Genomic DNA, 144,179 nt, shown 5'->3' with positions numbered 1-144,179 from the left:
AGCATAGAGTATTCTCTTTTCAGCAGGAGCCATTTGCTTTCCAACCTGTGTTTTCCCTCGATTGAATTTGAAATATTGCGAAAGGCGTGTTTTGTCTGCATGCTGTTTTTTTCGAAGACAGATTTGTCGCACGCTCCCGACTGTAGACTATTCCTGTTATTGGGCTACAATCAACAGCTAGGTTATTTTTTTAAAGAAGCTATTGATCTGCTGTTGCTAAATTATAGGCCTTCTCATGGTGTAGTTGCCTATTCTGAATAATTTAATGTATTTCTGAACAGACAGCAGTAATTATATACTTTTAGCAAATGTATTTCAATTTATCAGGGGTGCTGCAGTTCCTTCAGAACCCTTCGCACAATTCTATAAGGAAATACATGATGAAGTGCAATGCTGGAGAGATGAGAGTTGCAGGCTCATTTCTATCAGAGCAGTGAGGGAGAGAGATCATATAAAGTGCATCTCATTCTAGCTGTGTGAGAGCTTCTCACACAGCCACAGCCAAGTGTTGGTCTCAATCATAGGTTACAATGTTGCGCAAACAATAAACCCAGGCAGGCCCATCCTGAATCAACCTTTACAATATTAGGCCCCGGCTGAAAATCTACTTTCTCACGTACATTTTTTGTGGGTTTGTGAATATTAACGGCAGAGGAATTTATACATTGCAAAAACAGAAAATTATTTTTCATGCCACGAGAGGTACCGGATCCAGCCAAATAGGTTCCGGTGTTGTGCGGAAAAGCTCCCCCCCTGCCAGAAATAAACCCCCATCAATTCTTCATTGCTGCGACTTGCTTGAACGCACACACACTCAATTCTTCATTGATGCGACTTGCTTACTAGTTTAAATTTCTGATCACGTTAGGCTGCTATTCATTTAAAAAAATTATGTTGGTTAATCGCGGGGCGGCACTAATAATGTCTGCAGTTTTCGGTTTGGCTATTTGTTTCAAGTGTATTAGTCTATAAATAAATCTCTTTGCCAAAATCCGTCATCTCTCCCATGTCTTATTCGACTAATACTTGTTCTGAAATGTTTATTACTTGCCTACATTTTACTCCCTCCTATATGTTTAAAATAACACACATACATTAATTACTCATTTCGGTTGCCTATCCTGATGTGAAGTTTGTTCGAAAGAAAATATTTGACTCTGATGTGTGCCACAGAAAGTATTTGACTCTAGCCACAAAATTAAGGAAATTAGAAGGGAGGGGGGGATTTCGGCAAGGCTATTTTCTTGCCTGCCGAAATCCCCCCCGCCCCTTCTATTATTGGACTGGAAGGCCTGGCAAACTTCATAATCATTTTGGTAGCTCATGGTGAACAGTGGTGTGTGCCACAGAAAGAATTTGATTCTAGTCATAAAATTAAGGAAATTAGAAGGGCGGGGGAGGATTTCGGCAAGGCTATTCTCTTGCCTGCCGAAATTTCCCCCCCTCTTCTATTTTTGGATTGCAGGGCCTGGCACACTTCATAATCATTTCGGTAGATCATGTTTACCAGTAGTGTGTGCCACAAAAATAATTTGACTCTAGCCACAAAATTAAGGAAATTAGAAGGGGGGGGGGGGATTTCGGTAAGGCCTGCCTGCCTTCTATTTCAGAATCATTTTTGGTGACCTATCATGCCCTCTGATTTGTGCCACAGGAAGTATTAGACTCTAGTCACAAAAGGAAGTGGTTATTTCAGCAATAATTGTTTTCAGAGCCCTTTACTGTTCTCTCTACCCATCACTCAATCCCCCATCCCATCGTGCTTTTCCCTTTATGGCTTTTCCTACATTTTCTTTCAACTTTTTAATAATAATAATAATAATAATAAATCTAAAATTTGTACTCTGGGCAAAAAATAAAGTTCAAATATATAAGTCAACATGAGTGCATATACATAATCACAGTAAACTGTTATAAGAAGAGAAAGAAATTATATAAAAAATTAATGTATAATAGTATAATAAACAAAACTATGACTGAATGTGCCTCCATGAAGAATCCCCTCCCCAAGTGGTCCCTTCGCCCTCAATAGGACACCCCCATTACCTCCACCATCCTCATCAACCTCCCCCACCCCTCAACCACAAAACACAATAATGATAATAATAATAGAAATTGAAACACAAAAAATATATACCAAGATATATATACACACATATGTACAGTACGTATACAGATTCACAGGACACTCAACTTCTCTTATCTCTTTTCCTACATCAGATATGCAGGTGATATTTCCACCTGGATGACATTACATAATCAGCAACACAGAGATGCTCTTCATCCGAGGGAATGCCTGCCCATGCTCAGATGTTAGATATTCAGAGATGATCACGTCATTTACATTCCAGCCATTGTCAGCTCCAGATTTGACTACTTCAACTCACACCCTGCTGGAATCCCTGCATTCTCAGATTCCCATCTGTTATTATTCTCTATATTGTAATCAATAAAGTGTTTCAAAATTCTGTACTTTTATTAACATAAACAGTTGAAGTCGGAAGTTTACATACACTTAGGTTGGAGTCATTAAAACTAGTTTTTCAACCACTCCACAAAATTCTTGTTACGAATCCCGCCGAAGATGGTGCCTCTTCCCGTTCGGGCGGCGCTCGGCGGTCGTCGTCTCCGGCCTACTAGCTGCCACCGATCCCCTTTTCTGTTTCATTTAGTTTTGTCTGATTTGTATCACCTGTTTTGTGTTTAGGTTTATTGTGGGCTATTTAAACCCAGTTGGCCCGCCGACTTTTGTGCGGGCTTGTTTTTCTGTTTGTGGTGTCGTATTTTCTTGTGGTGTCTGTTCCATGTGGATTTTGTCCTGTTTGTTTTGGACTGTACTTGACGCGCCCTTGTATGTGTGGCGTAGCCGTCTCGTTATATTCTTTTGGAATATTAAATCCACTTGCTTCTCACTACCCTGCTCTCTGCGCCTGACTCCATCACCACTTTTGGAATTGTGACAATTCTTGTTAACAAGCTACAGTTTTGGCAAGTCGGTTAGGACATCTACTTTGTGCATGACACAAGTAATTTTTCCAACAATTGTTTACAGACAGATTATTTCACTGTTTCACAATTCCAGTGGTTCAGAAGTTCACATACACTAAGTTGACTGTGCCTTTAAACAGCTTGGAAAATTCCAGAAAATGATGTCATGACTTTAGAAGCTTCGATTCAGCTAATTGACATCATTTGAGTCAATTGGAGGTGTACCTGTGGATGTATTTCAAGGACTACCTTCAAAGTCAGTGCCTCTTTGCTTGACATCATGGGAAAATCAAAAGAAATCAGCCAAGACCTCAGAAAAAAAATTGTAGACCTTCACAAGTCTGGTTCATCCTTGGGAGCAATTTCCAAATGCCTGAAGGTACCACGTTCATCTGTACAAACAATAGTACGAAGTATAAACAACATGGGACCACGCAGCCGTCGTACCACTTAGGAAGGAGATGCGTTCTGTCTCCTAGAGATGAACGTACTTTGGTGCAAAAAGTGCAAATCAATCCCAGAACAACAGCAAAGGACCTTGTGAAGATGCTGGAGGAAACAGGTACAAAAGTATCTATATCCACAGTAAAATGAGTCCTATATCGACATAACCTGAAAGGCTGCTCAGCAAGGAAGAAGCAACTGCTCCAAAACCGCCATAAAATAAGCCAGACTACAGTTTGCAACTGCACATGGGGACAAAGATCATACTTTTGGAAGAAATGTCCTCAGGTCTGATGAAACAAAAATAGAACTGTGGCCATAATGACCATCGTTATGTTTGGAGGAAAAAGGGGGAGGTTTGCAAGCCGAAGAACACCATCCCAAAAAGCATGGGAGTGGCAGCATCATGTTGTGGGGTGCTTTGCTGCAGGAGGGACTGCTGCACTTCACAAAATAGATGGCATCATGAGGAAGGAAAATGATGTGGATATATTGAAGCAACATATCAAGACATCAGTCAGGAAGTTAAAGCTTGGTCGCAAATGGGTCTTCCAAATGGACAATGACCCCAAGCATACTTCCAAAGTTGTGGAAAAATGGCTTAAGGACAACAAGTCAAGGTATTGGAGTGGCCATCACAAAGCCCTGACCTCAATCCTATAGAAAATTTGTGGGCAGAACTGAAAAAGCATGTGCGAGCAAGGAGGCCTTCAAACCTGACTCAGTTACACCAGCTCTGTCAGGAGGAATGGGACAAAATTCACCCAACTTATTGTGGGAAGCTTGTGGAAGGCTACCCGAAACATTTCACCCAAGTTAAACAATTTAAAGGCAATGCTACCAAATACTAATTGAGTGTATGTAAACTTCTGACCCACTGGGAATGTGATGAAAAAAATAAAATCTGAAATATTATCATTCTCTATAATATTATTCTGACATTTCACATTCTTAAAATAAAGAGGTGATCCTAACTGACCTAAGACATGGAATTTTTACTAGGATTAAATGTCAGGGATTGTGAAAAACTGAGTTTAAATGTATTTGGCTAAGGTGTATGTAAACTTCTGACTTCAACTGTATGTTCAGATCATTCCTGAGAGAGAAGGGGCGTAATATCTCCAGATGGGCGTGTGGTACCCTTCCTCACCCATGCCAACTAGATGTTACTTCTTGTGGGGTCTTTGCCTTGAAAGTAAGTTTGAGAGTATAAGTAATGCACAATTAACCTACTGAAAATATACTGACTAAAAGGTAAAACAGCACTGTCAAATTATAGCATAGCTGTGTCGTTGTATACTTGCGAATTATAATCTTAAGTGTAACAATTTTGTTATGGAAAACTGAAATGCCCATCACATTTTTTCCCCAGTTTGCTGAATGTGTTCTGAAGGAGGAGTCGATTGTCTTTTCAAATACGGACAAAGATGTTACCATCATGAGAGAAGAAATAGCAGTCACTCTCCTCCAAAACACTAGTATGTTAATTTTCTAATTTAATATAATTATAGATTAAAAATAATTATCTATAGGTTATCTTTGATCAAATGACTAGATGGCCACTAAAACACATGTATTTAAATCATTTTGTTACAAAAAACCAATACTATTCCCTTGTTCCCTGTTTGCTCAGAAAAATACATGTAAAGATGTATAGACTACTTGATATTATGTTTTGCTAGATGACCTGAGCCAACTGTGCCACTTCTGTAGGGAGGTGAACAATAATGAGGAAGACACTAACGGTGTAATTGCTTGTTCACTTCTAAAAGGCACATTTTTACGAGTACAAACTTGTATAATCAGTAATATTTCTAGAGATAGTATTATCCACTTTGTCTGATAATGAAATAATTGTAATTCAAGAAAATGTATTTAAAGTTTTAAATATATAAAATAATTTCATCATAAATTTCTGATTGGTTGTGACTGCTGCCCACGATGGTTCCACCTGTCCTGTATGAAAACCATCCCATCATTGGAGGATTATGTCTGCGCTGCCTGTGAGGACTAGGTTAGGCTTGAGTTCCAGGCGACGGTATCACCTGGAAAACTTTCCGTAAAATGTGGACTAAATGTTCAGTCGAGCTGTTGCAACTTTCCAATTTGTTTATGTTATTTATTGTCTTTTTATATTTTATTTATTGTCATTTATATCATATTATGCAAAGATTTACATTTGTATTTCCTATTTAATGTTTGTTAACAAACTAACTTTGTGATGTTTTTGTGTTATTGTGTGATAATATTTGTGTATTATCTTAAATTTCTTAAAAATTACAAAATCTTTCTAAAATAAATGTTTATGTTTCTTTATACTCTAATTTTGCTTTCTGTGGCACACACTACTGGTTAACATGAGCTACCAAAACGATTCTGAAGTGTTCCAGGCCTTGCAGTCCCAAAATAGAAGGGGGGGGGGGGGGGGGGGATTTCGGCAGGCAAGAAAATAGCCTTGCTGAAACCCCTCCTTTTAATTCCCTTAATTTTGTGGCTAGAGTCAAGTACTTTCTGTGGCACACATCAGAGTCAAATATTTTCTATAGAACAAACTTCACATCAGGATAGGCAACCGAAATGAGTAATTAATGTATGTGTGTTATATTAAACATAGAGGGAGTAAAATTTAGGTAAGCAATAAACATTTCAGAACAACTATTAGTCGAATAAGACACGGGAGAGATGACGAATTTTGGCAAAAAGTTATTTATGGACTAATACACTTGAAACAACAAGCCAAACCGAAAATCTGCAGACATTACTAGTGTCTACCCCGCGATCAAACCGACAAAGTAATTTAATGAAACGCAGCCTAACGTGATCATAAATCTCAACTAACAATCAAGTCGCAGCAATGAAGAATTGAGTGTGTGCGAGTTTCGCGAAGGGGGGGAGAGTTCTGGCAGGGGGGAGCTTTTCGGCACAACACCTGAAACAAAACAGTCCAAAATGGAGAGGTGCTGGATCCCGGCAGGATGTGTGGACCATATGAATTCCTTAGTGATGTGGACACCGAGGAATTTGAAGGTCTCAACCCGCTCCACCACAGCCCCATCAACATTATCAGTCTGCCACTGATAATAAATAAAAAATATTCAAGCCAATCCAGTGTCCATAAGTTATTTCACTTTATATATGGAAGCTATGTAGATTGATGACTTTTTTTGGAGTATATGGAAGCTTGACTGGCACAGAACAGCCCCCCACCCCTGAATCTATCCTCAATCTACTACCAGGGTCTTTGTAGTCTGAGCCAGACCCACATCTGCCCTGAACATATGCTCCATTCTAATGAGAAACAGGTGTATTGTGACCCAAAATTCTGGAGCCTCAGCTCCCAAAGCCCAATTTAACACAAATGTATCACCCTTTAAACTCCAACTCAATTCCATTTCAATAACAAACAGATTTACCTCCATCTAATTCCAAAATGTGGGACCATTTCTCAATGTGTATGCTACAAGCTTTCCTACTTCAGTAGGCCAAAATATTTTTCCTTCTGTTGTTTTGACATGCCAAGTGATTTCCTCAGCTGTACACACGTTTACCTGGTGCCTGGCTGGATATTAAAGTATGCATTGACTTCTATGAACAGTCCTCAATGTATAACAGTCCCACCTTTCCGTACCGCCTGGGATGGAAATATACATTTCTCAGGTTACCAGGGGTGTATTCAGTGAGATGAAACATTTAGAACGCTGAAGATAAATATGTAATGAATAGAGCTTACAACATTTAGTATTCTACATGACAGACCATAGACTGTGACAGACAGACAATCATATTGTATGTTCTCTAACCTTCTGTAACATTTGTCTGAACCTTCTGTAACATTGTACTCTTTTGAACAGGTCCCAGCCTCCTAATGTAATGAGGAGAAAGGTTATACTCACCATGGCCAGGTCAGGGTGAAAGGTCAGGACCAGCAGGCAGAGCAGGTTCATAGTCAGGTGCATTGTGGTCAAGATGGCAGGCTGACCGCGGGAGAAAGGAGTTTCTAACAGGTCAATTCATCTATTATACCACTTGTATATCAAATGAATGAAATAAAAAATATAAACATTCAAACAATATCCTTTTATATGATTTTTATGCATACACTGTAAAACAACCGAAGTTACAGAGGAGTGAAAGACAAATACAACTTTCAGATTGTCAATTTATCCATAAATGCTTGGATAACAGACACATATTTCTTACTTATCTCCTTCCCTAATGCAGCTTATTTATTGTAATTTCCCTCCATTATTTACCAGCCATTCCAATAATGTAGAATAAAACAATGAAGCTCTGTCAGAAGAAAGCAATAATTTCCCATTACTGTACTGTAGGAGCCAGATTGAGTTACATGGAGAGGACATTAGACATCAACAGAGGAAGTCATTATATGGAACAAGTCATGTTCCTCCACTGCTTCAAAAATCTTACCAGTTTCACTTGCTTCTGTCCTCCGTTGCTATTCCCCTTGTTCTCCTGCGTCTTGCCAGCTGCATAGCTTTTCCTCTCCTTTTCACACACTTTTTGAAGGTATCTGTTTTTATGGTCCAATTCTGCTCCCATACTTTCTCTCTCCTTTATTTGATTGTCTATTTTTACATTTTCACCTTATCTGCCCCTCCTCCCTCCTTTCTGCCTCCTCCTCTTACCGAAATGTTCCCTCACTTCAGTTCACATTATTTCCCTGTTGAGAGGCCACATCAGCAGACCCAAAATACTCAGAGCAAAATACTTCAGTCATTAGGCAGTCAATCAATTAGACAAAAACAGAAAATGCTATTCAAGACATAGGTAAAGGTAACTATTGTGAGAGAGTGTATGAATAGGGCTTAACTGTACCTATGATGTAAAAAGAGGAAGCGAGTGAGTGAATGAGTGAGAGAGATGGGGGAGAGCAAGAGACAAAGAGACAAAGAGACAAAGAGACAGAGAGACAGAGAGACAGAGAGACAGAGAGACAGAGAGAGAGACAGAGACAGAGACAGAGAGAGAGACAGAGAGAGAGAGATATTTATTAGCTGAGCCCATGTGTTCTCTGGGCCTGTAAATATGTCTGTGAACGAGTGCCAACCTCAATGAGAACCAGTTTCCCTTCCTTACAAACCTGTCATCGTGCACACCTCAAATACACCGCAGAGGTGAATGGGGATAATAGCAACTTTTGTATGTTCAGTGTTGTGAAAGAATGAAGCCCATAGTAATTACTATCCTCCATTTTCAGAGAACCTCATACAGTGAGGGAAAAAAGTATTTGATCCCCTGCTGATTTTGTACGTTTGCCCACTGACAAAGAAATGATCAGTCTATAATTTTAATGGTAGGTTTATTTGAACAGTGAGAGACAGAATAACAACAACAAAATCCAGAAAAACGCATGTCAAAAATGTTATGAATTGATTTGCATTTTAATGAGGGAAATAAGTATTTGACCCCTCTGCAAAACATGACTTAGTACTTGGTGGCAAAACCCTTGTTGGCAATCACAGAGGTCAGACGTTTCTTGTAGTTGGCCACCAGGTTTGCACACATCTCAGGAGGGATTTTGTCCCACTCCTCTTTGCAGATCTTCTTCAAGTCATTAAGGTTTCGAGGCTGACGTTTGGCAACTCGAACCTTCAGCTCCCTCCACAGATTTTCTATGGGATTAAGGTCTGGAAACTGGCTAGGCCACTCCAGGACCTTAATGTGCTTCTTCTTGAGCCACTCCTTTGTTGCCTTGGCCGTGTGTTTTGGGTCATTGTCATGCTGGAATACCCATCCACGACCCATTTTCAATACCCTGGCTGAGGGAAGGAGGTTTTCACCCAAGATTTGACGGTACATGGCCCCGTCCATCGTCCCTTTGATGCGGTAAAGTTGTCCTGTCCCCTTAGCAGAAAAACACTCCCAAAGCATAATGTTTCCACCTCCATGTTTGACGGTGGGGATGGTTTCTTGGGGTCATAGGCAGCATTCCTCCTCCTCCAAACACGGCAAGTTGAGTTGATGCCAAAGAACTCCATTTTGGTCTCATCTGACCACAACACATTCACCCAGTTGTCCTCTGAATCATTCAGATGTTCATTGGCAAACTTCAGACGGGCATGTATATGTGCTTTCTTGAGCAGGGGGACCTTGCGGGCGCTGCAGGATTTCAGTCCTTCACGGCGTAGTGTGTTACCAATTGTTTTCTTGATGACTATGGTCCCAGCTGCCTTGAGATCATTGACAAGATCCTCCTGTGTAGTTCTGGGCTGATTCCTCACCGTTCTCATGATCATTGCAACTCCACGAGGTGAGATCTTGCATGGAGCCCCAGGCTGAGGGAGATTGACAGTTCTTTTGTGTTTCTTCCATTTGCGAATAATCACAGAAACTGTTGTCACCTTCTCACCAAGCTGCTTGGCGATGGTCTTGTAGCCCATTCCAGCCTTGTGTAGGTCTACAATCTTGTCCCTGACATCCTTGGAGAGCTCTTTGGTCTTGGCCATGGTGGAGAGTTTGGAATCTGATTGATTGATTGCTTCTGTGGACAGGTATCTTTTATACAGGTAAGAAACTGAGATTAGGAGCACTCCCTTTAAGAGTGTGCTCCTAATCTCCGTTCGTTACCTGTATGAAAGACACCTGGGAGCCAGAAATCTTTTTGATTGAGAAGGGGTCAAATACTTATTTCCCTCATTAAAATGCAAATCAATTTATAACATTTTTGACATGCGTTTTTCTGGATATTTTTGTTGTTATTCTGTCTCTCACTGTTCAAATAAACCTACCATTAAAATTATAGACTGATCATTTCTTTGTCAGTGGGCAAACATACAAAATCAGCAGGGGATCAAATACTTTTTTCCCCCACTGTAGGTATGAACATACATTTATCTTCATCAATCCTCATAAAGGAACAAACTTTACACAGTTTGTCAGGGCTGAAGATACTGATGTAGGGAGGGAAGCTCCCGCTTAGCCCAGTCCAAGCTCTTCTCTGTCCTGGCACCGTAATGGCGGAACCAGCTTCCCTCACAGCAGAGCCCATCTTCCGAAAACATCTACATCTGAAACCATACCCCTCTAAGAGTATCTTAAATAATCTCATAGCAACCCCCCTCTCGTACCCCCCAACACACAAAAAAGTATTTTGTGAACTAACACTCACACTTGACTCTTTTCCCCTCTACTAGCACTGACTTTGCTGATAGCTACTTTTATTGAGGAAAAATGTACTTACTATGACTGTGATATGTGGTTGTCCCACCTAGCTATCTTCAGATGATTGCACTATAAATTACTAAAACGTAAAAAATGTGGGATATGACTTACTGAGTAGGCCGCAGGGGTATTCAATTCTTACCCTACGAGGTCCGAAGCCTGCTGGTTTTCTGTCTTACCTAATAAGTAATAGCACACAGCTGGTGTCCCAGGTCTAAATCAGTCCCTGATTAGAGGGGAACAGTTAAAAAATGCAGTGGAACTGGCTTCAAGGTCCAGAGTTGAGTTTGAGGGAGCTAGGGTATCAATGTCAGGAGAAGCTTAACACTGTCATCTAGTGGCCATTATGATGCACGACTATTATATTTGGGGGAATGAGTTTGTTGATGGTACTGTATACAGTACATGGTCCAACAGCAGAACCTTAATTATTATTCCAAACTTTGAGTTAGCTAAACTAATTTCTCTATTTTCTTTCTGAATTAAATGTTCTCAGATTTATCACTAGATTAAAATGTCATGGCCTTCTGAAACTTCGCTTCAAACGCATTATCGTCAAAGGGGATTTGAGAGCTAACTGGAGTGGAAAGAAAACATGTACTGTCATTCCTCTGAAAACCGTTCAGAGTTTGTGTGAGAGAGTGGGTGTGTGAGTGTGTGAGTGAGAGAAATTCTCCAATCCCTTATTTACATGATTACATGTATTTTTTGCTAATCTTATATACACCTTACTCTCTGATAACACATTATGGTAGCATAAGCCTGCTATCTATACTGTAGCAGCCTATATCCCAAAATGTGCACAAAACCTGAGACCAGTGAGCGCGCGCACATTTGCTGAGGGCGGGAGGAAAGTATGGCAGCTGACGTGTAGACTACAGATGCTTGAGGTCGAAGCTGGGTGAGGGCTGAAAAACAGGTAGCCTAGTTATTTAAATGAATATATGTGAATAGGCCTACAACATTTCCAACGCCTTGTACTTCTGCTAAGTTCGCACCGTTCAAACGGTCGTTTTATGAAACAAACAATTTGCACCACTTATTATCGTACACGTTGAGATTAGAGGTGTCGCCAAGCCATTGAATTCCAGGTGGTTTTTGAAATGCTAAAAAATCCTGCATCTCCTCTGGGAAAGTAGACTACAGAAGGAATTCGGCCGAACTGTAACGTAGGGTTTCATTTTCATCGAAAAAGTTTGTTTTCTGGTGGACATTTCAGTTACTTCACAGCACGTCCACGTGGATACATTGTTTCTCTGCATGACTGGTGCTTCCGAACATCATTTGACTTTATCTTTACATTGTAGCCTATCGGTGTTGACAGCGCGTAATACTCCGCTGTAGCTTGCGTTTATCTTCGCCACACTGCAACCTGGGGATATTTAAACGGTTCTTTACATTAGGCCTATTGCAATAGTTGAATTGGAACCACATTTCAACCTCAATATAATTAACAACATGAATAGGTTAGTAGGCTTTGAGAAAAGGCGGTTTAAATCCTCTGCCAGTTTTGTTACTATATCCACTTATTGTTCACATTCTAAAGAAAACTGTTCTTATATAGAGAAACAAACTTGATGATAACAAGAGGATTACTTAAACTTCAGGACAGTAGCCACAGTTTTCATCTGACAATTATCTTCTTTGGAACGTGGACCCAGTAAACATTTAACTCTGCCCTTCCAGGTAAGAGTCAATATCACACTTTTTCTAATCACTATGCTAATTCAAAATCCTACCATATTGTACCTCAAATGAATCTGTTTACACTGTTGTAATTTTCTTTATCCATGGTATTCTGCGCATGTCTCCTGTCATATGGAAAGAGGAGATATTGTATATAGACATAATATTAACATGGTAAAAACAATAACATGTCAGTAAGTCATTATTAAAGGTTAGCCCTTAAGACCTTCTGTAGAAGAGTAAATCATATAAAGTACAATACATGGGCAACTTGTCAATGAGGTTACATTTGCCATTTACTCAAAGACATGATATTTTCTAAAATGTCCATAGTATCAAAACTTGAGTCAATGCAATGGCTCATATGGTTGTTCTCCTGTCTCTCTTGACTGTTGTGTTTAGTCACTATTTTTGACTTGCACTGTTAGAGCTCAGAGCTTAAGAATTTAACTGTGCCCTGCAATTACATCTGCGACCCTGCGCATTTGACTATTAAACTCATCTAATATAATCTATTCAGACAGTGTGCTGGGTCTAGCCATGATTCACAACTCATATCGACCTAGTATGCTCTCATCCGTCAACCGAGCATCCTATGGCCAATAGTAAAATCGCACTCTCTCCCTACTGCTCCAGCCACGCAGAAGACGCACCATGTTTTATGCGACGTTATAACCCTGGGGGTGTGACTCAAAACATCTCCTGCAAAAGTTACATTACCATGAATGTTTATGTTGTGCTTAGATATTAATGTAATAGTGCTATTAAAAGAACCGTGGGATTTATGTAATCTGTCAGTTCATTAATGGGTAAATATGAGTATTTCATTCAAGATTTTGAATTAGTTTATAGTGTGAGTTTCACTATTATAGGGTTATAAGTGTCTTGAATTTTGGTTCACATTTGTACAAGAGAGCACCTAATACACATGATCCCGATACACAATCTACCAAGACCTGTTATTCTCGATTGACACTTGACACTGTCTGCCAAGTGAAATAGATAACCCAGACAGTGCTAAGCTCCCTGTATCATCACCCCATATCTACTAGTGAGCTGGACATATGTTGATGCTCTGGTGGATGTTTTCTCTTCCACTTCCACATATCTCTGTGTGTGTTCCCCTGGCACCTGTTTGTGTAGGCCCCATCCTGCTGCTGCGTTGGCTATGTTGTGTTTACGACCACACTACCCCACAACAGCTGACTGTCTCCACTGAGGGTCTGCCCATGTAGGACCCCCCCAACCTGTAGTATCAGGGTCTCTCTCATTGGGTGTCTGTCCTTGTCTCATCGTGCACCAGCGACTCCTGTGGCGGGCCGGTCGCAGTGCACGCTAACCAAGGTCGCCGACACATTGGTGCGACTGGTTGGATGCGTTAAGAAGCAGTGCGGATTGGTTGGGTTGTGTTTCGGATGACGCATGGCTTTCGACCTTCGTCTCTCCCGAGCCCGTACGGGAGTTGTAGCGATGAGACAAGATAGTAACTACTAACAATTGGATACCACGAAATTGGGGAGAAAAAGGGGGTAAAAAAAAAAAGTTTATGATTAGTATTTCTGTTATTTGACGTGGCTCTCTGCAATTTCTCCGGATATTTTGGAGGCATTTCTGAACATGGCGCCAATGTAAACTGAGGTTTTTGGATATAAATATGAACTTAATCGAACAAGACATATACAGTGGGGAGAATAAGTATTTGAAACACTGCCGATTTTGCAGGTTTTCCTACTTACAAAGAATGTAGAGGTCATGACAACGACCCGAAACACACAGCCAGGGCAACTAAGGAGTTGCGTAAGAAGCATCTCAAGGTCCTGGAGTGGCCTAGCCAAAGCCTGCACTTTCATTGGCTGTTGTCATATCGATCCCGTTAACGGGATTGCAGCCATAAGAAGTTTTAAGAGCCTCATTGTATTTGTTACCTAGATTAATAATGTGCAGGGGTTACTAATACTGGCAGACAGGTGTGTTGTGTGAATGGGAATGTATGATATTTACACAGTGTGTTGTGTGAATGGGAATGTATGATATTTACACTGATGCCCTGTGTCTATCCTCAGAATACGTGGAATGACGTGTCCCACCTCAAGTCAAATTTTTCCTGGCATGTGGGCTGGCTGCCATCTTGGCTCTAATGTGTTTGGATGACAAGCAGCATACAGTGCCTTCAGAAAGTATTCATACCCCTTGACTTTTTCCACATTTTGTTGTGTTACAACCTACATTTAAAATGTATTAAATTGAGATTTGTTGTCACTAGCCTACACACAATACCCCATAATGTGAAAGTAGAATTATGTGATTCTTGTGGGGAATTTTTACAAATTAATAAAAAATGAAAAGCTGAAAGGTCTTGAGTCAATAAGTATTCAACCCATTTGTTATGGCAAGCCCAAAAAAGTTCAGGACTAAAAATGTGCTTAACAAGTCACATAATAACGTGCATGTGCAATAATAGTGTTTAGCATGATTTTTGAATGACTACCTCATCACTGTACCCCACACATACAATTTTCAATAAGGTCTCTCAGACAAGCAGTGAATTAAACACAGATTCAGATTCAACCACAAACACCAAGGAGGTTTTCCAATGCCTTGCAAAGGAACCTAGGTAAAAAAATAGTAGACACTTACAGAGTTTAACTTCTCTAGGGTATGTGGGACGGTAGCGTCCCACCTCGTCAACAGCCAGTGAAACTGCAGGGCGCCAAATTCAAAACAACAGAAATCCCATAATTTTAATTCCTCAAACATACAAGTATTTTACACCATTTTAAAGATACACTTGTTGTAAATCCAGCCAAAGTGTCCGATTTCAAAAAGGTTTTACGACGAAAGCACACCAAACGATTATGTTAGCTATGAGCCAAGTCACAGAAAAAGACAGTCATTTTTCCAGCCAAAGAGAGCAGTAACAAAAAGCAGAAATAGTGATAGAATTAATCACTAACCTTTGATGATCTTCATCAGATGACACTCATAGGACTTCATGTTACACAATACATGTATGTTTTGTTCGGTAAAGTTCATATTTATATTTTAAAAAATCTGAGTTTAGACGGGACGCTACTGTCTCACTTGGCAAAAAGCCTGAGAAAATGCAGAGCGCCAAATTAAAATTAATTACTATGAAAATTACTATAAAATCAAACTTTCATTAAATCACACATGAAAGATACCAAATTAAAGCTACACTGGTTGTGAATCCAGCCAACATGTCAGAATTCAAATAGGCTTTTCGGCGAAAGCATACGATGCTATTATCTGAGGATAGCACCATTGTATACAAAGAGAGATACGCATATTTCAACCCTGCAGGCGCGACACAAAACGCAGAAATAAAAATATAATTCATGCCTTACCTTTGACGAGCTTCTGTTGTGGCACTCCAATATGTCCCATAAACATCACAAATGGTCCTTTTGTTCGATTAATTCCGTCGATATACAGTGGGGAGAACAAGTATTTGATACACTGCCGATTTTGCAGGTTTTCCTACTTACAAAGCATGTAGAGGTCTGTATTCCGGCTCTCACAGACCTGTTCGTTTTTCTTTAAGAAGCCCTCCTGTTCTCCACTCATTACCTGTATTATCTGCACCTGTTTGAACTCGTTACCTGTATAAAAGACACCTGTCCACACACTCAATCAAACAGACTCCAACCTCTCCACAATGGCCAAGACCAGAGAGCTGTGTAAGGACATCAGGGATCAAATTGTAGACCTGCACAAGGCTGGGATGGGCTACAGGACAATAGGCAAGCAGCTTGGTGAGAAGGCAACAACTGTTGGCGCAATTATTAGAAAATGGAAGAAGTTCAAGATGACGGTCAATCACCCTCGGTCTGGGGCTCCATGCAAGATCTCACCTCGTGGGGCATCAATGATCATGAGGAAGGTGAGGGATCAGCCCAGAACTACACGGCAGGACCTGGTCAATGACCTGAAGAGAGCTGGGACCACAGTCTCAAAGAAAACCAATAGTAACACACTACGCCGTCATGGATTAAAATCCTGCAGTGCACGCAAGGTCCCTCTGCTCAAGCCAGCGCATGTCCAGGACCGTCTGAAGTTTGCCAATGACCATCTGGATTATCCAGAGGAGGAATGGGAGAAGGTCATGTGGTCTGATGAGACAAAAATATAGTTTTTTGGTCTAAACTCCACTCGCCGTGTTTGGAGGAAGAAGAAGGATGAGTACAACCCCAAGAACACCATCCCAACTGTGAAGCATGGAGGTGGAAACATCATTCTTTGGGGATGCTTTTCTGCAAAGGGGACAGGACGACTGCACCGTATTGAGGGGAGGATGGATGGGGCCATGTATCGCGAGATCTTGGCCAACAACCTCCTTCCCTAAGTAAGAGCATTGAAGATGGGTCATGGCTGGGTCTTCCAGCATGACAACGACCCGAAACACACAGCCAGGGCAACTAAGGAGTGGCTCCGTAAGAAGCATCTCAAGGTCCTGGAGTGGCCTAGCCAGTCTCCAGACCTGAACCCAATAGAAAATCTTTGGAGGGAGCTGAAAGTCCGTATTGCCCAGCGACAGCCCCGAAACCTGAAGGATCTGGAGAAGGTCTGTATGGAGGAGGAGTGGGCCAAAATCCCTGCTGCAGTGTGTACAAACCTGGTCAAGAACTACAGGAAACGTATGATCTCTGTAATTGCAAACAAAGGTTTCTGTACCAAATATTAAGTTCTGCTTTTCTGATGTATCAAATACTTATGTCATGCAATAAAATGCTAATTAATTACTTAAAAATCATACAATGTGATTTTCTGGATTTTTGTTTTAGATTCCGTCTCTCACAGTTGAAGTGTACCTATGATAAAAATTACAGACCTCTACATGCTTTGTAAGTAGGAAAACCTGCAAAATCGGCAGTGTAGCAAATACTTGTTCTCCCCACTGTATATCCAAAATGTCCATTTATTTGGCGCGTTTGATCCAGAAAAACACAGGTTCCAACTTGCTCAAACGTTACGACAAAATATCTCAAAGGTTACCTGTAAACTTTGCCAAACAATTTCAAACTACTTTTGTAATACAACTTTAGGTATTTTTTAACGTTAATAATCGATAAAATTGAAGACGGGATGATCTGTGTTCAATACCGGAGGAAAACAATGTGTAGCATGCTTTCTGGTCTCGCGCCTCTAACAAAAAGGACACGTCGAGTGACTCTCGTTCAAGATGGCCGTACTTCTTCATTACACAAAGGAATAACCTCAACCAATTTCTCAGGACTGTTGACATCCAGTGGAAGCCGTAGGAACTGCAAGCAGGTCGCTTAGAAATCTGGTTTCCCAATGAAAGCTCATTGAAAAGAGAGTGACCTAAAAAAAGAAAATCTGAATGGTTTGTCCTCGGAGTTTCGCCTGCTAAATACGTTTTGTTATACTCACAGACATGATTCAAACAGTTTTAAAAACTTCAGAGTGTTTTCTATCCAAATCTACTAATATGCATATCTTATCTTCTGGGGATGAGTAGCTGCCAGTTGAATTTGGGTATGCTTTTCATCCAAACGTGAAAATGCTGCCCCCTACCCTAGAGAAGTTAATGGTTATAGGAGAAAACTGTGGATGGATCAACAACATTGTAGTTACTCCACAATATTTGCCTAATTGACAGAGTGAAAAGGAAACTTGTACAGAATAACAATATTCCAAAACATGCGTTCTATTCTGCTTATGGACTGCTGCACTCTAAACTGGTGTTTTAAAAAATATATTTTGTGTGTCTGTGAACCATGTCCTATATGGCAGAATTATTCTGCAAGAGCTTTAGTAAGCTGGCTTTGGTTTTGTGCACTCTAAACTGCTCAGTCATTTCAATTCCAAACAGAGAGTAGGGCATCCTTTCTCCAAAGTGTTTGTGTAAAAGGTACTCACTGAGAGAGACTTGTGAATGCTCCCCATGCAGACATGGCCTATTATGACAAATCGGAGGTCAAGCTTCTGGGCGTATGGTGAGTCATGGGGCCCATTAACTTGCTTGCGCACCTTATGGACTGATAATGTCTCTTCCAAGAAGGAGCATGATGGGAGCCTTCGGTTCGATTTCTGGGATGAGGTGAGCAAGGCGTTTCAGGTGAGCATAGTGGAGCGCTGTCTCTGGAGTTGGGATCTCAGATCGGTTGTTCGGGATGTCATTACACTCGATGAGAGTTGGCAGTGGAAGACTGACTTGCCCATCCATTGATTCTACCTGGTAGACATTGGCTCTTCTTCCTACTGTGTCCATCACTCCAGCGCAGGTCTTAAAGATATACTTCTCCTTAATGCAACTGCTGTGTCAGATTTCAAAAAAGCTTTACGGAAAAAGCACACCATGCAATATTCTGAGTACAGCACGCAGGCACCAAAACAAGCCATACAGATACCTGCCATGTTGTGGAGTCAACAGAGGTCAGAAATAGCATTATAAATATTAGCTTACCTTTGATGATCTTCATTGGAATGAACTCCCAGGAATCCCAGTTCCACAATAAATGTTTGTTTTGTTCCATAAAGTCCATCATCTATATCCAAATACCTCCTTTTTGTTCGCATGTTTAGTTCACAAATCCAAATTCAAGAGGCGCAGGCACTTAGTCCAGACGAAAAATCAAAAAGTTCCATTACAGTTCGTAGAAACATGTCAAACAATGTATAGAATCTATCTTTAGTATGTTTTTATCATAAATCTTCAATAATATTCCAACCGGACAATTCCTTTGTCGTTAGAAATGAAAAGGAACTCAGCTCACTCTCAAGGCCGCGCGCATGACTTAGCTCATGGTATTCTACCAGACCGCTTAGTCAAACAGCTCTTATTCGCTCCCCCTCACAGTAGAAGCCTGAAACAAGGTTCTAAAGACTGTTGACATCTAGTGGAAGCCTTAGGAAGTGCAATTGGACCAAATTTTACACTGTATATTGGATAGGCAAAGACTTGAAAACCTACAAACCTCAGATTTCCCACTTCCTGGTTGGATTTTTTCTCAGGTTTTTGCCTGCCATATGAGTTATGTTATACTCACAGACATAATTCAAACAGTTTTAGAAACGTCAGAGTGTTTTCTATCCAATAATATGGATAGATATACTAATAATATGCATATCTTAGCTTCTGGGCCTGAGTAGCAGGCAGTTTACTCTGGGCAGTTTACTTTCAGCTCATCCATAGATGCTTCTAACTGTGCTTTTTCTATTTTCATTCTCCTTTCTTTCTCCACAAAGAAGAGGTGAGCTTTTGCAGCTTCTGCTTTTGCCCTAGCTATGGCTGCTGCGGCTCCTGTAGGTGAGCTGCTTGAATGGTAGGATGAGGCTGAGGCACGAGACCTGGTCTTGAAGGTGGAAGCCTGCTCCTCGGCCATAGTGTGTTGGAGGTTGTCTGTACACTGCCGTAATTGTCGTAGGCCTCTCTTGGCGTTGTGACGGGTTAGTAGTGTCTGTTGCTTGATCCAACTTGTGGTCCTGTCCGCTAGAGAGCTGTCATTTCACTGTACTGTCCTCCGTATGCGTTACTGTGCATATTTTGACAGCAAGATAAATGCCTTCCCATCAATAATCCTCAAAGCATGACCGCCATAAATCACAAGATTTATTGAGTTGAAACAGCGTGAAACTGAAACACTAAGACAATAATGTTTGCATAAGACAATGTAATCTGTCCTAAAATACAAACTAGACATAAACGTAACCTGATATTTTGCTCACACTGACAACAAGCAAAAGCTAGTCTAATATACTGTAGCAATTAAGCTAGTGCAGTCCATCTATTCCACAAAGTTAAAATGCACATCCAAATTCTACAAATAATGCTCTGAAAGGAAAGATATATGCAAAAGGAATGAAAATACTCACTGACAATGCTTTCTAAGGCATACAACGTAAAGGATGGATGAAGATTGTAAGCAGACAAATGAAACAGATCAACTCCAGATCAACACTAGGGGAGCCAAATTCATGGTAAGTAATATAGGTAAGTATTACAACTAAAACAGAACACCTTATATGAACTGTAACTCAGTAAAATTGTTGACATAAATACACGCATCAAAATATAAATACACAAGCAAAAAAATTATAATTAATCAGTAATAACGTCCTCAATCAGCTTTCTGAATTTCCCTAGAGGCACCAGAACATCAAATTTAAGAACATTTAGAAAATTGTTCCACAGATAACGTGGAAGAACTGATTCACTTAACTCTGTAGAGACCAAAGGAATTTCCAGAGTTAACCACCCCTGAGACTGGGTGTGTTAACTCATATGTGTAAAGGTTAGTAATGATGTTAGGTACAGTGGGACTTTTTGTAAAAGGGATTTATAATTGAAAATAGCAATGTATCAACCTTCGTGACATCAAAGAAGTTAGAGAATGCAGTGATGAGTACAAAAATTGTTGCCCATAATAAAGTGCATCTAACTGCTTTCATGAAGTGGCAGCTGAGTTCATATAGATGATGTTGCCATAATCTAGGACCGACAGGAACGTCGACTGAATAATCTGCTTTTTACTTTTTAGAGAGAGGCGGAACCTATTTCTATCGAAGAAGCCCATTTTTATTCTCAGCTTCTTAACTAACTCATCTATATGCTTTTTAAAAGACCGCATTTCATCTATCCAGATGCCCAGATATTTGAAAGCACGGACACAATCAATATAAAGACCATCCCAAGTACAGTGGGGAGAACAAGTATTTGATACACTGACGATTTTGCAGGTTTTCCTACTTACAAAGCATGTAGAGGTCTGTAATTTTTATCATAGGTACACTTCAACTGTGAGAGAAGGAATCTAAAACAAAAATCCAGAAAATCACATTGTATGATTTTTAAGTAATTAATTGGCATTTTATTGCATGACATAAGTATTTGATACATCAGAAAAGCAGAACTTAATATTCGGTACAGAAACCTTAGTTTGCAATTACAGAGATCATACGTTTCCTGTAGTTCTTGACCAGGTTTGCACACACTGCAGCAGGGATTTTGGCCCACTCCTCCATACAGACCTTCTCCAGATCCTTCAGGTTTCGGGGCTGTCGCTGGGCAATACGGACTTTCGGCTCCCTCCAAACATTTTCTATTGGGTTCAGGTCTGGAGACTGGCTAGGCCACTCCAGGACCTTGAGATGCTTCTTACGGAGCCACTCCTTAGTTGCCCTGGCTGTGTGTTTCGGGTCGTTGTCATGCTGGAAGACCCAGACACGACCCATCTTCAATGCTCTTACTGAGGGAAGGAGGTTGTTGGTCAAGATCTCGCGATACATGGCCCCATCCATCCTCTCCTCAATACGGTGCAGTCGTCCTGTCCCCTTTGCAGAAAAGCATCCCCAAAGAATGATGTTTCCACCTCCATGCTTCACGGTTGGGATGGTGTTCTTGGGGTTGTACTCATCCTTCTTCTTCCTCCAAACACGGCGAGTGGAGTTTAGACCAAAAAGCTCTATTTTTGTCTCATCAGACCACATGACCTTCTCCCATTCCTCCTCTGGATCATCCAGATGGTCATTGGCAAACTTCAGATGGGCCTGGACATGCGCTGGCTTGAGCAGGGGGACCTTGCGTGCGCTGCAGGATTTTAATCCATGACGGCGTAGTGTGTTACTAATGGTTTTCTTTGAGACTGTGGTCCCAGCTCTCTTCAGGTCATTGACCAGGTCCTGCCGTGTAGTTCTGGGCTGATCCCTCACATTCCTCATGATCATTGATGCCCCACGAGGTGAGATCTTGCATGGAGCCCCAGACCGAGGGTGATTGACCGTCATCTTGAACTTCTTCCATTTTCTAATAATTGTGCCAACAGTTGTTGCCTTCTCACCAAGCTGCTTGCCTATTGTCCTGTAGCCCATCCCAGCCTTGTACAGGTCTACAATTTATCCCTGATGTCCTTACACAGCTCTCTGGTCTTGGCCATTGTGGAGAGGTTGGAGTCTGTTTGATTGAGTGTGTGGACAGGTGTCTTTTATACAGGTAACGAGTTCAAACAGGTGCAGTTAATACAGGTAATGAGTGGAGAACAGGAGGGCTTCTTAAAGAAAAACTAACAGGTCTGTGAGAGCCGGAATTCTTACTGGTTGGTAGGTGATCAAATACTTATGTCATGCAATAAAATGCAAATTAATTACTTAAAAATCATACAATGTGATTTTCTGGATTTTTGTTTTAGATTCCGTCTCTCACAGTTGAAGTGTACCTATGATAAAAATGACAGACCTCTACATGCTTTGTAAGTAGGAAAACCTGCAAAATCGGCAGTGTATCAAATACTTGTTCTCCCCACTGTATATATGCTTAAATCATCATACTTATTTTTATGCACTATATAGAACATTTAGTAATAATATCAGGTCAATAAAGTTTTTAATGTAATACAATGAAGGCAGACTAGTTCAAATAGAGCCTGGTCAACATTGGGGGCAAGAGCATACACAACAGTATCATCGGCATGCAAGTGCAGATAAAAAAAAATTACAGACAAGTACATATTGTTAATGTAAACTGTAAAAAGTACAGAACCCAGAATTGACCCCTGTGAGACACCTTTTGTAATATCCAGGAAACCTGATTTAACACCATCAGTAGATAAACATTGAGTTCTATCTGTCAAGTCATTTTTAAACCAGTTACATGCAGCCTGGTCTAGGCCAATTGAGAAAAGCCTCAGAATTAGCAGTGAGTGATCAACAGTATTGAAAGCATTTGACAGGTCAGTGAAGAGGGCAGCACAATGTTGCCTTTTATCCATACAGTTAAATATAATTTATAACTACGGATGCAGAAGAGATAGTGCTATGAACTGGTCTAAAACATGACGGATGTACAGCATTAGTCAAAAGTTTGGACACACCAATTCAAAGGTTTTTCTTTATTTTTTACTATTTTCTACATTGTAGATTAATAGTGAAGACATTAAACTATGAAGTAACACACATTGAATCATGTAGTAACCAAAAAAGTGTGAATCAAAATATATTTTATATTTAATATTCTTCATAGTAGCCACCCTTTGCCTTGATGACACCTTTGCACACTCTTGGCATTCTCTCAACCAGCTTCATGAGATAGTCACCTGGAATGTATTTCAATTAACAGGTGTGGCTACTTTAACCAATTGTGGAATATCTTTCCTTCTTAATGCGTTTGAGCCAATCAGTTGTGTTGTGACAAGGTAGGGGTGGTATACAGAAGATAGCCCTATTTGATAAAGACCAAATTCATATTATGGAAAGAGCAGCTCAAATAAGCAAAGAGAAACGACAGTCCATCATGACTTTAAGACATTCCGGATTGACTGACCTCATTATACCCCATAATGACAAAGCAAAAATGTTTTTTTGTTGTTGAAATTTTTGCAAATGTATATAAAAAAAAAACTGAAATATCATATTTACATAAGAATTCAGACCCTTTACTCAGTACTTTGTTGAAGCACCTTTGGCAGCGATTACTGTCTCGAGTCTTCTTGGCTATGACGCTACAAGCTTGGCACACCTGTATTTGGGGAGTTTCTCCCCTCCCTCTCTGTATGTTTGGGGTCATTGCCCATTTGGAAGACCCATTTGCTACCAAGCCTTAACTTCCTGACGGATTTCTTGAGATGTTGCTTCAATATATCCACATAATATTCCTTCATGATGCCATCTATTTTGTGAAGTGCACCAGTCCCTCCTGCACAAAGCACCCCACAACATGATGCTGCCACCCCCATGCTTCACGTTTGGGATGGTGTTCTTCGGCTTGCAAGCCTCCCCCTTTGTCCTCCAAACATAATAATGGTAATTATGGCCTAACAGTTCTATTTTTGTTTCATCAGAACAGAGGACATTTTGCCAAAAAGTACGATCTTTGTCCCCATGTGCAATTGCAAACCGAAGTCTGGCTTTTTTATGGTGGTTATGGAGCAGTGACTTCGTCCTTGCTGAGCAGCCTTTCAGGTTATGTCGATATATGACTCGTTTTAATGTAGATAAAGATACTTTTGTACCTGTTTCCTCCAGCATCTTCACAAGATCCTTTGCTGTTGTTCTGGGATTGATTTGCACTTTTTTCACCAAAGTACGTTCATCTCTAGAAGACAGAACGTGTCTCCTTCCTGAGCGGTATGATGGCTACGTGGTCCCATGGTGTTTATACTTGCGTACTATTGTTTGTACAGATGAACGTGGTACCTTCAGGCGTTTGGAAATTGCTCCCAAGGATGAACCAGACTTGTGGAGGTCTACATTTTTCTTCTGAGGTCTTGGCTGATTTCTTTAAGCAAAGAGGCACTGAGTTTGAAGGTAGGCCTTGAAATACATCCACAGGTATACCTCCACTTGACTCAAATTATGTCAATTAGCCTAACAGAAGCTTCTAAAGCCATGACATTATTTTCTGGAAATTTCCAAGCTGTTTAAAGGCACAGTCAACTTAGTCTATGTAAACCTCTGACCCACTGGAATTGTGATATAGTTAATTATAAGTGAAATAATCTGTCTGTAAACAATTGTTTGAAAAATTACTTTTGTCATGCACAAAGTAGATGTCCTAAACAACTTGCCAAAACTATAGTTGGTTAACAAGACGTGTGGAGTGGTTTAAAAACAAGTTTTAATGACTCCAACCTAAGTTTATGTAAACTTCTGACATCAACTGTATGTAAACAAGTAATTTCTGTTTAAACTTTATCTTCATTTAACTAGGCAAGTCAGTTAAGAACAAATTCTTATTTACAATGACAGCATAGGAACAGTGGGTTAACTCCCTTGTTCAGTGGCAGAACGACAGATTTGTACCTTGTCAACTCAGGATTCGATCCAGCAACCTTTTGGTTATTGGCCCAGTTTACAGGTAACCTTTGAGATATGGCCCAGTTTACAGGTAACCTTTGAGATATTTGTAGTCACGTTTGAGCAATTTGGAAGCGGTGTTTTTCTGGATCAAACGCGCCAAATAAATTGACATTTTGGATATATATCGACGGAATTAATCGAACAAAAGGACCATTTGTGATGTTTATGGGACATATTGGAGTGCCAACAACAGAAGCTCATCAAAGGTAAGGCATGAATTATATTTTTATTTCTGCGTTTTGTGTCGCGCCTGCAGGGTTGAAATATGCTTATCTCTCTTTGTTTACAATGGTGCTATCCTCAGATAATAGCATCGTATGCTTTCGCTGAAAAGCCTATTTGAATTCTGACATATTGGCTGGATTCTCAACCAGTGTAGCTTTAATTTGGTATCTTTCATGTGTGATTTAATGAAAGTTTGATTTTATAGTAATTTTCATAGTAATTAATTTTAATTTGGCGCTCTGCATTTTCTCAGGCTTTTTGCCAAGTGAGACAGTAGCGTCCCACCTAAACTCAGATTTTTGGATATAAATATGAACTTTACCGAACAAAACATACATGTATTGTGTAACATGAAGTCCTATGAGTGTCATCTGATGAAGATCATCAAAGGTTAGTGATTAATTCTATCTCTATTTCTGCTTTTTGTTACTGCTTTTTCCTTTGGCTGGAAAAATGGCTGTCTTTTTCTGTGACTTGGCTCATACCTAACATAATCGTTTGGTGTGCTTTCGTCCTAAAACCTTTTTGAAATCGGACACTTTGCCTGGACTTAGAACAAGTGTATCTTTAAAATGGTGTGAAATACTTGTATGTTTGAGGAATTAAAATTATGGGATTTCTGTTGTTTTGAATTTGGTGCCCTGCAGTTTCACTGGCTGTTGACATACCCTAGAGAAGTTAAAACATTTATCTTACAAAGGAGTTGTTTAATCTAACTGCTTAACTATTAATCTGCACTTGGAATTGTATTTGTTGTTTTTTTACTAATTTTTTTCTAATCTTTACAGAAAAATGCCACGGGCACTATCTGATGTGTGGAGACATTTCACTGCAGCTAATGTAGAAGGAAAAGCTGTGTATATTTGCAAATACTGTGCCAAATCATATGTGAAGAATGCAACAAATTGCAGAATCATCTGGCCAAGTGCATAAAGTTCTCTCAGCGCTCACAACAAGCAATCTCTGACAAAAGTCCCTCTACTATTCGAGGTGAAAATGCTGATGAATGTCTTGCTCGAGCTGTGTATGCAACTGGTTCACATCTGATGCTCACAGGCAATGTGTATTGGAAGAGATTTTTGAATGTTCTTTGCCCAGCATACACCCCTCCAACCAGACATGCTTTATCTACTCATTTGCTGGATACAGAATTCAAGTGAAGGTCAAGCAAATCATAGAGAAAGCAGACTGTATTGCAATCATCTCTGATGGGTGGTTGAATTTCCGTGGGCAAGGAATAATTACCTACATCATCTCCACCACTCAACCAGTATTCTACAAGAGCACAGACACCAGGGACAACAGACACATCCGGTCTCTGCATTGCAGATGAGCTGAAGGCAGTCATCAATGACCTTGGACCACAGAAGGTATTTGCACTGGTGACAGACAATGCTGAGAACATGAAGGCAGCTTGGTCTATAGTGGAGGAGTCCTACCCTCACATCACACCCATTGGCTGTGCTGCTCATGCATTGAATCTGCTCCTCAACGACATCATGACACTGAAAACAATGGACACATTCACTCTACGAGAGAGCCAAGGAAATGGTTAGGTATGTGAAGGGTCATCAAGTTATATCAGCAAAGAATAAGAGCACCACATTGAAGTTGCCCAGCAACACCCATTGGGGGGCGGGGGTGTGTTGTCATCATGTTTGACAGTCTCCTGAAGGGGAAGGAGTCTCTCCAGAAAATGGCAATATCGCAGTCTGCTGACATGGACAGCCCCATCAAGAGGATCCTCCTGGATGATGTATTTTGAGAGAGAGTGGTAAGCAGCCTGAAACTCCTGAAACCTGTAGCAGTAGCCATTGCACGGATTGAGGGAGACAATGCCATCCTGTCTGATGTTCAGACTCTGCTTGCAGATGTAAGAGAATAAATCCGTACTGCCCTGCCTACTTCACTGTTGCTCCAAGCAGAGTAAACTGCTGTTTTGAAATACATCAAAAAGGCGCGAAGACTTCTGCCTGAAGCCCATACACCCGTAGGGGTCATGTTGGACCCCAAGTATGCTGGCAAGAGCATCCTGTCTGGTGCAGAGATCAACAAGGACTATGGTGTCATCACTGCTGTTGCTCGCCACCTTGGCCTGGATAAGGGCAAGGTTCTTGGCAGTCTAGCGAAGTACACTTCAAGCAAGGGCTTTGGGATGGAGATGCAATATGGCCAACATATCTTATAAGCCACCTGGTGGAAGGGACTTTGTGGATCTGAGGCTCTTTCCCCTGTTGCCTCCATCATCCTCCAAATCCCACCAACATCAGCTGCCTCAGAGCGCAACTGGTCCTTTTTGGGAACACACACACCAAAGCACGCAACAGGCTGACCAATACAAGGGTTGAAAAATTGGTGGCCATCCGGGCAAATGAGACTTTTTGAGCATGACAACAAGCCATCCTCAACAATGTTGGAAAGTGACAGTGAAGATGAGGCCTCAGAGTCTGATGTTCAAGAGGTGGACATTGAGTAGGTCCAGGGACAAGACGTGGAAGCCTGAGAGGAAGACAACCAAAGCTTTCGTTTCTAGTCTATCATTTTACAGATGTATGTTGAAAACATTTTTTGGGAGATGCGATGGATCATTCAATAGGGATCATTGGGGATCATTCAATATTCCCTTTCTGTTGTTGTTCCGTGAAATCATCCCATGTGAAGAGTCAACTCATTTAATTAAAGTTCAATAAAGTTCGTAACTAAATTGTTTTTTTTACTTCTATTAGAAGGATTTAATCATTTGCAATTATGTCTACTTATGATTGTAATGAACACGATGGGAGACAGAGAGCTGATTTCAAGCGCAGGGCGCAGCAGGTGTTTATTGTAAAGGACCACAGGAGGAGGCAGATAGCTGGGTCCAGGGTCAGGCAGAAAGTCATACACAGGGGTCCAAAAAGGCAACAGTACAGGCAGGGACAAGGCTGTCTTTCCCCTGGTGGCATTATTCATACGTCTTTGTGCCCACAACTTAAGTAAAAATACTTTAAAATACTACTAAGTCGTTTTTTGGGGGATCTGTACTTTAGTTTACTATTTATATTTTTGCCAACTTTTACTTCACTATGTTCCTAAAGAAAATAATGTACTATTTACTCCATATTTCCCTGACACCCAAAAGTACTTGTTACATTTTGACAGAAAAATGGTCCTATTCACACACATCAAGAGAATTTCCCTGGTCATTTCTACTGCCTCTGATCTGGCGGACTCACTAAACACAAATGCTTTGCTTGTAAATTATGTCTGAGTGTTGGTGTGCCACAGGCTATCTCTCAATACAAAATAAAAAAGAGCATATTGCCATCTGCTTTGCTTCATATAATTAGAACTTGTTTATACTTTTACTTTTGATACTTAAGTACATTTGAGCAATTGCATTTACTTTTGATACTTAAGTATATTTAAAACCAAATCCTTTTAGACTTTTACTCAAGTTGTATTTTACTGGGTGACTTTCACTTTTACTTGACTCATTTTCTATTAAGGTATCTTTCCACCACTGCTGTGCATCTGTTGAAGGTCAAGATTATGATGTATTACTGTTACAATGAAAGTATTGTCGGGAAACTAACAAATTTGATCTATCTTACATAATAACTCCTATGTGCTTGGAATGGAATTCCAAAGCAAGTTAGCTCATTTTAGATGATAGTAGCAAAAGTTAGCTACTAGTTATGTGGGCTCCTGAGTGGCTTAGCGATCTCAGGCACTGCATCTCAGTGCAAGAGGTGTCATTGCAGTCCCTTGTTCGAATCCAGGCTGCATCACATCCGGCTGTGATTCAGAGTCCCATAGGGCTGCGCACAATTGGCCCAGCTTCGTCCATGTTTGGCCGGAGTAGGCCGTCATTGTAAATAAGAATGTGTTCTTAACTGACTTTCCTAGTTAAATAAAGGTTACACATGTAAAAAATAAAAGACAACTTTCTATTTTGCCCAAAACTTTTCTCCTTTCTCAATGTTATGAATTTTAGTGAAGTTACCAATTGTTGTTCCTGAGTGTATTTAGTTATTTGGTCCTCAAACTTGATCTCAAGATATGGCATTTCGAAAATGAGGTGTTTCCCGCGAACCTGAATATGCATCATCACACTCCCTCATCTAATTGGTCGGGTAGGCAGGCCTTGTTACTTTGTGGCTGTTGTAACTAGCAACGACCCATGAGCAGAGTGCATACAAAGCGAGCTGCCTACGTGCAGGGAGCGAGTGACAGACAGAGAGGAGCAGTTAATGGATTTACTTACGGAGGAAGTTTTTCTGATTTCAGGTTTTGGGCAGGGTAGGGCCTGGGTAGGGTAGAGCCTGAACATCGCGGGCATGGGTAGGGACTGTTTGGCGCCGGAGAGGATGGCTACCGTTTTATTGGCTCTTAACCAACCGTGCAATTTTTTTCACAATGTTTGTAACTTATTTTGTACAGTATGTTGCTGCTACCATCTCTTATGACCGAAAATAACTTCTGGACATCAGAACAGCGATTACTCACCTTGAATTGGACGAATCATTTTTCTTTAATGAGTCGGACGGGAGGGATTTACTGCAGACCCCCAAACAGGCCCTCATCCCCGTCACTCGCAGGAGAAAGAGACAGAGATTTCACGGAAGGAGATCGGGGTGCCTTGTGAGGATCAGGCGATGAGTGGCTAATCTGCCTTTGCCATCCGTACTGTTAGGCAACGTACAATTGCTGGAAAATAAATGGGACGATCTAAAAGCACATATATTCTACCAATGGGACATTAAAAACTGTAATATCTTATGTTTTACCGAGTCGTGGCTGAACAACGACATTAATAACATACAGCTGGTGGGCTATACACTCTATCGGCAGGATACAACAGCAGCCTCTGCTAAGACAAGGGGTGGCGGGCTATGTGTATTTGTAAACAACAGCTGGTGCACGATATCTAAGGAAGTATCTCATGATAAGCTGTAGACCACACTATCTACCTAGAGAGTTTTCATCTGTATTTTTCGTTGCTGTCTACATACCACCACAGACTGATGCTGGCACTAAGACCGCACTCAATGAGCTGTATACGGCCATAAGCAAACAGCAAAATGTTCATCCAGAGGCGGCGCTCCTAGTGGCCGGGGACTTTAATGCAGGGAAACTTAAATCAGTTTTACCTAATTTCTATCAGCATGTTAAATGTGCAACCAGAGGGAAAAAAACTCTAGACCACCTTTACTCCACACACAGAGATGCATACAAAGCTCTCCCTCACCCTCCATTTGGCAAATCTGACCATAGTTCTATCCTCCTGATTCCTGATATCAAGCTAAAATTAAAGCAGGGAAGCTGCTACCCTCTGTGGTTATCTATGCATAGTCACTTTAGTAACTCTACCTACATGTACATATTACCTCAATTACCTAAACTAACCGGTGCCCCCGCACATTGACTCTGTACCGGTACCCCTTGTACATAGCCTCGCTATTATTATTTTACTGCTGCACTTTAAATATTTGTTACTTTCATTTCTTTCTTTTTTAAATGTATTTTCTTAAGACTGCATTGTTGGTTAAGGGCTTGTAAGTAAGCATTCCACTGTAGGGTCTACACCTGTTGTATTTGGCACATGTGACAAATAACATTTGATTTGATTTGATAAAAATTCATGCCTTTGCAGGTCTTTCTTCTAATATTCATTATTTAATTAATTCATTATGGTCTGATAGTCTGAGTTGACCAACTCTTGAGCCATCATTTCTATAGTTCCCATGATCCTTTTGAGGGATTTCTCTGATGATGGACAATGAAAAAACAATGGTGCCTGTGTGCATGGCTCTTGAGCTTGGACGAGCGACAAGAGAGACACCGACTAGCAACTTATCCCATCACATGCACATGAAGGAAATGGACCATCCTTGTCACGGTATCCCTGTGTCTGAAAAGCCTGCCTGACATGCAAATCCCCCTCCTCCATGACCCTCTGACCTTATCTTCTTAAGGGGAGCGGCACGTATAGCAGCAGCAGGGTATTAAGAACAGCCCTTATTATTATCGTTATGTACTGGGCAGCTTTGTGTGTGTGTGTGTGTGTGTGTGTGTGTGTGTGTGTGTGTGTGTGTGTGTGTGTGTGTGTGTGTGTGTGTGTGTGTGTGTGTGTGTGTGTGTGTGTGTGTGTGTGTGTGTGTGTGTGTGTGTGTGTGTGTGTGTGTGTGTGTGTGCTGCCTCGATGTTGCCTATGTTCTGGAGCTGATAGAGATTATTAGTAATGGGTCTGGGAATGATGAACCATTGGATAAGGAGGATAAAGGTTCTTTACCAGGTACTGCAGGAAAGGGAACCTATCCTACATGCAGAAGCTAAAACTTCCCCCACCATTTGAACAAAATATTAATAACTATCATGACATTTTTTTCTGTGATATCAGTAAACCTTGCTCATGGTGTTCTGGTGTGTTGTATGATAATGTAGCTGTGACAGAATTCCAAGGTAACTGACATTGACAGGGCAAACATTCTACGAGACAATATTGAGAAAGAAAAGCAGGATGAAATGGATTTACTTTTTTTAAACATTTACTGAATTCATCCATCAACTTTGTTAAATGCCAGGAAAACACAGAGGTCCCATCTAGACACATCTACAGTAGTAATGAATAGAGAGGACAATGGGAAAGTCCACCAAATATCTTTCAAAGTTCATTCTGCATTGTCTATGGTTTACAAATATAGCCCTCTAGATTAAGAGTAACAAACTGATATTCAAGAAGTGAAAAAACAGATGATAGTTTCTAATACTATACAGTACATCCAACAAAGGATTCAGGGATTGACTCCAGAATGTCTACTCTTTTCACCTTGCATTTCTTTACGTAGAAAAAAACAAGAATGAGTTGGCTTTGATCTCGTGCCAGACTTCCACCTTGACACGGAACGCCTTAGGACAGAATCTTGTGTTAATGGCGGTATTCTGTCTAGCCATTGGCGCAAATAAATTATTACGAATCTAGGAATCTTTATCTACCTCACTGCTACAACATATAAAGGGTAGCCATGTGACGTAAGATGCCTCCTGGCGGAGTTGGAAGACCACCACATCAATTCTTCAGACAACAACCGCTGAGTGGCTACACCGAGCTGCATAATAGCAGTGCCTAAAACACCATGGTCAATTTCTGTGCCGTATTTGGTTGCTCCAACAAGGCAGGCAAGACAATGGGGTTAAAATCATTTTACAGATTACCCGTAATCATGATACACAGAGGAGATAATATTCATGAACTGTCAGAAAAGTGAATAAATATTTTTTCCCGTCAAGACCTGAACACAGACAGCTGTCATATAGGGTCTGCTTTGATCATTTCATCACTGGTAAGTCTGATTTCGAGTTTAGTTTTGCTGTTATGCTAACCAGGTGTTAACAACAAGACTAAGTAGCCGACATTAGATAGCTTGTAGTCTACTGTATCTAGCATGTGTCTCGCTCATAGGCAGCGCGTGAGTTTCACGTTTTGGGGAAGCAGTTTTTTTTTCACCATAAAAATGCTCCTTTTTAATAAAGAATTACGTGCATCTATAATTTAAGCCTACTATTCCCAATGTGATGAGTAGATTGGATAGTCATAATTTAGGCTATTAAAATAACTTAGTCTAATCACGTTGCATAGCTGAGCGCATAGTGGCATAGACCTATAGGCTATATCAGAAAAATGTATTCTCTTTGCATGTGAAAAATGTGGCCTTTTATAACACATTTCATGCAATTCTACTACACTTAATATGACTGGAGACATTAGCAGAATACTTTTTTAGTACAACAAATTACAGGGCCTACTCTGCTGACACTGACAAACAGATCAATCAAAATGACCTTGTCTTGAATACAAACATCTTATCTAGGCCTACGAGAAGGGCAGACACAAATTGTACAATATGACATTCATCTAGCCTGGAAGAAGATATTATTGTCCCAAAAAACTTTCCAGTGGCCCTGACACAATGATAATCTGTTGAGAAAATGTATGAACAGTACTGCATAGGACAAAGGCCTCAATGGAATAAGGTGCAATTACACTGTAACAGAATTACGCTGAGACTCAGATTTTTCACTTTAAATGTAGGCCAAACAAAAAACATTTACTGGAAAAACTGTGCAGATGCAAAGTTCAGTAACATAAGCTACGGCAGCGTAGCTTAGTGGTTAGAGGGTTGGACTAATAACCGAAAGGTTGCAAGATCAAATCCCCGGGCTGACAAGGTACAAACCTGTCGTTCTGCCCCTGAACAAGGCAGTTCAGGGGCCGTCATTGAAAATAATAATTTGTCCAGATTTTTTTCTGTTACCAAACGTTGTATCTGCACAGTTATTCCTCTAAATGTGTTTTTGTAATATTTTCTGTGGAAATTGTTCAAAGTAGTCCTTGGGGCAGGGTCCGGGTGGGCATCTACCCTCGGTGGCGGCTCCGGCTCGGGACCTCTGGCTCCCCCCACTTTGGTGGCGCCTCTGGTGCGGGGACCCTCGTCGCCGATCCCGGACTGGGGACCCTCTCTGCAGGCCCCGGACTGGGGACCCTCGCCGCATGCCCCGGACTGGGGACCCTCGCCGCAGGCCCCGGACTGGGGACCCTCGCGGGAAGCTCCGGACTGGGGACCGTCGCTGGAGGCTCCGGACTGGGGACCGTCGCTGGAGGCTCCGGACTGGGGACCGTCGCTGGAGGCTCCGGACTGGAGACCGTCGCTGGAGGCTCCGGACTGGGGACCGCCCCTGGAGGCTCCGGACTGAGGACCGTTGCTGGAGGCTCCGGACTGGAGACCGTCGCTGAAGGCTCCGGACTGACCCGTGGAGCAGGCACAGGATGAACCGGGCTGTGGGGGAGCACTGAAGATCTGGTGCTTCTCCTTGGCACCACTCTTCCAGGCTGAATGCCCACTCTAGCCCGGCACCTCCAGAGCGCAGGCACAGGTCGAACCGGGCTGTGGGGGAGCATTGGAGATCTGGTGCTTAACACTTGCACTGCTCCTCGTGGCTGAATGCCCACTTTAGCCCGGCACGTGCGGAGCGCAGGCACAGGACGCACTGAACTGTCACAGCGCACCGGAGACACAGTGCGCAGAGCCGGCGCAGGATACCCTGGGCCGAAACTGCGCACCGGAGACCAAGAGCGCTGAGCTGGCACAATCTGCCCTGGCTGGATGCCCACTCTAGCATGGCACTTGCGGAGAGCTGGCTCCGAGCGCACCGGGCTGTGCACGCGCACTGGAGAAATCGTGCGCTTTACGGCAAGGACCAGTACCACGCTCCTTGCCGTGAGCACGGGGAGTTAGCTCCGCCAACCTCTTCCCCCCCCCCCAACATTTTTTGGAGTGGCTACTCGGGCTTCCGTCGATGACTTGCCTCCTCATATCGTCACCGCTCCTCCTTCGCTGCCTTTATCTCCTCCTTTGGACGGCGATATTCTCCAACCTGCCTCCAGGGTCCTTTACCGTCCAGGATCTCCTCCCATGTCCACGAGTCCCTTTCTCCACGCTGCTTGGTCCTTTGGTGGTGGGTAGTTCTGTCACAAACGTCGTATGGAATGGACCAAGGTGCAGCGTAGTGAGCGTACATTTTTCTTTATTTGCAACTGTCGCCAACAAAACAATAATACAACAAAAACGAACGTGAAGCTCCGTAAGGCTATACATGCACAAACGAAGACAACTACCCACAACTAACAGGAAAAAAGGCTGCCTAAGTATGATTCCCAATCAGAGACAACGATAGACAGCTGTCCCTGATTGAGAACCATACCCGGCCAAAACATAGAAACAAACAACATAGAATGCCCACCCCAAATCACACCCTGACCTACCCAACTAGAGAAATAAAACGGCTCTCTAAGGTCAGGGCGTGACAAGAAGACCGATTTTGTGGGATGTCTCATGGTCTGACAAACAGACTTTACCTCTTTTTCTAACACACATGCATGAAAGTATGAAGTTGTAACAGTCAAAAATCTCTCTTTCTATGTGTCTCTTTCTCCATCTCTCTCTCTCTCTGCAGTCCTGTGTGACACTGCACCTCCATGACTGTGCAGGTAGCTGTTGGAAAAGAAGGCTCCCATCAAGCCTGCCATGGTGTCCAGATTGCCTGAGTTCGGGGTCCGACCTGCCACAGGGGTCCCGAGCCCCCTGCCCAATGGAACCACCCAGCCCACCCCCCCCACCAGCAAGACCCAGTGGGTGGTCAGTACCTCTTCCTTCTCTCTAAAATGGAGAAAAGACGGTGGTAGTACTCCCATCAGCACCACTAGCCCTGAAGACGGTGCATGTCCAGAGGAACGAGGGGGCAAGACCCAGACTCCCCAGGGGGGAGGGAGATCAATAAACCCACCCCATCCACCCCTAATGGGGCCAGGAGGTCTGGTTTGTCTGTGTCCTCTACTTCCAGCCCCAAGAACATCCCCTGTCAGGCCACAAAGACAAGCCCCAAGGCAGAGTGCAGACAGGGGCAGAGCCCCTCCCTCAGTGGGGGCCCCAAACCAGGCCAGAATGGAGCTACTGCTGGCTCAGGATGGTCAGGCTCAGGGCTGGTGAGGCCGCAGGCCAGCTCCAGCTACCCTCGCAGCAGCTCTAGAGACAGCCTCTCCCAGTCCAGCGACAGCATCAAGTCCTTCATGCAGGATAGCATGGTGCGCTCACAAAGTTTCACCCACTTCAAGCCGATCCCATCCCGACCAACATGCCTATGGCACGCTCCTTTTCCTTTAATTGGGCAGTGGAGCTGGCCAAGCCTCTGGCCAACACTCAGCTACAACCACCCAGGACAAACCACATCAAACCCCCCCAGATATTGAACGGGAGGCTGGGCCATGGGATGGGCCTCTGCCTGGGCACAGGGATTGGGATGGGGCTGGGACTGGGGCTGTGGAAGCTTCAGTGTCCTAGGAACCCCTCTTCAGCCTACTGCCCCTCCATAACCCCTAGTGCCCTGAAAAAGCCTCTCCTCCCCAACTGTGTTCTTAACAAGCCCTCTGCTTTGGGCTATAGACTGACCAAGCAGCAGAAACCCCTGGTTGACGGGGGAGGTCAGGGCTGGAGGGGTGGGGGCGGGGATACGGCAGAGTCGCCCCCCCCCCCCCCCCCCTCCCTCACCCCAGATCCCCTCAGTGACAGTAACAGGACCTCAGGGGGGCAGCTCAGGGGGACAAGGGGGGGGGGGGCTAGAGGTCATGTTTCTTTCCTCAGCCTCATCGGTCTCTCGAGGAGACACCAGTGAGGAGTTCTTTGATGATTTTGATAACCTGACTGATGGGGACAGGGATGTCCCTGACAACAAGAAGAGAGGTAGTACTGCCACTCAGATACGCCTGCGTAGCTTCCTGAATGAGACCATGGACTGGGCTGGGATGGGCCTCTCAGGTAAGCTTAAAGAAACACCTGCTAGAATCACATCATCTTCTACCGTTGTGATTTGTTTTTACTAGTTGCCACAATTGACAGCTCTAGTGCTCTTGATAACACTACTCCAGTCCCGCGATTCCTGACAGTCAATAAAAGGTACAACTGTTTGGCCTGTGTGGCCCCCTGTGCAGGGCATAATGAAGAAGTAGGGGTGAGGGCACCCCTTGGCATCAAGTCCCCAGAGAGGTTAGACTTCCTCCAGGGCTCATCTCTGGAGCTGTCCTCCTCCAATAGCTCGGGAGGCACCTACAAGTGGGAAGAGGAGGGGTTAGAGCCCCTGGGACGTAGCACGCACCCATGTGAGAGCTACGACTGCTCAGACCACCTCAACAACATAGTGAGTCAACGCTTGGTTTGCCCCAAGGTACCAAATTCATACACACGAAAACACCTATATTTACCTGGCTGGTTAGATAGCCTGGACATAGAGAGAGTCATGAGAGTCATTGTTTAGATGTGGCCAAACTGTTTTTTTTTGTCCACAATTGCCTTGTCTTCCACCTAGCATACACTTGATATAGTATCAATGATATAGTATCACTTGTAATGATGTACTGTCATTTCTGTATGATGTACACTACATAGTTATTTCATCTGATTGACTAGTGTTGTTATTCACCAGAGGCCTGATACAGTGTGTACCTTTGACCCTATTGTGTCAGTCTTGTCCTCCTAGCATGCCTACCTGCCCTTAATCCCGCTGCTAAATATTTGGTTAATTGGATCCTTAATAGGGATTAGGAAAACAAAGACTTCGGACAGAAAGGGAACAGGAATGCCAAGGCTGCCAGCCACCCACTCCCAACCAAGGTCTCCCTCCCTCTAGGTTCCCAGATTCTGGAATGTCTACATAGCTCCTTACAAGTCACATATTATCTCCTGAAGATAATCTGCCTGTTTTTCCTGTTTTCCTCTCTGTGTTCTGGTGCCATTGGCTCTGGAATGTTTAAAAATCTTAATGACAGGGATTTAAATAAGTTAATCAGCTTTGTATTTTCTTCCCTTCTTCTGGGATTTACCATTACATGTAGACACGGGACTGTTGACCTAACAGTGGTTTAAAGACAACTGAGACCGTGTGTATTGATAAGAGAGCTGTCTGGGGATGCCAACTGTTCTGAGTAGGTGTGAGTGACTTTCTGACTAGAGAATCATTGTACTGATACAATTACAATAAAACAATATTGTGTCTGGTAGACCTAGTGGGATAGAGTCCATCTAACATACTGTGTCATAATTATTTGGCCTATTAGAAAAGTCCATGCATCCTTGAGACGTGCTGCGTTAATTTGGAACGTGATTCAGCGCATGCACAGCATGTGTGTAGGGCGACACCTTGTGGGCAACTGTGCAATGCCATTTGTTTCACTAATAAAGAAGCGTAGATAGAATAAAAACACAACAACCTTCAACGTTCTGAGTCATTAAGAATATTTAAGATAAATCGTTTAGAGAAAGTTATGAAAAGAGGGAGCAAAGGAGTAAGACCGAGAAGGAGATAAATATGATTGGAGCGGGAAAGAGAGAGTTGGAAAGAGTCGTCTGCAGACTGATTAGCTTCATGGGAAGTCATTGTCATTGTAAATAAGAACTTGTTCTTAACTGACTTGCCTAGTTAAATAAAGGTTAAAAACATGTTTTTATAAAATAATTAGATGATAGAGAATTGGCTCAATAAATAGAACGAGTCTAACTCTATCATTGTATCATGTTGGAATAGACAATGAATACCAGTCTGGCACATAGACCAGAAGAAGGATGTAAGACATGCAGAATAATTGCTGGGCTGGGTATTCCAGAGGGCCTGGTACCATCCCCTGCCCTGTCGGAAACTCACATCTAGAAAGACAAGTAAGTATCTTAACAGAGGGAACTGACAGCCTTGATGGTCTGGCGTTGGGTTAACCAGACAAACGTTTTATTATCCTGCGTTGTAAAAGAGCTTCATAACACTAATGAGAACCGAGTCAGAAAAGTTTTTTCCCCAGACAAATCAAATCACAGTCATCATCTTTGTTTTGCTGGCTTGCAATTGCTCTATGACTCCACTTGATGGCAGTGTGAATTTATCCTAAGACGCAAGAGTGTGTTTTTGTGTGTGTGTGGTTGTAAGATTCACCAGACTTCCATGGTGCACTGTTGATGATTTCCTATAGCCTACCTGTTGAGAAGTAGACTGCCAGCTTCTCAATTAGAAGTCCTTATATAAGATGATTTTAATGCATTATAATGGAATTACTTTAATCTTCCGGCTAGCCTATTGCATTCACCACTGTCCGCCACATATGCACAGGCTTAGATTAATCTCTCTGAGAACAAATCAAGTCCATATCGTCACTGATGGTAAGTCAGGGGAGTGAGAGGAAGTGGACTCCTTCAGAACAGCTGCATTAACAGACAGGTTCTGTTTTGTTTTAACCAAATCTCTATTTCTATGTAAATTACATGCTATTTTGTTGGACTCGAGTGATAGTTTTCCATGCCTGTGCATGCTTTCTCTTTTCCATTCCTCCCCCTACATGTGCGAGTACAAGCAGTCTGCAGGTGAAAAATGTTTTGTGGACAATAGCAAATATTTGTTATGTCCTAAATGGGCTATAATAATATGAGAACGGATAATATTTATTTGGCTCTATTTGGTCACTGTAGAAAGCATTGTCATGAGAAAACATCAGTATCACCACAATATGAACGAGAATGCATGCGCATGGAAAAGTATAGAGTGAAAAAAAAAAAAAGATTACATTCCGGATAAAGTTAAGAATGACACAATTTAATGTGTACAACACCTAAAGACCTGCATTACTATACTGGGAGCTTTGCAGTTTCTAAAAAGGCGTATTTGGGTGTTTTTGGAGCCTTTGTTCATGTTTTCTGTGTGCCCCTATACTGTCAAATGAGCCTGCGGAGGTCTATCACTAGTGGGGTAAGATTTTCAAAGCCATGTGAAATCACAAAAGAGTGTCTGAACACTTCTACATCATGCCATTTACATCAATCTTAGATATTTGGTTAAAAATAGGGAATGGAAGACATATTGTAGAGTGGCTATCAGTATTCATTGTAATGTACCTGAAAATGGCTATTTCCTTAGAAATACAGTAACTGATTCACTTTGATTGACATAGGAATACACAATGTGAAGCCCCTCTCTCTTATCTTATTTTCTCTTAGTCTTTCCTTGGGCTGTTTAATCCTTATTCCTGCAGGTACCTAGTATTTGCTGTGTTTTTATTAAAACTCAGCTTCTCTCATGTGAGACATATCCACCCAGTAGCAGAGCATACTCCTGACAGCTTTCTGTCTCTAATCCTCGCTCCCTCTGACTTCAAAACCGCAGTTGCTGCTTTCTAATTTACACTTTATATGCAAAAGTATGTGGACACCCCTTCAAATGAGTGTATTCGACTATTTCAGCCACACCCATTGCTGACAGGTCTATGAAATCGAGCAGACAGCCATGCAATCTCCATAGACAAAGATTGGCAGCAGAATGGCCTTACTTAAGAGCTCAGTGACTTTCAACGTGGCATCCAGCAAGTCAATTCATACAATTTCAAACCTGCTAGAGCTGTCCCGGTCAACTGTAAGTGCTGTTATTGTGAAATGTAAATGTCAAGGAGCAACAACTGCTCAGCCGCGAAGTGGTAGGCTACACAAGCCGCCAAGTGCTAAAGCGCGTAGAGCGTAAAAATCGTCTGTAATCGGTTGCAACACTCACTACTGAGTTCCAAACTGCCTCTGAAACGTCAGCACAAGAACTGTTTGTCAGGAGGTTCATGAAATCAAATCAAAAATTAAATCAAATGTATTTATAAAGCCCTTCTTACATCAGCTGATATCTCAAAGTGCTGTACAGAAACCCAGCCTAAAACCCCAAACAGCAAGCAATGCAGGTGTAGAAGCACGGTGACTAGGAAAAACTCCCTAGAAAGGCCAAACCCTAGGAAGAAACCTAGAGAGGAACCAGGCTATGAGGGGTGGCCAGTCCTCCTCTGGCTGTGCCGGGTGGAGATTATAACAGAACATGGCCAAGATGTTCAAATGTTCATAAATGACCAGCATGGTCAAATAATAATAATCACAGTAGTTGTCGAGGGTGCAGCAAGTCAGCACCTCAGGAGTAAATGTCAGTTGGCTTTTCATAGCCGATCATTAAGAGTATACTCTGGAGCACTGGAAACGCATTCTCTGGAGTGATGAATCACGCTTCACCATCTGGTAGTACGACGGATGAATCTGGGTTTGGCGGATGACAGGAGAATGCTACCTGCCCAAATGCATAGTGCAAACTGTAGTGGAAGAGGAATAATGGTCTGGGTCTGTTTTTCATGGTTCGGGCTAGGCCCCTTAGTTCCAGTGAAAGGAAATCTTAATGTTACAGCATACAAAGACATTCTGGACGATTCTGTGCTTCCAACTTTGTGGCAACATTTTGGGGAAGGCCCTTTCCTGTTTCAGCATGACAATGCCCCTGTGCACAAAGCGAGGTCCATACAGAAATGGTTTGTCGAGATTGGTGTGGAAGAACTTGATTGGCCTGCACAGAGCCCTGACCTCAACCCCATCAAACACTTTTGGGATGAATTGGAATGCCGACTGCGAGCCAGGCCAAATCACCTAACATCAGTGCCCGAACTCAGTAATTTAATTAAATAGGTTTCAACAACATTTTTGTAAACTCAGAAAAAAATAAACGTCCTCTCACTGTCAACTGCGTTTATTTTCAGCAAACTAAATATTTGTATGAACATAACAAGATTCCACAAATATGTGACGAACAGAAATGGAATAATGTGTACCTGAACAAAGGGGGGGTCATAATCAAAAGTAACAGTCAGTATCTGGTGTGGCCACCAGCTGCATTAAGTACTGCAGTGCATCTCTTCCTCATGGACTGCACCAGATTTGCCAGTTCTTGCTGTGAGATGTTACCCCACTCTTCCACCCAGGCGCCTGCCTGTGAGGGCTAGGGCCATTTCTGGGGGGAATGGCCCTAGCCCTCACCCTCCGATCCAACAGGTCCCAGACGTGCTCAATGGGATTGAGATCCTGGCTCTTCCCTGGCCGTGGCAGAACACTGACATTGCTGTCTTTCGGGAAATCACGCATAGAACGAGCAGTAGGGCTGGTGGCATTGTCATGCTGGAGGGTCATGTCAGGATGAGCCTGCAAGAAGGGTACCACATGAGGGAGGAGGATGTCTTGATGCAATGACAACAAGCTCAGTCCGATGATGCTGTGACACACCGCCCCAGACCATGACGGACCCTCCACCTCCAAATCGATCCCGCTCCAGAGTACAGGCCTCGGTGTAATGCTCATTTCTTTGACAAACGGGAATCAGTATGTATTCTCCAAAAAAAGTGTTATTCTACGGGAGATGTTATATACAGTAAATACCAGAAATTCTGTAATATCCTCCAATATTCTACATGTGCAACTTTTTATCGTATTTGGTTTGTTATAACATTTGGTTGGAAGTGACATTGAGGAATTGAGCATACTTTTTGAAGCATCCTACCATAGGCCCTACCACTCCCATTGTTTCACTTACAGCTATGCTAATGCTGGCTGTGGGGTAATTAAATAAAGAAAACAAAGCCATATTTTGGCCATTGTCTCTCAGGATAAATGGATGAATCACTTTTTATCAAAACAATGAAGTATATTTCACATGTAATCTCTCTGAGAACAAATCAAGTCCATATCGTCACTGATGGTAAGTCAGGGGAGTGAGAGGAAGTGGACTCCTTCAGAACAGCTGCATTAACAGACAGGTTCTGTTTTGTTTTAACCAAATCTCTATTTCTATGTAAATTACATGCTATTTTGTTGGACTCGAGTGATAGTTTTCCATGCCTGTGCATGCTTTCTCTTTTCCATTCCTCCCCCTACATGTGCGAGTACAAGCAGTCTGCAGGTGAAAAATGTTTTGTGGACAATAGCTACCGCCTTTTTCCACATAAATACGACACAATTTATATTTACTTCAAAATCAGCTTGTTGGTACTAATGCACATTATTGAAGGGAAATACGTAGATTTCATATTTTTTATTGTTTTACAGAATATACAAATCAATAGAAATGTTACTAAAATGATTTACTTATCTAATGATATTTCGATAATAATAAAGATGATATTTTGCTATTACTGCTTTTTCCAATAGTTTCTTCTTGGGGTCAAAATGACCCCAGTTGGTAATCCATGTATGTACAGTTATATACACACTTTTCATGAAACATTAATATCTTAAGAGCCTTTATATATATATAGACATGTTTGTGCAGTGGTGAACCTATAGACCTTCAGTGTGTGACAGGTTCATGATTCTGAAAGGACATCAACCGTAATACCAGCTCACTCATGTAGGAGTGCATTTTTTGTAAAACACAAAAAGGCCTGTGGTGTAGTGGAGGGTATACGCAGGTATAAGCCGTATACCCACTTTTTTTCCCAGTGGGCATTGATTATACTCACTTCTTAATCCCTACTGATGCGTATTAAAGTGTAGTGGAGGTATACGACTTATCAATACTGCTGTACAATAGAGAAATAATGTACAAAGTAGCCTACACAATCGCAAAGCACATGAAATATATTCACATGCGTGCCACACACATAGCCTAGTTTCAGAGGAATATCATCTGCAGGCAGCAAGTGTGCAGCTCTCAACTGGTTTTGGCATGGAGCAGCTCACAGAAGAATGACATCGGTAGCCGGTAGGATAGGAAAGATGTTTCAACTTATGATATCTACCAGTAAATGCTAACTAAGGAAACAATGGGTATGCAAACCAGGTATTGAAAAAGTTTAGTCCAAAGTGTTGGTTAGTAGGCTATTTGTGCCAATTGTCATCATGCACTGTTTGCATCAGGGGCGTAGACATGGATGGGTCTAGGTCAGGCCTGGGCAATTATTTTCCATGGAGGGCCACATTAGAATATATTTTTGCCATCGCGGGCCAGAATCAAATCACAGGATTATACATGATGTGTATGACTGTGTTGACAGGTGTATCTACTGTAAATCACGTCCAGAAATGCTACTTATTTAACTTTTTTAACATGCACAGAAATAAACCACATCCATGTTCTCCTTTTGGTAGGTATTTTCATTATTAAACATGCAATGAACAACACAGAGGGAAAAGTACTCTGTGCATTCAGCACCACTGACAGAACTCTTGTTAATGGGTATGAACAAAAACACAAGAAAGAGAGAGAGCTCAACATTACATTTAAACTACTCAATTGGTGTGAGGAGTGAAGTCTCTGATGGGCATTGACTAGAGCAGTGATATGTGAATTGATTGCCCCCCCATCTACAGTTGAAGTCGGAAGTTTACATACACCTTAGCCAAATACATTTAAACTCAGTTTTCACAATTCCCGACATTTAATCCTAGTAGAAATTCCCTGTTTTAGGTCAGTTAGGATCACCACTTCATTTTAAGAATGTGAAATGTCAGAATAATAGTAGAGAGAATGATTTATTTCAGATCTTATTTCTTTCATCACATTCCCAGTGTGTCAGAAGTTTACGTACACTCAATCAGTATTTGGTAGCATTGCCTTTAAATTGTTAAACTTGGGTCAAACGTTTCAGGTAGCCATCCACAAGCTTCTCACAATAAGTTGGGTGAATTTTGGCCCATTCCTCCTGACAGAGCTGGTGTAAGTAACTTAGTCAGGTTTGTCAGGCCTCCTTGCTCGCACACGCTTTTTCAGTTCTGCCCAAAAATGTTCTATAGGATTGAGGTCAGGGCTTTGTGATGGCCACTCCAATACCTTGACTTTGTTGTCCTTAAGCCATTTTGCCACAACTTTGGAGGTATGCTTGAAGTCATTGTCCATTTGGAAGACCCATTTGCGACCAAGCTTTAACTTCCTAACTGATGTCTTGAGATGTTGCTTCAATATATCCACGTACTTTTCATTCCTCATGAAGCCATCTATTTTGTGAAGTGCACCAGTCGCTCCTGCAGCAAAGCACCCCCACAACATGATGCTCCCACCCCCGTGCTTTACGGTTGGGAATGGTGTTCTTCAGCTTGCAAGCCTCCCCCTTTTTCCTCCATACATAACGAGATCATACTTTTTGGAGAAATATCCTCTGGTCTGATGAAACAAAAATAGAACTGTTTGGCCATAATGACCATCATTATGTTTGGAGGGAAAAGTGGGAGGCTTGCAAGCCGAAGAACACCATCCCAACCGTGAAGCACGGGGGTGGCATCATCATGTTGTGGGGGTGCTTTGCTGCAGGAGGGACTGTGTCACTGTGTCACCAGCAAAGCACCCCCACACCATCACACCTCCTTGTGCATGCTTCACGGTGGGAACTACACATGCAGAGATCATTCTTTCACCTACTCTGCGTCTCACAATGACACAGTGGTTGGAACAAAAAATCTTCAATTTGGACTCATCAGACCAAAAGACAGTTTTCCACCGGTCTTATGTCCATTGCTTGTGTTTCTTGGCTCAAGCAAGTCTCTTCTTCTTATTGGTGTCCTTTAGTAGTGGTTTATTTGCAGCAATTCGACCATGAAGGCATGATTCAGAGTATGTCTGTTTAGAGTTATCATCTGATTGAAGCTTTCCCACATTCACCACAGCTAAATGGTTTCTATCCTGTGTGAGTCAGAATATGTTTGTTTAGAGTCATCTTTTGATTTAAGCTTTTTCCACATTCACCACAGCTAAATGTTTTCTCACCTGTTTAGAGTCTTCTTCTGATTGAAGTTCTTGCCACAAATGTGTCAGGTGCAGTTTTCTTAACGTGACATCATCGGACATGCTCCTTCAGTTTACAGGTGGAGTTGTAGTGTGTTTTGCCAAAGCGGCATGCGCTGGATCTCTCCTTGGCACGTGCCTCTGCAGGTCAGCTTTCAGAGCAAACGTTTTACCACATTCATGGCAGCTGGGTTTGGAAGGGTGTTTCTCCTACTGTGGGTGAGGATCAGATGGTTTGTCACTGCTTCCAGATGAGCTATAGCTGGAGGCATTCTTTTGATTATATGGAGTGTCACAGGGATTGTCAAAACCCTTTAGTTTGGTCACAGGGCCAAAAGGTTTAAGATCCACTGGTTTAGAGTCACTCTCTGTTCTTTACAATCTGGGTTTGAGAAAGACTCAAGGACTGTAGTGGGTCCTCCTGATCACATTACATTTTCACACAGGGAGGCTTGAATATGAAGTGTTTGTTATCAGAGACCCCTTGAAGCTCCTCTTCCTCCTGACTGGTCCTGTGATCCTCCTTTTGCTCCTTAACCTGTATGAGCTCTTGGTCCTCCTGCCGCAGACTGCTGCTCAACTCCTGCTCACAGTGCTGCTACTCAGGAGCGACCACTTCTTCAGAGACAGGGAAAGAAAGCTGCAGGGAGTCTTGAGGGAACAAGAGAAGTAGAGGTTATCTATACAGCCTGAATGCACAATCTACTTTCAAAATGGCTTTTGTGACACAGACAACCTTTTAATCAAAAACAATTTATTATCAATTAATGAAATGTTGATAATTGTACTGCACTACCAAGCAAAAAGGCAGTAACTGCTCATTTGGTCGAAAATGAGTTAGTCATCGTTGTTATATTAAATACATGCTTAATCATGTGGACAAGTATTCTGCCTCTATTGTATTGTGTTTAGAGAAAGTGGGGGTCATATTAGCAGTAACTGCAAAGAGTTACTGTGAAACCAAGGTAAATGGCAGTAAGTATAATTTTATTCTGACAGCGATACAATTGAACCTGTATGACACTGACTGACAGCTACACACACATACAATGCTAATCTAGCGACACAACATCATGGCACAGCATTCCCGGGGGAAAATGATGGTTGAACTTGCTCTGAAACGCCGACACTGGTAAGAACTAGCTAGCTAAGTAGATCAAAATGAATTAGCTAGCTAACTAGCTAGTGAGCGAGCATAGACTAACCTGCTCTCATAAGAGGAGATCCGCAAATGATACTACCTTCAATCTATTAGCCGTATAATGAATTATATTCTGAAATTTCATCTGATGGTTTCTATGAATCAGTACACCATACACACGATTTCTAGCCAGTGACGTCAATACTAGGTTTTATTTCTGTTAATGTCCATCCATGCATTTATTTATTTTTGTAAATAAAGATGCACAATTAAGAGCCTTTTTGGGAGAAGGTATGAAATGAAAAGATGAACTGACTTATGACAGTGAAAATTAACATGATAATGTTTTAACAAGATAAAATCAACATTGATTATACCCTATAATTATAGAATAGAATAACTGAAAAGGATTATGATCATGTCTGCACACCACAAAATGTCAATATAAATAATGATCATCTCTGACAGAAAATTATCATTAGGGTGCATGTTCCTGATTATTTGCTCTATTTATTTCAGTTTATTGTGAGGGCCACATACCAACAAAGATTCCTGATCTGCCCCCTTCAACTGAAGTCACAGTGTCAACACTATTTGAAGAAATGGAGAACCAGTGGTTGGTCTCTGACTCCTTAGACATCAGTCTACTAGATGAGAAATCAATGAGGATTATCATCCACCTTCAGAGTTGGATGTTCCAGCGCAAGTGGCATCTGAGTCCATGGATAAAACTCCAGACGTATTATCAAACAAGAAATCCAAGATTCCACCAATGGGTATGCCATGTGGTCCCAAATGCAAGAGGCAATGTGCTCAGAATATTTCAGAGGATAGGCAAAAGGAAATATGGGAACAGTATTGGGAGATGAAGTATAAGGAGAAGAGGACATGGATCTTCCACATGGTGGCACAGCAATCAAAGAGAAATATCACTGTTGGTGCTGACAGTCGACGCAGCAGGTCGTTGTTGTACCATCTCCCAAACCACCCCAAAAGTGACAAGCTGATTTTCACGATGATGGGCAAGTCAATCACCACCAAACTGATTCCACCAAAGGATCATAGGGGAAAGAAAGCTTCAGCGAGCAAATTGAACATGAATCCAATCCTGCAACACATTGAGTCCTTCTGTCCCCAAATCAGCCACTACAGAAGAGAGCATGCCCCACATCACCTCTACCTTCCGAGTGACGTCAATATTCGGTTCATGCATAACGACTACAAGGAGTAGAACAAAGATGCCAGCTGCGGTTACAAAACCTACTGTATCGCAAGGCAGTAAAGGGAAGGAACATCAGCTTTGTGAAGCTTGGAGAGGAGGAGTGCGAGCTCTGTTTGGTGCAGGGTCATCATCTGAAGATGGAGCACAGGGAGAATGAGGCCATGGAAACCCAAGCCTGCCAAGACAACAGCCATGCAGCACCTGAATTCACCATCACAAACCCTAACTGCATGCAATGTATGAAGAAAATAAGAAGTCTGCAGGGCAGAGCAGAAGCCATTACCAGGCTGATGCACAGAAAGAATGGCCTGAACACTAGTCTTTGAGGAGCGTTGGTATGCAGAAAGTCATCATGCTCCCTCGCATGCCAGGTGTGAAAACAGCATTGTTCACAAGAAGAGTCGTTGCCTATCACGAGACATTCGCCACCGTTAGAAAGAAGTCTCAAAAGAAGAAGAAAACAATGTCAATGGTATGGCACGAAGGAACAGCTGGTCGGAAGGCAGAGGAGATTACTTAATCTTACGTAACAGCACTGGAGAGGGATGTCAAGTATGCAGTGTATTGGGTGGATAACTGCACTTCTCAAAACAAAAACTGGTGTCTCCTAACGTCACTGGTGAGTGTTGTCAATGCCGACTAAACTTTTATGGAGGAAATCACCCTCAAGTTCTTCGAGCTGGGACACACCTTCATGAGTGCAGACAGTTTCCACCATGGTGTGGAACAGGAAATGAAAGCTCGACGGTTTGGCATATAAATTCGGGGACTTCCTCCATGTGGTAGCCACTTCCAACGCAGGCAGGTTGGAGGTTGTCGAAAAGAAAAAGGAAAACATCCTGGCATGGAAAGCTGGCCATTCCATCGTGAAGCTGAAGATGGCAGCAGCAACAAAGCTGGCAGAGATGGCTGAGATCCAGGTGAGGTGTGGATCCAGGAGCCTCTTCTACGAAGTCTCCCATGAAGAAAAGGACTTCACAGAGCTTGACTTTATCATGAAGAAAGTCACTCTAGAGACACCCTCGGCACTACAAACACAGGATAGAGGGATAGAAGAGTCGAAGAAGATGGACATCACCAAGCTGTGTCCTCTGATGCCTGCAAATCGAAGGCAGTTCTGGAATGCCTTGGCTTTGCTGAGGATGAGGAGTAATATGGAAGAGCACTGAAGAGGTTTACTTAAAAATTAAATGTTATTTAAATTATATGTAACTATTCAGCATTTTATCAATTGTAGCTAAATGTCATTTGTGTCATCTTATGAATATGATGAAAATGTAAATATGTTTAAAATGAATTCTTAAAACTGTCATTTATTCAAAATTGTCTATGTAAGTGTCATACATTTATTTAATGTTTTTATTAATTAGCAATCTCATTGTAATATTTTATAATTAGTATTACCCTATGTCATATTTCTATCATGTTCAATCATTTTATATTACAAGATAGGTAATCATTTAATTTAATTAAAACAATTGCAGGGCTGCTTTTCACATTTGTTCTTATAACAAGACATGAGCTACTTGTAAAACACAGTATGTAATGTGACTGACGCAGAACCCACATCTCCATGTAAATGCAACTGGTATCTTAGTGGAAGACACGCAAAGGATGCAGCTTCAACTCTGTTACACTGTTAGTAATTACATTGCTCTTGTATTAATAGCATAAATGAGAAGTATAGTACACTAACAAATGAAAATGGCAGATACTGCTCTTTGCGTTGGTATTACCCTGCAGTTTTGTAACATATCATGCCAAGGAAGAAGGCAGTAAATGCAGTTTAAGGCTCAAAGGACATGTCAGAGGTCAGGGTCAACATGAATAATAACTGTACTCATGGTAAGGCAACATCTCCAATGATCTTCCTAGAATTCATTTGGCTGGACAATTAAAACATGTTGAAGCCATTTTTCTCAGTTCCACGCTATGAGCCAGCAGCATACCACCCTCCATCCCACAGCTGGCTTGCTTCTGAAGCTAAGCAAGGTTGGTCCTGGTTGGTCCATAGGTACTCCTACAGTTGAAGTCGGAAGTTTACATAGTCATTAAAGCTCGTTTTTCAAGCACTCCACACATTTCTTGTAAACAAACTATACTTTTGTCAAGTTGGTTAGGACATCTACATTGTGCATGACACAAGTAATTTTTCCAACAATTGTTTACAGACAGATTATTTCACTTATCATTCACTGTATCACAATTCCAGTTGGTCAGAAGTTTACATACACTAAGTTGACTGTGCATTTCAACAGCTTGGAAAATTCCAGAAAATTATGTCATGGCTTTAGAAGCTTCTGATAGGCTAATTGACATCATTTGAGTCAATTGGAGGTGTACCTGTGGATGTATTTCAAGGCCTACCTTCAAACTCAGTGCCTCTTTGCTTAACATCATGGGAAAATCAAAAGAAATCAGCCAAGACCTCAGAAAAAAAATGTTGACCTCCACAAGTCTGGTTCATCCTTGAGAGCAATTTCCAAATGCCTGAAGGTGCCATGTTAATTTGTACAAACAATAGTACGCAAGTATAAACACCATGGGACCACGCAGCTGTCATACCGCTCAGGAAGTGGACGCGTTCTGTCTCTTAGAGATGAACGTACTGTGGTGCGAAAAGTGCGAATCAATCCCAGAACAACAACAAAGGACCTTGTGAAGATGCTGGAGGAAACAGGTACAAAAGTATCTATATCCACAGTAAAACGAGTCCTATATGGACATAACCTGAAAGGCCGCTCAGCAAGGAAGAAGCCACTGCTCCAAAACCACCATAAAAAAGCCAGACTATGGTTTGCAACTACACATGGGGACAAAGATTGTACTTTTTGGAGAAATGTCCTCTTGTCTGATGAAACAAAAATATAACTGTTTGGCCATAATGACCATCATTATGTTTGGAGGAAAAAGGGGCATGCTTGCAAGCCGAAGAACACCATCCCAACCTTGAAGCACGGAGGTGGCAGGATCATGTTGTGGGAGTGCTTTGTTGCAGGAGGGACTGGTGCACTTCACAAAATAGACGGCATCATGAGGCAGGAAAATTATGTGAATATATTGAAGCAACATCTCAAGACATCAGTCAGGAAGTTAAAGCTTGTGGGTCTTCAAAATGGACAATGACCCCAAGCATACTTCCAAAGTTGCAAAGTTGTGGGAAAATGGCTTAAGGACAACAAAGTCAAGGTATTGGAGTGGCCATCACAAAGCCCTGACCTCATTCCTATAGAATATTTGTGGGCAGAACTGAAAAAGCATGTGTGAGCAAGGAGGCCTACAAACCTGACTCAGTTACTCCAGCTCTGTCAGGAGGAATGGGCCAAAATCCACCCAACTTATTGTGAGAAGCTTATGGAAGGCTACCCGAAACGTTTGACCCAAGTTTAACAATTTAACGGCAATTCTACCAAATTCTAATTGAGTGTATGTAAACTTCTGACCCACTGGGAATGTGATGAAAGAAATAATAGCTGAAATAAATAATTCTCTTTACTATTTTTCTGACATTTCACATTCTTAAATAAAGTGGTGATCCTAACTGACCTAAGACAGGGAATGTTTCTTAGTATTAAATGTCAGGAATTTTGAAAACTGAGTTTAAATGTATTTGGCTAAGGTGTATGTACACTTCCGACTTCAACTGTGTATGCTTAATTTAGTGTTATTAATGTAACTTTAGCTGTTCTACAACTGTTGGGCTATATGTTTAGATTTTTAATACATTGTAAGGCTGCATGACGAGACTAATGAGGATTTGAACAAAAGTTGCTAGAAAGGCATGAGCTCTGCTTTTTTTGTGCAGGCTGTACACTCTCCAAAATTCTCTCATTTACAATTTGACAAGCATTTGATTATGATGGGGGGAAGGTAGTCGAGTGGTTAGAGGATTGGGCCAGTAACCGAAAGGTTGCTTGATCGAATCCCTGAGCTGACAAAGTAAAAATATGTTGTTCTGCCCCTGAGCAAGGTAGTTAACCTATTGTTCCCCGGGTGCTGTAGATGTGGATGTTGATTATGGCAGCCCCCCACACCTCTCTGATTCAGAACTGGGGACATTTACTTTTCGTCAGCCAACAAGATCAGTAGGCCTAACGAACTGCAAAATCACTAGCCTATGTCAATCTGAGCTCTCATGAAGTGTTTGATTAGATTTTTGAATAGATTTGCATTGATGTCAGAGTACCAGGCAGTTAGCAAGTTTGGTAGCCTACTAATGACCATCAGCAGCATCAGAGCTTGGAGAAGCCTAATTTCCATGACTAAACGGTCATGTGGAATTTGACTGCCTTCATGACTCGTGACCGCCGGTGTGGCAGTAATACGGTCACCGCAATAGCCCTATGTGTAGCCTACTTGGACACCGGGTCCCCACATTTCCCACGCCGAATAGCCTAAAGCCAGAGGGCTATTCTCGCAGGCTCTATTTCCCTACTTGGAATAATTAATTTGTTAACTGTAAGTCAGGATTTCTGAAAAACAGCATATTTTTGTCATTTCTTTGTTATTTCTGTATAACTAAAAATCGTTAGCTCTTTTACAATGGTGGTCAGTGGGAAAGACTGTTTGTTTCCCCCAATTTGTGGGTGTGGTCGAAGGGAATTCCTTCTTATGATGTGAATATTGACTCAGAGTATGGGGCTGACACGGAACCCAATCCGGCTGTGCGCGTGTGCCATCGTGCTCTATCGTGCATACATTTATTTTGTCCCCCTACACCAAACGCGATCACGACACGCAGGTTAAAATATCAAAACAAACTCTAAACCAATCTCATTAATTTGGGGACAGGTCGAAAAGCATTAAACATGTATAGCAATTAAGCTAGTTAGCTTGCTCTTGCTAGCTAATTTGTCCTATTTAGCTAGCTTGCTGTTGCTAGCTAATTTGTACTGGGATATAAACATTGAGTTGTTATTTTACCTGAAATGCACAAGGTCCTCTACTCCGACAATTAATCCACACATAAAACGGCCAACTGAATCGTTTATAGTCATCTCTCCTCCTTCCAGGCTTTTTCATCTTTGAACTTATATGGTGATTGGCATCTACACTTTCATAGTATTACCACAACGACCAGCAAAACATTTAGTCTTTCAATCAACCACGTGGGTATAACCAATGAGGAGATGGCACGTGGGTACCTGCTTCTATAAACCAATGAGGAGATGGGAGAGGCAGGACTTGCAGTGCGATCTGCGTCAGAAATAGAACTGATTTCTATTTTAGCCTTGGCAACGCAGACGCTCGTTGGCGTGCGTGAGCAGTGTGGGTGCAATAATTGAATAACATGGATTTCTAAATTTATTTTGCGACGCTCGCGCATGCAAAGTGTCTGGTCTGGTCAGCATGTTACTCTCCCTAAATCTCTCTTTTGTGCCCAAGTCAGTATCATCCTACTGTCCTTGGAAGTGAAGTTGTGCTCTCATGAATCTCTCTAAAACTCTTCGTGCTCAAAGTGACCCTCTAAAAGTCAATACGCCCTTTGCAGCAATGGACGCTTAGATTACCCCACATTACACACTTTATAGAACCACAGAGAAGGGTCATATCCATTTGGCTAGAGCCTGAGAATTGGGTTTGGGGGAAATGCATTAGTTCAAGAGCAGTAAATGAGTCGAGTAATTGGATTACAAAGGAGTGCTATCATTGTAGAGGTAGAGGGCATATTTTATATCTAAAGGACAGGCTAAGTGCTTTCCATAAAGAACTTCAGTGTAGGATAGGGTCATCATAATGCCATTGTGGAGACGTTGCAGAGGCAGACTCACACATATGGTTGGTTAGTCCAACTTTATTCAGAGATACTGCAGTGGTCTTGTATGAAAGAAACAATTTAGAACTCTTAAGTATCTCACAATGCAGTAAGCCCTACTGTGTTACATTTTCTTTTCTGGGAATGATCGTCAATTAGAGTAAAGATCTATTTAAAGAGCTTGATCTGTAGGCAGCTCTTACACCTCTATTTGAGAGTTATTGTAAACATAATATACATGTAGTGAACATGCCATGGTACGTCTGAGAGGATATTTCTGCGACAGCTACTGATTTGAACATTTCCTGTTTCAGACTCATCCCAGCAAAATGGGAACATTCCCAGAACATTAGTTAAGATTCCCGTTAAGTTCTAGTTAGGGTTTTATCATTAGGATGATAACATCCCAAAAACATTCAAATAATGTTTTTGATAACAATGTTCTCCTAATATTCACAAAAATTTGTAACAACCACCACTAAACATTTCCCAAAAGTTCTCATTAGGTTTCCAAGTCATTTATTAACACAATGTACAAGTAATGTTTTTCCCAGCAAACCAAAAGTTCCCAGAACATTCCTTATGTTGCAGCAAATGTTCTCATATCACAAAAGTTGTCTAGTCATGTTTATGATTATGCAACATTTACATAAAACTATTCCGATGTTGCAAGAACGTTCCCAAAACAGAAAATATGTTTATTTGCGATGACATTCATGCAATGTTTAAGTTAGGTTGCAAAGGACATTCCCTTAATGTTGCAAGAATATTATTGTGATATTCACGAAGGTAGCACAGAACATTCCCACAATGTTGCATAATGTTCTACAAGTTCCAAATAACTCAGTTTTTATAACATTCATAGCATATTGGTTTTAGATTTAACATTGCTCCATTGATGTTCATACAATATACATTTGACCTTGTCTTGGAGGTGCTCAGAACATTTCGAAAATGTTTTATTTAATTTTTACCTAATATTACCACAACATTCTCAACATATAAATGTGTAGCTCCTTAAAGCAGATTGGAATACATCCGCATTATGTTTCTCTCCAGATTTGTGGACTGTGTATCACTAGAAGCTGATAGAAACGTCATTTTAGATTCATTCATAGGACATTTGTATAGCATTTAATCATACAAACAAAATATTTACAGTTTGTGTTGACAATCTGCACATGGGGTTTGAACCTGCAATGTTTGTTCGTAAGCCAGGTTTTAAGAAGGAATGTCTGAAATGCCATTTTTCCTTAACTGTAGACCTATGAAGAAAGTTAAGCAAAGTTGCTATTCCTCAAAAAGCTTATTGGAAATGTTTCTCTTTTTGCAAAACATTAAGAATAAATTAGATTCTTGAAAATAATTGTATTGGAATGGTTCTTGGAAATATTCTTAAACTCAGGGCAGTGAGAAAATAAGATAATGAAAGCAATTTAACATTTCACTCAAACGTCATCTGAAAGTTTCAGTGTTGATTCTTTTAAAACCAAGAACATGTTTTAGAACAGTAATTTCAGTAAGAAATATGCTACCATTATTGCCATTGCTAGCTAGATAGCTACAGTATCTAAATTGATTGCCTAGCGACAATCATCTTAAGAAGATAAAAAATAAAAATCTAATGATCCTTTATTTAAATCATTAAATCTTAAGATATTTTTAAGGAATTGCACTTTACCGCCTTAGTTTTGTTACGCCAACTTAAGAAGCTTATTAAGAAAAAAAGTCCTATTCCTCTCTCTTTTCATAATCCTCTCTACTGTAATTGAGCCTCTTACAACCAGGCCACGAGCACCATTCTCCTTTGCCTATCTCACTCCGTTATTTTCTACCCGTTTTCACTCTTCCTTTCCCCCTCTCTCTTTGTATTACCTTCTGCTACTGAACATAACGCGCCAATGTAATCTCAGATTTTTGGATATAAATATGAACTTTACCAAACAAAACATACATGTATTGTGTAACATGAAGTCCTATGAGTGTCATCTGATGAAGATCATCAAAGGTCAGTGATTCATTTTATCTATATTTCTGCTTTTTGTGACTCCTCTCTTTGGCTGGAAAAATGGCTGTGTTTTTCTGTGAATAGGCACTCACCTAACATAATCGTTTGTTTTGCTTTTGTCGTAAAGCCTATATGAAATCGGACACTGTGGCTGGATATACAACAAGTGTATCTTTAAAATTGTGTAAAATACATGTATGTTTAAGGAATTTTAATTATGGGATTTCTGTTGTTTTGAATTTGGCGCCCTGCAGTTTCACTGGGGTGAGACGCTACCATCCCACATACCCTAGAGAGGTTAATAAACAAAGAGAAAAGAATAGTTCTCCTCCAGGGGACATCCTCCAGGATATCTTCTTCTGGGCTCTGGGGTCTCCAATATCTCTGACACTGAGCACGACTATACAGGAGTAACCTCTCTTCCCCAGTCCCCACCCCCATGTGTTGCCTTTCTGGCATCTTTATGAGCTCGTCCAGCTGGTGAGCAATCAGCCCCTTGATTATTCACCAACCACATTCAGCCCCAAATAGTCCTGGCCAGAGAGCCCGTCGAGACCTGGCATGTCCAGCAGAGGAAGCCATCACCGCGTGATGCAATATTTAATTTTCAACTAAAATGAATGTTTAATGAAGTGATGGAAATTACATTTGTCTATGGCTGTCTGGGATTTTTTATTTACATTTTTATAAATTCCTTAATATTACAATTTCAGCCATTATCAGATATTGTTTCTGGACAAATGAAAGACAATTATAATACTGGTAAAATGGTGTTTCAATGTGTTTTCATTTCTGAACTCTTGCAAGGCCAAAGTGCCCGAAGTTGCAGAATCACCCAAGTATGTCCTCACTGTCATACTCAGAATCATTGCCAGAATTTTCGCATTTGTGAGTCGTGTCCTTTTGAAAGAAATTGCTAATGCTAAAGTTTAGCCCACTAGCTATACATTAACAACAACACTGAATGGCTCCAAGTGAGCTTCAGAGTTAACGATTGCCGGCCGGTGTGGTAATACTGATGATTTGTCTCCACAAATTTGTTTGTCTCCACAGGTTTGTTTTCATAGCAGGTTAGGATAATTAATGTGGCAGGTTAGGAGAACTAACGCAGCTGGTTAGGTGAATTAATGTAGGAGGTTAAGAGAATGAAGTTAAGGTTAGGGAAAGGGTTAGGCTTAGCTATGCTGCTACAGTACTCAACCACTAGATAGAGCACTTGTAAGCTACTCTAGCCACAACGGTAGAAACATAAACAAACCATCTGTGGGAACAGTATCATTACACCAGCACATGGCACTACCAATAAATCACTATCAGAAAATGGTTTGTGTGGTAATCATTTTTTTATTCATGTTTTTAAGTTCTGGTGACAAATCATGCATTGTAATGGACAGATATGATTTGTGTAAAATACTTTTTTGAAGGTTGTACTGGTTATGATGAGCTAATGCTAAGCTATTTGCCGGCTTTTTGTGGAGCCATGTTTGTTGACATCACGTAAATGTTTGTCAGGCCAAAGATGTTATAGCAAGATGAGGTGAAGGAATAGTTCACTCATCTTTCGAGTAAACTTCCGGAAGTGAATGATGGTAGTTGACTCGCCCCCTTCGCCTTTAACATGTATACTGCAAACAGATCCAACTCATCTTGTCACCTCTTCTTATCTTTTGTTGACGCAGAAAAACAAACATGGCGGCATGCACAATCTCTACCCATCGTGGGATTACTTTCGGCTTTTAGTGTTTTACTCAATTATTTTGATCACTGGTAAGCTCACCAGTGATGTGATGAATTGTGAATATTAATTGCTATTAGTTAATTCATATTATGGTTTATATCAGCCGAGAGTTGAATAAATATGACCGCTTTTGTTAGGTCACTCTTTACTAAATTAGCGCTAGGACTAATTTAGCCTACATTTTCCAATTTGGATGAAGAGTTATGTATCAATAATATCAGTCTGGCAATTCTCTCATCACCCGAGAGGCATTCCAAAACAAATGACCAGGAATTACTTATTTTGTTGTTGCTATTTATACTTTTTTATTTTCACTTTACAAAGATAACATCACAGTGACAACAAACATCCAAACATGACATTAAACAATAGAAGGGAGAAGGTGGAGCCTTCTATTTCTCCTAACTAGTTATCCTAACCTGCCACATTAATTATTCTAAGAGGAGCAGAGGTTATCTATACAGCCTTCAGACATGCATAAGTGCACAATTTCTAAATGGATTTTGTGACATAGGCAACTTTATAATCAAAAACAATTTCTTAACAATTTATGAAATGTTGGTAACTGTAAACAGTTTGTAAATTGAGTAAAACTGTAGCTAGATAGTAGTAGATCTACGTACAAACCTGTTCTGCATAGTTCTACATAGGGGCGGCAGGTATCCAAGTGGTGAGAGCATTGGGCCAGTAACTGAAAGGTTGGTGGATCGAATCCCCGAGCTGGTGTTTCCTCCTGGTACTTAGCAACTGATTTCTCAACTGGTATAGTAGCATCTGTCAACAGTCTGCGGGGATACTACAACTAATGAAGAGCATTGTTCTAGGATGCTTGTTTTCATCACTGATTATTTGAACAAGTCACGATTTGTTGTTGTTCTGCCCCTGAACAAGGCATTTAACCCTGTGTTCCTAGGATGTCATTGTAAATAAGAATTTGTTCTTAACTGACTTGCCTAGTTTAATAAAGGTTAAAAATAATAATCCACAGCAGTCTCCGTAGCCGATCATTTTCCTCTTTATATCGAGATATTTCCTCCTGGTACATAGCAACTGATTTCTCAACTGCACCAGAAATCTCCACCTTAGCTGATGTTAATATAGACATTTCTCAGTGGACTGAGAGAGGTATTCAACTTTCTACACAAGGAAAGAATGGTAGTCAGAAACAAAACAAATCTACCTCCAGAAGGTGAGGGGGAGAAGAGAGAGAGAGAAGAAGAATGGTGCACTTGGTTGAAGGAGGCATAATGAATGCAGAATGTAATGCAAAGAGAGGAAGAGTGAAAATGGGTAGAAAATAAAGGAGTGAGATAGGCAAAGGAGAATGGTGCTCGTGGCCTGGTTGTAAGAGGCTCAATTACAGTAGAGAGGATTATGAAAAGAGAGAGGAATAGGACTCACTCACTCGCTCATCTACGTAGCATCAGCAACAACAAAGGGAGATGACAGGAGAATGAAAATAGACAGAAGAGGCAGAGATGTTTGAGGTATTGTAGTTATGAAAGGCCCAATTCTGTCATGCCAAGTACAGAGACACAGTATCAGATCATACACACCAAATACTCTCACTACTTTAGCCCTGTCTATAAATACTGTAGTCGTTTCAAGTAATGTATTGTAGTTCGCTAGATGTCTTAACTTGTCTTGTCTTCTGTTTTAGCATAAATCTGACCGACCTCTGCCGCTCTCACCTCGTACTTACGCACTAGTGTCAGAATTGGCTTCTGCTTCCGCAACTGAAAGCGTGCATATAATGTCTCACCTCTTCCCATTTTAAATGTGAATGAATTCAAACTAATCTCAACTGACCACTGTCCGTCTAACACATTCCAGTGGGCTCGGGTTGGCTGAGGGAAGCAGAAAACAGGTCACCAGAAGCGGAGAAAATAGCTGGGCAAAGCGGAAAAAAATTACCCCTCGTCAAGGTAGTCATTGCAGATTAACATTAGATTCTGCTTTTTGGAAGGTTTATGCCGCGAGTGTCTGAATGCAGGGTTAACTTCTTTGATATAGGGGGCAGCATTTTCACTTTTGGATGGATTGCGTGCCCATAGTGAACTGTCTCCTACTCTGTCCCAGATGCTAATATATGCATATTATTATTACTATTGGATATAAAACACTCTGAAGTTTAAAAAATGTTTGAATGATGTCTGTGAGTATAACAGAACTCATAAGGCAGGCAAAAACCTGAGAATAAATCCAAACAGGAAGTGAGAATTCTGAGACTGGTCAATGTTCAACTCATTGCTTATTCAATTCCCTGTAAGATATGGATCTGTTTGGATATGGATCTCTTCCTACGCCTTCCACTAGATGTCAATAGTCTGTAGAACGTGGAATGAAGCCTCTAGTGTGATGTGGGGCCGGATGGGAGGTGTTTCAGTCATTGGTCTGGCAGAATGCCAGTTCCTGGTCATGCGCTTTCCTCATGATATCGCCTTGTGTTCCATAACTTCTACAGACATGAAGGAATGCTCCGGTTGGAACGTTATTGGATATATATGATAACAACATCCTGAAGATTGATTCTCTACTTAGTTTGACCAGTTTATTCAACCTGTTATATAACTTTTTGAAGTTTTTGTCCGACGTTATGCGGTACTTGCACGAGCGTTTGGATATGTGTACTAAACGCGCTAGCAAAAGTAGCTACTTAGACATAAGTAATGGACAGTATCGAACAAAACAACAATTTATTGTGGAACTAGGATTCCTGGCAGTGCATTCTGATGAAGATAATCAAAGGTAAGGGAATATTTATGATGTAATTTCGTATTTCTGTTGACTCCAACATGGCGGAGAAATGTTGTTATTTTTGAGCGCCGTCTCAGATTATTGCATGGTGTGCTTTTTACGTAAAGTCTTTTTGAAATCTGACACAGCGGTTGCATTAAGAACAAGTGTATCTTTAATTCTATGTAAAACATGTATCTTTCATCAAAGTTTATGATGAGTATTTTTGTTATTTGACAAGGCTCTCTCTCTATTTGCCGGCTTTTTGTGGACCATGTTTGTTGACATCACGTAAATGTTTGTCAGGCCAAAGATGTTATAGCAAAATGAGGTGACTTTACGTAAAGTATTTTTGAAATCTGACACAGCGGTTGCATTAAGAACAAGTGTATCCTTAATTCTATGTAAAACAAGTATCTTTCGTCAAAGTTTATGATGAGTATTTCTGTTATTTGACGTGGCTCTCTGCAATTTCTCCGGATATTTTGGAGGCATTTCTGAACATGGCGCCAATGTAAACCGAGATTTGTGGATATAAATATGCACATTATCGAACAAAACATAAATGTATTGTGTAACATGATGTCCTATGAGTGTCATCTGATGAAGATCATCAAAGGTTAGTTATTCATTTTATCTCTATTTCTGCTTTTTGTGACTACTATCTTTTGCTGGGAAAATGGCTGTGTTTTTCTGTGGCTATGTACTGAGCTAACATAATCGTTTGGTGTGCTTTCGCCGTAAATCCTTTTTGAAATCAGACATGTTGGCTGGATTCACAACATGTGTAGCTTTAATTTGGTGTCTTTCATGTGTGATTTTATGAAAGATAGATTTTTATAGTAATATATTTGAATTTGGTGCGCTACATTTTTTTCTGGCTTTTTGCCAAGTGGGACGCTACCGTCCCACATATCCCAGAGAAGTTAATGGGCAGACATAGGGCAGAATATCTCTGACTGGAATAGCTGGATCAAATGTAAAATGTGTAAGAGAGCACTGCTTGTGTTCTCAACAGTACAAAATTGAGCCTGTGAGCTAATTATCTTTGTGGACAGACGCACATAACATAAATGGTACAGTAGCATCTGTCAACAGTCTGCGGGGATACTACAACTAATGAGGAGCATTGTTCTAGGATGCTTGTTTTCATCACTGATTATTTCGACAAGTCACGATTTCATAGGTCTTTTGAATTTTGCTGTTGTAAAAAAACTAAGATTAAAAATAGGGTAACCTTTGCCTATCCCCTTTAACCATCCCAACCCTGAATATCACAACCATCATTACAAGTGACTTGAAGCCGAAGCTACATCTCCATGTGATTTATATCTATATTTCCCCATTTCAGGGGTATAACAGGCACAGGCAAAATCCTAGAGGAAAACCTGGTTCAGTCTGCTTTCCACCAGACACTGGTGGATTAATTCACCTTTCAGCAGGACAATAACCTAAAACGCAAGGCCAAATCTACACTGGAGTTGCTTACCAAGAAGAGAGTGAATGTTCCTGAGTGGCCGAGTTACAGTTTTGACTTAAATCTGCTTGAAAATCTATGGCAAGACATGAAAATGGCTGTCTAGCAATGATCAACAACTGACTTGACAGAGCTTGAAGAATTCTTAAGAGAATAATGTGCAATATTGTACAATCCAGGTGTACAAAGCTCTTAGAGACCTACCCAGAAAGACTCACAACTGTAATCGCTGCCAAAGGTGATTCTAACATGTATTGACTCAGGTTTGTTAATTCTTATGTAAACGAGATACTGTAGTTCTGTATTTCATTTTCAATACATTTGCTAAAATGTATAAAACATGTTTTCATTTTGTCATTATGGGGTATTGGGTGTAGATGGGTGAGAAAAAAATGATTTAATCCATTTTGAATTCAGGCTGTAACACAACAACATGTGGAATAAGTCAAGAGGTATGAATACTTTCTGATGGCACTGTAGGTTACCCCATTGGCTCACAGCAAAAACTATATTTTTCAAACACATTTTTGTTGTTGTCTGCTAGTTTTAGTCAATTACAAAACTACATTTAATAAAAGTAAAAACATGTCAAAAGATTACTTTTCAAAATTGCCTGCTCCAAAGTGTTCTCACTACTTAGAAAAACATTATATTACAGGGCTTCCCTCATGCCCCTTTTCATGCATTGCAAGCAACCTCATGAGTGAGTGCTAGCTAGCTACTGAGTGGAACTTTAAGCTAGCCAATACGAACAACACAAATAAACAGACTCTACAGCTTCAAGTAGTGAGTGGAGTTACAAATGGACTATGCTAAACAACTTAAATGTCTTACCTGTGATTAAATCTTTTCCACACACATAGCTATCTGTAGCCTACTTGGACACCGGGTCCCCACATTTCCTACTCCCTCATGCCGTATAGTCTAAAGCCAGAGGGCTATTCTCACAGGATCTATTTCCCTATGTGGGAGCATTAATTTGCAAACCTTAGGTCGTGATTTTTGACCTGATTACATGTACATTGAAAAATAGCAGCTTTTCATTATGTTTTGGTGTTTCTGTATAACAAAAAAAAGTTTGCTCTTTTACAATGGTGGTCAATGGGAAATAATGTTTGTTTTCCCCAATTTGTGGGCGTGGTCGAGGGGAATTCCTTCTTATGACGTGAATATCGACTCGGAGTATAGAGTCCCATATTATGAGTCATAATACCCACAAAACCTAGCGGTCAAACAAGGAAATGGTTCCAATAGATTTTCCACCATACATTTTCCCCATAGGGGACTTTAGAAACATTTAAAATAAGGGTTGTGTTTCATATAGGTTTACCATGGCGTGACATTTTCATAACGTGTAAATCTCTCTAGGACAAGATTACTTTTATCAATATATTTGCCTGTATTTACACCCCAAAATGAAAAGCTAATTAGCTGCTAATGTGGCTATAGTAAAGAACTACAAATTCCAGGATGATCTGCCAAATTGAGGCAAAGGTAAGAATCTCTGGAATAACTATGTAATGTTAGCTACATTTAGTAAGGAATACATTTGCTAAATTTATTTAAATTCTGTCTTGTGCAAATTTTAAGTTGACACGATACCTGTTAGCAAAGGTGTCAGCTAGAGATGACGTGAAGGAGCATGGAGGTATTTGTAGTCTTGCATGATGTCTACTTTGATGCTAATTAGCATTTTCAAATCTGAGAGTAAATAGAGCCGAATATATTGATAAAAGTCACCTTGTCCAGGAGAGATTTACATGGGTATCAAAACATCACGCCAGGGTACGTCTACACGAAACACAGCCATTATTTTAATGAAGTGTTTCTAAATTTCCATATGGCAAAAATGTATGGTGGAAAAACGATTTGAACCATTTCCCTGTTTGAGCGCTAGGTTTTATGGGTATTATGACACCTCCACTGTGGGCCTCTATGGGGCCATCTCTTCCTAAATGTATCTTTGTGCCCAAGTCAGTATCATCCTAGTGGCCTTGGAATTGTCCCTGTAAAAGTCAATAAGCCCTTTGCAGCTACGGACGCTTAGATTACACCACATTACAGACTTTATAGAACCACGGAGAATGGTCATATCCAGTTGACTAGAACATGAGAAATTGGGTTTGGGGTAAATCAGTTCAAGAGCAGTCCCTAGTCAAAATATCCTATAGGATTAGCAATTCTCACAATCCTATTGGATTTTGTGTCACCTCTATCAGAATCCTATTGGACACTTTTTTCCCTATTAATACTATTGGATTCTCACAGTCGTATAGAATTTTGTGTAGCCTGTATCAGAATCCCATTGGAATCATATTGGACTACTTTTTTCCTATTGGAAAACTAAAGTAATCCAATTTGATCCTATATGTTTTTAATATGTTTTGTAGGATTTTGTCACCCCAATCAGAATCCTATTAGAACTTCAAATATCCCCTCATGATCTGGATCCTGGAGCGTTTGGTACCCTGATCTTCTCTATAAAGCATGTGTATCACAAAGTGCTTATACAGAAACCCAGCCTAAAACCCCAAACAGCAAGCAATGCAGATGTAGAAGCATGGTAGCTACAAAAAACTCCCTATAAAGGCATGATCATAGGAAGAAACCTAGAGAGGAACCAGGCTCTGAGGGGTGGCCAGTCCTCTTCTGGCTGTGCCAGGTGGAGATTATAAGAGTACATGGCCATTAAGACCAGATAGTTCTTCAAGATGTTCAAGTGTTCATAGATGACCAGCAGGGTCAAATAATAATCACAGTGGTTGTAGAGGGTGCAACATGTCAGCACCTCAGGACTAAATGTCAGTTGGCTTTTCATAGCAGAGCATTCAGAGGTCGAGACAGCAGGTGCGGTAAAGAGAGAGAGAGAGAAAGAGGGAGAGAGAGAAAGGGAGAGTCAAAAACAGCAGGTCCGGCACAATGTATCACGTCCGGTGAACAGGTCAGGGTTCCATATTGAAACTGGAGCAGCAGCACAACCAGGTGGACTGGGGACAGCCAGGAGTCATCAGGCCAGGTAGTCCTGAGGCATAGTCCTAGGGCTCAGGTCCTCCGGGAGGGGAAGGAGAGAGAGAGAGAAAATTAGAGGGCGCATACTTAAATTCAGACAGTACACCAGATATAACAGACTGACCCTTGCCCCCTGGCACATAGACTATTGCAGCATAGATACTGGAGGCCAAGATGGGGGGGGGTTCGGGGGACAATGTGCAGGATATAACCCCACCCACTTTGCCAAAGCACAGCCCCCACACCGCTAGAGGGATATCAACAGACCACCAACTTAATACCCTGAGAAAAGGCTGAGTATAGCCCATGAAGATCTCCTCCACTGCACGAGACCGAGGGGGCGCAAGACCGGACAGGAAGTTCATGTTAGTGACTTGACCCCACTCAACTCGAGTATAGTGTAAAAAAGCCTGGCGTGACGTGACGCACCCCTCCTAGGGACGGCATGGAAGAGCACTAGTAAGCCGTTATAGGGTCAGAGGCAGAGAATCCTAGTGGAGATGGGGGATCCGGCCAGGCAGAGACAGCAAGGGCTGTTCGTCATTCCAGTGCATTGCCGTTCACCTTTGCACCCCTTGGCCAGACTACACTCAATCATAGGACCTACAGAAGAGATTAGTCTTCAGTAAAGACTTATAAGTTGAGACCGAGTCTGCGTCTCTCACGTGAATAGGCAGACCATTCCATAAAAATGTTGCTCTATAGGAGAAAGCCCTGCCTCCAGCATTTGCTTAAACATTCTAGTGACAATAAGGAGATGCGTCTTTGACCATAGCATACATGTATGTATGTACGGCAGGTCCAAATGGGAGATAGGTAGGAGCAAGTCCATGTAATGCTTTGTATGTCGGCAGTAAAACCTTAAAATCAACCCTAGCATTAACAGGAAGACAGTGTAGTGAGGCTAGCACTGGAGAAATATGATCACATTTTTGGGTTCTAGTCAATATTCTAGCAGCTTTATCCGGGTACCCGGAGAGTAGAGCATTGCAGTAGTCTTTTCTAGAAGTGAAAGAAGTGTGGATTAGGTTTTCTGCTTCATTTTTGGACAAAAAGTTTCAGATTTTTGCAATGTTACGTAGATGGAAAAAAGCTGCTCTTGAAATATTATTGATATGTTCGTCAAAAGAGAGATCAGAGTTCAGAGTAGCACAGAGGTCCTTTATTTTAGACGACTGTACACCCATCAAGATTAATTGTCAGATCAGACAGCAGATCTCTTTCTTTCTAGAATATGCATCACTGTTTTTTCCGAGTTTAAAAGACAAACATTTGCTGCCATCCACTTCCTTATGTCTAAAATGCAGGCTTACGGTGTAGGTAATTTTGGGGCTTCACCATGTTTCATCGAAATGTACAGCTGTGTGTTGTCCGCATTGCAGTGAAAGTTGACATTGCGTTTCTGAATGACATCATCGAGAGGTAGAATATATAGTGAAAACAATAGTGGTCCTAAAACGGAACCTTGTGGAACACTGGAACATACAATTGATTTGTCAGAGGACAAACCATCCACAGAGACAAACGGATATCTTTCCAGCAGATAAGATCTAAAGCAGGCAAGAACTTGTCCATGTAGACCAATTAGGGTTTCCAATCTCTCCAAAAGAATGTGGTAATCGATGGTGTCAAAAGTGGCACTAAGGTCTAAGAGCATGAGGACAGATGCAGAACCTTGGTCTGACGCCATTAACCCTTTGACACATACCAACAAACGGATTGTGATCATTCTACAGTGGTCCCTGCAGTGTACACTTAAACCTGTGATATTAGAACGGTTACTTACGGCATCTAGTTTGGATTGACGCAACAGTCAGCGTTTGAGCTGGCCACACTGTTTTTTCACAGAAACATTTTGCACAAACACAGCCCTTACAAAGTTATGTCCTGAATGTGAGCATTTTATTTTTGGATGCAATGTTCAGACATTCACAGAAGCAAGTGAAAGCATAACACAATCATCCAAACCGGAAAATGTAGGCTACATTAGAGATAACTGAAGAAAGATTGACATAACACAAGCGGTCATCTTTAGCTAACTCCACAATATGTATTAGCTAAAAGCAATTATTATTTACAATTCATCACATCACGGGTGAGCTCACCATTGATCAAAATAATTGAGTAAAACACTTTCTAAAAATAGTATTAGCTCATCATAATCAGTACAACATTCAAAAAAGTATTTTACACAGATCATAGTAATCTATGCAATAATCGGAATGCATTATTTGTCACCAACTCTTGAAAACATGTGAATAAAACTGTAAATACAGTACGCTCCATACATACATACTATATGCTACAATGGAAATGACAACACAATTTACAGAAAATAAGGCACTTACTTTGATAGGTACGCACACGTGTCCAAAGGTATTATTTGTAAGGAAAAAAACAATGAAAGTAATGCAAACATCAGCCAGAAAATGTGCCACGGGAAAAGGTTTGTGCAAGACCGCACAAATGTCTTCATACTTGATCTGCGGAAACACTGGGGAAGTGCTTGGGCTCTCCTCGAAGAGAGAAGTTTGTCCGGTTCAGTAAAGCCTCAAACATAAATAGTCCGCAACAGTGAAATAGGCTACTTCTATGTGAATTAATGAGGAGGCGGAACACACCTTAATTCAAACTGTTGTTAGAAACTAAAACTTGTTAGAAAATTATTTGAAATTGACATGTTGAAACATAGCCTATAGGCAATTAGCAGGCAGCATGGGTTAACTGTCCTGTTGTGTAACAATCACATTTTGCAACATTGAAGGCAGTAAGGAAGCCTTTTGCAGTGGATCTGTGGACTTTTCCATGTGAATATTGAAGTCACCAAAAATTACAATATTATCTGCCATGACTTCAAGGTCCGATAGGAATTCAGGGAACTCAGGAACACTGTATATGGCCCGAGGAGGCTTGTAAACAGTAGCTATAAAAATTGATTGAGAAGGCTGCATAGATTTAATGACTAGAAGCTCAAAAGACGAAACGCGGGGGATATGGTCACTAGTATAACAAGGAGGAGAGGCCTTCCTCACTCATAATTTGTTGATTTTTAAAGAGAAAAAAGTATATGAACTTTAAAAAGTAACAGCAATTATAGTTTGGATGGAAAGAAGCTCATTGATTGGACTTAACACATTAATTTAATCATGCTTGAGCCATGTTTCAGTCAGGCCAATCACATCAAGGTTATGATCAGTGATGAGTTAATTGACTATGACTGCCTTCGAAGTGAGGGATATAACATTAAGTAGCCCTATTTTGAGATGTGAGATATTACAATCTCTTTCAATAATGACAGGAATGGAGGTCTTTATTCCAGTGAGATTTCTAAGGCGAGCACCGCCATGTTTATTTTTTCCCAACCTAGATCGAGGAACAGACATGGTCTCAATGTGGAAAGCTGAGCTGACTACACTGACGGTGCTAGTGGTAGACTCCACTAAGCTGGTAAGCTGGCTGGCTATCTCATTGTGGAGCTAGAGGAGTTAGAGCCCTGTCTATGTTGATAGATAACATGAGAGCACCCCTCTAGGTACGATGGAGTCCGTCACTCCTCAGCAGGCCAGGCTTGGTCCTGTTTGTGGTTGAGTCCCAGAAAGAGGGCCAATTATCTACAAATCCTATCTTTTGGGAAGGGCAGAAAACTGTTTTCAACCAGCGATTGAGTTGTGAGACTCTGCTAGCTAAGAAATTATTGTACTGTTGGCCACATTTTGCCTGTCAGCTGACTAGCTAGCTATAGTTAGCTAACGCTAACGCTGTACATCGCGCTGTAACGTACAATTGACCTTATTTTAGTGCCCAAAAAACGTAATGCTTCCTGTTCAACTGTAATATGAATACCATTGTAAAGCACCATTTCTCCCCTTTCCAGCAAAATCAATGACGAGATCATCATGCTGCCTGTCTCTGCATGATTGAAGAAGGCAATGAGTTCTGTCAGGTATTTTTAAAATTGGCGGGTGGGGAAGCAAAACCTACTGCGTGATAGGGAAAGGGGGAGATTTTTCACCTGATCAATCCAACTTATCACCTCTAAAATGTAAATAGAACACTTTAAAGAGTTTATATAATGTGTCATTGCATACCTATTTGAAGGTTTGCGTCAAATTTGAATCGGGTTATTATGGCGGCGCTAAACTTATCTTCAGAAGTAAACAGAGGCTGTCGCAGCTTTTGAGAGTCATGATTGCTTGCAGTGATGATGCAAAAAATGAATGCATTCCGTTGTACAATTGACTAGGTATATTGAAAACCTAAACATAAAATGTACTACCTGCACATACATGTGCCACAATATGAATCATATTACTTGTATTTTTTTAAACAAACACCTTATAAACTGCATATGCACCAAAAACTTTGTTATTTTGACAAGTGGCAATTAATCACTTATATTGATAACGGGGGAAATCAGGGTGTATGCATTGTTGAAACTAACATATCTCATAAACCACATGGAAATCAATAGAACGAGAGAGATGCGTCAGGTTGCACGTCCTGTTCAAACTAACCTTACTAAAAAAACACACAGAATCTGGGAATAATATGTATATCACAGGTTAGAGGACAACTTGTAGAAGAACGCCAGCTACATTTTGTTTTGTTGCATTTTGTTTCAGGTGGGTCGCCAATGCAGAAAGGTAAAAGCAACAGTATTTTGTTCATCACTCATATCAATATGAATTTGAAATCAATAGAACAGGGGCAAACGTTTGGTGTGTATGCATTGTTTAAATGAGCGCTATTCAAAGGCCACACTGAATCTGAGAACAATTTGTATATCATTGGTTATAAATTCTAGAATGTCGGATGGAAGTTTACGGAGGCGGGGAAGGAAACAAATCAGTTGCTTTGTTATTTAACTTCAATGAATCACGACCTTCCATAGGATAAAACAGTGACAAGGGTTGGCTGTTATTTGAATGATAGTTTGACTCTCAAATCCATGTATTCGTGCGAGGTCAGTGACTTTTATACAAAGAATAACGAATAACATTGTTAAATTGCAAGACTAGTTGGTTTTTGCGACGGAAAAAGCGAGAAACCTTCCCGGTAGCCATGATTGGCTGATGGGCTGGACATGCCGGGGGATGAGTTTGGATTGGTCTGCCATGTAGCATGCTTCTGTCTAAAACATGAGCTTTTCAGTATGTGTTGACAGTCCTTTCTAACACTCCGTTTTTGAAAGCTATATCGTTAGCCATCGAGAACTACAACATTTTTGCTATTTTTCTTAACAACATTGATGCCCTGAATATAGCAGGCACTATCGACAGATCCGTTGGAAAAAATGATAGGCTACCTTCTACACACGCCACAGTCAGTGTGAACAAGAGTGACTTGGCACAAAGCTGGTAAACAAGTTGTAGCTCCAAACAAAAAGTTAAATGGTTCCAGTCTGCCGGGAAGCGTTCATCCCATGTATACGGGTAAAAGTCTAGCTACAGTTTCAGATATACGTTTTTAATTTAGTCAGCAAGTCGTTTGGAAGCTTCATTAAATAGTACCCGCAAAACACCAGTCTCAACGTCAACAGTGAAGAGGTGACTCCGGGATGCTGGCCTTCTAGGCAGAGTTCCTCTGTCCAGTGTCTGTGATCTTTTGCCCATCTTAATCTTTTCTTCTTATTGGCCAGTCTGAGCTATGGCTTTTTATTTGCAACTCTGCAACATTAATTAACAATGTCTACACTGTACTTCTGATCAATTTTATGTTATTTAATGTACAAAAAAAAGGTGCTTTTCTTTCAAAATCAAGGACATTTCTAAGTGACCCCAAATTTTTGAACGGTAGTGTACATGTCTAAACAAGACTCCACTTCGGCTGGATTATTACATGACCCATCAAATAAGCCAGATGTGTCTGGGGGTGATTATGGCCACCTATTGTATTTCATTAACATGTGTACATGTCTAGACAATAGTGACCCATCCACTTAGCTAGATGTAGCTGGGGGGTGGTTATAGCATTTCCTTCACATGACCCATCAATTTAGACAAGTGTGTTGGGTAAGCGTCATCTATTAATGGTCAAATATTTCATTTTTTTTGTATCTGGACATTTTCTGTTTCTGATATTGCTACTATGCAAGTAACCACTTCACTGTACCATTTACACATTCTGTATCCTGTGCATGTAACAAATAAACTTAGATTGTATTTGATTCAGTGTGTGTTTACCACATGGCCTCACATGTGAATCCCTAAAGAGATGGGTGGGACTGAGGCTTAAGAGGGCGTGAACGATGCTGAATGGGTGTAGACAAAGAAGCACCTTCCAGTAGGTTTACCAAAACATTCAAGGACCTTTTTCTCAAAAGGGGGTTACAAGTTTATCAACTTTCAAAGCAGAATTACTTTCCCATTGTTCCTCAACTGCTCTAGCTTTGAATCTGTACTTTTTTCCAATGTAAAAAAAACACAATTTCACGTTTTTCTACATAAGACTGAATTGAGGCGGTCGGTCACAAATGTGTTTACATTCCTGTCAGTGAGCATTTCCCTTTGCCAAGATAATCCATCCACCTGACAGGTGTGGCAAATCGAGAAGCTGATGAAACAGCATGATCATTACTCAGGAGCTCCTTGTGCTGGGGACAATGAAAGGGAGTGTACAATTGCAATGCTGATTGCAGGAATGTCCACCAGAGCAGTTGCCAGATAATTGAATGTTAATTTTTCTACCATAAGCCACCTCCATCGTTTTAGGGAATTTGGCAGTACTTCCAACCGGCCTCACAATCGCAGATCACGTGTAGCCATGTCAGCCCAGGACCTCCACATCTGGCTTCTTCACCTGCACTTTGGATTTGAAATGATACAATAATACAACAGCTTCAATTTGAGGGTATGTTCATCCATATCTAGTGAACCATTTAGAAATTACAGCACCTTTTGTACATAGTCCCCCAGGTTAGCATGTCCTGGGGGTATGACATTTGTGTGTCTGTAACTTTCTCACTCATCATTATTTATGATTCATTCAGGATTAAGCGTTCAGTGTAGACATTGCATGCTATGACTACTTTAATACACATATACTGTAAGTGAATTTGTCCCAATACTTTTGCTCCCCTAAAATGGGGGGACTATGTACAAAAGGTGCTGATATTTCTAAACGGTTCACCCGATATGGATGAAAATACCCTCAAATTAAAGCTGACAGTCTGCACTTTAACCTCATAGTATCATCTCAAATCCAAAGAGCTGGTGTACAGGGCCAAAACAAAAACAATGTGTCACTGTCCCAATACTTTTGGAGCTTACTGTATCTTTTGTGATGTTCCCACCAGACTGTTCCCACAACCTAATGAAACATTCTGGTAAACTTTAAAGAACAGACTAAATGTGTTCTATGAACATTCTTGCAAAATCAGGTGAATTGTTTTGCACCGTAAAAGAGACATTGTAGAATAATCCGCACAACTGGACAGTTTTTGTGTTTTGGGAACATATCTTTTGTCATGTCCCCACACTATTGTCACGAACATTGTTGTAAGAATCGGACCAAAATGCAGCGTGGTTTGGGTTCATCATTTTTATTACGTGAACCGGCAAAAAACAATAAAGAACAAAACGAACGTGAAGCTATGCAGTGCTCAAGGCAACTATACACAAACAAGATCCCACAAAAACCCAGTGGGAAAAGTCTGCCTCTGATTGGGAACCATACCAGGCCAACATAGAATTAACAAAACTAGAGTACCCATCCTAGTCACACCCCGACCTAACCCAATTTGAGAATAAAAGGCTCTCTAAGGTCAGGGCGTGACAACTATTCTCACCAGACTGTTTCCACAACCTAATGAAACATTCTGAGGTGAATGTTTGTATTTGTACCCACAACTGCCTTATTGATCAATAATATACCCAAACGTTTGTATTTTATATTGGTTATAGTTTCCTTTTGCATTGATTACATTTCTGGGTAAGGTAGACTGAAGCTCTGGATCTTTTTTTACAGACGTCTGGGTTGTGGGAGACAGCTACACAATTTTATGTGTAGCTAGTTTGGGTCATATGAGGTAAGCTGTGTGGGTTTTGGAACTCAGCTAACCTCAGATTCATATCTGAACAGACAGAATATGATTCTGTTTTTGAACAAGTTGTGTTTGTTTGAAGTTTCAGTTCAATATGGGGTTGAATGGGCCATGGCTTTTCCTTTTGTTTATTATTCTGCATTGATCGCCCCACAGGGTGCAGATTGAGAGGGACAGGAGGGAAAAGAAGGGGGAATAGAGGTTGACTCACTGTGGGACACAGAATAGTGCAGTAATTCCCATATCATGTTACAGTCCCTATACACAACCAGAGCAAAAAGCATCCTGAGTTGATGTAACCAAAATGTGAATAATGTGTAAAGGGCAATTCCACGGTCCTGGAATTTAGCTGATACCAAGGGGCCAGGGTTCGGGTCTAGAAGCAAGGATTAGACTGCTCCTACAGTTTTGCTTCGTTACTGCAGTTTAACTGACACCCGTCCACAGAAATTTCCAAAGACGGCCACATAGGGATGTAGATTTAGAAAATTCCTAATAAGACACTTTATTCATCACCTTTGTGCACAAAACATCCATTGAATTATTCAAATAATTGTCACTGAGGCAGATGTTTCTTTCATTACTCACAGCCAAAGACATTAAAATTTTATTTTCATCCAATGTCTGCCTTGTTTTTGGATGATGTGAGATGTCGTAGTTGCTCGCGCTGCTCCTTGTGCACACGGAGTGATATTGTGCATGTGATTTTGGTCCGTATAAACCGGATGCAACATGGATATCCTGTTAGTCATCCCTTCGCGCGCAATTCCCTTTAGTGGGATCGATTTGACATCATCCAGTGAAATTGCAGAGCGTCAAATTCAAACTACAGAAATATCAATATTCAAGATTCACTAAAATATAAGTGTAATATATCAAAATAAAGCTTAACTTCTTGTTAATCCAGCCGCAGTCTCAGATTTCAAAAGGCTTTACGGTGAAAGCAGACCATGCGATTATCTGAGGACAGCGCCCCACAAACAAACACATGAAATCATTTTCAAACAGGCAGGTGGCGACACAAAAGTCAGAAATAACGATATAATAAATGCCTTACCTTTGAAGATCTTCTTCTTTTTGCAAACCCAAATGTCTCAGTGACACAATGAATGGTCGTTTTGTTCAATAAATTCCTCCCTTAGAGTGTTTTCTATCCAAATCTACCAATTATATGCATATCCTAGCTTCTGGGCCTGAGTAACAGGCAGTTTACTTTGGGCACGCTTTTCATCCGGACGTGAAAATACTGCCCCCTATCCCTAAGAAGATTTAAACTTACAGAAGGCAGAACATTTACCGCACTATTCAGTTTTAATGTATTTCTAATATCTTTTAAAAACCTTTTCTGGAAGATGTGTTCTAAGACCCCTTTTCCATCCATTTGACCAGAAATCAAAGCCTTTACTTATTCCACATTTTTTGGATTGAAAATGGTTAACAAATGTGTATATGCTTTAATTTTATAAAAATATACTGACAAACTTTCATTTGATACCCAATTTGATATAGTCCTGTGAACTTCACATTGGTGCTCATGGGTCCTTTTACATGGAAATGACCTATCCTCAATCGATTAACCTCTCTAGGGTACGTGGGACGGTAGCGTTTGCAGAGCGCAAAATTCCAAAATACTATATTCAAATATTTAACATTCTTGAAAATATATGTGTTATACAACAAAATAAAGCTTAACTTCTTGTTAATCCAGCCGCCGTGTCAGATTTCAAAAATGCTTTACGGCGAAAGCAAACCATGCGATTATCTGAGGACAGCACACCGCATACAAACACATGAAAATCATATTTCAACCAGGCCTCTGATGATCTTCTTCTGTTGGCACTCCAAAAGGTCCCAGTTACATCACAAATGGTCCTTTTGTTCGATAATGTCTTTCTTTATATCCATAAAAACTCAGTTTAGCTGGCGCGCTTCAGTCAATAATCCACTCAGTTTCCCTCCATCAAAATGTATACAAAATGAATCCCAAACGTTACTAATAAACTTTTCCAAACAAGTCAAACAACGTTTATAATCAAACCTTATACGCAAATAAACGATACAATTTAAGATGGAGAATAGTATGTTCATCCACGCACTTGGAAACACTACGGACAAAATGGGAGCCACCTAGAAAAACTACAATTCCTGGTGCATTTTCTCAAAAACCAGCCTGAAACTCTTTCTAAAGACTATTGACATCTATTGGAAGCCCTAGGAACTGCAATTTGGGAGGACTTGGGCTTATAATTATAGTACTAGCCATTGAAAATAGTGGTAAGCTGATTTGTTTTTGGGGGGGGTGGTTTGTCCTCGAGGTTTCGCCTGCCATATCAGTTATGTTATACTCACAGACATAATTGTAACAGTTTTCAAAACTTTAGAGTGTTTTCTATCTAAATCCACCAATTATATGCACATCCTAGCTTCTGGGCCTGAGTAACGGGCTGTTTACTTTGGGCACGCTTTTCATCCGAATGTCAAAATACTGCCCCCTACCCCAGAAAGGTTAAATATTTGAACAATGTGTAACCTCAATTGATTAAATATCTAACTATATTTAATAAATATGACAAGAGAGAGAGAGATAATCACACTATTCCTATAAATTAGTGGCCAGTAGTCTTAATCTTCTGAGCAGGAGGTTTAGCACCACTGACTGGACCACCACTGGAGCTAGCTTAATTTCTACATGGGGACCTGCTGTGCTACTGTGGTCCTGCTGGACCCCCCAGTCCTCTGAGTTTGGCTGATGGTGCGAATGTCAGAGTGCCAGGGAAGTCAGCTTGAGTGAGATTTGTGTAAAATATGATCCCAGAATCTCAGTCTATTCAACCAGCCTTTTTCTACACTTTTTGGGGTAGATTATGAGGCAGACTCGCAGACTTGCATCCTAGCTGAAGCCCGCCGGTGTGAAATCCCATTTCCTCTGGTGCAACGTGCCGTGACTAAGACTTTCTCCACATAAGGGACTTCTATAGAGGAGAGAGGGGGAAAGAGAAGAGAAGGTATGCAAGGGCAGAGGGGGAGAAGAGAGAGGTGAAGAGAGTCAGGAGAAAAGAGAGGAAGAGGACGCAGAAAGGTAAAAAGGGAGAGTGAGAGAAGTAAAGAGAGTGATAATAGGACTAAGAAATGAGCAGTGGAGAGATCACAGGAGAGAAAGTGTGTGTGTATGTGTGTGTAAGGAGGCAGACCGGCTGGAGAGGTGTCTAAGGTGCCTGAACAGGAAGATGGTTAACAGTTGCAACTGGTTTTATTTATTTTTATTTTTCAAGCAAAGGTGAACGGCTTTGTATAGTGCCAGAGTCCCAGAAATCTGAAAAATTAACATTTTAATAAATTAGAAAAAATGAATAAACTTCAAATTACTTCAATAAATATGATAAACTCAATGATAAACTTAATCCTTGCACTGCGTTATCACTGCGTTTGACAAGCCTAGCTGGGCGGCAGCCCTACCTGCCCTCTTTGCACTCCAGCTCTAACTAGATCTGCTTGGTCAGTCAGGCTCTTATACCATGAAGATGTTGAACAAACCAGCATATCAAATAACTTCAACATTTGCCAGTTTACATGTTACGTCATGATTTTCATATGTAAATCTTTATCATTTAAATAATGTTGACAAATAATATCAAACTTCATAATGGTCTATCTATAAATACACATGATCACATTTCACTATTAGTTTATTGGTTTATTTGGATCCCCATTTTTTTTGCGGAAGCAACTGCTATTGTTCCCGGGGTCCACTACTGACTTGGACTAGCCCACCATCAACAGTGGCGGGAACCCATTCATAAAAAGGGGTTGAATGCACCATCACTTTCTTTACAACACCCAGGACGAGACAAAGCGAATGGAATGCACATCAAGGTAAGTACACAGCTCAGCTTCTGAAATACAAATGCAGTTAGCGATCAGATATTCACATACAGAGCACAACATAATGACTTCATAATATTAGGTGATCAGTCTAACAATGGACGACAGATAAAATGTGTTGTCTGTTCTGTTACAGCTTGCTGTGTGCCCAGGCTCCATACACGCATATGGCGCTCTGCTGCACATTACACCCATCCGCTCAATAAACAATGAAATAATACCTTGTATTTCGTGATCATTTCTAATAGATGGTGATGAGGATGAGAACCGTCACAGTGTGGAAGAAAGACTGAGTACTGTTCAGTTGGGACATAAGTATGGATCAGATATTGTATGTTCTTTTTCTGTTTTCTATCATGGTTCCCTGCTTTCCTTACCTTGAATACAACATCCATTGATGACCACCAACCTCCATGTTATGGGCACATCTTCAATCACTATTTATAAAAATGTTCATCTGATGTACATAATTGCCTTGCAATTCATCCTTTGAATAGCATACCGAAAGCAAAAAGGTCTAGAGTACAAATCATTACTTCAAACTTTAAAGTATTAATTTGTACTCTAGGCCTCTTTGCTTTTAGGTGTGCTACGCTTTGAAATCAACAACAAGCAGTATAATCAAAGTGCAAACTATTTTAGCTGTAATAATATCCTGCTCGCCGTCACATTATTATACTCATTCAAGAGGGATGTTCCTTTAGAGAAATGAATGTGTCTGCTAATCTTTTGTTGTCTCCGACTCTGCGTCTTGTTTTAAAATGTCAACCGATGTTTGTGAGATTCAAAACGAGAACTGTGAGCGTAGAAATTTGGCCACTACTTGTTCACTTTAGCAGACAAAAACTGTACTAATCATGCCTTTTCAGACGGGGGCATTGTGAGGTGTTCTTAACATACCCCGACATCCTCTAGAATCTCTTGTAACAATCTCTTGTGAACTGACAGAACAAACAGTTGGGTTACTAGCTTGATTATTGTCCTAGATGATGGATGTGTAAACATAAAGTGAATAAAAATGTGAATTTTTATTGAAACCAACATTTGGCTCTCTCCCTCCCTCTCTTCCACCATGCAGGACATTCTGAACAACCTGGACAAACTGGAGCCAGCTGACCTGGATGATGACGACCTCCTGCTGGATGTGGACCTCCCTGAGGAAGGCTCTCTACACAATGGTGAGAGGACAGACAATAGTGGCTCCAGGTGCAGTCACATACAGTGTTGATTGACCTCTTCATCTTTCCCCAGACTTGGTGCTCTTTAACAATATGATTGGTTCAGAAGAGCCCTAATCATTACAATGAAAGCCTAATCACTGTGATCAGATCCGGTCACCTTTTGAATGTAGCTCTTCATTCCACTGTGTAATTGTAATCATGTTTCTTTTCCATTTTATATCTAATCATGACACATTCCCTAGCCCTATAACAAGTGCTGATTAGGTAGCAAGGTAAAGTAATCCCATTTATCGTTTTGGTAAATAAGCTTTGATTCTCAGAGATAGCATAATTGTCTTTGTGTGAATTTATGGGTGTGGATGGGCATGCATGCGTGTCTGTGTTTTATTACATCACGGACATTGACCGTGAACCTTGGGTAATGAAGTCTCTCAACTGTATTGTGAATGCCGTGCTGACAATGCTATTCATGGGTAATGTAGTTCTTTCTACTGTTCTGAAAACACTTTGCCCAGTGTCAGACCACTGACCAGTCTTGCCAAGGGATTGCTAACAAGGGTCCCTTTATGACCCCAAAACACACAGACAAACCCAGAGCTTATGTAGTCTTCAGACACACACACACACACACACACATTACTGGGGCAGCTGCCCTTTAATTAGAACTAGCTAATGAAAGACTATATAAACAGCCACAGCTTTGTTTTTCTGTTTACAGAGTGCTACAGTGAGTGTGTTGTGTTGGTGTGTGTGTGTGTGAGTGAGTGTGACAGGAATGTTCACTCTGAAAGAATGTGAATCCAACCGGCATACTTTACTCCTCCTTTTTGGAAAGAGCCCATATTTATAGTCCTGTATGTCATAGCTAAGGGAGAGGGGAGCAGAGAGAGGGCCCAGCCAAGCTCAGCCGTTTGGGGCAGGCCTAGAGAGAGGGGAAGAAGGGAGGGACATTTACTGTTGCATAGTCTTAGGCTCACTCTCCTCCCCTTCCACCCTCCTTCCCATTGACACGCAGGCTCTGCCAGCCAAGCAGGAAGGGGAAAGGAAGACGGGAGAAGGGAAAGGGAGGCCCTGCTATTTTCTCCAGCAGGCAGGCTCCAGCTCCAATGACAGGAGAGGCCCAGTGGTCTCTCCCTCCCTCCCCAAGCTGGTGACACCCAGCCTGTCCACGAACACAGCCACCCCAGCCTCTCCCTCCCTCTCTGGCCCCAGCTCCTAGAGAGTTTCTAGGAGTTTCTCTAGCCCTTTAAATGGCTGACTGGCACTTTAGCTCACACTGTTTTCTCACACTTTCTTATATTTGGATTTTCAGTTTTGTACGTGTTGAGAACAAGTTCATGGTTGTAGCAGAGAGTCTTGGAATGTAGCTGAGCTGACTATTTGGACAGGGTCGTCATCAGTTGTGGTATGTGGAGAGAGGCTGGATGAAGTATTTCTTGAGTCCTCAGCTGAAGAAAGTGGCTGACTTTCTGTATTCTGTGTCATTTGTTTTGCACCACCTCATGGTACAACTACAGTAAGTTTCAGTTATTTGAAGACTGGCAATCAATTTTATGGAGTCTATCTTTTTGATGTTGTCTCGGTTCATTAATGGCTTGTTTGAATAGTGTTGCCAAATATTTATGTCCCTTCCTTTCTTGCTCTGTTTGAAAGAGAAATTGCGAGTTTGTTAAACTTCTCTCTTGATGTTTTCCCCTGAGAGTCCTACTGACTGTAGGCCTTAGCTTGAGTCTAGAACTGCCGTCTTCTTTGGTTTTGATGTCTTATTCAGTACAAATCAAACTTCAAGCAATGAAGCAATGTGTGAATGTTTTATGAGATGAAGAACTGCTTAAAGAATCCTTATTTTGCTATTTGGTTGTATTCTGACTTTCTGAGTGTGTGTGTTTGTTTGTGGGTAGGTGTGTGTGTAGGAACAAATAGATATCCTCTAAAAATCTAAACAAATCAAGTTATTTGTCACATGCTTCTCAGGGTTCTACACAAGCTTTTTCCACTGGTGCTTTTCCAGTTGGCAGCAGCAGCACATAACTTGGTTGCACCAATATTTATATATACAGTGCCTTTGGAAAGCATTCAGACCCCTGGACTTTTTCCACATTGTTACGTTACAGCCTTATTCTAAAATGGATTAACTAAATACAAATCCTCAGCAATCTACAAACAATAACCCATAATGACAACGTGAAAACAGGTTTTGTAATTTAGGGAAAATTACAAAAACTTTAATAAAGTACCTTATTTACAAAAGTATTCAGCCCCTTTGCTATGGTATTCGCAGTTTAGCTCAGGTGCATCCTGTTTCCATTGATGATCCTTGAGGTTTCTACAACTGTCTTCCGGCGCCGACAGAGATGGCCGCCTCACTTCGTGTTCCGAGGAAACTATGCAGCATTTTGTTTTTTATGTGTTATTTCTTACATTGTTACCCCAGGAAATATTAGGTTTTATTACATAGTCGGGAGGAACTATTGGATATAAGAGCAACGTCAACTCACCAACGTTACGACCAGGAATATTACTTTCCCGAAGCGGATCCTCTGTTTCGTCCACCACCCAGGACAATGGATCGGATCCCAGCCGGCGACCCAAAACAACGGCGCCGCAGAAGGGGCAGACGGAGCGGTCTTCTGGTCAGGCTCCGTAGATGGGCACATCGCGCACCGCTCCCGAGCATACTACTCGCCAATGTCCAGTCTCTTGACAACAAGGTAGACAAAATCAGAGCAAGGGTTGCCTTCCAGAGAGACATCAGAGATTTTAACGTTCTTTGTTTCACGGAAACATGGTTCACTCGGGATACGTCATCAGAGTCGGTACAGCCACCTGACTTCTTCACGCATCGCGCTGACAGAAAGAAGAAGGGCGGGGGTGTATGCCTTATGATTAACGAGACGTGGTGTGATCATAACAACATACAGGAACTCAAGTCCTTTTGTTCACCTAAACTAGAATTCCTTACAATCAAATGATGACCACATTATCTACCAAGAGAATTCTCTTCGATCATAATCACAGTTGTGTATATCCCGCCCCAATCAGACACATCGATGGCCCTGAAAGAACTTCATTTGACTCTATGTAAACTAGAAACCACATATCCTGAGGATGCATTTATTGTAGCTGGGGATTTTAACAAGGCTAATCTGAAAACAAGGCTCCCTAAATGTTATCAGCATATCGAATGTATGACCCGGGCTGGCAAAACCCTGGATCATTGTTGTCCTAACTTCCACATTGCATATAAAGTCCTCCCCCGCCCTCCTTTCGGAAAATCTGACCACGACTCCATTTTGTTGCTCCCAGCCTATATACAGAAACTAAAACAGGAAGCGCCCATGCTCAGGTCTGTTCAACGCTGGTCCGACCAATCGGATTCCACGCTTCAAGATTGCTTCGAGCATGTAGACTGGGATATGTTCCGCATAGCGTCGGACAATAACATTGATGAATACACTGATTCGGTGAGCGAGTTTATTAGCAAGTGCATCGGTGATGTTGTTCCCACAGCGTCTATTAAAACATTCCCCAACCAGAAACCGTGGATTGATGGCGGCACTCATAAAAAACTGAAAGCGCGAACCACTGCTTTTAATCAGGGCAAGGTGACCGGAAACATGACCGAATACAAACAGTGTAGTTATTCCCTCCGCAAGGCAATCAAACAAGCTAAGCGTCAGTATAGAGACAAAGTAGAGTCGCAATTCAACGGCTCAGACACGAGAGGTATGTGGCAAGGTCTACAGTCAATCACGGACTACAAAAGGAAAACCAGCCCCGTCGCGGACCACGATGTCTTGCTCCCAGACAAACTAAACAACGTCTTTGCTCGCTTTGAGGACAACACAGTGCCACTGACACAAGGTTATTTTTTTCACTAACATTGAGTGGCTGCTACCAACATACTGAATCATCTCTAGCCACTTTAATAATGAAATTGGATTTAATAAATGTATCACTAGTCACTTTAACCTCTCTTGGGTACGTGAGACGTTAGCGTCCCACCTCTTCAACAGCCAGTGACAACACAGTGCCAAAACCTGCGGGCTCTCCTTCACTGCAGCCAACGTGAGTAAAACATTTAAACGTGTTAACCCTCGCAACCCCAGCCGCGTCCTCAGACCATGCGCAGACCAGCTGGCTGTTGTGTTTACGGACATATTCAATGAATCCTTATCCCAGTCTGCTGTTCTCACATGCTTCAAGAGGTCCACCATTGTTTCTGTTCCCAAGAAAGCAACGGTAACTGAGCTAAATGATTATCTCCCCGAAGCACTCACTTCCGTCATCATGAAGTGCTTTGAGAGACTAGTCAAGGACCATATCACCTCCACCCTACCTGACACCCTAGACCCACTCCAATTTGCTTACTGCCCCAATAGGTCCACAGACGACGCAATAGCAATCACACTGCCCTAACCCATCTGGACAAGAGGAATACCTATGTAAGAATGCTGTTCATTGACTACAGCTCAGCATTTAACACCATAGTACCCTCCACACTCGTCATTAAGCTCGAGACCCTGCGTTTCGATCCCGCTCTGTGCAACTGGCTCCTGGACTTCCTGACGGGCCGCCCCCAGGTGGTGAGGGTAGGTACCAACATCTCCACCCCGCTGATCCTCAACACTGGGGCCCCACAAGGTTGCGTTCTCAGTCCTCTCCTGTACTCCCTGTTCACCCATGACTGCGTGGCCATGCACGCCTCCAACTCAATCATCAAGTTTGCAGATGACACTTTAGTGGTAGGCTTGATTACCAACAACGACGAGACAGCCTACAGGGAGGAGGTGAGGGCCCTCGGAGTGTGGTGTCAGGAAAATAACCTCACTCTCAATGTCAACAAAACAAAGGAGATGATCGTGGACTTCAGGAAACAGCAGAGGGAGCAGCCCCCAATCCACATCGACTGGACAGTAGTGGAGAAGGTGGAAAGTTCCTCGGCATACACATCACGGACAAACTGAAATGGTCCACCCACACAGACAGCGTGGTGAAGAAGGCGCAGCAGCTCCTCTACAACCTCAGGAGGCTGAAGAAATTCGGCTTGTCACCAAAAACACTCAAACTTTTACAGATGCACAATCGAGAGCATCCTGTCGGGCTGTATCACCGCCTGGTACGGCAACTGCTCCGCCCACAACTGTAAGGCTCTCCAGAGGGTGGTGCGGTCTGCACAACGCATCACCGGAGGCAAACTACCTGCCCTCCAGGACACCTACACCACCCGATGTCACAGGAAGGCCAAAAAGATCATCAAGGACAACAACCACCCGAGCCACTGCCTGTTCACCCCGCTATCATCCAGAAGGCGAGGTCAGTACAGGTGCATCAAAGCAGGGACCGAGAGACTGAAAAGCAGCTTCTATCTCAAGGCCATCAGACTGTTAAACAGCCATCACTAACATTGAGTGGCTGCTACCAACATACTGAATCATCTCTAGCCACTTTAATAATGAAATTGGATTTAATAAATGTATCACTAGTCACTTTAACCTCTCTTGGGTACGTGAGACGTTAGCGTCCCACCTCTTCAACAGCCAGTGAAACTGCTGGGCGCCAAATTCAAATACAGAAATACTCATTATACATTTTCAGAAAACAAAACATATTTTACATAGTTTTAAAGATGAACGTCTTGTGAATCCAACAGTCAGATTTAAAAAATGCTTTACGGCGAAAGCATACCTTACGATTATTTGAGAACATAGCACAGCAGACAAATCATTATAAACAGTAACCAGCCAAGTAGAAGAGTTACACAAGTCAGAAATAGAGATAAAATGTATTCCTTACCTTTGATGATCTTCATATGGTTGCACTCAACAGACATTAATTTACTCAATAAATGTTCCTTTTGTTCGATAAAGTCTCTTTATATCCAAAAACCTCAGTTTTGTTCGCGCGTTTTCTTCAGTAATCCACAGGCTCAAACGCAGTCAAAACAGGCAGACAAAAAAATCCAAATTGTATCCGTAAAGTGCATAGAAACATGTCAAACGATGTTCATATTCAATCCTCAGGTTGTTTTTAGCCTAAATAATCGATAATATTTCAACCGGACAATAACGTCGTCAATATAAAAGGTTCGTCAATACAATAACGTCGTCAAACAAGAAAGGCACTCTCTCTGTCGCGCGCATGAAAAAGTTCTGTGACACTTTAGGGTCCACTCATTCAGACTGCTCTTACTTTCTAATTTTTCAGAATACAAGCCTGAAACAATTTCTAAAGACTGTTGACATCTAGTGGAAGGCATAGGAACTGCAATTTTAGTTCTAAATCAATGGATACTGTAATGGCATTGAATAGAAAACTACAAAACCCCCAAAAAACTACTTCCCGAATGGATTTTTCTAAGATCAGTTCTTTTATACTCACAGACACTATTTTAACAGTTTTGGAAACTTTAAAGTGTTTTCTAGCCAAATCTACCAGTTATATGCATATCATATCTTCTGGGCCCAAGAAGCAGGCAGTTTAATTTGGGCATGCTTTTCATCCACAATTCCGAATGCTGCCCCCTACCCTAGAGAAGTTAAACAATGCCACTTTATTTATATAATGTTTACATACCCTACATTACTAATCTCATATGAATATACTGTACTCTATACCATCTACTGAATCTTGCCTATGCCGTTTGGCCATCGCTCATTCATATATTTTTATGCACATATTATTTTTCATTCCTTTACACTTGTGTGTATAAGGTAGTTGTTGTGAAATTGTTAGGTTAGATTACTTGTTAGATATTACTGCATGGTCAAAACTAGAAGCACAAGCATTTCGCTACATTCACATTAACATCTGCTAACCATGTGTATGTGACAGATAAAATGTAATTTGATTTGAACTTGATTAGAGTCCACCTGTGGTAAACTAAATTGATTGGACATGATTTGGAAAGGCACACCTGTCTATATCAGGTCCCACATTTGTCAGTGCATGTCAGATCAAAAACCAAGCCATGAGGTCTAAGGAATTGTCTGTAGAGCTCCGAGACAGGATTGTGTCGAGGCACAGATCTTGGGAAGTGTACCAAAAAAATGTCTGCAACATTGAAGGTCCCCGAGAACACAGTGGCCTCCATCATTCTTAAATGGAAGATGTTAGGAACCACCAATACTTAGAGCTGGCCGCCCGGCCAAACTGAGCAATCGGGGGAGAAGGGCCTTGGTCAAGGAGGTGATCAAGAAACCGATGGTCACTAACCGAGCTCTAGAGTTCCTCTGTGGAGATGGGAGAACCTTCCAGAAGGACAACCATCTCTGCACCACTCTACCAATCAGGCCTTTATGGTAGAGTGGCCAGACGGAAGCCACTCCTCAGTAAAAAGGCACATGACAGCTCACTTGGAGTTTGCCAAAAGGCACCTAAAGGACTCTCAGATCATGAGAAACAAGATTCTCTAGTCTGAAACCAAGATTGAACTCTTTGGCCTGAATGCCAAGCGCCACGTCTGGAGGAAACCTGGCACCATCCCTACGGTGAAGCATGGTGGTGGCAGCATCATGCTGTGGGGATGTTTTAGATTTGCAGGGACTGGGAGACTAGGCAGGATCAGGGCAACAATGAACCAAGCAAATTACAGAGAGATTATTGATGAAAACCTGCTCCAGAGCACTCAAAACCTCAGACTTGGGCGAAGGTTCACCTTCCAACAGGACAACGACCCTCAACAAACAGCCAAGACAACACAGGAGTGGCTTCGGGACAAGTCTCTGAATGTCCTTGAGAGGCACAGCCAGAATACCATAGGGCGGCGCACACTTGTCCCAGCGTTGTCCGGGTTTGGCCGTCATTGTAAATAAGAATTTGGCTTATTTAACTGACTTGCTTAGTTAAATAAAGGTTAAATAAAAGTAAACCTCTGGAGAGACCTGAAAATAGCAATGCAGCAACACTCCCCATCCAACCTGACAGAGCTTGAGAGGATCTGCAGAGAAGAATGGGGGAAACTCCCCAAATACAGGTGTGCCAAGCTTGTAGCGTCATACCCAAGAAGACTCAATGCTGCCAAAGCTGCTTCAACAAAGTACTGAATACTTATGTAAATGTGATATTTCAGTTGTGTCTAGATTGATGAGGGAAAAAACTATTTAATCCATTTTAGAATAAGGCTTTAACGTAACAAAATGTGGAAAGTCAAAGGGTCTGAATACTTTCCGAAGGCAATGTGTGTGGGTGTGTGTGTGTGTGTGTGTGTGTGTATATATATTTATTACACAAACACACACACACACACACATACAGTTGAAGTCGGAAGTTTACATACACCTTAGCCAAATACACTTAAACTCAGTTTTTCACAATTCCTGACATTTAATCCTAGTAAAAATTCCCCGTTTTAGGTCAATTAGGATCACCACTTTATTTAAAGAATGTGAAATGTCAGAATAATAGTAGAGAGAATGATTTATTTCAGCTTTTATTTCTTTCATCACATTCCCATACACTCAATTAGTATTTGGTAGCATTGCCTTTAAATTGTTTAACTTGGGTCAAACATTTCAGGTAGCCTTCCACAAGCTTCCCACAAAAAGTTGGGTGAATTTTTGGCCATTCCTCCTGACAGAGCTGATGTTACTGAGTCAGGTGTGTAGGTCTCCTTGCTCGCACACGCTTCTTCAGTTCTAACCACAATTTTTCTATGGGATTGAGTTCAGGGCTTTGTGATGGCGACTCCAATACCTTGACTTTGTTGTCCTTAAGCTATTTTGCCACAACTTTGGAAGTATGCTTGGGGTCATTGTCAATTTGGGAGACCCATTGGCGACCAAGCTTTAACTTCCTGACTGATGTGTTGAGATAATGCTCAATATATCCACATAATGTTCCTTTCTCATGATGCCTTCTATTTTGTGAAGTGCACCAGTCTCTCTTGCAGCAAAGCACCCCCACAAAATGATGCTGCCACCCCCGTGCTTCACGGTTGGGATGGTGTTCTTCATCTTGCAAGCCTCCCCCTTTTCCCTCCAAACATAACGATGGTCATTATGGCCAAATAGTTATATTTTTGTTTCATCAGACCAGAGGATATTTCTCCAAAAAGTACGATCTTTGTCCCCATGTGCAGTTGCAAACCATAGTCTGGCTTTTTTATGGCGGTTTTGGAGCAGTGGCTTCTTCCTTGCTGAGTGGCCCTTTCAGGTTATGTCGATATAGGACTCGTTTTACTGTGAATATAGATACTTTTGTACCTGTTTCTTCCAGCATCTTCACAAGGTCCTTTGCTGTTGTTCTGGGATTGATTTGCACTTTTCGCACCAAAGTACGTTCATCTCTAGGAGACAGAACTCGTCTCCTTCCTGAGAGGTATGACGGCTGCGTGGTCCCATGGTGTTTCTACTTGCGTAATATTGTTTGGACAGATGAACGTGGTACCTTCAGGTGTTTGGAAATTCCTCCCAAGGATGAACCAGACTTGTGGAGGTCCACATTTTTTTTCTGAGGTCTTGACTGATTTTTTTTATTTTCTCATGATGTCAAGCAAAGAGGCACTGAGTTTGAAGGTAGGCCTTGAAATACATCCACAGGTACACCTCCAATTGACTCAAATTATGTAAATTAGCCTATCAGAAGCTTCTAAAGCCATGACATAATTTTCTGGAATTTTCCAAGCTGTTTAAATGCACAGTCAACCTAAGTGTATGTAAACTTCCGACTTCAACTGTACATACACACTGATAATGACCTGGCCTGTGTCCCATAATGTGCCTGCATTCCATACAAAACTAAACTTTCAGGTAAATTTGCCTGTGGCGCACTGGGCCAGTGCCAACTGAAAGCTACTGGCCCAAATGAAAGAAATTCTGTCCCGGGTCAAGATCTGATAGGAAAGCAAATGATGAGTGCATAATTTCAATAGCAGGTGATTTTAGATTTAATTTGCGGTCTGAGAAAATATTCTATACAGGGTTCATACAGACATTTGAACGTGAAATTCAAGGGCTTTTTCAAGCACTTAAATTGTAATTTAACTTCTCTAGGGTAGGGGGCAGCATTCGGAATTAAACTGCTCAAATTAAACTGCCCAAATTAAACTGCCCAAATTAAACTGCCAGCTACTCATCCCCAGAAGATAAGATATGCATATTATTAGTCGATTTGGATAGAAAACACCTCTGAAGTTTCTAAAACTGTTTGAATCATGTCTGTGAGTATAACAGAACTTATGTAGCAGGCGAAACCCCGAGGACAAACCATTCAGAATTCTTTTTTTTTGAGGTCACCCTGTTTTCAATGATCTTTCATTGGGAATCCAGATTTCTAAGGGACTTGCTTGCAGTTCCTACCGCTTCCACTGGATGTCACCAGTCTTTAGAAATTGGTTGAGGTTATTCCTTTGTGTAATTAAGAAGTACGGCCATCTTGAAAAAGTGTCACTTCATGTGTACTGTTTGATAGAGGCGCAAGACCAGAAAGCATGCTTGAGTTTGTTTTCTTCCTATATTGAACACAGATCATCCCGTCTTCAATTTTATCGATTATTTACTTTAAAAAATACCTAAAGTTGTATTACAAAAGTAGTTTGAAATGTTTTGGCAAAGTTTACAGGTAACTTTTGCGATATTTTGTCGCCACGTTGCGCAAATTGGAACCAGTGTTTTTCTGGATCAAACGCGCCAAATAAATGGACATTTTGGATATATATCGACGGAATTAATCGAACAAAATGACCATTTGTGATGTTTGAGACATATTGGAGTGCCAACAACAGAAGCTCGTCAAAGGCATGAATTATATTTGTATTTCTGCGTTTTGTGTCGCACCTGCAGGGTTTAAATGTTTTCTCTCTTTTGTTTACTATGGTGCTATGCTCAGATAATAGCATCATATGCTTTCACCGAAAAGCCTATTTGAATTCTGACATGTTGGCTGGATTCACAACACGTGTAGCTTTAATTTGGTATCTTTCATGTTATGATTTAAATGAAAGTTTGATTTTTATAGTAATTATTTAGAAATTGGGGCTCTGCATTTTCTCTGGCTTTTGGCCAAGTGAGGCAGTAACGTCCCGCCTAAACTCAGATTTTCGGATATAAATATGAACTTTACCGAACAAAACATACATGTATGTATTGTGTAACATGAAGTCTTATTAGTGTCATCTGATGAAGATCATCAAAGGTTAGTGATTCATTTTAACTCTATTTCTGCTTTTTGTTACTTCTCTCTTTGGCTGGAAAAATGGCTGTGTATTTCTGTGGCTATGTACTGACCTTACATAATCGCAAGGTGTGCTTTCGCCGTACATCCGTTTTGAAATCAGACACTTTGGTTGGATTAACGAGAGGTTTATCTTTAAAATTGTGTATAATGCTTGTATGTTTGAGGAATTTTAATTATGAGATTTCTGTTGTTTTGAATTTGGCGCCCTGCAATTTCACTGGCTGTTGGTTAGGTGGGACGCTACCGTCCCACATACCCTAGAGAAGTTACGGACCTACATTTTACATGTAATTGTTGTAATAGCCTATAGATGAAAAAGAAACTCCCCCCAAAATGTATGCAAAAACATATGCATTACCACTTTAAGAATGCATTTTTTATAATCTATACCAAATGGTATTAAGCATTGATTTTCACCTTATTTTTACATTCTAAAATGTCAGAGTAATGTGAGCATTGCCTGACTAAATAGACAGCATGCTCCCAACTCAAACACACTAATAAAGTCTGTCCATGTGGCATCTAGTCAGCCTCACCATCTGAGATGATGGGTTACTGTATCATGTTTTAAAAACAAGAAAGCGACCAAAATGGTTTCCCTTTGTAATGGAATGTATGGAAAATCAAGCCAAAATCCAATGTTGTCTATGTGAAAAGTTATGGTTAAAGAAAATGTATTTGTATTTTTTGTGGGGGGGGGTGGTCAAGGTGAGGAAGAGGATTATTTAAAATACTGTTTGAAGGTAGGGTTTCAGATGTTTTTGGAAGATGGGCAGGGACTCTGCTGTCCTAGTCATGAGAGTACGTAGAGCAGACACAGATCCTCTCCACGTCACCAGGTAGGATGCAATACAAGAATGTGCAGAGCCTAAGACGCCCAGCACTGAGAGGGTGGAGAGGAGGATCTGATGGTTCACGGTGTCGAAGGCAGTGGATAGATGTAGAAGGATGAGAAAAGAGGAGAGAGAGTCAGCTTTGGCAGTGTGGAGAGCCTCCGTGACACAGAGAAGAGCAGTTCCGGTTGAGTGACCCATCTTGAAGCCTGACTGGTTAGGGTCAAGAAGATCGTTCTGAGAGAGATAAATAAAAGAAAAGAATGAGGAGACACAGGTCTATAGTTTGACGTCAGATGAGTCGAGGGGAGCAACTCGGGCCATTTTGACCTCAGAGGGGATGCAGCCAGTGGTCAGGGATAAGTTGAGGGAGGTGAGAAGGTCTCCAGAGAGGGTCTGGAGAAGGGATGGGGGTCTAGTGGGCAGGTTGTCGGGCAGGTAGACCTCACTAGTCACAGGATGTCATCTGGAGAGAGAGGAGAGAAAGAGGTCAAGGCGTAGGGTAGTTCTCTGCGAGTGAGACCAGTGGAGTCAATAGGCTGAGTGAATGAGTAGCGGATGTCGTCAACCTTTTTTTCAAAGTGGTTGACAAAGTCGTCTGGACCATATGATTTTTGTGGGTTGACACGTTGAAGGTATTGCTTGATGTCTTTCACAGAAATCTGTATATCAACAGCTGGTATGCTGTCTATACTGTCCAAGGCCACTTTCTGCTGCGATGTAAAATCACAAAAAGTCAAACCTACAATAGAAACTGTTAAAATACTTTGCAAAAGCAAGGTCATTTGACAGTCATCCAATGTCTCTTTGGTTTGTAGCCTATGATGGTTTGTAGCCCTTGCCAGGCTTTCTTACTGTCCTTGAAAAGGTTTTATAATTGGTGTTTGTACACTGCTTTGCACTCCTTAAATGCTTTTAAGTTGCCTCTGAATATTTTTCCTTTCCTCTTTACTGCCACCTGATTTAAAACAAATTTTTTTCTGGTTGAGGAGTTCTTTTAATTCCTGAGTTACCCACAGTTTATTATTGGGGGAGATATTGCCTTCCTTTTTGGGAATAATGAGATCCTCACCGAAACAGATGTACTCAGAGACGGTATCCGCTGCCTCTTCCAGGTCATCGGTGCTGTCCATCAGAGCTGCCCAATCAGTGGACTCAAAACAGTCATGGAGAGCTTCAGTCCAGCTTTTAATCTCCACCTTTTTAGCCTTTTCTCATTGCAGACGTGCTTTGTAGACTGAGATGAGCTGAACCATGTTATGATCCGAACCCACAAGATAGTAGTGCCTTGGAAAAATACACACCTGGGATGTTAGCAAAACAGAGGCAGAAGGGCTTCATTTCGGGTAGGACATGTAACATATTGCTGATATGATGGTAAGTCTTCAGATAGATTGCACATGTTAAAGTCTCCCAGGATCAGCTTTACTGCTTCAGGTGACTGTCTCAGCCTGGGATACAAGGTCGTGAATCAAGTCTGCAGCTATTTGGGAGTCAGCGTGGGCTACGTAAACAATAAATAATCGGACCTGATTTATTTCCCATGGCAGGTAGTATGGCCGTAGGTTAAGAGCAAGGAGTTCAATGTCTTTATTACAGACCTTGTGCTTAGTTGTAATATGGGCAGGATTGCAATATTTCTCATTGATGATTGCACAAACTCCACCACCATCTCTTACCAGAGTTGATGTTTCGGTCCATTCTAATAATTGTTGAGCCATAAAGCTCCACAATGGAGTCGGGATCCTTTTCCGTAAGCCAGGTCTCAGATAGACAGATCAAGCAGGATTGTCAGTACTCTGAGAGGTATTGGGTACAAGCCCGTACGTAGCTCATCAGTCTTATTCCTTATGCTTTGTACATTGCCGTGCATAATAGAGGTGTTCTGAAGGGCTGTTTTTTAATCCGATTCGAAATTCCTCCTCTATTGCCACGCTTCCTTGGTTTAGAAGCCTTTCCTTGGGAACACGTTGATTGTATTAATGGTGGTTGTGCAGCTTGTTTGGTGTGTTTCACAAAAAAACATACTGCTATTTACCTCATTATTAATTATCCAATTTAATACAACTAAAAACTTTGTTGGTTAAGGTAGATCACAACTTTAAACAAACAGAAGAGACGAGCACAAATGACCATGTCGCTGCAAGAACAGACGCCACTTTCCATGTATAGTTCCTGACAGGCGCTCCTAACAAACACTAATTGCTAATTGCCTAGCAGAGGTGGAGAGCACACCTCCCTGTACTAATTGCTGATTGCCTAAAAGAGGTGAATCCACTCCCCCTCCAATACAGCCACTGATTACTGGAGATATCAGGAGTCCTCCAGCAATAGAATGAAGCATGGAGCCTGAGAAGCTGGTTATATACACTCAGAAAATAGATTAAACCATTCCCCCTCCAATACAGTGATTACCAAAACAAGTAACAAATTGCCCTGCTCCTTGATCCTGGTTGATGTGTCAACAACTATCTGCAAATGACCAAGTAGGAAGACAGGCAGCACTTAAAGTAGATGGCCCTAGCTAGCAAAAAGACGGTACTAGACCACAACAGATAAAGACAAACAAATGATACTTATCACTCCTGGGGCCTGTTGCACAAAACTAGGATAAGGGATTAAGCCAGGATATCTTGGTGATCCTGGCTCAATTGATCCGTAATCCGGTTGCACTAAAGATGGATAGGGGGCAGGAGGATATGTTATGGTATAAATTACCATGGAGATTTATTCTGTGGAGCTAGCCTGCTCCAGACCAGGCTAAATTCCAGGATCTATTTAATCTCATCCCTAATGTCAGTCAGCAGTCACCACAAATGGAAACCAATAGTTATTTCACTGCTCACTATACATTGTTATCACATATAACTAGACCCACTGTTATTATTTAAACGTTTGTGATCATTAATTTCAATGATTTTGGATAAAAAATTATTTTTAGATGATGTTGCTATCATTAGATAATTTACAGTTTCCCATAGACTATAAGGCTATATATAAAATGATAGAATATTAGGGCCACAGAGGGGAAAAAAACACAAGTCATAATATTGTAACCAGTTGTTTTAAAGGAGGACAGTTGTTAAAATGACAGATGTGGGGCATTTCGTGAAATTGTACTTCAGTATGGTTTCATAAACAAAGACATGCTGATGTGCCAGAATATTAAGTATCACATTGTCATAAGTATCAAAACTGTAAAAACAATATGTAGCTTTTCTGCAGAAAGAACCAGCCTCATAAATGTATGACTTTATCCTTTTTCTTCAGTGTGGCCCTAGTACTCTGTCATATAAACAAATACACATTCCATATGAATATAAAAACACAATGTGTAACATTATGTTCCTTTATTGAATAAGGACAAAACAAAGCAGGTAAACCATCAGCTCCTTTCGAAACTGAAGTCACAGTGACTCTACAAGATGGAAAGCACAGAATCCAAGCATATTATACAAAATGATACATACACATTCAAAGGTCTGTATATAACACACCCTGCATGTCTGCACACTAAAATAAATGCAGGACAAATCCATACACATCAACTGAACAGACAAATGAATGGATGCAGTAGCCTCCCTGCAGCCTTGTATTACACACAGTATACCGCACAAACATCATAAGAGGCCAAATTCGTCAAAAAACGAACCCAAAAAAACCCAAATTCCTCTGCCACCGCAGGACATATTTAACCAAAATTGAAAGCACACATACTAACTAAAATAATTCAACACATATTGGTCCCTCAGCAGCCGACCACTGTCGTCATCAGGGAAGATTGCCGGATTGTCCCAGTCCATGGCTGGTGGCACTCTGGGGGCCCTCTCCTTCCTCAGGCAGGCCACATTGTGGAGGACAGCACAAGCCACAGTAATATCACATGCCCTAACAGGGCTGACCCTTAATTTGTGAAGGCAGTGAAAGCGTGCCTTCAGGAGGCCAAAGGTCATTTCAACTCTGGCCCTGGTCCTGGCATGGGCATGGTTGTAGGCCTGCTGTGCTTCCTGGGGGTCTGTGAAAGGTGTCAGGAGAAAAGGCTGGCAGCCATACCCCCTGTCTCCCAGCAACACACCAGAGAATTCACCTGTCAACACAAAATCTCATCATTACTACCTCATAAACACAGTGATATTCTTGACACAGCCATGATGGTTATAAATAGGGGTTGTGTGGCTTACCTTGTGATAGGCACTGATAGATTTCAGAGGCCCGAAAGATTCTGGAGTCATGGACTGAGCCAGGCCATTTTGCCACAACATTGCTGATCACACAGTCAGCATTGCAGACCATCTGAAATCATAAGATGAGGAATATTACACCAATCAATGCACATCACTGGCAATGCAGAGTGTTCGTCAATGGACAATATCAAAAAGTTATGTTCACCTGAACATTAATGCTGTGAAAGGATTTCCTATTCACAAAATCGGCCTCATGGGCACCTGAGGGGGCTTTTATCCTTATGTGTGTGCAGTCCACTGCACCAATGACATTGGGGAAACCTGTCACACAAAGTAATGAGTATCCTACTATGTGTTAACAGTTGTCCTGTAATTTGTAGATCCTCTTACCTGCAATCCTATAGAACTCCTCTTTGATGTCACAGAGTCTTCTGTGGCCAGGGAAGGAGATGAAGACATCTGCTAATGCTTTGATAGCCAGACACACACTCCTTATTGTGCGGCAAATTGTGGCCTTGTTCAGCTGTTCTGCATCCCCCACTGAGTACAGGAAGGCTCCACTAGCAAAAAAGCGCAAGGCCACACAAACCATTTGCTCCACACTCAGTGCATGGCTCCGTGCAGTGCGGTGCTTAATCCTGGGACCCAGTAGTCTGCATAGATACCTGATGCCATCTGCAGAAAACCTGTATCTTTCATATAGATGGTCATCAGGGAAGGCCAGTGGGTCCAACCGGTCCCTGAAGACCCTTTCTCGCCTGAAGGCTCTCCTCAGCACAAGTGCTTCTTCATCCACCACATCTCGCACGAATGGGCATGCCATTGTCAGAGCAGAAAGGAACACACAATTTTGGGCCTTCATATAGGCTAGTGGCCACACCTGGTGCTGGGGGGGTGGGCAAAAGAGGGCGATGCCTTATAACGATGACTTGGTTGTACTGATTGCTGGGAAAATAAAAAAAACCTTAGAAAGATGCCACCGTCCTGTGTGCTCACAATAAGAGCTCATATGTCATGGCTCACTTGACTTTACGAGAATATACCTAATTTTTATTTTGAGCTGTGTCATCTTCTTGGAGCTGGGGGAGGAAAGAAAAATAATGATTAATACATTTGTGTTACAGTTAGCATACAGTGTACATTGAAGGCATATCTCACCTCCCTCTCAAGTTTTTTTATTTCAAGGTCCAGTTTCCTAATTGTCCTCTTTTTTATTTCGGACTCCAGTGCAAGATTTTCCATCTTTTTCTTCTTGTACTGAATGTCTATATTTACATTTACATTTAAGTCATTTAGCAGACGCTCTTATCCAGAGCGACTTACAAATTGGTGCATTCACCTTATGATATCCAGTGGAACAACCACTTTACAATAGTGCATCTAACTCTTTTAAGGGGGGGGGGGGTTAGAAGGATTACTTTATCCTATCCTAGGTATTCCTTAAAGAGGTGGGGTTTCAGGTGTCTCCGGAAGGTGGTGATTGACTCCGCTGACCTGGCGTCGTGAGGGAGTTTGTTCCACCATTGGGGTGCCAGAGCAGCGAACAGTTTTGACTGGGCTGAGCGGGAACTGTACTTCCTCAGAGGTAGGGAGGCGAGCAGGCCAGAGGTGGATGAACGCAGTGCCCTTGTTTGGGTGTAGGGCCTGATCAGAGCCTGAAGGTACGGAGGTGCCGTTCCCCTCACAGCTCCGTAGGCAAGCACCATGGTCTTGTAACGGATGCGAGCTTCAACTGGAAGCCAGTGGAGAGAGCGGAGGAGCGGGGTGACGTGAGAGAACTTGGGAAAGTTGAACACCAGACGGGCTGCGGCGTTCTGGATGAGTTGTAGGGGTTTAATGGCACAGGCAGGGAGCCCAGCCAACAGCGAGTTGCAGTAATCCAGACGGGAGATGACAAGTGCCTGGATTAGGACCTGCGCCGCTTCCTGCGTGAGGCAGGGTCGTACTCTGCGAATGTTGTAGAGCATGAACCTACAGGAACGGGTCACCGCCTTGATGTTAGTTGAGAACGACAGGGTGTTGTCCAGGATCACGCCAAGGTTCTTAGCACTCTGGGAGGAGGACACAATGGAGTTGTCAACCGTGATGGCGAGATCATGGAACGGGCAGTCCTTCCCCGGGAGGAAGAGCAGCTCCGTCTTGCCGAGGTTCAGCTTGAGGTGGTGATCCGTCATCCACACTGATATGTCTGCCAGACATGCAGAGATGCGATTCACCACCTGGTTATCAGAGGGGGGAAAGGAGAAGATTAATTGTGTGTCGTCTGCATAGCAATGATAGGAGAGACCATGTGAGGATATGACAGAGCCAAGTGACTTGGTGTATAGCGAGAATAGGAGAGGGCCTAGAACAGAGCCCTGGGGGACACCAGTGGTGAGAGCACGTGGTGCGGAGACAGATTCTCGCCACGCCACCTGGTAGGAGCGACCTGTCAGGTAGGACGCAATCCAAGCGTGGGCCGCGCCGGAGATGCCCAGCTCGGAGAGGGTGGAGAGGAGGATCTGATGGTTCACAGTATCAAAGGCAGCCGATAGGTCTAGAAGGATGAGAGCAGAGGAGAGAGAGTTAGCTTTAGCAGTGCGGAGCGCCTCCGTGACACAGAGAAGAGCAGTCTCAGTTGAATGACTAGTCTTGAAACCTGACTGATTTGGATCAAGAAGGTAATTCTGAGAGAGATAGCAGGAGAGCTGGCCAAGGACGGCACGTTCAAGAGTTTTGGAGAGAAAAGAAAGAAGGGATACTGGTCTGTAGTTGTTGACATCGGAGGGATCGAGTGTAGGTTTTTTCAGAAGGGGTGCAACTCTCGCTCTCTTGAAGACGGAAGGGACGTAGCCAGCGGTCAAGGATGAGTTGATGAGCGAAGTGAGGTAAGGGAGAAGGTCTCCGGAAATGGTCTGGAGAAGAGAGGAGGGGATAGGGTCAAGCGGGCAGGTTGTTGGGCGGCCGGCCGTCACAAGACGCGAGATTTCATCTGGAGAGAGAGGGGAGAAAGAGGTCAAAGCACAGGGTAGGGCAGTGTGAGCAGAACCAGCGGTGTCGTTTGACTTAGCAAACGAGGATCGGATGTCGTCGACCTTCTTTTCAAAATGGTTGACGAAGTCATCAGCAGAGAGGGAGGAGGGGGGAGGAGGGGGAGGAGGATTCAGGAGGGAGGAGAAGGTGGCAAAGAGCTTCCTAGGGTTAGAGGCAGATGCTTGGAATTTAGAGTGGTAGAAATTGGCTTTAGCAGCAGAGACAGAAGAGGAGAATGTAGAGAGGAGGGAGTGAAAGGATGCCAGGTCCGCAGGGAGGCGAGTTTTCCTCCATTTCCGCTCGGCTGCCCGGAGCCCTGTTCTGTGAGCTCGCAATGAGTCGTCGAGCCACGGAGCAGGAGGGGAGGACCGAGCCGGCCTGGAGGATAGGGGACATAGAGAGTCAAAGGATGCAGAAAGGGAGGAGAGGAGGGTTGAGGAGGCAGAATCAGGAGATAGGTTGGAGAAGGTTTGAGCAGAGGGAAGAGATGATAGGATGGAAGAGGAGAGAGTAGCGGGGGAGAGAGAGCGAAGGTTGGGACGGCGCGATACCATCCGAGTAGGGGCAGTGTGGGAAGTGTTGGATGAGAGCGAGAGGGAAAAGGATACAAGGTAGTGGTCGGAGACTTGGAGGGGAGTTGCAATGAGATTAGTGGAAGAACAGCATCTAGTAAAGATGAGGTCAAGCGTATTGCCTGCCTTGTGAGTAGGGGGGGAAGGTGAGAGGGTGAGGTCAAAAGAGGAGAGGAGTGGAAAGAAGGAGGCAGAGAGGAATGAGTCAAAGGTAGACGTGGGGAGGTTAAAGTCACCCAGAACTGTGAGAGGTGAGCCATCCTCAGGAAAGGAACTTATCAGGGCGTCAAGCTCATTGATGAACTCTCCAAGGGAACCTGGAGGGCGATAAATGATAAGGATGTTAAGCTTGAAAGGGCTGGTAACTGTGACAGCATGGAATTCAAAGGAGGCGATAGACAGATGGGTCAGGGGAGAAAGAGAGAATGTCCACTTGGGAGAGATGAGGATCCCAGTGCCACCACCCCGCTGACCAGAAGCTCTCGGGGTGTGCGAGAACACGTGGGCAGACGAGGAGAGAGCAGTAGGAGTAGCAGTGTTATCAGTGGTAATCCATGTTTCCGTCAGTGCCAAGAAGTCGAGGGACTGGAGGGAAGCATAGGCTGAGATGAACTCTGCCTTGTTGGCCGCAGATCGGCAGTTCCAGAGGCTGCCTGAGACCTGGAACTCCACGTGGGTCGTGCGCGCTGGGACCACCAGGTTAGAGTAGCAGCGGCCACGCGGTGTGAAGCGTTTGTATGGTCTGTGCAGAGAGGAGAGAACAGGGATAGACAGACACATAGTTGACAGGCTACAGAAGAGGCTACGCTAATGCAAAGGAGGTTGGAATGACAAGTGGACTACACGTCTCGAATGTTCAGAAAGTTAAGCTTACGTTGCAAAAAATCTTATTGACTAAAATGATATAGTACTGCTGGCTGGTGAAATAGGCTAGCTAGCAGTGGCTGCGTTGTTGACTTTGTTTGAAAGTGTAGCTGGCTAGGTAACCTCTAACTGGCTAGGTAACCTCGACAATTACTCTAGACTACACAATTATCTTGGATACAAAGACGGCTATGTAGCCAGCTAAGATCAAACAAATCAAACTGTTGTACTGTAATGAAATGAAATGTAATACTACCTGTAATACTACCTGTGGAGCAAAGCGGAATGCAACTACTCGCTCCAAACCAAACCGGAAGTGCGTATCGTAGAGGGAGAGGCAATAGAAGTGTTGTTTCTTGTATTATTGTCTTTTGTGTCTTTAGAGGACTGCTTCACCTTAATGTCCCCTTTCCCTTTTCTTCTGTCCTTATTTTGTCCCACTTTGTCCCTTCTTTGTCCCTTCTTCTCTTCTGCCAACTAGACACTCCTTGTTAGCTAGCTAGCTTCTTTCAGGAATGTCCCTAGCAACTGCCTAGCAACAGGTAAACAACTTAGCTAGCTAAGAAAACGGTATAATTTTATGAAAAATTGTTACTTTTTCAAAAGCCTTTCTTCTTTGTTTGCTGCTTGTTTGGTCTCCTATTCAGTTTGCAGTTTTCTTTTGATTTTTTTTCGATGTACTTTACTCTAAAAAAACATTTAAATTTCAATATTTGTAGGAGCTCATCTTTTCAGCTGCTGCTGCTTAATTTGGAACTCACTCTATGTCTGCCAGTTCTATTTGGCGCCGGAGGTGGTTGCCATACAACTTTCTGATAGCTTGTGAGCTCTGTGAACACAATACAATTAGCGCAGCTGGAATTTGGCAGGATGTGGTGTCCTTTTATTAATACGCACTATGTTGCCAGGCTGGTTTTCCCACTGTATAGCATCTGGGTCCTGTAAAAGAAATTAGATTTTTGGATTTTGATGAGGACTCCTCACCATTGTAGAGTAAATAGTACTTTCACAGTCTTAACATGATACCTCATGCCTTCTGGAATCCAGAGAGATGGTCTCCTCCTCATCATCGTCTCCATCATGTGCTGTTGCTGCTGCACTGGGGCCTTCACCCTATCACATTTAATCGGATTCATATTGAAGCTAGTAGACAAGACATGCCAGGCCTACAGTATGCCTTTGATGGAGTACTCACTGGATCAGCATCGTCTGGTGCTTGTGCTGGTGGCTCTAACAGGAACACAGTGCTGCCAGACACTGCAAGGCAATAGGTAAACCAAAGTCAGACAGTCCAAATTGATTCAATATGAATGTGGTTGTATCCCATGTAGAGATGGAAGGACATACCTTGAATGAAGCGGGTGGCATCTTGGGAGGAACCTATGCTCGTCTCTTTCCCCCCAGGGATCCCCTCTAAGACGGGCCTGCCTTTATTTAGCTCCAAGGCCATGTCCTCTGCTGGGGTAAGGTCAGCCTTTGGTGACCCACCACCCGTGCCTTGTCTGTGGGTATTCTTTTTCACTGCTAAAACAGTACAGACAATGTGTGAGCAGGCACCTTCTGGGTACAATATATGCTTGTGCTTTGTTAAATATTAGTCAGGGACCATACCATTCTGCAGAATGTTCTTGTATTTGATTTTGACCTGCTGCCATGTCCGTTTTGGCCCGTTCATGTTTAATCTACACACACACACACACACACACACACACACACACACACACACACATTTAATGGAGTCACACTGCAAAAAATTACTTGGTATTTTTGTCTTGTTTTCAGTAAAAATTTCAAAAAATTTATCATAGCTTTATACAGTGTGATGGAGTTACTTTACACAATTTCACTCATATCTGCAGTGCATTTCAATTAAAAATTTAACCGTTTCATAATTACAGTACAACTGCATTTTTGGAGATGTGAATTAAATATTTGAATTGTAATTGTGATGTTTCAGCGGAGCGGTGAGTGTGTAATTGTGCACTACTTACGCATTCAGGCGGTCTGCAATACTTTGCCACGCTTTTTCTCTTTGCTTTATCACTGTGGCGGTGTTGCCTTTCTTCTTAATTATATCTTTTACCTCCTCGTATGCCTCCATGAGGATTTGTGCTTCCGACGGGGAAAAGTACGCGGCTCTAGTTGCCATGGTAAATCAGTTAATCTGTGATCTGTGGCGGGGTCTATTTGAGTGAGCCGTGAGCGCGCACCTATCCAGGATTGGTTTCACCTGGCTTAATGAATCCGTGTCTGCTCATCCTGGCTTGGTCTTTGTGCAACCAATTAAGCCTGGACGCACATGTTTTGGCTTCATTGAGCTCAGCTGAGTCATTTATCCCGGATGTCTTAATTCTACTTTTGTGCAACAGGCCCCTGGAGATATCAGGAGTCTTCTAGCTACAGAATGAAGCGCAATACCCTTCAATTGAAATGTCAGGAAATGAAAGCGCCTACATATCTCATAAAATGTTATCATAAATTAAATCACAGAATAATTATATTGGATGATTAAAAAAAAAGCTAATTGGGAACAAAAAAGGAACGTGACCAGGTAAAAAAATATATATACTGTATATATTTTTTTGACCTAATCAAAATTTGTGTTTCACTGCCAAGTCAAATGGATGCAACTGTTTCAAGTCAAAGTCAAATGCAACTGTTTTGGTCACAGTATCGAACCCAGGTGTAGACTAACAGTGAAATGTTTCTTATGGGTCCTTTTCCAACAATGTAGGGATAAAGATAAGCTATGTTCTCAGGGGGCAATATTTGTTTGTGTGTATACAGGAGTCTGTTTACATGCAACATATAGAACCACTGCCCCCAGACACACACACACACACACACACACACAAACTTCTTAGATTCTAAGCTAACTCTTGGATGACCGTGACCTCTCTTTCTCTCTGTGAAGACGCTAACGGGATGTCCCATTTTGAACGCTCAGAGAGGGGGGGACGACAAGGTCACTGGAGGAGAAGGCAGCATCACTGGAATGGACCGGATCACTTCCACAATGACAACAGGTGAGAATCAGTAGCTATCCTACAGCATGAAAATTGTAAAAATACCAAACGTAACATAGTATACTAGGTCTGCTATATTTAAGCAATAAGGCACGAGGGGTTGTGGTATATGGCCAATATACCATGGAAAAGGGCTGTTCTTAAGTATGACGCAACGCGGAGTGCTTGGATACAGTCCTTAGCTGTGGTATGTTGGCCATATACCTCTAACCCCTGAGGTGCTTTATTGCTATTATAAACTGGTTACCAATGTAATTAGAGCAGTAAAAATAAATGTTTTGTCATACCTGTGGTATATGGTCTGATATACCCCTGCTGTCAGCCAATCAGCATTCAGGGCTCGAACCACCCACTTGATAATCGTGAATATAGAGCTCCAGGGTGAAATGATTTACAAAATACCAGAGTGCATTTTGTAAATGACTTAATTTGCCCATTTACACCTAGTCAATGTGGCAATTATAATTATCTGCCTCTCTCTCCTCCACCCCACTCCCACTCCCAGGGGTCCAGTGTTCCAGCAGTATGATGGTTATGCTGGCCCTGTGGGGTTCAGGGTAGGCCCCCGGCCTTTTCCTCCTGTAGGGAGACACAATGGACACACAGGGGCGCTGGACGAGCTCACACTCAAACATATGGCCCAGGACTGCAGCTCAGTGAAAAACCAGCTGCTTACACTCAAGAGTTTATTACAGGTAACACACACTCCCTCAAAGGCTCGAATGTAGTCCTCGGGAACTCAATGTAATTCCAATCTAATCACACTGTTGAGTTGAGCTATGACTATGCAAGTGGAAATCATATCTTGTTACTGTTGTCAGCTCCTTTTACAATTAAATAGATTTAGCGTCCAATAAAATGTAACTTTAGTAGAATAACTATTATGTCAAGGTTTGAGTTTACATTTCGCTAGACGCTAGACTGCTGATGTTTTATCAAGCAGTAGCTTTATAGGAGTTTATCACACATCCAGGTGAGAGAAGGCTTCTGAAGTTGAAAGGCAGTAGAAATCTGTATTGCTGCCACAGTGACCCTCTTTGCCTACTTGTGAGGATGTAGTAGAGATACACAATGAATCTCTCCCACATTTCCTTAGATGGAGAGATTTCTGGAGAAGAGAACTGGTTTGATATCATGTAATCATAGAAAATAGCTGCTGGCTTTACTGTGCTTTACTGAGAATGTCACATGTCTCATGTCCATGGCTTGCGAGTGAGTGACTGTGGCACATGGTTTTATTCTATGTGTCACTCATCTCTTCTTACCTCTTATTACGACCCTGCTCCTCCCTTGTGGGTTACCTGTGGTACCTAATCACTTAATAGATCTGTCGGTATCAGATGAAACATTCCATTTAACAGAGAGATACACACACACACACACACACACACACACACACACACACACACACACACACACACACACACACACACACACACACACACACACACAGTGTGTGATGTGACGTGTGAGACAGTTAATCAGTAGTGTACAGCCTCGGACTGTACAGCGTCTCATGTCTGGCCCTGAAGGACCCCAATATCTACCTTAGTGTCAGGCTGGTTGATATTGGCTTTGGCCTCACAGCCCTCAACAGATTACATTCCTCCAAAACAAGTCAACTGTGCCCCAAGATTATCTCTGACATGACATGACAAACACATATCGACACACAGTTCACTTTCTGTGATGGTAATTGTATTTGCTTGTCAGAGCTGAGATTCTGTTCGTTATCTCCAAAAAGGTACATCTTTGATAAGGACCAAAGTGATAAATGTGAGTTATCTGTACCCATGTTTGATTCATGTTCATTTGATATTTGACCTCTGACTGTAAAAGAAGTGCTGTTGCTGCTGGTAATAGTCATCTAATTGAGAAAGTCTGTTTGTTTTCTTTAATTAACAGGGTAGTTTGGCCTTGAGCACCAAACAATGTGTTGGCCCGCCCATGAGTTGTTCTCTTCTTAATTGTTTCTTTGGAGCTGTGATGTTGTGCTCTGGGAAGCAGCTGTAAAATGCGTCTCTACTTTAGTCATAATTGATCTGAGCTATAAGCAACAGGCTGTATCGGTGTACCTAGCTGACTATAGGCAAGCTAGAGTGTCCAAAAGCAGAAAATTACAGTTTCTTGGGGATACACAGTGAACATGTCCCTTTGCTTGAGAAAAGTTATTTTTATGTCTTCCAAACTGCTTCAAGGCCCTTATCAGCCATTCTACAGAATAATCTACAGAAGAAGCTCCCAACTATGTAGCAATTAGTAGTATCATTATAATAACATATAAAATACAATATACCTACAGCTAGTCCTCCTTTCTGCCCAGCATAGTACAGTTCAGAATACTGAATCTTATGTTATGTGTTTTTTCTGTGTTTGAGATGGAGGACGGTGGCCCAGAGGTTGTTGGGGGCAGTGAAGAGGATAACAGCATGACCCTACAGGTAAGACACCACCTGGAAAAACACTATTTCGGACTTTGAGCCAAAACAAGTAGCATTGTTAGACTAGAAATGAACCTCTGTGTGTGTTTCAGTTGGAGGAGCTAATGAAGGAGGTGTGGAAGCTCAGGGAGGAGCTGAGGAATAAGGAGAGGACAATCGCTCAGCTGACACTACAGCAACAGCAGCTACAGCAACAGGGGGTGAGTCTCCAGGAGGGGTCAGCGAGAGAACGGTAGTCATTCTCTGCCAGTGCACTACAGCTGCTTAGTGCAACATTGGGTTATGTAGGAGTTGTGGTTTTACTCATACCATAGTCAGACAGCTACATATGTGGGAATGGTAAACTCAGTTCTGTTAGCTTTTACCTGGATCCATCAGTGTTGTAACGTTCATTAGTGTTCAGGGGCTAGTGGTCTCGTTAGGCAAAAAAAACAACTGTCCACTGACATTATTCAAATTCCCCATGTACAGTAATACCAAATGTATGGAAGCCCTGAAGCCCAATGCAAAACAAATACAATAAAAATGTAGACTCATTTGAACAACTTAGTATCTCATTCAAATTACATAGTTTTCTCGTTTGAATGACTTAGTAAAGAAAAACTTATTTTGTCTAATTAGGCCTCATTTCTTATGCAGCTTGTCAGTCAGTGTAAAGGTTGCTGCAGCCATTCATTTGCTGATTCCACCCATTGATATTATTATTCATTAACAGTTCTTTGATAGCCTAAAGCAGGGCTGCTTTGTAATGTCAGAGCATGTAAGTGGGCGAGTGTGGAGGGGGGAGAGCGTAATTCGAGAAGATTTGAAAAATGGTGAAGGCCTTCTCTCCCGCATCTATTTTGCTCTGGTATTGCTCAGCCACAAGCTCTGGGTATGCTTTTCCTAGCATTTTTTGTTTCCTTTTTCACTGTCACTTTTAATTAGGCCTATTCGGTTGTAATTATTTACCCTACCCCGCCCACAGTAGCCTATATCTAGTTTATATTCTACTTTCTAACATTAGGATATGTCGTTTCTATTTTGAAGGACTTCAAATGTATTAACGCATGTTTCAAGTAGGCAATACATAGGCTGCTGTAAAATGTAGAAACACCATAATATAATAATATATTTAATGAAGCTAAAATTTCATAAATAAATCTTAAAAAATAAAGGAAAGGGAATAAATCATCTGAAACGGCAACGGTCAAATGATTTGCACACAGAAGCGCCACCAAGCTTCACATGTGCATTGAGTATCGGAAATGCGCTCTACAAATTAAATATTTATCATGACACAAGGCGAGACCCAGATGCAGACTCAGGAGGCAGATGGTTAGAGTCTTACAATGTTTATTAATCCAAAAGGAGTAGGCAAGAGAATGGTCGTGGACAGGCGAAAGGTCAAACCAGATCGGAGTCCAGGAGGTACAGAGTGGCAGACAGGCTCGTGGTCAAGGCAGGCAGAATGGTCAGGCAGGCGGGTACAGAGTCCAGAAACAGGCAAGGGTCAAAACCGGGAGGACTAGAAAAAGGAGAATAGCTAAAAGCAGGAGAAAGGGAAAACCGCTGGTTGACTTCGAAACTGGCACAGAGAGACAAGAAACACAGGGATAAATACACTGGGGAAAAAAGCAACACCTGCAGGGGGTGGAGACAATCATAGGGACAGGTGAAACAGATCAAGGCGTGACAATATAATTATTATTATTGTTATTATTATTATTATTAAGACTGAAAAATACACATGTGGAAACTTAATTACGTAAAGGAATATTATTGTTAATCTAGCCATAATATAAGCAAGTGAAAGGAGAATTGAATATATACTGAACACGATGAAGGAAAATGGAAACCCCACACTGCTCTTGATAGTATCACTGATATTTAATAAGCTTAGTTATTGGCCTCACGGCCTTCGTCAGAGCTTTTGTGTTAAAAAAAAAAAAAATGCACCCTCATGTAGATATAGCCGTACCCACATCCGTTTCATGCATCGAAAGGGGTTGGAGGCAAAGGAAAAACAAATAAGTGCTACCAAATATAACAATATGCATTTCATAAATACTACAAAAGTGTATAAATAAGATGTATTAAACACGTCTATAAAACCACAATGAGGACATACCAAGTTTTCATTAGTCAATGGGTACATCGTACAAAAACATCAGAGTAATCTTAATTAGGCACATAATTCATGTTCAAATTCACATCATAACATACATAGGCATTTCATCATTAAGTCCTTTAGGAAATAATGTCTGGAGGGTGAAATCCACCACTTATTGTGTATAGGAGAGGTCGCAATTTACGCGATAAATTGGTTCATGCCAACTGCCAGCCACAAAAGTAAATCAGCCAGGCTCTTTTACGCCCTCTACCTAATGGTAGCTATAAATGCAGAGGATGTGCACAGTGCAACAATATGATGAAGTGTGAATATTTATGCCACCCACACACAGGACAACGGTTCCAAATAAATGACATTATTACGTGTTCCACCACCCATGTTATTTACATGATTAAATGTCCATGTGGGCTCTGTTATGTCGGTAAAACCTCCCGCTCTCTCAAACAGAGAATTTGTGAACATAAAAGTTAAATCAGGAGAAACGACAGGGACTATCCAGTCGCAGTACATTTCAATGACCGGAAGCATGACATTTCTACCTTTAGATTGTGGCATAGAGAAATTTAAGATATCAGACAGGGGAGGTGATATTAATAATACTCTGAGTAAAAGAGAATGTTTTGGTATTTTCACCTTCCAGATATTATTTCCTAAAGGACTTAATGATGAAATGCCTATGTATGTTATGTTGACCGATTAGACATTAGTTAAACTATTTCCCACTAATAAAAACAACTCCACACAACGTTATTGTACATATCATCCATGCACACCTCAGCCATTTTTTTGCCCAGTAGGTGGCTTTTGACTCCTGGTAGCTTGGAATGTTTGAAATAGCCTTATCAGTCTGCGTCAGCCTGCACAAAATAGTAAGGTAATAATTGTTTCATCGTTTTTTATTATTATTATTTGTATTATTGCTACTGCTGTATGAGGCTATAAAACTGCCACAGCAAGTTGATCCCTGCAATGCAAGGATTTCTTTTGCAACCCATCCGCCAAATCCATCCATTACGCACGGTTCTCCCTCTCAAGCACTGCTTCTCGAGGATTCATTCCAACCATCAAATTATAGGTTAAAATAAAATTTTATTTGTCACGTGTGGAATACAACAGGTGTAGACTTGACCGTGAAATTCTTACTTACGAGCCCTTTCCCAACAATGCATAGTTAAAAATGACGAAAAAATGATGAACATTTTCAAATAACAATAGAAAATAGTAACACAATAGATAACAATAACAGGGCTATATACAAAGTGTACTGAGTCAATGTGCAGGGGTATGAGGTAGTTGGGGTAATATGTACATGTAGGTAGGAGTAAAAGTGACTAGGCAATCAGGATAGATAATAAACAGAGTAGCAGCAGTGCACTGTAAATGAAGACTGTAAAAGTGTGTGTGTGTGTGTGTGTTGGAGTGACAGTGTAAGTATGTGTGATTGTGTGGGTAGAGTCCAGTGACTGTGCATAGAGACAAATTGTCAGTGCAAATAGTCTGGGTAGCCATTTCATTAACTGTTCAGCAGCCTTATGTTATGGCTTGGAGGTTGTTGTCATCGGTGCTATTGAAAATCAGAGAGCTTCCTTAAGTTTCAGTAAACAATTAGCTTACTCTTTAAAGATTAAACAAAGTCATCATCTTTTTATTTAGGTGATTTAAAGTATTTGTTCCTGTTATTGTGAACTATATGATATAACAAGTTAAACCTTTCAAGTAAAGGCCTATCACAAACCTATTTTTGTATTCTGGTAGGCTAATACAAACATGTTGTTTGCAGCATGAACCAGCCTATTATCTCTGAAGTTCATTCATGTATTGGTGATGAATACTTTAGCTGTATGTTTAGGCTACTATTAAAGTACTCATATAGGCCACTTCTCTGCCAGACTGCGCAAGATATCTAGTCCGACCAGTAAGTGCGGTCTAAGCAATTCCCTTATGATATCACGCTACCTCCCTAAATTGGTTCTATTGATGTAAAATGTGTGTTTACCTCTTGTGTCGCACACATTACATTCTAGCTCACAATCAAGGATGGCTGTGTATTCCCTCCAGCAGTGGTGAAGTGTAGACTATGTAGCCTTGTGATAATGTCCTACTGTACTCTGTGTCGGTCCCTACTTAAATGTAATAGATTTTTGAGAAATAACATCCACACATGGGGGTGGCTTCATCTCAATGTATTTAAAATGTTTGTAATCAAGCTTTTACATTTGTGTTTTCCTGTCTATATAATGATCATATTGTTTTATTTGTAGGGTGCATTTCCCATGCTCAGTGCACATGTGAAGCTTGTTGGTGCTTGCTTGTGTGCACAAATTGTTTGACCTCTGCAGTTTGACATTATTTATTCCCCTTTATTTATGAAAAGGAGCCGATACTGTCCTTTATTATTTACATTTATATATTTTAGCTTCATTAAATTGATTTATATTATGGTGCTTCTATTCCAAGAAAAGCAAACATTCATTTTACAGTGGTCTATGTATTGCCTACCTGAAACATCTATAATACATTACCTTCAAAATAGAAACTACATATCCTATTGTTAGAAAGTAGAATATAAACTAGATATTGGCTACTGTAGGTGGTAGGCAAAATAATTACAACCGAATAGAGGAAATGAAAAATGCTAGGGAGAGCATGCCCAGAGCTTGTGGCTGAGCAATACCAGAGCGAAATTGGAGCCGGGAGAGAAGGCAAACACCATTTCTTTTAAAAATCTGCTTGAATTACGTTCTGCTCCTCACTCGCCCACTTACATGCTCTGGCATTCAAAAGCAGCCCTGTTTTAGGCTATCAATGAACTAATGAATAATCACATTAATGGAATCAATGAATGAATGGATGTAGCAAACCATTACACGGTCTGAGAAGCTGCATAACAAATGAGAACTAATTAGACTAAATAACAAGTTTTTTACTAAGTCGTTCAAACGAGATACTAAGAAATTGGAATGAGATACTAAGTCGTTTAAACGAGATACAAAGTCGTACAAACAAAATAATTCCAAGAGTATGTTTTTTGTTTGTTTTTTTGCCTTGAGCTTCAGGGCCTCCTTACAGCAACGTCAGGTACAGTAATAGAAAATGTCAGAGCAACATCAATGTTCCAACCTCTCCAGCTCTCCCAATTCCAATAAGAATAGCCCACATAGCACCGCTCTTCTCTCCCTCACACTTCTGCCACCTCTAACACACACGCAAACAGTGTCTGGATATTTGCAGATCTCTGTCTGAACTTTAAGAACTGAGAATGGGAAAAAGCAAGCGAGAGAGAGATGGATAGAAAAGATGGAGAGAGGATGAACTGTAGTAGGGAAGGATTCTGATTGAAAGGGATAGACAATAATAAAGAATTACTAAGGACACGGAGAGAAAGATTAAGGGAGTTATGTAATGGAATATCAGATAAGAGCCAGATAATGAGAGATAGAATAATAGAGGGAAGGGGAGAGAGAGAATAATATAATGAGCCAGATAAAGGGAAAAATAAATGCTGAATTCTCTGTGGGGTGAGCTGCCAAAATACTTTAAGTTTTGACTTCTGAGTTTGTGTGTCTGCTTTGTCAGCAGTTGATGCAGAGCTGTAGATGTTCTGTCATTAGCAAAGGGTGGTTGGTGGTGGGTTTTTTTCTCTCTCTGAGGAGAGAGACAGACATGTGGGTATGTTGAATTTTAATGTAGCTTAGCTCTTCATTGATTATGAGGTTGGATTGGATTGAATATTAATATTAACCTCACCTCACTCAACATTGGGGCTCCTGGAATGAATACATTGTTTAACGACAAACTGTCAATTACCAACTGATCCACTGCTATAATCCAAACTTCAAAACCCACTGGGGATGACCTACAAGCTCATAGAGTTAATAGGGTCTACTAGTCATGTCTAGACTAGAGACTGTTTTTGTATCTTCATTAGAACCCAAAAACTCAGAAATAAGTTTCACTCATGCAGTTTTTGAATACCAACTCACCCTAGTAGATCATTCATTTGTTATTGTTCTTTTTCTGATACAGTTGTGGTAACTCTCTCTCTCTCCTCCCCCAGCCTGCTCATGCTGCTCAGTCCGGGAGGTGTCACTGCCACCAGAGGTCACCGTCACTCGGGGGGGACAGACGAACGCACCACGACAAAGCCACACAGACCTCATGGAGAGGACAAGGACACAGCCAAGCCGTGAGTACACCTACAGTATATATATCTGGAGAGTGGAGACCTAAATCCAGTTTGTCTCCAATCTGTCCACTACTGCATGCTATAGTCAGTCATCAAGCCAGTCCATCACCTATAGTCCCCACCCTCACACTATCCTCCCATTCAACTTACTCTCTTACCTATCACTGGTACTACATTGCCCAATCCCCCCTTCCTAGTCCCACCCCATCACCATTTCCCTATATGGTGGAACCACTTGATGGATGGTGAGACTGACTGTGTGCTTGAGACAAGCCATCAGCTCTCAGCCATGTACAGGTGTAGTGACTTCTTCTTTTTTCTTTCATCCTCTGTCTGTCTCAAACTCACTTAGTCTTTCCCCATTTAATTATTCTATTTCCCCATCTGATATACCCCCTCTCTTTCTGTTGCTTTCTTTTTATCCACTGTTACATTCGGTTGTGTGAGGGTTTTGCTTCTAACTCTTTGTAGGGAAACACAGTCGATAATGATAACTTTGACATTGTCCAAATTGCTCTGAAAGGTTAGGAGGAATATAGTGAAGTGGTTTATGATGAGTAGAGGAAAAAATAATGAAGAGAGTGTAAACAAACAGAAATCAGATGACAACCGCAGGGTGTTTCTCTCTCTTTTTTCTCTTTATTTCAGACAGTATCAAAGTTACAAGTTTCACACTGTTTAGTTTTGCACGTTTTATGCTGTACTGCAGATTGCACTTCCCATCCTCTCTGCGTCTGTCCTTTCTCTCCTCCCTCTCCCTGCCTCTCTCCCCTCACAGTTCAAAGGGCTGTTGGAACAGGTAGAAAATGTGGTTTATCTTCTCCTCTGATCTTAGTTCCCACCACTACTGTTAATGTGTGACATCCTGTGGCCTGCCTACTAGTCCCTCTATAGGGGTTTACCCAATGCATTACACTACTACTGTCCAATGACCAGGATGTTGTTTGGGCTTTTAAATGTTTAACTGTTATGGAATTGGAGAATTTATATACACCACACTTTGATAACTTTAACGTAGTCCACTGTAACTTCGGAAGATATGAAGGGTACCCATGTTATTAGATATAACTCTTAAGTTCCCATGGCTTAGTTGATACACTGTTAACTAGGGTTGGGGCAATGTATGGAATGACAGATCGTCCCATCGTCCTCTCCGAACATTGTGGCGCACGGAGGGGTCAATTGGCAGGAAGAACCATAGACATTAAAACCAGTGGGTAGTGATAGCGCTGACATCATCCATGTAGTCTTATGGAAAACTCCCGATGACTCATGAAGCCGTAAGTATTTGAATTTGAAGCGTGCCATATTGCTGAATAGGGCTGAATGGCACCAACAAGTTGCTACGGATCATGGTGAAAGTTTCCGTAACTAGCAAAGGATCATGGTCGATGAACAGTAGTCGTTTCCATCCTGCCTGAGAGAGTCAACCAACCAACCGGGCGCGAGCCTCTTCGTAGCCTGCCGGTCTGTGATTGGTCTGTGTCATCAAGTGGTCCTTTGTGTCGACAAATGTAGTAGTCAGAATGGATCCCTGTTTAATTAAATATCTAGATTTGTAGCAAACTTTTAAATATTTCACAGCGGGGATCGAACTTGATCATAGTTTTAGAGCCCAAAATGTCCGTACATTTCTTGGGGGTTTGGCCATTCTGGCGATCGTAATTTACATACTGTAGGCTTTCTAGGGCAGATCTGTCACGTTCCTGACCTTATTTCCCTTGTTTTGTATTTATTTAGTATGGTCAGGGCGTGAGTTGGGGTGGGTTGTCTATGTGTGTTTTTCTATGTTGGGGTTTGTGTTCGGCCTGGTATGATTCTCAATCAGAGGCAGCTGTCAATCGTTGTCCCTGATTGAGAATCATACTTAGGCAGCCGGGGTTTCACGTTTGGTTTGTGGGTGTTTGTTTCCTGTGTCAGTGTTTGTGCCACACGGGACTGTTACGGTTAGTTCGTTTGTTATTTTGCATCGTGTCTTGTTTTCATGTTATTAAAATCATGGAAACTTACCACTCTGCACATTGGTCCTCCGATCCTTCTCGCCTCTCCTCGTCCGAGGAAGAAATAGACTGCCATTACAAGATCAGTGTTTTTTGCACTGCTGGGTTGCTATAGTATGCAGTCACTAGCAGAGCTTGTGACTTCGCGCTCCAGGCCGGACACTGGGTGCCTGGGAAGAACACAATATAAAGGACACATTGGTTATACCAGAACTGTGATTTGGTGCATAATGTCATTCTTCTTATTTAAATTGTTACAAAAGCCACAAAAACAATCTCATTAAATCATTGTTCAAACAAAAGTGTTAGACCTAGTTACTTTTTAACCGAGTCCAGGCTGCAGAATGATTTTCAAATAGGGGGAGCTATGTTTCTCTTGGTCCATAAAAATACTCCGATATAGTTATATGAGCCTACCTTTAAAAATAATTATGTAATAGCCGTATCAAGTGTAGGCTATTGTTATTTCAACTTGATCATCTGGGTAAGCGCATTTGTGACATTCTTTCTTCCATTAAGATACTTTCTTACAGTTTCAGACTGTAAAAAAACAAAAAAGGAATGTGACAGGATTTCACTTAGTAACTATAGTATAACCTGCCTTAGCTAAATCTGAAGAAAAAAAAATGGCTGACTTGGTGGGAAAGAAAGCACATCTTCGCCTGTTTGACAGTTCTTCGGTTTCAGGCTGAATGATAGAGGTGAGCCAGAAGACCTGACCCAAATCACTTGCAGAATATGCTAAAAGCTTATCAGGGCAAAGGATGGACAGACTACAGACCCCTGTCATCCTGCTGAGTTCGCTACTCCGGGGGTGAAGATGCTGCTGGCGTTCCTTGACATAAAGAATGTTATAAATCATTTGACTGTATATTTATAATTTGTACAGTTACATCGGCAAAAGGCATAGCCTAAGATTAATAGGCTTATTGGTTTTTACCCTAAGCCAATGTTCATTCAAGTGTTATAAAGAATGGTATTGGCTAAATAACAGATTTTATCTGATTGTTGTGGACTTTTATATAAATTCACCACTTGTAAGCTATTCAAAATAAAGTTGTTCGTGAGAAAATTCCGACAAACCCCCCCTGGAAAGACTGCTGCGGGGAGTTTAAGCCCGATTGCCAGTTGCTCAATTCAACGACATGACTAAACCCTTTGACAATATTATAAATATTAGTTTATGCGTTGGCAAAGTAAGTTTACATCAACTTTTATTGACAGCAGCCAATGTGTAAGCCTATATTATAGTCTATTTGTTTGTAAGGAGGGATTTTCTGACTGCACAAGTTATGTTGCCTACACTTTGGTCAAGTAATGCAGAAAGGTATCAGGTTTGTTTAAACTTCCTATTCGAATAGTCTATCTTGCAATTGTTTGTTCTCTGTCGAACATTGCTGCAGGGACTTGCTTCCATTCGGCTACAAGAGCATTAGTGAGGTTGGGCACTGATGTTGGGTGATTTGGCCTGGCTCACAGTCAATGTTCCAATTCATCCCATAAGTGTTCGATGGAGTAGAGGTCAGGGCTTTGTGCAGGCCAGTCAAGTTCTTCCACAACGTTCTCAACAAACCATTTCTTTATGGACCTCTCTTTGTGCACGGGGGCATTGTCATGCTGAAACAGGAAAGGGCCTTCCCCAAACTGTTGCCACAAAGTTGGAAGGACAGAATCGTCTAGAATGTCATTGTATGCTGAAGCATTAATATGTCCCTTCACTGGAACTAAGGGGCCCGAACCATGAAAAACATCCCCAGACTATTATTCCTTCTCCACCAAGCTTTACAGTTGCCACTATACATTGGGGTCGGTAGCGTTCTCCTGCCATCCAACAATCCCAGATTCGTCTGTCGGACTGCCAGATGGTGAAGCGTGATTCATCACTCCAGAGAACGCGTTTCCACTGATCCATTTTTACGCGCTACGCACTTAAGCACTCGGGCGGTCCCGTTCTGTGAGCTTGTGTGGCCTACCACTTCGCTGTTGAGCCGTTGTTGCTCCTAGACTTTTCCACTTCACAATAACAGCACTTATAGTTGACCGGGGAAGTGCCAGCATGCATGCGCCTGGCCCGCCACAAACCCTCCCCTAACCCGGACAACGCTGGGCCAATTGTACGCCGCCTCATGTGTCTCCCGGTCGTAGCCGGCTGCGACACAGCCCGCTACTCCCAATCCCATGGAAATGTCCTCCTGTTCTTCAGTGAGTAGCTCCTCTCCACTCAGGAAGAGTTGGACGTGGCTCTCATCCCCTCTATTCTTATGGTAGGTGCTGGGAACTTCACACACTGTAAGACGTAAACATTAAAACAAAGAAATTCGAAATATTAAGGTTAGCCACTGGGCACAGACAGCAATTCAACGTCTATTACACATTGGTTCAGCGTAATTTCAATGAAATGACGTGGAAACAACGTTGATTCAACCAGTGTGTGCCTAGTGGGTAATCAAGTCATACTTCAAACAGTAAGTTAACAACTGAGCACACCTTACACAGTAGTACTACTAACGTTGCATTCATTTATTTGCCATACTGGGAAATACATACCCTGTCTGTGACATACAGCCCACTTGGATCTTCTTTGAGGAAGTAGGGGAGGAGCATCTGGCTGCAGTGATCTTCAGACATTAAATTGGAGGGTGTGTAATGAAAAGACTGGATTAAAGTAAATATAATTGGAACGGCTGCATACTGTAAAGGCTACATGAGAAATGTCATGACAGATTATTGGGACCGAGGTCAGAGGAGCAGACAGTCAATTACATAACTAGAGATGGTCTTGTTATGCTGCTGGAAATGTGATGGAATAAACAATGTGGGAATAAACTATCAAAGCCAGCAGATTATTATGGTCTGGGTAGGCACAATGGTGTAAAAAGGTTATTAGTGTGTGAGTAATGTGAGTAGGAAAATGGAAGCCTTATATATCCCTTCCCTGTCTGGTCTCTCAATGAGGAATACTTTTGAATGAGCGCTGTGCACACATCCATGTATTGTCAGGTAGTCAGGTACACTATATATACAAACGTATGTGGAGAACCCTTCAAAATAGTGGATTCGGCTTTCATGTGTATAAAATTGAGCACACAGCCATGCAATCTCCATAGACAAACATTGGCAGTAGAATGGCCTTACTGAAGAGTTCAGTGACTTTCAATGTGGCACCGTCATAGGATGCATCCTTTCCAACAAGTCAGTTCGTTAAATTTATGCTCAGCTAGAGCTGCCCTGGTCAACTGTAAGTGCTGTTATTTGGGAAGTGGAAAAGTCCAGGAGCAACAACGGCTCAGCTGCGAAGTGGTAAGCCCACACAAGCTCACAGAACGGGACCGCCGAGTGTGAAGTGCGTTTAAAAATCTTCTGTCCTTGGTTGCAACACTCACTACAGAGTTCCAAACTGCCTCTGGAAGCAACGTGAGCACAAAAGCTGTTCGTCGGGAGCTTCATGAAATGGGTCTCCATGACCAGGCAGCCGCCCACAAGCCTAAGATCGCCATGCCAAGCGTTGGCTGGAGTGGTGTAAAGCTCACCACCATTAGACTCTGGATCAGTGGAAACGCGTTCGTTCTCACGCTATACCATCAGGCAGTCTGACAGACGAACCTGGGATTGGCGGATGCCAGGAGAATGCTACCTGCCCCAATGCATAGTGCCAACTGTAAAGTTTGGTGGAGGAGGAATAATGGTCTGGGGCTGTTTTTTATGGTTTGGGCTAGGCCCCTTAGTTCCAGTGAAGGGAAATCTTAACGCTACAGCATGCAATGACATTCTAGATGATTCTGTGCTTCCAACTTTGTGGCAACAGTTTGGGAAAGGCCCTTTCCTGTTTCAGCATGACAATGCCCCCGTGCACAAACAAGGTCCACACAGAAATGGTTTGTCTAGATCGGTGTGGAAGAACTTGACTGGTCTCCACTCTGTCCTGACCTCACTGTGCTGTGCTGTTGTGCGCTGCCAGACTCCGGCGGTGCAGTCAAGTTCAAATATGCAAAATCTGACATCATGATGTCGTCACCATCGACAATGACTAGTCAAATATCGACGATGGCTGTCAAACATCGTCGATAGATGATGCAATCGTAAAATCGCCCAACCCTACTGTTAACTCAATGCAGTGATTAGAGTGACATAGAGAGAGACAGTGTGTTTGTGCGTGCATGGAGGTGCAGGATAGATAGAGTACAGAGGCAAGGAGAGGATGCCTCTGAACAAAGGGCTTAGTAAACAGGGGAATGCCGAATGGCCTCATTAAAACAAACAAGTGCTGGCAGGAAGACTAATCGAATGGAAAACCTTGTGTTCCATCAGACCAAGACAAGAGGCTAATTACTGCTACACCCCCCTCTGTCTACCTCTCTCTCTCCTCCTCCAACTTTCTCTCTTTTATTTTTCTCTGTCTCTCTCTCTTCCCCTTTCTTTCTTTCTTTCTTTCCTTCTATCATTATCTAAGCTGTAATCAGACACAATACTCTTGTCATTCTGTCAGCAGGAGGTTGGTTTGTAGAGGGAGAGGGAGCGAGAGAGAGAGAGAGGCAATGACAGAACAACTTGTGTCCAGCATTCTAATCTAGAATGATGGGTGGTTTTCACAGAGAGGTCCTGACATTAGTCCACCATACTGCCTCTCTCTCCCACCCCCAGAGATTCCACACTCACTGCCGTGCCCACAGCTACCACCAAAATTCTGCTTTGAAAGTCAACTTCATAATATCAGACAGGTGCAAATGTAATTGTGAGAACTACCGAAGTCATGTACAGACCTTGGTTGTATGTCTTGTTATTATCCTCAATCTAGCTGAAAGTCTTTCATGTAGTGAATGATTAGGAGAGTTAAAGTAAGATTTATCAAGCCGGCTATGACATCCTTCAGGACACTGCTAGCAGAGCTGCTAATGCCTTGACAATTTGTAATGAGCAATGACAACATGCTCCTCAAATAAGGACTCACACCAGCTTGTAAGATGAAAGGGGAAGCTAACGCTTTACTAGCATAACGGCTTATGCTTTGCTAACACTTCATTATGAGAAAATCAACAACAATATGCACAATTTATGAATGCTTCACACTGACATGTTAAGCATGCTAATGACATCATGATGAAAGTCAAATCCATCTAATAACTCTGGTAGAGTTCAAAGTAGTTTATAGAGTTAGCCTACTTGTGTGTTTGATGGCAAGCAAAGCTTTCCATACAAAACACCATTATGATTATTGCTAGTTCTTTGCTTGTACTTCCTAATGAAAGATAATTCCATACTCCTCACATAAAGGGTTCCCCCTAGACCTGTCAGAACTGGGAAGTAGCTACGTATTCACACCAGAATGTAAGATGAAGACAGGAAAGCTCGCCCTGAGCTGAGACAGCCCAATGAAAATTCCAGCCGCTGTCAGTGCTAGTCTCTCTTTCCCATTTCAAACCTTCCTTTCTGCAAATTAAGCCGTGGCAGGTGGCAGCACAGAAGGGTCCTGCTGTAATTGTGTAGTACAGAAAAAACAGGGAGGAAGTCGATCAGAAACCTAATTTTTCCTCCACTTCCCTCACTGCGGTTGTCTCTGAAATTGCTTGGGCATCCCAGAGAGTCCAGTCTCTCTCAATCTATGCCTATGCGTCCCTCTCGGTTTGAGGAGATGGGGCCAATTTAAGAGCAGGACCAAACAGTCAGGAGAAGGAGATTACCTGTTGACAGTCATCTCTGGTTAACGAAGAGCCTCCACTCTTCTTCTACACAGGATGCTTTTATCTTTATGCACAGTTTGGGTTTGTTCAGGTGGGATTGAGCCGGTTATTGAGGACAGGCATTCACCCTCACACACAGTCAAACAGTCCGTCTGATTCTTCAGTGCTAAATGTAATAGACTGTGGGAAAGAGAGTGAGTGAGAGAGACAGAGATGGAGAAGAAAGGAATGAAATATTGGAGGGAGGTTCACATAAGAACCTCAGGCATTTTCATTTGTATGCCTTTGAAAAAGGGAATATGTTTGCATTAATATCCTAGAGCAGGGAAATAGAGAGGAAGAGGTAAGCATGGTAACAGTATTTTTTCAAGCTCGTTGATGTCATACTTCCTACTCACACTTGCTCACAACATTGCCTGACGTCTTGTGGAGTTCTGGTGTGGGGGGGGGGGGGGTGTCTTTGCTTGTATGACAGTATGTGTTCCTGTTTATATGTGCTGTTTGTGTACTGTATGTGTGCTGTATGGTGACTCTATACTCTCACATGTATAGGACCTATATCTTTATGCATGTACAGTAACAGTCCAAAGTTTGAACACACCTACTAAGGGTTTTTCTTTATTTTTACTATTTTGTACATTGTAGAGTAATAGTGAAGACTAGAAAAAACTATGAAATAACACATATGGAATCATGTAGTAACCAAAAAAGTGTTAAACAAAACAAAATATATTTTATATTTGAGATTCTTCAAAGTAGCCACCCTTTGCCTTGATGACAACTTTGCACACTCTTGGAAATCTCTCAACCAGCTTCATGAGGAATGCTTTTCCAACAGTCTTGAAGTTATTCCCACATATGCTGAGCACTTGTTGGCTGCTTTTCCTTCACTCTGCGGTTCAACTCATCCCAAACCATCTCAACTGGGTTGAGGTCAGGTGATGGTGGATGCCAGGTCATCTGATGCAGCACTCCATCACTCCTTCTTGGTCAAATAGCCCTTAGACAGCCTGGAGGTGTGTTGGGTCATTGTCCTGTTGAAAAACAAATGATAGTCCCACTAAGCGCAAACCAGATGGGATGGCGTATCGCTGCAGAATGCTGTGGTAGCCATGCTGGTTAAGTGTGCCTTGAATTATAAATAAATCACTAACAGTGTCACCAGCAAAGCTCCCCCACAACATCACACCTCCTCCTCCATGCTTCACGGTGGGAACTACAAATGTTTAAATCTTCCGTTCACCTACCCTGCGTCTCACAAAGACACAGTAATTGGAACCAAAAATCTCAAATTCCGACTCATCAGACCAAAGGACAGATTTCCACCGGTCTAATGTCCATTGCTCATGTTTCTTGACCCAAGCAAGTCTCTTCTTCAGATTTGTGTCCTTTAGTAGTGGTTTCTTTGCAGAAATTCAACCATGAAGGCCTGATTCACGCAGTTTCCTTTGAACAGATGAGATGACTCTGTTACTTGAACTCAGTGAAGCATTTATTTGGGCTGCAATTTCTGAGGCTGGTAACTCTAATGAAATTATCCTCTGCAGCAGAGGTAACTCTGGGTCTTCCTTTCCTGTGGCGAACCTCATGAGAGCCAGTTTCATAATAGCGCTTGATAATTTTTGCGACTGCACTTGAAGAAACTTTCAAAGTTCTTAAAATGTTCCACATTGACTGACCTTCATGTCTTAAAGTGATGATGGACTGTCGTTTCTCTTTGCTTATTTGAGCTGTTTTTCCAATAAATAGGCCTATCTGCGGCCTATACCACCCCTACCGTCACAACACAACTGATTGTCTCAAATTAATTAAGAAAGAAATTCCAAAAATGACCTTAACTTTTAACTGTTAATTGAAATGCATTCCAGGTGACTACCTCATGAAGCTGGTTGAGAGAATGCCAAGAGTGTACAAAGCTGTCAAGGCAAAGGGTGGCTAATTTGAATAATCTAAAATATATTTTGATTTGTTTAACACTTTTTTGGTTACTACATGTTTCCATATGTGTTATTTCATATTTTTGATGTCTTCACTATTATTCTACAATGTAAAAAATAGTAAAAATAAAGAAAAACCCTGGAATGAGTAGGTGTTTCCAAACCTTTGACTGGTACTATACGTCATACCTCCTTTGTCTTTTCTCTGTGCAGGGTTTGCTGCCCACCCCCTTCTTCTCCCCCGGGCAGGGTTCGCCCCGCACCAGCATGCCCCAGCGCAGACAGAGTGAGTCACTAACCCAACCCCCCTCTGTTGCCTTGTCTGCTTCCATTATTCCCTGTCTCTGCCTCCCTTCTCTCCATCATTACTCCCTTCCTCTATGTGATCTACCCATTGCTTTCATCAGTGAAGGGGATGAGTGGTGTTCAGTTCATTCACCTGAAAAAAGTGTGTGTAGGGAAATCAGTAGGTAGCATGGTTGAGTAAGCAAAAGCAGTGGGTAGTTTTTGTAAATTGACTTGGATCGTTATCTGACACATCTCAGCGTAAAGTAACAAGCCTAGCTAATTACTTGGAAGAGTTTATGACACCCGAATCAAGACCTCGTCTTTTATCTACAGTACAATTAGTACATGGTAATAGTGAACAGTTGGTTATTTATCATTTACTTTAGCAAGTTCCTGAGACATTTTCATTTTAAATGAAGCAGACTAGCAATCATCCTGCAAATATTGCCATTCTGTCCTACCAAACCCCACTATTTTGAATATGTTGTGTTCTGCTGATGATGAACAGAGGGTGACAGAGAAAGTGGAGAAAAAACTACATTCTTTTGATGTTTCTCTACGGGGCGCTGGTTGGGCATCATCCAAAGCATAACAGTAAGGAATGGGGGTGCATTTCACAACCATGGCAGTCTATTGGCTGTGTTTAATTAGATTTGACAATAATAATGTGGCAACCCCGCTGTCAATCAAGGGGGTGCATTGACACTTCAAGGTCCTAATTCAACTAGAGAGAGAGAGAGAGAGAGAGAGAGAGAGAGAGAGAGAGAGAGAGAGAGAGAGAGAGAGAGAGAGAGAGAGAGAGAGAGAGAGAGAGAGAGAGAGAGAGAGAGAGAGAGAGAGAGAGAGAGAGAGAGAGAGAGAGAGAGAGAGAGAGAGAGAGAGAGAGAGAGAGAGAGAGAGAGAGAGAGAGAGAGAGAGAGAGAGAGAGAGAGAGAGAGAGAGAGAGAGAGAGAGATTCTAATGTATTATGTCATTAAAACATTGTGGAATTCAGGAGAGAGACAAAAAGGAAAGGGCAGAGTCAAAAGAGAAGTGAAGTGACTCATGTTTCTCAATGGAGTAATGTTGTTGTGGAGCTCCTGTTGTCAACGCTAGGTGTAAACAACTCGGTTGGGGTTTCTTGTTTGTACAATATTGGATTTTAGAGAGGAGTAGTGTGGGTAGGAGTTAGGATGACATGAATACAGTGGATGCACTGGATAGCCAAATGCCCTGGATTGAGCTTGTTTGCAATTGAACATTTCAGGTGTGATGTAAGTGTGTCTGTCATTTTCTGTGCCTGATTGGCAGACTGAGTCAGTATGATGGAGTGGTCAAGGTACTTGTCTGTAAAAATGTGGAAGCCATTGAAGATGTCATCACTCATTGATGCAAGTGCTCCTTTTCAGCTACCCAATTCTACCAAACTCTGTTATTAACCCTGTTTTAACAGTGTCTGTTTATGCGTGTTTGCGTGCATGGAAGCGTGTGTCCTAGATGCGTGCATGCATGTCTGTACTGTGCATACATGTAAATGTGTGTGTGTCTCTCTTCCTCTGTCAGTCTGCTTTCTGCTACTGTGTCTCATCTCCTATCTCTTTCTCATCCCATCTATAGAGTGATTTCAGTGCCAATTTTATTTGAATTGCATAATTTTGCATTTGTATTAGGATATTGAATATTAATTTAATATTTTTGGATTCGTAATGTACAAATTGAATCATTGATTTCATAAATTGAAGAGCGTACCGTAAACTCACTCCGCAGCTAGCTTGATATTTTTAGATAGCTCAAACGGTTAGTACGTTGACAAGGAGGGTGGTCATGTGTGTTTGCGAGGCAGAGGTTCTGAGTTCGAGAAGAGTCTTAGCTCTTTTTCATAATTGCTTATAGCCACATTTTTTTAAATGCTAGAGTCCCCCAAAAAATGTCAATTCAACATGCCACATTGGCTTCAGAAACCACCAGAAGCTTCTGTTTTCCACAGAACACATTTCATTCTATCTGTTCTCTACCATTCCTGTCTGGCAAAGTACCAGGATGTTGTCTCAGGTTTTGAATCTGAATTTAAAGAACTGAATTTGAAAACTGAATCTGAATGCATCTGAAAAGTTGAATATATGAAATGTTGATAAACCTGAAATGATAGTATAATGACTCGCTAGGCGCGGCTGATAGAAAGGCATTGAGGAGGAACAGACAGAATTCCAACACACAAGTGCACAGCATAAACCAGGGTAGGCTGGCATATTTATTCAAAATAAAGGTTCACAAAGCTGGTTCTCAAACAATTACTGAAAACAAAACACTCTCCCACTTTACTTAACTGAACCTAGAGTTAGCCTTAACTTAAAATAAAACAAGCTGGGCTGCTACCCAGCTTACCAACTTCACTTGTAGTCCGGTCACTTCTTCTTGCGGAGAACCCAATGACCAGGACTTCAAACAAATGTCTGTAGGGCTCAGCCTCCGCGTCCACCAAGGGCTCCCCTGTGCTGTACTAAAGCAGCCCCTTAAAATGTGCAGTCTAACGAGGCAGTGGCCTCAAGTCTCGGCGTAGCCCTGCAGCCTACAATGCTGGTTGTGGGGCTTGACTGACAGTCTAAACAGTGGCTTTCCCCGGCCACATCACCGAGGGCGCCACAATAGTTTGTAAACTTGACAATTAATGCAAATATTATCAAAGACTCCAGTCACCCAAGTCATAGACTGTTCTCTATGCTACTGCATGGCAAGCGGTACTGGAGTGCCAAGTTTAGGTCCAAAAGGCTCCTTAACAACTTCTACCCCCAAGCCATAAGACTGCTGAACAATTAATTGCCACCCGGACTATTTGCATTGACCCCCCCACTCCTTTGTTTTTACACTGCTGCTACTCGCTGTTTATATGATATCTACCATATTGAAACTGAATATATAATTATTGAATTGAACATTCAATTAAATTGAAATATCATTTTTTAACTGAATGCAATATTAATTCAGTTTCAAATCATGAAAGACAAGTTACATTTATGAATTCAATGATTCAATTGTGCATTACAAATACAAAAATATTACTTTCAAATGCAATATCCTAATACAAATTCAAAATGATGGAATTCAATTACAATTTTTGTTGGTACTGAAATTACTCCATACCATCTCTCTCTCTCTCCTGCTCTGTCAATGTTTTTTTCCCTCTGCCACAATGCCTTTGGCAAGGAGTGAAGCACCTAGTGCATTACATCACTGCCAAAGCGTGGTACAGTAAGCGTTTCCGATCTCTCTAACCTCTACCCATCACACTGGGCCCTGCACGCTGGCATGGCATGACATGGCACGATGAAAGCATGCCAGTGTTGATGTGCATCTGCATGCCGTGGGTTGATTTTGGAGTCTACCTAGTGTTCCTGCCAGACCTGCGATAACTATAGTTTTTAAATATGCTTTATGGAAAGTAACTATTTTATGGGGGGAACAAATAATTACTTTGGAGGTGACTATTTTCATTAAGATCCCAAAAAATTACTACTTTTGAAAACTATTTGAATACAGATCTCAGAAAATAACTACTTTAAAAAATATATTTGAATACAGATGTTACGGCTCTCGTTTGTCGAAGGAAGAGTGGACCAAAGCGCAGCGTGGAAAGTGTTCATGATTATTTTATTTCAAAAACACTCAAACAAAATAACAAACGTGAAAACGAAAGCGCACAGGATTAGCTGCCTTCAACTAAAGGCAGGGCTGTATCAGGAACTGCATAAATAGATTGAATAGAGCAAAAATGTATATTCCATTCTATCTGATATAAGTTCATATGTGATGTACACAATATATTTATATCTCAACATTCTCAGTGAATTGATAGTAATGTGTTTATTTTTGTTTTTCATCCATAGCCACAAATACAGCCTTCCAGCCCCAGCCACCACGAGCACCTCACCCAAGAAAGACTAGTAAAAACAGCCCACACCGAGGGCCACAGTGACCCCCAGAGAGGGAGGAGGACCAGGGGAGATGGATCCCACTGCACAGACTCTGACACACCCACTGGAAGCCCGGCCATGGGTGTGGACACTCCACCAGTGCCTTACCCAGATGAATTGAGTGTGCTGCTTAGCACCCAGCTCAACAACCATGTCAGAGAGGGTCCTGGAACCAGCCCCAGTCCCACCCAGGGGCTTGCTGCAGCCAGCAGACCAACACCAGGAGCTCTGTCCAGGCCAGAGGGAGGGCAGCAAGCCTCTCCATTGGGGCCACAGGGCCCTGGCTGCCCTCGCATCCTGCAGCCGCCACGCCTCCACAAGCGTGTGTCCATCCCGGCTCTGCCTCAGGGGGGCACTAATGGCTCTCTTCTTCGATCGGGGTCTTCAGCGCTGCTGGCCAACCACAGGACCAAGCAGCTGCCGCCTCCCTCCAGGGGCTTGCCCTGCTTCAACTCTGGTCCCCAGGCGGTGAGCCCGTCTCTGGACCATGGGGTGCTCGCTAAGCCCCGGGCTCTGGGGGTCAGGAGGGAACTTGGGAGAACCAGCCCTCCTAGCCCTAGTCTGGAAAGGCCGGACCTGGGACTGCTCAGAGCCAGAGTCCTGGTTCCCCCCAGCCTCTCATTCATCCCCATGCCAAAAATCCACTGAAGAGTTCACATAATCAAACATGACATGTTATATACTGTATAACATCCCTCCTCTTCCACCTGCTCATTGTTCCTGCTCACCATGTGTGTGTCCATGTGTGCCAACAGCTCCTTATGGACATTCAGGAACTGCCCTTAACTATTGTTTGAACTTCTGCTGAACTGAACAGAATATGTAGCATAGTCCTGTCTTAAAATTTACAAAATGCAAAGGTACAGTGCACATCTATTCAAAATGGCTCCCACAGGTTATGACTGAGATACACTGAAGGACTGTTTTATCCTTTATAAAATGTCCAGTCACTTGCTTGGCAGCCTTTAATTGCACATTGTCTTATGCAGAAAAAGAATGACTAACAATCATAGTTTCTCTTTGCTAATCTCTCACATGTACTGTACATGTTTTTTTAAAGAATGTTCCACTCTACTCTATTCAAACTCACATGGGTCCTTCCATTGAAACAGCAGCACATGGTTTGACTACAGGCTTACATGACCTCAGAAATGTTCAATTCCTCCCAGAGCGTAAAAAATAGAATGAAAGAAAAAAAGCAGATTGGGGAAAGAAATACAGAGTGGAGTTTTCTGCTTAAACAGGGAAATGGGTTGAAAGAACAATCATTCACTAGAAAGTTTCAAGTATTTCCTCTAGAATATGTCCTTCCACTAAACTCCCTGATGTACCTCTTTCAGACCAAGTGACAGGTACCACTAAACTCCCTGATGTACCTCTTTCAGACCAAGTGACAGGCACCACTAAACTCCCTGATGTACCTCTTTCAGACCAAGGGACATGCACCACTAAACTCACAGTGAACTCCTGAACACTGAGTAACATAGGTTTACCATATAGTATCTACTAGATAGTTTTGGTTCGGTAATGGACTGATTAAGACAACATTATTGAACATCACTTCATTACATTTAGGCTACTTTAGATACTATCATTTAAATATTTAGCACCCATAATTCGACCACAAAGGATTAAGATCACTTTTTTTTAAAAGTGTGCACATACAGTCACACGAGGAATCTTTGCTCAAGCATAAACACAATTACAACTCTCGCACAACTCTCCTGAATAAAACACAGTTCATCTTGTAGTCCTGTTCCACCTCTGAGGAAAGATGTTGGGGCACTAATTAGGACTGTACTGTATGTGAGTGAGTGTGCAAGTTTGTGTGTCTGTCTGTTGCTCCTCCTTTCCTCTGTGAGGTTTTAGTGTGTTTTGAGTTATAAGGGCTTAGTTCAGTTTGAGGATTTGAGGAGTTTGAGGGTTGTGTTTATCTCCTTTTCAGAACAGTGGTTAATGTTTGGATGCCTCTAGAAATGGAGAGTGTGTTAAATGGTTTCTGATAGAGACTATGGCAGCTTCCATGCATGGGGGCTATGGCTGTAGGTTTATAACTGTGTCACTCTCTGTTTTACAGTACTTAATAATACATACTACACATGCACACATGGAAAAAAAAGCATACACACAATTCTGGAGAGTCCCCAGGGACATTGATCCATCTGTCCCCTACAGCAAAACAAGATGGCTGCCTGTGTGTGTGTGTGTGTGTGTGTGTGTGTGTGTGTGTGTGTGTGTGTGTGTGTGTGTGTGTGTGTGTGTGTGTGTGTGTGTGTGTGTGTGTGTGTGTGTGTGTGTGTGTGTGTGTGTGTGTGTGTGTGTGTGTGTGTGTGTGTGTGTGTGTGTGTGTGTGTGTGTGTGTGTTTGTGCGCGTGTGTGTGTGTGTGAGACCAGGTTTCCATCCAACCTTTTTATGCAAGTAAAGTAAAAGTCAGATAAAACATTTCATGACAGGAATGATGAAAACTTTCCAAATGTCGACAAAACAAAATACGCTAGACAAAATGGGATTCTTTTGGGTTGGTAAAATAAATTATGTGAGAAATGTCTGTTGACACACTTTTATGCCAAAATATGGACTGTTGGAAGTCAGAAGTTTACATACACCTTAGCCAACTACATTTAAACTCAGTTTTTCACAATTCCTGACATATAATCCTAGTAAAAATCCCCTGTCTTAGATCAGTTAAGATCACCACTTTATTTTAGGAGTGTGAAATGTCAGAAAAATAGCAGAGATAATAATTTATTTCAGCTTTTATTTCTTTCATCACATTCCCAGTGGGTCAGAAGTTTACATACACTCCATTAGTATTTGGTAGTATTGCCTTTAAATTGTTTAACTTTGGTCAAACGTTCCGGGTAGCCTTCCACAAGTTCCCACAATAAGTTGGATGAATTTTGGCCCATTCTTCCTGACAGAGCTGGTGTAACTGAGGCAGGTTTGTAGGCCTCTTTGCTCACACACAAATTTTCAGTTCTGCCCACACATTTTCTATGGGATTGAGGTCAGGGCTTTGTGATGGCCACTCCAATACCTCTACTTTGTCGTCCTTAAGCCATTTTGCCACAACTTTGGAAGTATGCTTGGGGTCATTATCCATTTGGAAGACCCATTTGCGACCAATATTTAACTTCCTGACAGATGTCTTGAGATGTTGCTTCAATATATCCACATAATTTTCCTACCTCATGATGCCATTTATTTTGAAGTGCACCAGTCCCTCCTGCAGCAAAGCACCCCCACAACATGATACTGCCACCCCCGTGCTTCACGGTTGGGATGGTGTTCTGTGGCTTGCAATCCTCCAAACATAATGATGGTCATTATGGCCAAACAGTTTTATTTTTGTTTCATCAGACCAGAGGATATTTCTCCAAAAAGTACGATCTTTGTCCCCATGTGCAGTTGCAATTTTTAGTCTGGCTTTTTTATGGCGATTTTTGGAGCAGTGGCTTCTTCCTTGCTGAGCGGCCTTTCAGGTTATGCCGATATAGGGCTCGTTCTACTGTGGATATAAATACTTTTATACCCGTTTCCTCCAGCATCTTCACAAGGTCCTTTGCTGTTGTTCTGGGATTGATTTGCACTTTTTGCACCAAAGTAAGTTTATCTCTAGGAGACAGAACGCATCTCCTTCCTGAGCGGTATGACTGCTGCGTGGTCCCATGGTGTTTATACTTGCGTACTATTGTCTGTACAGATGAACGTGGTACCTTCAGGCATTTGGAAATTGCTCCCAAGGATGAACCAGACTTGTGGAGGTCAACAATTTTTTCTGAGGTCTTGGCTGATTTCTTTTGACTTTCCCATGATGTCAAGCAAAGAGCCACTAAGTTTGGCCTTGAAATACATCCACGGGTATACCTCCGATTGACTCAAATTATGTCAATTAGCCTATCAGAAGCTTCTAAAGCCATGACATCATTTTCTGTAATTTTCCAAGCTGTTTAAAGACTCAGTCAACTTAGTGTATGTAAACTTCTGACCCACTGGAGTTGTGATACAGTGAAATAATCTCTCTGTAAACAATTGTTGGAAAAGTTACTTGTGTCATGCACAAAGTAGATGTCCTAACCGACTTGCCAAAGCTATAGTTTGTTAACAAGAAATTTGTGGAGTGGTTGAAAAACGATTTTTAATTTACATTTACATTTACATTTAAGTCATTTAGCAGACGCTCTTATCCAGAGCGACTTACAAATTGGTGCATTCACCTTATGATATCCAGTGGAACAGCCACTTTACAATAGTGCATCTAACTCTTTTAAGGGGGAGGGGGGGGTTAGAAGGATTACTTTATCCTATCCTAGGTATTCCTTAAAGAGGTGGGGTTTCAGGTGTCTCCGGAAGGTGGTGATTGACTCCGCTGACCTGGCGTCGTGAGGGAGTTTGTTCCACCATTGGGGTGCCAGAGCAGCGAACAGTTTTGACTGGGCTGAGCGGGAACTGTACTTCCTCAGAGGTAGGGAGGCGAGCAGGCCAGAGGTGGATGAACGCAGTGCCCTTGTTTGGGTGTAGGGCCTGATCAGAGCCTGAAGGTACGGAGGTGCCGTTCCCCTCACAGCTCCGTAGGCAAGCACCATGGTCTTGTAGCGGATGCGAGCTTCAACTGGAAGCCAGTGGAGAGAGCGGAGGAGCGGGGTGACGTGAGAGAACTTGGGAAGGTTGAACACCAGACGGGCTGCGGCGTTCTGGATGAGTTGTAGGGGTTTAATAGCACAGGCAGGGAGCCCAGCCAACAGCGAGTTGCAGTAGTCCAGACGGGAGATGACAAGTGCCTGGATTAGGACCTGCGCTGCTTCCTGTGTGAGGCAGGGTCGTACTCTGCGAATGTTAATGACTCCAACCTAAGTGTATGTTAACTTCCGACTTCAACTGTATATAATGAACATCATATTGAACGAGTCACACGATGATGTGTGGTCCTCCCTCTACAAGTCTTCTGGAAAGTATGCAGTTCATTAGGCTACAGATGAAATATGTCATGATTTACTTCACCTGGTGGTGAAAGTGGTGATGAGCTTGATGCTTTTTTCCAATAAATATCGATGGTCTTATTCTGGTGATATGATCATCGATGCTTGGCTGCCGTTTGACAAATAAAAATAATCTCTCTTTTGTCCATAATAATCTCATCATGTAGGCTATAACCGCACTGTATCTGCAAGCTGTTGGCTCGAGTGGGCGCACTTGCTATATACAGTGGGGAGAACAAGTATTTGATACACTGCCGATTTTGCAGGTTTTCCTACTTACAAAGCATATAGAGGTCTGTAATTTTTATCATAGGTACACTTCAACTGTGAGAGACGGAATCTAAAACAAAAATCCAGAAAATCACATTGTATGATTTTTAAGTAATTAATTAGCATTTTATTGCATGACATAAGTATTTGATACATCAGAAAAGCAGAACTTAATATTTGGTACAGAAACCTTTGTTTGCAATTACAGAGATCATACGTTTCCTGTAGTTCTTGACCAGGTTTGTACACACTGCAGCAGGGATTTTGGCCCACTCCTCCTCCATACAGACCTTCTCCAGATCCTTCAGGTTTCGGGGCTGTCGCTGGGCAATACGGACTTTCAGCTCCCTCCAAAGATTTTCTATTGGGTTCAGGTCTGGAGACTGGCTAGGCCACTCCGGGACCTTGAGATGCTTCTTACGGAGCCACTCCTTAGTTGCCCTGGCTGTGTGTTTCGGGTCGTTGTCATGCTGGAAGACCCAGCCATGACCCATCTTCAATGCTCTTACTTAGGGAAGGAGGTTGTTGGCCAAGATCTCGCGATACATGGCCCCATCCATCCTCCCCTCAATACGGTGCAGTCGTCCTGTCCCCTTTGCAGAAAAGCATCCCCAAAGAATGATGTTTCCACCTCCATGCTTCACGGTTGGGATGGTGTTCTTGGGGTTGTACTCATCCTTCTTCTTCCTCCAAACACGGCGAGTGGAGTTTAGACCAAAAAACTCAATTTTTGTCTCATCAGACCACATGACCTTCTCCCATTCCTCCTCTGGATAATCCAGATGGTCATTGGCAAACTTCAGACGGTCCTGGACATGCGCTGGCTTGAGCAGAGGGACCTTGCGTGCGCTGCAGGATTTTAATCCATGACGGCGTAGTGTGTTACTATTGGTTTTCTTTGAGACTGTGGTCCCAGCTCTCTTCAGGTCATTGACCAGGTCCTGCCGTGTAGTTCTGGGCTGATCCCTCACCTTCCTCATGATCATTGATGCCCCACGAGGTGAGATCTTGCATGGAGCCCCAGACCGAGGGTGATTGACCGTCATCTTGAACTTCTTCCATTTTCTAATAATTGCGCCAACAGTTGTTGCCTTCTCACCAAGCTGCTTGCCTATTGTCCTGTAGCCCATCCCAGCCTTGTGCAGGTCTACAATTTGATCCCTGATGTCCTTACACAGCTCTCTGGTCTTGGCCATTGTGGAGAGGTTGGAGTCTGTTTGATTGAGTGTGTGGACAGGTGTCTTTTATACAGGTAACGAGTTCAAACAGGTGCAGTTAATACAGGTAATGAGTGGAGAACAGGAGGGCTTCTTAAAGAAAAACGAACAGGTCTGTGAGAGCCGGAATTCTTACTGGTTGGTAGGTGATCAAATACTTATGTCATGCAATAAAATGCTAATTAATTACTTAAAAATCATACAATGTGATTTTCTGGATTTTTGTTTTAGATTCCGTCTCTCACAGTTGAAGTGTACCTATGATAAAAATTACAGACCTCTACATGCTTTGTAAGTAGGAAAACCTGCAAAATCGGCAGTGTATCAAATACTTGTTCTCCCCACTGTAACTCAACATTTTTTGTAAGAAAACCATCAGTAGAGTTGAAAGTGGGATGGGAAACACATTTAATTTCGGTACATGGGAATTTAACTGCAAAAGGTATTTTTATGTGCACTACGTCATCACACAGCCTTTTATCCACAACAAGTCGATTTGATGGAATCACATCTCTGGTGGGAAAATGCGCATATTGTTTTTATTCAGATTTTAGAATATTCACATGAAAATCTGTCGCCAATTGGATGGAAACCTAGCTTGTGTCTGTTTTGTGTGAGAGAGAATATTTGTGTACCATGGTGAGATGTCTTCCTATGCCATACGGACCTGTCAGTCAACACTGCTTGGTAATGCCAAACAGATAAATCAATAAGAGAGAGAAAGAGAGACAGAGAGAGATGTGTGTGGTACGGTCCGGAGAATAGCCCAAAAGTATCACCCCGCTGTGTGTGTCTCTAGACACACCAATCTGGCAGTGGGTGTGTGTGAGAGATGTATAATATATGTCGACAGACCACAGAAATCATGCTAGGGAGAAATGGTAGTGCCGTTCTGTCCATCAGCCATTCAATAGCTTTCATCAATAATTCTAAAGCAGGAGTCTAGCAAGCTCAGGGGTGTCCAACAGGTCGATCTCGCAGCCCGCCTGGGAGTACCTCGCCAAACAAACTGTGAAATCGCAAACTGTCATAAACAAATCTCACAAAATATCAGACACTGCGAGGTCCCGGGTACTATCCAATCAAAGCCACATTGACTTTATTCCAAAGCTGGTTAGCAACAATTGGCATAGGAAACCAAACATAACACAATATTTGCCAATTCATTTACATCAATCTTGCCCCTGTCTGTGTGGTGCATGCTTTTGTCTATCACCTTTTCTAGCCAGTTAGCGATGCTAATGATAGCCGTCTTGAGTGTAGACATAAAGGCTTTTCCCAAAACCTTTCTCTATTAAATGTTACTTGCAAAGCAAGTCTACCAGACACAATGGTATCATGATTATTTGTATCAACAGGGTGGGCATTTGTTTTGCAAACTCTGCCATGATGTGCAGTAGGCCTACAGCAACATCGCTAGCCAAACACATTTCTCTCTTGCTAGGTGCACACTCAAACATTTATATTTGTTAATTTTTGTCAAAACCTCAAAAATTGAATTCTGATGTGATTTATATATTGGCATGAACTCTAAACATCCAATTTTGTGGGTCCTCTATAAGTAATTGTAATTTTGAGAGTGAAACAGAAAAGGATAGAAAGGAAATACAAATAAATGAGTAGCTCGCAACATTTTTAAAAGTAGCTCTAATGTCAGAAAATGTTGGAGACCCCTGAGCTAGCTAAACCACAACAAAGAGCCAAAAAATGCAATTAAACAAGTTAAATGAATTTGCTATTTCTAGCACATTCTCTTTAGTGGAGAAACTAACAGCCTGTTTTGTACATTGTGTTAGTTAATGGGACACCGAAGGGACATGGCTGCCTGCCTATCATCATTAGGATAGTATACTTAACTGTTTTGTAGTTATTGCTAAAGAATACCGATTTAATGCAATTGAGCAGGTTCAATTTAGGACAGGGTTGTCCCCTCTGCTGTTTTGATGTCTGTCCAGGTTTTGGGCTTACACTGATCACATGTCTAACAACATGGAGGGTTAATTAATATTCAAAAGTCTACCTGCACTATTTATGCAACAGGACTGCAATTCCCTCCTGTTTCCCCACTACTTACACATACACCACTATTATTTACACACCCCTTACCTCATCTGTAGAAACGTTTTACACAGCCTTTAGCTCATTTGTTGATTAATTACTTACTATGGTGTAATTGCAACCTTAGAGAGAGGTATTTGTGTGTCTTAAATATTCATAAAAACAATAAATTTCTAGTTCCTGTATTTCATGTTGAATCACTAAACAGCTCCATCCTGCTGTATTGCATTGTCCCATTGTATAACGTGCAATACTGTATTGAATTAAGAACTATATTAACCGATCTCGATACTGATATTGAAGCAACGCTATGTCTAACAACTGTTGATAACCTTTATGCAAATGAATAAGAAAAGGGTCAAAAGCTCAGCTATTCAGAGATGCACTGTGAATCATGTAGGTGAGGCTGACAGAACACTAAACTGGAAACAGGCTACTTGTTTTTTTAGTTTTTTACTAGATTTCTGGTGATGTTTTCCTTTCTCCCTGTTTGTACTGCACTGATATTCTCTTTCATCAAGATTGTGTAAGATCACAATAAAGGCTCTACCAAACCTGCCAAGTCTGTTTGAGTCATTTACCTCCGATCAAGCAGCAAAAGATGTCAGGTTCTTGTTTTGCAGGGTTGCACTTCTTCATGCTATAAAGCTGGTAGCATCAAACCCTGTTAATGTGGGCCATTGTTGTCTGTTGCTCGTTTTCATCCTGACCTTTTCATCAACTGATTCAGACCTGCCATGCCAGATATGTGGATGTCAAGTGACATTCATTGATAAAATACTATGGGGTCAATTTCACGCCATATGTATTCAAAATAAAATAAATCGTGAACATGAAAAATAAATTTGAGAATGTACACATTATATTTTCGAGGATGGGTAAAATAATGGATGTTGAAATCAAAAACCAAAGAATTGAAAGCAAAATGTATAGAATTGTAAACAAAAATAAGACATCAAAATCAAAACCCCAAAACTTGTAAGGAAATACATTTAAGGCCAGCATCCCGGAGTCACCTCTTCACTGTTGAAGTTGAAACTGGTGTTTTGCGGGTACTATTTAATGAAGCTGCCAGTTGAGGACTTGTGAGGCGTCTGTTTCTCAAACTAGACACTCTAATGTGCTTGTCCTCTTGCTCAGTTGTGCACCGGGGCCTCCCACTCCTCTTTCTACTCTGGTTAGAGCCAGTTTGAGCTGTTCTGTGAAGGGAGTAGTACACAGCGTTGTATGAGATCTTCAGTTTCTTGGCAATTTCTTGCATGGAATTGCCTTCATTTCTCAGAACAAGAATAGACTGACGAGTTTCAGAAGAAGGTTATTTGTTTCTGAGCATTTTGAGCCTGTAATCGAATCCACAAATGCTGATGCTCCAGATACTCAACTAGTCTAAAGAAGGACAGTTTTATGTATTCTTTAATCAGGAGAACAGTTTTCAGCTGTGCTAACATAATTCCAAAAGGGTTTTCTAATGATCAATTAGCCTTTGAAAATTATAAACTTGGATTAGTTTACACAACGTGTGTCACGTTCCTGACCTGTTTTCTGTTGTTTTTGTATGTGTTAGTCGGTCAAGGCGTGAGTGTGGGTGGGCATTCTATGTTATGTGTTTCTATGTTGGTTAATGGGTGACCTGATATGGTTCTCAATTAGAGGCAGGTGGTTTTCATCTCCTCTGATTGAGAACCATATTAAGGTAGGTGGTTTCACATTGTTTGTTGTGGGTGGTTGTCTCCTGTGTCTGTGTCGTTATTGCACCATACGGGACTGTATCGTTCGTTCGTTCGTTCGTTCGTTCGTTCATTCATTTATTTGTAGTCTGTACTTGTTCGTGCGTTCTTCGTTGTATGTAAGTTCGTAAGTCAAGGTCTGTCTACTTCGTTTGTTGTTTTGTAGTGGGTTAAAGTGTTTCCGTGTTTTTTCGTCTTTTCTTTAAATAAATATAATGTCAAATTACCACGCTGCGTTTTGGTCATCCAATCCTTCTCGCCTCTCCTCGTCTGATGAGGAGGACGAAGTAGAAGAGCGTTACAACGTGCCATTGGAATACAGGAGTGATAGTGGCTGATAATGGGCCTCTGTACGCCTATGTAGATATTCCATAAAAAATCTGCTGTTTCCAGCTACAATAGTCATTTACAACATTAACAATGTCTACAATGTATTTCTGATTAATTTGATGTTATTTTAATAGACAAAAAATTGCTTTTCTTTCAAAAACAAGAACATTTCTAGGAGACCCCAAATTTTTGAACGGTAGTGTAGATCGAGAGAGAGATGTCTACATACAGAATATGCAAGCTATCATTCTAAAGGTTTATCTCTGAGTCCAGTGTGTACAGAGTTCCAGGTTGTGCAGAAGGCATGTTTTAAATATGCTGAACAAAACTATAAACGCAACATGCATCAATCTCAAAGGTTTTGCTGAGTTACTGTTCATATAAGGAAATCAGTCAATTTAAATAAATTCATTAGCCCCTAATCTATGGATTTCACATGACTGGGCTCCCACTGGGGAGCCCACAGGTGAAGAAGCTGGATGTGGAGGTCCTGGGCTGGCGTGGTTGTACGTGGTCTGCCGTTTTGAGTCCGTTTGGACGTATTGACAAATTCTTTAAAATTACATTGGAGGCTGCTTATTCTTAAAATGAAAGATTTATGTGCTTGTATAAAGCAAAATACACTATTTAGACGAAAGTATGAGGACACCATGTCAAATTAGTGGATTCTACTATTTCAGCCACACGGTTGCTGACAGGTATTTAAAACCGAGCACATAGCCATGCAATCGCCATAGTCAAACATTGGTCTTACTGAAGAGCTCAGTGACTTTCAATGTGGCACAGTCATAGGATGCCACCTTTTAAACAAGTCAGTTTGTCAAATTTAGAGCTGCCCCGCTCAACTGTAAGTGCTGTTATTGTGAAGTGGAAACATCTAGGAGCAACAACAGCTCAGCCACAAAGTGGTAGCCCACACAAACTCACAAAACGGGACTGGCGAGTGCTAAAGCGAGCTGCGCATAAAAATTGTCTGTCCTCAGTTGCAACACTCACTACCGAGTTCCAAACTGCCTCTGGAAGCAACGTCAGCACAATAACTGTTCGTCGGCAGCTTCATGAAATGGGTCTCGACGAGCAGGTATCCACATACTTTTGGTCATGTAGTGTACATAGAAAACGGAAAACTTTCTGTGGGAACTTGAACTTCAGTGTCAATACAGACACAGTACAAAACAACATTGCTCATGGTTGTCATGAGGTGTCCCTAGATGCTTTTAACGAAGAAATGCTCCAGTCTGTCACTCATCACTGCATAGCAGCAGCAAACAGAAAATCTATGTTACACGCTGTGTGTCTCTAGATACACCAAGCTGCCCGTGTGTTCTTATTGGATCTGTGTGGTGTGTGTGCCTACGGGGCAGAGATAAAACATGCCAGGGAGAAAGGGAGTTAAAGGGAGTCACTTCAATTTTTTATAGTATTCTCTACAGTGCACACTCAAATACCTCTCTACCGTGGATCTCTGCATAGGACGCCCTTCAAGAGTGTACTCACTTTAACCTCTCTGCAAATCAGCACTTTTAAGAACATGTGAATATTAAGCTTATACTGCTGAAGAAAAGCATTCAAGAAACATATGATTTTTTAGGCTACAGATTAGAATAGTACGGGGATTGTTCGCCACAGTCTGAAAGGCAGCAGCCGTAGCTGAGAATTGAATCCACACTGGTGGGAACCACTTAAAAACACTTGGTGACTGACTAACAAGAAATCTGGCAGGTGGTCAAGATTCTCACATCACCATGTATTTATTCTTTATTTCTGTCTATTCAATACAACGCTAATAGATTCGATTGATTCTATCTCTACTGTAAGGCCGGGCTAAAGAAAGAATATCCATGGACAGATATAGACTCCAGGGTGTAATTAGAGCAACCACACAACTTCAGGGGACAAATAAAATCTAAGTGTAACGGCAGCCTTCCTCCTCTTCACGAGAAGAGGAGGTGTAGCAGGGATTGGACCATCACGCAGCGTAGCCAGTGCTCAACATGTTTAATTAAACGATAAACAGTAAACACTTACAAATACAAAAAAATACAAAATACAGGCAGGCAGCTCAGACGGCGCTGGGCAGGCAGGCAGCTCAGACGGCGATGGGCAGGCAGGCAGCTCAGACCTGCTGAGGCAGGCAGGCAGCTCAGACCTGCTGAGGTGCACAGTAGGCCTGGTGCGTGTTGCCGGAACTGGAGGTACCGGTTTGTAGACACGCACCTCAAGGCTAGTGCGGGGAGCAGGAACAGGGCACACTGGACTCTCGAGGCGCACTATGCACCTGGTGCGTGGTACCGGCACTGGTGGTACCGGGCTGAGGGCACGCACCTCAGGGCGAGTGCGGGGAGAAGGAACAGTGCGTACAGGGCTCTGGATACGCACAGTAAGCCACAGGGAGAGTGCGTGGAGGAGGAACAGAGTTCTGAAGACGCACAGGAAGCCTGGTGCGTGGTGTAGGCACTGGTGTTACTGGGCTGGGGCGAGGAGGTGGTGCCGGATATACCGGACCGTGAAGGCGTACAGGAGCTCTTAAGCACCGAGCCTGCCCAATGCTCCCCGTAGCCAGGCCAGTGCGGCGAGGTGGAATAACCCGCACTGGGCTGTGCTGGCGAACCGGGGACACCATGCGTAAGGCTGGTGCCATGTACACCGGCCCGAGGAGACATACTGGAGACCAGATATGTTGAGCCGGCTTCATGGCACCTGGCTTGATGCCCACTCTAACCCGGCCGATACGTGGAGCTGGAATGTACCGCACCGGGCTAAGCACACGTACAGGAGACACCGTGCGTTTTTCCGCACTACACGGTGTCTGCCCGTACTCTCGCTCTCCACGGCAAGCCCGGGAAGTTGGCGCAGGTCTCCTACCTGACTTCGCCACACTCCCCTTTAGCCACCCCCCCCCCAAGACATTTTTGGGGTTTCTTCTCGGGCTTCCTGGCCAGCCGTGTTCCCTCATAACACCGGTTCCCCTTCGCGGCTGCTTCCGCTCTCCTAGCTGCCTCCACCTGTTCCCATGGAAGGCGATCCTTACCAGCCAGGATCTCCTCCCATGTAGCAACCTTTTCCGTCCAACACCTCTTCCCAAGTTCATTCCTCCTGGTACCGCTGCTGCTGCTGCTGCCGCTGCTGCCCGTTGCTACGCTGCTTGGTCCGAGATTGGTGGGTGGTTCTGTAACGGCAGCCTTCCTCCTCTTCACGAGAAGACCAACACACAGTGTAGCCAGTGCTCAACATGTTTAATTAAACGATAAACAGTGAACACTTACAAATACAAAATAACAAAATGTGGCCAACCGATACAGCCCTATCTGGTGCAGAGAAAACACAAAGACAGGAAACAACCACCCACAATCCCCAACACAAAACAAGCCACCTATATATGATTCCCAATCAGAGACAACACAAAACACCTGCCTCTGATTGAGAACCATATTAGGCCAAACATAGAAACAGACAGACTAGACACACAACATAGAATGCCCACCCAGCTCACGTCCTGACCAACACTAAAACAAGCAAAACACACAATAACTATGGTCAGAACGTGACAGTAAGGATAAATCATATGAGCAGATAGGTGGCACTTGTTGTTGCACTAAACCCTAAAATGAACAGCTATCCCAGCAACTTTTGCTCCATATACCCCAGAACCACAGTCACTCAATTACGGTCCCACACTAGCTTTACTCCGATAGAGCTAATTCATGTTTAGTGGGTTTTGGATCAATCAATCAATCAAGTTTATTTTATATAGCCCTTCGTACATCAGCTAATATCTCGAAGTGCTGTACAGAAACCCAGCCTAAAACCCCAAACAGCAAGCAATGCAGGTGTAGAAGCACGGTGGCTAGGAAAAACTCCCTAGAAAGGCCAAAACCTAGGAAGAAACCTAGAGAGGAACCAGGCTATGAGGGGTGGCCAGTCCTCTTCTGGCTGTGCCCGGGTGGAGATTATAACAGAACATGGCCAAGATGTTCAAAATGTTCATAAATGACAAGCATGATCAAATAATAATCAGGAATAAATGTCAGTTGGCTTTTCATAGCCGATCATTAAGAGTTGAAAACAGCAGGTCTGGGACAGGTAGGGGTTCCATAACTGCAGGCAGAACAGTTGAAACTGGAACAGCAGCAAGGCCAGGTGGACTGGGGACAGCAAGGAGTCATCATGCCCAGTAGTCCTGACGTATGGTCCTAGGGCTCAGGTCCTCCGAGAGAGAGAAAGAAAGAGAGAAGGAGAGAATCAGAGAGAGCATACTTAAATTCACACAGGACACTGGATAAGACAGGAGAAGTACTCCAGATATAACCAACTGGCCCTAGCCCCCCAACACAAACTACTGCAGCATAAATACTGGAGGCTGAGACAGGAGGGGTCAGGAGACACTGTGGCCCCATCCGATGATACCCCCGGACAGGGCCAAACAGGAAGGATATAACCCCACCCACTTTGCCAAGCACAGCCCCCGCACCACTAGAGGGATATCTTCAACCACCAACTTACAATCCTGAGACAAGGCCGAGTATAGCCCACAAAGATCTCCACCACAGCACAAACCAAGGGGGGGCGCCAACCCAGACAGGAAGATCACATCAGTAACTCAACCCACTCAAGTGACGCACCCCTCCTAGGGACGGCATGAAAGAGCACCAGTAAGCCAGTGACTCAGCCCCTTTAATAGGGTTAGAGGTAGAGAATCCCAGTGGAGGGGAACCAGCCAGGCAGAGACAGCAAGGGCGGTTCGTTGCTCCAGAGCCTTTCCGTTCACCTTCACACTCCTGGGCCAGACTACACTCAATCATATGACCTACTGAAGAGATAATTCTTCAGTAAAGACTTAAAGGTTGAGACCCAGTCTGCGTCTCTCACATGGGTAGGCAGACCATTCCATAAAAATTGAGATCTATAGGAGAAAGCCCTGCCTCCAGCTGTTTGCTTAGAAATTCTAGGGACAATTAGGAGGCCTGCGTCTTGTGACCGTAGCGTACGTGTAGGTATGTACGGCAGGACCAACTCGGAAAGATAGGTAGGAGCAAGCCCATGTAACGCATTATAGGTTAACAATAAAACCTTGAAATCAGCCCTTGCCTTAACAGGAAGCCAGTGTAGGGAAGCTAGCACTGGAGTAATATGAACAAATTTCTTGGTTCTAGTCAGGATTCTAGCAGCCGTATTTAGCACTAACTGAAGTTTATTTAGTGCTTTATCCGGGTAGCCGGAAAGTAGAGCATTGCAGTAGTCTAACCTAGAAGTAACAATTTTTCTGCATCATTTTTGGACAGAAAATTTCAGATTTTTGCAATGTTACGTAGATGGAAAAAAGCTGTCCTTGAAACAGTCTTGATATGTTCGTCAAAAGAGAGATCAGGGTCAAGAGTAACGCCGAGGTCCTTCACAGTTTTATTTGAGACGACTTTACAACCATCAAGATTAATTGTCAGATTTAACAGAAGATCTCTTTGTTTCTTGGGACCTAGAACAAGCATCTTTGTTTTGTCCGAGTTTAAAAGTAGAACGTTTTCAGCCATCCACTTCCTTATGTCTGAAACACAGGCTTCTAGCGAGGGCAATTTTGGGGCTTCACCATGTTTCATTGAAATGTACAGCTGTGTGTCATCCGCATAGCAGTGAAAGTTAACATTATGTTTTCGAATAACATCCCCAAGAGGTAAAATATATAGTGAAAACAATAGTGGTCCTAAAACGGAACCTTGAGGAACACCGAAATGTACAGTTGATTTGTCAGAGGACCAACCATTCACAGAGACAAACTGATATCTTTCCGACAGATAAGATCTAAACCAGGCCAGAACTTGTCCGTGTAGACCAATTTGGGTTTCCAGTCTCTCCAAAAGAATGTGGTGATCGATGGTGTCAAAGGCAGCACTAAGGTCTAGTAGCACGAGGACAGATGCAGAGCCTCGGTCTGACGCCATTAAAAGGTCATTTACCACCTTCACAAGTGCAGTCTCAGTGCTATGATGGGGTCTAAAACCAGACTGAAGCATTTCGTATACATAGTTTTTTTCTTCAGGAAGGCAGTGAGTTGCTGCGCAACAGCTTTTTCAAAATTTTTTGAGAGGAATGGAAGATTCGATATAGGCCGATAGTTTTTTATATTTTCCGGGTCAAGGTTTGGCTTTTTCAAGAGAGGCTTTATTACTGCCACTTTTAGTGAGTTTGGTACACATCCGGTGGATAGAGAGCCGTTTATTATGTTCAACATAGGAGGGCCAAGCACGGGAAGCAGCTCTTTCAGTAGTTTAGTAGGAATAGGATCCAGTATGCAGCTTGAAGGTTTAGAGGCCATGATTATTTTCATCATTGTGTCAAGAGATATAGTACTAAAACACTTAAGTGTCTCTCCCGATCCCAGGCCCTGGCAGAGCTGTGCAGATCCAGGACAGCTAAGCCCTGGAGGAATACGCAGATTTAAAGAGGAGTCCGTAATTTGCTTTCTAATGATCATGAATTTATTACTGCTGAAGTGAAAGCCATCCTCTCTTGGGGAATGCTGCTTTTTAGTTAGCTTTGCAACAGTATCAAAAAGAAATTTTGGATTGTTCTTATTTTCCTCAATTAAGTTGGAAAAGTAGGATGATCGAGCAGCAGTGAGGGCTCTTCGATACTGCACGGTACTGTCTTTCCAAGCTAGTCGGAAGACTTCCAGTTTGGTGTGGCGCCATTTCCGTTCCAATTTTCTGGAAGCTTGCTTCAGAGCTCGGGTATTTTCTGTATACCAGGGAGCTAGTTTCTTATGACAAATGTTTTTCGTTTTTAGGGGTGCAACTGCATCTAGGGTATTGCGCAAGGTTAAATTGAGTTCCTCAGTTAGGTGGTTAACTGATTTTTGTCCTCTGATGTCCTTGGGTAGGCAGAAGGAGTCTGGAAGGGCATCAAGGAATTTTTGTGTTGTCTGAGAATTTATAGCACGACTTTTGATGCTCCTTGGTTGGAGTCTGAGCAGATTATTTGTTGCGATTTCAAACGTAATAAAATGGTGGTCCGATAGTCCAGGATTATGAGGAAAAACATTAAGATCTACAACATTTATTCCATGGGACAAAACTAGGTCCAGAGTATGACTGTGGCAGTGAGTAGGTCCAGAGACATGTTGGACAAAACCCACTGAGTCGATGATGGCTCCGAAAGCCTTTTGGAGTGGGTCTGTGGACTTTTCCATATGAATATTAAAATCACCAAAAATTTGAATATTATCTGCTATGACTACAAGGTCCGATAGGAATTCAGGGAACTCAGAGAGGAACGCTGTATATGGCCCAGGAGGCCTGTAAACAGTAGCTATAAAAAGTGATTGTGTAGGCTGCATAGATTTCATGACTAGAAGCTCAAAAGACGAAAAAGTAATTTTCTTTTTTGTAAATTGAAATTTGCTATCGTAAATGTTAGCAACACCTCCGCCTTTGCGGGATGCACGGGGGATGAGGAAAGTGTTGGACTTGATTCCAACAGTTAACTTTTCAGCAAACCCCCCTAAACCCTGTAGGAAATTGGAGAGTCTAATAATAATTCTGGCAAAAGTGCTGGTTTGATCAACTATAAATACATTTTTACTCTGATGTCTTTATTACACATTAATTGCATGCCAAGTAAGATCTTACCTTAATGAAACATGTATGTACAGTATTACAAATGTCCATGGTTAGCCTTTGTTTTGTCCGTTAATGACATCTCAGTTTTCATCGAAAGGAAATGTATTCCAATATTGAAAAAAATGCTGTGTTTCTGAATTCATGTGATGGTTTCAGATACTTAAACTGTGAAACAACACCAAGGCACAGAGGCACTTTTACTATTTTTTATATTTTAGGTATTTTCTACCACACCGCCACAGTGTAGGCTACCGTGCGATACCTTAAAATGTTCACAAATGCTGCAGGCGAGATGGCTTGTTTTGAAATTGAAAAGGGGAAGTGAGAGAGATGATGGCAGCAGAACATGGTCATAATCAGATCCCCAGACGCCCGGCTTCAATATAAAACTCCCTTATTTTGGACTCGATTTCACTGCTTTATTCGAGCTCATGTCTTTGCATACAAATTTCAATCACTGTGGGTCCGATTCCTTTCCTACGCACACCTTTCCTACACACTTCTGAGTAGTTGGTATTTAGACTTAACTTATTTAGGCCATAACAGGCTTTTCAGGTGTGGCTATCTTGCACTCACTGAATAAATGTAATTTAACCAATGAAAAAATGACCACTTGCTGACCAAAATATTGTATTGTGGAGATATCATTCAATAGGATTTTCAGTACATTTATCTAAAGCTATCCCTTTAAAAATGACTGAAAGCAAATAATTACATGGGGGCTAATAGGCTAACATTTCATTCTTGTTGAAGGAGAAAGAAAAAGGATGACAGAACATGCAGTCTTATTCAAAGTGAGAAATGCAGCAGGACCTCATAGGAGATCTATCTCTTCTATGTAACGAGCTATGACAAAACTGAAACCTAGCCACTTACTCTTATCTTAGCAAACAGTAGCTAGCTACACACGTTTTTAGATAGCTAGTTAATAGTTTATCCCGACAACATTGACAATCATTAAATGTTTGTTTTCAGCCATACAGTGCATTCGGAAAGTATTCAGACCACTTTACAGTTTGTATAGGTTATAGACTTATTCTAAAATATATATATTTTTAAATGTCCTCATCAATCTACACACAATACCCCATAATGACAAAGCGAAAACTGTTTTTGGGATATTTTATGCAAATGTATACAAAATAAAAAAATATTATTTCCATAACTATTCAGACCCTTATCTACAAGAGTCAAAATTTAGCTCAGGTGCATCCTGTTTCCATTGATCATCCTTGAGATGCTTCTACAAATTGATTGGAGTCCACCTTTGGTCAATTCTATTGATTGGACATGATTTGGAAAGGCACACACCTGTCTATATAAGCTCCCACAGTTGACAGTGCATGTCAGAGCAAAAACCAAGCTATGAGTTCGAAGGAATTGTCCGTAGAGCTCCGAAACAGGATTGTGTTGAGGCACAGATCTGGGGAACGGTACAAAGAAATGTCTGCAGCATTGAAGGTCCCCAAGAACAGTGGCCTCCATCATTCTTAAAATGGAAGAAGTTTGGAACCACCAACACTCTTCCTAGAGCTGGCCCGCCTTGCCAAACTGCCAGGGAGATGACCATTATGCTGTAATGTGTGTAGATTGATTAGGGAAAAATAATGTAATCTTTTTTTAGAATAAGGCTGTAAAGTAACAAAATGTGGAAAAGGTCAAGGGGTCTGAATACTTCCCGAATATACTGTATGTCCTGGAGAGTTACCCTCCTGTAACCTATCAACTAGCTAGCTATTGAAATCAGGTAGAAAACTTACAGGACAGTAACTCTCTAGGAGTGCTCTGTATCAGATCACGTTGGATCTTACATCAAGTTTGTTGATTCCATCTCGATCTGGTCATCCTCATTAATATCACACTTTTCCCACAGCCCCAGCCAACACACCTGATTAAACGAATTGCATTCCAAGGACGAGAGTTGCCCATCTCTATGATAGACTGTCACCATGATCACATAAATAGTGTAACAATTTTTTGGTTTGCAAACTGTAGCAACACTGAAACTTTAAAAAAACCTAGCAATGCTCTCATATCTAA

The 144,179-nt window shown here is 41.9% G+C and overlaps 2 protein-coding genes, 1 long non-coding RNA gene and 1 pseudogene across 4 annotated transcripts in view; 1 reads left to right on the top strand and 3 right to left on the bottom strand.

The window, feature by feature from the left end:
• LOC139570929 (SPARC-like) overlaps positions 1-8,122 on the bottom strand; it is a 21,535-nt gene extending 13,413 nt beyond the window's left edge. The window contains exons 1-2 of the mRNA XM_071393264.1: positions 7,861-8,122; positions 7,326-7,406 (exon numbers count right to left, since the gene is read on the bottom strand). Coding sequence (XP_071249365.1) covers positions 7,326-7,406; positions 7,861-7,992 — 213 coding nt within the window. The 5' untranslated portion in view covers positions 7,993-8,122. The remainder of the gene's footprint in view (positions 1-7,325; positions 7,407-7,860) is intronic.
• Positions 8,123-27,358: 19,236 nt separating this feature from the next.
• On the top strand, positions 27,359-125,023 carry LOC139569824 (serine-rich coiled-coil domain-containing protein 2-like; annotated as a pseudogene).
• LOC139569744 (uncharacterized) lies at positions 61,955-67,137 on the bottom strand. The gene is made up of 2 exons (XR_011673952.1): positions 66,930-67,137; positions 61,955-64,621 (listed from the first exon to the last, which is right to left on the bottom strand). It is a non-coding gene; the product is annotated as an uncharacterized lncRNA (long non-coding RNA).
• On the bottom strand, positions 93,008-95,145 carry LOC139570928 (putative nuclease HARBI1). Of its 2 annotated transcripts, XM_071393263.1 has the most exons (6): positions 95,036-95,145; positions 94,921-94,956; positions 94,268-94,822; positions 94,083-94,198; positions 93,875-93,986; positions 93,008-93,780 (listed from the first exon to the last, which is right to left on the bottom strand). In XM_071393263.1, the coding sequence occupies exons 3-6, from the start codon at positions 94,737-94,739 to the stop codon at positions 93,410-93,412; spliced, it is 1,071 nt and encodes a 356-aa protein (XP_071249364.1). In that variant the 5' UTR covers positions 94,740-94,822; positions 94,921-94,956; positions 95,036-95,145; the 3' UTR covers positions 93,008-93,409. The 2 variants fall into 2 exon arrangements, with proteins under 2 accessions (XP_071249364.1, XP_071249362.1); XM_071393261.1 differs by having other exon boundaries at positions 94,268-95,138.
• Positions 125,024-144,179: the final 19,156 nt, after the last annotated feature.

Source organism: Salvelinus alpinus, chromosome 3 (genome assembly GCF_045679555.1).
Source record: "Salvelinus alpinus chromosome 3, SLU_Salpinus.1, whole genome shotgun sequence".
NCBI classification, from domain to species: Eukaryota; Metazoa; Chordata; class Actinopteri; order Salmoniformes; family Salmonidae; genus Salvelinus; species Salvelinus alpinus.
This window is presented reverse-complemented; position numbering and strand designations above follow the sequence as displayed.

Bases quoted from the DNA above. Each gene is read 5' to 3' on its own strand.
- LOC139570928 (XM_071393263.1), bottom strand. From the start codon at position 94,739: ATGAAGGCCCAAAATTGTGTGTTCCTTTCTGCTCTGACAATGGCATGC. The intron at 94,199-94,267 runs GTAAGAGGATCT...TTTGTGTGACAG, and splicing joins GGAGTTCTATAGGATTGCAG to GTTTCCCCAATGTCATTGGT. The intron at 93,987-94,082 runs GTGAACATAACT...TTATGATTTCAG, and splicing joins TTCACAGCATTAATGTTCAG to ATGGTCTGCAATGCTGACTG.